The 144,179-nt window shown below is 41.0% G+C and overlaps 1 protein-coding gene across 1 annotated transcript; it reads left to right on the plus strand.

Moving 5' to 3' along the window:
- Positions 1-40,872: 40,872 nt before the first annotated feature.
- TFEC (transcription factor EC) lies at positions 40,873-111,805 on the plus strand. Its single transcript, XM_056846856.1, has 8 exons — positions 40,873-41,031; positions 82,849-83,100; positions 85,327-85,422; positions 99,005-99,119; positions 101,073-101,129; positions 103,660-103,735; positions 108,405-108,552; positions 111,412-111,805. The coding sequence occupies exons 1-8, from the start codon at positions 41,005-41,007 to the stop codon at positions 111,787-111,789; spliced, it is 1,149 nt and encodes a 382-aa protein (XP_056702834.1). The 5' UTR covers positions 40,873-41,004; the 3' UTR covers positions 111,790-111,805.
- The last annotated feature ends 32,374 nt before the right edge of the window (positions 111,806-144,179 follow it).

Consider the following 144,179-nt stretch of genomic DNA (forward strand, 5'->3'; position numbering starts at 1 on the left):
CAGTGTGTTGTTCCCATCTTTTCCTTATTTTGTCCTGCTTGATTAGTGTATTTCTGTGTTGATTTTCCAGGATGCCTAAATATGCTTTAAATTTCCTTTTGATTTCTTGGATCTTGTGGAGCAGATCTCTTGTTCTTCCTTTTTTTGTTGTTCTCTTCTATTTCTTTACACTGGTTATTATAATAGTTGTCTTTGTCTCTACATGTGAGTCACTGGAATGCTGCATCTAGACTTTTGATTCTGTTCTGTCACCTTTTACTTTTGCATCTCATCTATCTTTAGCAATTTTAAGAGGTTCCTCAGTCATCCATCGAGGCATTTCATTTCTTTTGGCTACAGGAATAGTTTTTGCACATTCTTCCTTGATAATATCTGTTGTTTCAGTTCATAGTTCTTCTGGTTCACATTCACTTGGACTTAGTAATGCAATTCTGTTCTTTACATGGTCTTTAAATTCTTAAGGAATGTTATTTAGATTGTATTTTGGCACTATGAATGTTTTAATGTTCAGCTTTATTCTAATTTTTGATATTAACAGTTCACAGTCTATACCACAGTCAGCTCCTGATCTTGTTTTGGCAGAGACAATAGAGCTTCTCCATCTTCTTCTTCCAGTTATGCAATCTATTAGATTTTCATATTGGCCATCAGGTGATGCCCATGTATACAATTTGGTTGCCTGAAACATATTGCAATGAACAACTGGTTGTCTTCACAGAATTCTATGAGACACTCTCCTGCTTCCTTTCGTGCTCTTAGCCCAAATCTTCTGATAGCAAAATTGGTTAATAAAATCAGTTAAAAACCAAAATGAAAACTAAATTTAAAAAACTACAACCACAAAACTAATACAATATTTAAAGACATTCAACAAATGAGACTCTTAGCAGAGGCACTTACTTGCAAATAAAAATAATATGGCATTCCCATTGTCTAACAGGAAATTGCCTTGATCTGCTGCTTAAAACCAGGAGAGAAGGAGTTAAGTGGATGGTCCAACCTAGGGAGAACGTTTTACAGTTTTGGTACCCCTGTAAACAAGGCCCTGTCTCATGTAGCCACCTGCCAGACATCAGCTGGTTAGGGCACCTAAGTAGGAAGATCTTCGTAAATAACTAGGTACATAAAGGAGCAAGGTAGGGCTGTTGAAAAAAAATTTTTTTTTTGGTAAAATTCAGATTTGGCAAAATTTGGTCTGTTTTAATTCAGGAAATGCTGAAGTCTGAACTCCCCCAATTCTGATCCGTGGAATTCGGTGCCAAGTTCCGAGTTCGGGAAAAAAGTCGGCCGAATAAACCATTAAAAACACACTCGCACCTTTCTGCACCTCTGGGTGGGCATTTTTGGGGGTAGCGGTCCCAAACTTTCGGGGTAGCTTGAGGGGACCCTTCTTGCAAGAACCCCCAAGTTTTGTAAAGATTGGACCAGAGGATCCCGAGATATGGGGCCCGGAAGGGGTCCCCCCTCAAAATCGCCCACAGGAATAAAGCCACTTAAAGCACATTGGCGGCACTCCGCAGCTTTGGGGGGGCATTTTTGGAGGTACACGTCCCAAACTTTCAGGGTAGCTTGAGGGGACCCTTCTTCCAAGAACCGCCAGGTTTTGTGAAGATTGGATCAGAGGGTCCCGAGATATGGGGCCCGGAAGGGGTCCCCCCACCCATCTGCCCGGCCGGGGGTCTGGCTGCCTCGGCAGTTGGGCTGTACCATTACCGCAGCCCAGGGGAATAAAGCCATTAAAAGGGATGTACTAAAAGAAATGACATTGGAAACAATGGGAGAGGCTGCCCAGCCCATTGAAGATAATGGGAGAGGGGAATGTCGGTTAACTTGCATTGACTCCATTGAAAATACATTACAGGGGATGCACTAAAACGAATGACAGGCTAGCCCATTAGAAACAACAGGAGCGGCTGCACAGCCCATTGGAAACAATAGCAGCCAGCCAGAAAGAGACTCACTGACCCACAGTTAACTCCAGACGAAGTTGGCAACCGATGAAAACAGGAGAAAGCACAGTCCCACACAGAGGCAATCAAACCCACCCCACTTTGGCTCCCCCCCCCCACACACACACAGTAGAAGCCAGTCCGTGGCTTCTAAGAGCTGATGTAACTACGCCAAAAGTACATCCAACAACGCTCAAAGTAAGTAAACGGCTAGCCCATTAGAAACTGACCCACAGTGAACTCCAGACGAAGTTGGCAACTGATGAAAATAGGAGAAAGCACAGTCCCACACAGAGGCAATCAAACCCACCCCACTTTGGCTTCCCCCCTCTCACACACACACAGGAAAAAAGTTAAAGATAAAAGCCCCAAAATGGGTCAAACTGTGGATGTCTTCTGTTCCAGCATAAGCAGGGCAGCAGCAGCTGCTCAGGATCTCTCACGACTCTCTGGCCATTTATGCATGGGAGGTTTTGCCTTGGATTTGCCACTCTGTAGAGATGTGCATCCAGGATCGCCTGATCCCATTCATCCCAATGGGCAGTTGGGGGAGGACCCCATATCTAGGGACCCTCTGATCCAATCTTCACAAAACTTGGGGGTTCTTGCAAGAAGGGTCCCCTCAAACTACCTGAAAGTTTGGGATGTCTACCTCCAAAAATGCCTCCCCGGAGCTGCAGAATGCCGCCAATGTGCTTTAAGTGGCTTTATTGCTGTGGGAGATTTTGGGGGGGACCCCTTCCTGGCCCCATATCTAGGGACCCCTGACCCAATTTTTATGAAACTTGGGGGTTCTTGCAAGAAGGGTCCCCTCAAGCTAACCTGAAAGTTTGGGACATCTACCTCCAAAAATGCCCCCCTAGAGCCGCAGAAAGCCGCGAATGTGCACATGCACCCCCCCCCCCACGGGGATCTCTCTCACACACAAACACTCTCCCTGGGCCGCGCAGCAGCTGGGCTCATGCACTCAACTGCGACTGATTGGCCAGAAGAAAACCCAGCTTGGCCACCGATTGTCCGAGGGAGAATGCTGCTAGTTGCTTACTAACTGACGGTTATGCTGCTGATTCGGAGCCCCCGAATTTGCTGAATTTATTTGGTGATTGCCGTGAACTCGCTGAATTAGGCTCGTCGTTTTCCCGCCTTTTTTTGAATTCGGTTCCATCTGAACTGAGGAAATTCGGCTGTTTTTTGGTTCGGGATGAACCGAATCGACAGCCCTAGAGCAGGGTAGACTGTTTTTCAGTAGACTACCTAAAAGTAGTATCCAGGTAAGATAAAAGTTGACACTCCAGTGTTACAGTTCTTTATTACTATTAGTGTGCTGTATTATACTACTTCAAGCATGTAACATGGAATTTTCCCACATTCCTCTCCATTACTGCAAATCCTGGATAGATCATCCCCAGGGTTGCAGGTCTCACATGGATGAGTAGACATGTGGGTTGGGGGGAGGAAGGAGGAAAGGTGGAAGATCAAGAGGGAGAAATTGCTCCTGCTTCCTCTTCCACAAACTGCTCTGCTAAGGGAAAGGGTCAATTTCATCCCCTTGTCTCACCTCACTCCAGTCCACTGAATCACATGGCTGTTCCTCTGCATAGATCCCACAACTCCAAAGGCTGCAGGAATTGAGAGGAATGCAGGAAAATTTCCATGCATGGATAGTTAGATACCATTAATAGATGCTGTGGTGTGTTGCCTGGCCTTCTGCTTGCAATTATGAAGTACACTCATTCTTAATTTTGATATATTTATGCATTTATTTACATAATTTATAGTCTGCCTTTCTCACTGAGACTTAAGGCGGATTACACAGAGTGAATTTCCACCTTCAAATAATGGGGTGAATCCAACCATCCTCAAAGAGGCCGTCCTCCAGTTTAGGCCTTGAGGATTCTTTTGCTTATTTTTCTCCCTCCACTCTGAACAGCAGCAGAAAGAGAGGGTTTTTGATGGGAGGTCATCTGCCATAGAGACCCAATGAGACCCGAGTAGGGCTACCAGCTGGGAAATACCTGGAGATTTTGGGTGCGGAACCTGAGGAGGGGGGGTTGGGGAGGGGATGGACTTCAGTGGCATAGAGTCCAATTGCCAAAGTGGCCATTTTCTCCAGGTGAACTGATGTCTATCGGCTGGAGATTAATTGTAATAGCAGGAGATCTCCAGCTAGTACCTGGAGATTGACAACCCTAGACCTGAGCCCTGCAGAATTTAACTCAGTTCTGCAGGGCCTGTAAGAAAGAGATGTTCCACCAGGCATATGGTTGAGGCACCATATCCTTTTTCTTTCCCCTTATCTCCACCCCTGGGGATTTTTGCAGATTAGATCATTTGGACTTCTCCTTATGACCATCCTGAGACCTTCCCACCTTTGAGAAATTAGTTTATATTATTAGAGTAGGTTAAATTGGATGACCTTCTTTTACTCTTTTAATCTGTGTGTATTTATATGTGATGTTTTAACTTATGTCTTATTTATATTGTATGACAACAGCTGTTGGAAGCTGCCCTGAGCTCAGCGTGAGTTGGGAAAAAATGGGGTATAAATTGAATAAAATAAATAAAATTAAAATAGTGGGACACCTGGCAATGCTTCCCCAGCCTGAGGAAACTTTTTCCAATGGAGGAGCTGCCTAGGCTGGAGGAAGGTTCCCTAGGCTGGAGACAGGCTTCAAACTGTATGGATGTTCTATGGTTTATTGTTTCATTGCTAGTATTCTGTTGTTACCCATCCTGAGCCTGGCTTGCTGGGGATTGAGGGCAGGCTACAAGTCTAAACAAACAAATAAATTTCAGTAAGGCATGCTTAGTTATGTGTTGATACTTTCCTTCTTCTGCCTTACTTCATATTTATAGCCTAACATGCCCTGGGAAATTGGCACAGTTAGATGTTTCAATTCCAGAAATCCCAGTGTTGGTTTTCCCACAAAGCCTAACAACTCGTTAGTTTTCAATTTAAACCTTTAAGCCTGTTTGAATGAAATGATACCTTTTGAGATGATTTGCTGGACTCTTCTTTCAATGGTTAAGTCCTGGAACTTTGGGCCAATCTAAGATTCTTCTTGTTCTTGTGTTCTCTTTCCCGTATCCAGCTTTTAACCTCTTTCTACTACTGTATCTTTTCAACAACCTCTGCAGACTAAAAGATAGGTATCCAATTAGTTATTATGCACAGAGTTTTTAGTCAGCATGGTAGCAATATTTGTTACAAGACAGTGTAAGCAAAGCTCAGAAAATGAAATGTGAAGGAGTGGGGGGAAGACTGGAAGAAAAGGCCTGGAAATCTGAATATTGCTTTCAATTATCCAACGCTGCATCTACAGGCAGTAATGACTAGCGGAAGTTTTCAGTCAACATAAGAAGGAATGTGTGATTCTTCAGATGAAGTGGGATCTAAGAAAAATACAAAAGATTTACTAGCAAGACAGCTTTTATGAATTATGTTAACCACAATTCAGTCAGTCTTTAATACATAAGTAATTTTGTTTGGCTTGACAGCCAAATTGTGTTGGAAGTTGTGGTAAAATGAGCCATTACACAATACCATGAGAGTATGATGGAGAGAAACTGTTCCGACCTAACTGAATATGATTGTACTGTAATACATTTCATTTGGAAGACAATTGGTTTCAACAGAAGTTCTGTGTGTATGTGTGTGTGTGTGTGTGTTAAGTGCCATCAAGTCACTTCCGACTCATGGCGACCCTATGAATTAATGACCTCCAAAATGTCCTATTGGTAACAGGCTTGCTTAGGTCTTGCAAACTGAGGGCTGTGGCTTCCTTTACACAGTCAATCAATCTCATGTTGAGTCTTCCTCTTTTCCTGCTGCCTTCAACTTTTCTTAGCATTATAGTCTTTTCCAGTGACTCTTGTCTTCACATACTATGACCAAAGTATGATAGCCTCAGTTTAATCATTTTAGCTTCTAAGGAGAATTCAGTCTTGATTTGATCTAGAACCCACTAATTTGTCTTTTTGGTGGTCCGCAGTATCTCTAAACCATACTCCAACACTACATTTCAAATAAACGAACTTTCTTCCTGTCAGCTTTCTTCATTGTCCAATGAATACTATGGCATGAAATAACTTGAACTTGGTCACCAGTGACACAGCTTTACACTTAGGAATCTTTTCTAGCTTCTTCATGGCTGCCCTTCCCAGTCTCAATCTCCTTCTGAATTCTTGGTTGCAATCTCCCTTTTGGTTAATGACAGACCCAATGAACATAGAATTTTCTTCTAAGAACATGGAGGGCTGGGCACTGGGGGGTAGGCAACTGAGAAAGTATAGGATGACTAGATTTAGAGACTAAATTATGAGGAGGGAATTCAACCACCTGTAGTTTCTCCTGTCGCTGGAATTCCTATAGGGGCAATAAGGACCAAGAAGCAATGCTGGCAGTGAGGCTGAATTTCACATCTTGATTTAAATTAAGGAAGCAATTCTTTGGCTTCAGGTTTCTGGTACCATGTTTTGCCTTATTAACAAAAGTGAATATTTAAATTTTCTACCATTTTCAAGTTAAAAGGAGGCAGTTCTGTAGCTGCTCCATGGATACTGGTAGTTTGAATAGACCATGAAGTGGTCAACTCAGAAAACAAACGTGACTTGCTAGGGTTGCCAGACTCCAGGTAGTAGCTGGAGATCTCCTGCTATTACAATTGATCTCCAGCCAATAGAGATCAGTTCACCTGGAGAAAATGGCCAGTTTGGCAACTGGACTCTATAGCATTGAAGTCCCTCAACTCCCCAAACCCCTCCCTCCTCAGGCTCCACCCCAAAAATCTCCAGGTATTTTCCAACCCGGAGCTGGCAACCCTAGACCCTTAGTACAGACCATGAAGTGGTCACCTCAGAAAACAGCCTTGTGACTTGCCCTTTAGTATTTTGTGATTTGCATAGGTGTTGTAGGATCTTTTTGTCTGAAAATGGGATGCTAGATGGCTGCTGCTGTCTTAATTTGTATGTCTTCTTTTAAACTCTGTAGCCTACCCTAAGGCTAAAACAGAAATAAGTAATAGAAAATAGTAGCACAGGGTAGTTCTTTGGAGGCCTTCTTATGTCCTTTGTCAATCAGAATAAATACTAACAACGAAACGAATACCTTACATTTTCACTCTGACTTTGTTCCAAGGCTCTTTTATTTTTTAAAAAAAGTTTCCCGTCTCTCTTTTATGTATTATCATCATCGTGACAATTTCCATTCTTCTGTTTCAAAAACATCAGTGAACATTTGCACAGACCCTTGTTTGATGGGGATATTTCACAGATCAAAATGAATGGTGGAACACAGCGTTACCAATGTGCCCATAATTGGTGGACTACTGCAGTGCTGGTGTGATTTTTTTTAAAAGAAAGTAGCCCTGAGAAAACACTTATAGAAACCTGAATCTGTTCTGCTCAAATTAAAGACCTGAATGTGATGATCTTGCCCCCTAGTGGCTTGCAAAATTGATAATTGCTAGTACGACTGTTAATTATTGGCTCCAGAGCTTTTTGGTCAATGGGTGGGAAGTTTAAATCTCAGCAGGTACAGTTGCCTCTGAAATTAAAACAACACTTTTCAAATCAAAGGGCCTGGTTTATTATTGGCACACAGACACCAAAGCTAGGTTTTGTGGGAGGTGATGATGGGGAAACTTCTACAGACAATTCACAGCTTCCCTATCAAATTCATTAACATAATTGGAAATGGAAACTTCATTGAGCATTAGCAACCTGTTTTTAATGGAGGCTGAGTATTATTTTCACTTTGAAGGCTCTGCAGGCCCATGAAATGAGTTAATATGAGGAACTGGAATCAAACTGTGAGGGCTGTTCAACTCCCAGAATGCTTTATAACCTCTTGTTCTAGTAACTGAAGAGTGAAGGTATTGTTATAGCTGAACACTCCAAGGACACTCAGCTAAAGAAACAAAGTATAAGTGCTAGAATGCTAGAAGCCAAAGTGGTGATGAACCCTTACATGACAAAGGAGTGAAAGAATTCTAGAGAAGATAGGGAGATTGCAGAGACTTTTAATTCTTAGCATTGGAGAATGCAAGGTGAACTGCTGTTTTCAGGAAAGGTGACTAGGGAACGGAGTAAACTAGAGTTTACATGAATCTGTAGGCCCACCATACGAAGAAGAAAGCCAAATTTACCAGACAAATTTAAAAGTCACCAGGGCTGGATGGCATATACTTGAGGGTTGTCAAATATGAAATGATTGATCTAATAAGTATATGCAAAAGCACTAAAATCGCCCTCCCTTCCAGAGGACTGAAAAACAGCAGATGTAATGTCATTTAACAAGGATCCACGTGGAATCCAGAAAATTACAGACCAGAAATCACCCAACAGTTGTTGATATACAGCAGAAACAGGAAACCTGCAATGAAGAAAAAACCCAAATATATAGAGAGCATTCTGAATTTCATAGTATGTGGCTAAAAAGCTAAGTTTGAATGTATTAACTTTCAAAATACAGAACAGGGATAAAATTGGTTAGTGTCATAAATCATTCTGTTGTCTTCCTCTTGAAACATAAAACTTGCAGATCTGCATTTTTCACGTGTGTGCGCGCGCGCACTCCTGCATATCAGATGTGAAGGATGAGAAATGCTAAGCACTCCTTTTTCTTGGGCTTGTACTTTGCCCTGAATAATCTACAACAGCAATTTCTCTATTAATCCTTCCTCCTCATTGTCCTCAATATACTATTTTCAATTAATTCTTTCAATCGCTACCTTTTAGAATTAATTTATATTTATAAAAGGAAACAAATTATGTCTCAAACCATTATGGACCACTTCTGATTTTTTTCCCTATCAGTCTGTTCAGCCACATTCACCTTTTACTGTGGTGACCCAGAGCGCCACCAATCATCTAGACAAAAAAAAAAGTGATACAAGTATTTGGCTTAGAACTTCATAAAACAACAAAAACTTAGAGGGTGAGAAAGACCTGGTAGGTCGTTCCATCCATCCCCTGCCAATACAGGATCATGACCTGCTGTATTGTATCTATTCAAGTGCTCTACCAAGTCTCCTTTTAAGAGAAAACAAATGATGGGGCTTAACAGTTATCACTGCTATAACTGGAGAAACTATTCTTCAGTCTTTTAAGACTCACTGCTATCCATGATAATATATCTAAATTTGACATTTTTTTCATACCTCAGCACTACTATGAGTAGTAACCTCTATTCCTTTTATCTGCATCTGGTTCCTTTATATATATAAAAGGCAGTTTAGAACTAGTTCCTCTGGCTTGGTGCTTTAAGCTTTTGAACCTGTCTTTATACTGTACATGTTACTTTAATAATAATACTTTCATTTTTGGTAATTCTCTTTCATGCCATCTGTGGTCATCTTTGAGGGCAGCTTAATAAAACATGTTTGTACTCAGGAACAAATACATATCAGGTTAATTATAAATGGCATGCATATGTCTATACCTTTTTAACTTGTAAACAATAACCAGAATATAATCAGTCCCACATATATTTTAAGTGGGAAAGCTGCGGTTGACACAGGTATGCACTATTCATGATTGACACAATGCACATGCAAATGGCTGTATTTTGTGGACAGCTTGCGAGCCCCTGTTAGGGCTTCCAGATTTTTGTGATCAGACCACACTTCAAAGGGCACCTTAGAACCTTCTAAAAACTGCCTCTACACTGTCAGGGCATGCTTTACCGAAGCGGCTTCCTTTCCCCAAATGGCCCAATTGAGTTCGGATGGAGTAAACTTTTTAGAAAAATAAGCGCACGGATGCAGGTGTCGATCTTCCCCCCGCTGTAGGAGTGCACCCCCCATCGCTACGTCAGAAGCGTCTACATGCACTACGAATGGTTGATTGCAGTCCGGGTGCTGCAAAACAGGTTCAGATGTAAAAAGCTGCTTAAGACTATCGAAGGCGGCTTGACACTGGGGGGTCCACTCAACCCGGGCATTGGGTAAGGTGGCTGTACTCCCCTTTTCCTTAGTCTTAAGAAGGTTCGTGATGGGTAGCGCAATTTGAGCGAAATGTGGGAGGAATGCTCTGTAAAAATTCGCGAACCCGAGGAATCTTTGGACCTGTTTACAAGTAGAGGGTGGTTCCCAATCGAGCACTGCTTGCACCTTTTCAGGATCCATAGTCAGTCCCTGGTGTGAGATAATGTATCCCAGGAAAGTCAATTGCTTCTTATGGAACTCGCACTTAGATACTTTAGCATACAGCTGATTGTCTCTGAGACGTTGCAACACTTCCCAAACCAAAGCAACGTGCTCATCCATGGTTTTAGAGTAAATGAGAATATCATCTAAATAGACCACCACTCCTCTGAACAGTAGATCATGGAGGATCTCATTAATGAGTTGCATGAAGACTCCCGGGGCCCCTTTTAATCCAAAAGGCATCACCATAAATTCGAACATTCCAAAGCAACTAGAAAAGGCAGTCAGAGATTCATTCCCCTCCCGGATTCTGACTCTGTAATAAGCTTCAACTAAGTCCAATTTTGTGAAAATGTGTCCCTCTTTCAACTGTCCCAAGAGATCAGAAATGAGGGGGATGGGATAAGCATTTGTTTGGGTAATAGCATTGAGTTTTCGAAAGTCAATACATAAACTTAAATCTCCTGTTTTCTTACGTACGAAGAAAGCCGGTGCCGAATGGGGCGCTGTGGAGGGTCGGATGAAACTGCGAGCCAAGTTCTTGTCTAAAAATTCGCAGAGCACCACCCGTTCCATAGGACTCATCAGGTAGATTTTACTTTTTGGCAGTTTTTCATCCCCCACCACTTCAATAGCATAGTCCGTTTGGCGGTGGGGGGGGGGGAACACATCACACTCCTGCACATTAAACACATCTGCAAAGTCCTGGTAGTCGAGTGGCAATTGGGTCGGACTGGAGGTCCGAGACTAGGGCAGGAGTTGGTTGGATTACGGTTTTAACGGCCACTTCGTATCGGTGCAATTCACATAGCGGGCTATTGAACGTTAAGGTCTCAGCTTCCCAGTCTATGGTGGGACTGTGCCCTTTGAGCTAATTTGCTCCTAACACCACAGCATATCGAACATTGGGCATAATAGTGAAGTTGATTTGTTCCCAATGGTGGCCAATTCCCATTGCCACTCCATGAGTGCGACGGTCGACTGCCCCCCCCCTGAAATCACTGCCATCCATTTGAGCAAAGTGAACAGGTGCCGGTAAAGGGACTGACTTCACTTGGAGCGCCTTAAAGGTGGTTTCATTAATTAACGAGCGGACACACCCTGAGTCTATTAAGGCTTTAACTTGTAATTGAGGACCTTTTCTATAATGTCGTAATATCACATCTACATAGACAGTCTCTTCTACTTCACTCACCATGACAGGAGCCTCGGGTTTCGCAGGAATACCTGCGGAGGTCTCCGGTATCGCTCCCTATACCGCAGACCCAGTCTGTTTTTTGGCTGGTCGAGGGGAGACTCCAAGTTAAGGGCTGGGGAGTTCCAGTGGTCGCTCTCCTCTGAAGATGCAGGGCTACTCTCCCCAGGAGTAATAATTGTAATCCTGGACCCTGACGGGTCCGCTGGTGAAAGGTCCATTGTCACTTCTCTGGCGTGTAGAGCTGGGGGCACTTTTCGTCTTGGAGGGATGCTCCGCTCAGCTGCGGTGCCTCTCCCCTGGGCGCGTCCTCTCCCATGAGGAGTCCCATCTGGCTGGGGAGTGGGACTCAGCAGCCCCGGCATGACGGACAAGTGGCAGCGAAGTGACCCATGGCACTGCAAATGAGACAGGCTCCCCTTTGAAACTGTAATGCTCGGTCTGGTGGAGGTAGAGCCAGCCTCCATGGGGCCTGAGGAGCGGCAGGTTTGGGAGGGTTTTTCTGGCTTCCCCCCTCCCTGGCCTGCCATCAGGCAAGAGAAATAAACTGGTGTCGGCTTTCCACTTCTTCTGCAAGTAAAATCCACTCTTCCAAGGTGGCTCAGTCTCGCTGCATGTATGCCCAGTTTAGGATCTTAGGATGCAATGCTGCTTTGAAGTACTGCACCCGGGTAGCTTCAGTCCAGTCCACTATTTTATTTGCGAATCTTTGGAACTCATCCGCAAACTCTCAGACTGAGGAGGATCCTTGACGGAGTTTTAGGAGGGCCACTTTGGCCTTCTCCCCTTGAAACGGGTCCTCAAAATGCCTTCTCAATGCTCGCATGAATTCATTAAGCGAGCGTATGGAGCGGGCTCAGGTATCAAACTGGAGGACCATCCATTCTGCAGCCTTTCCAGTTAGAAGTGAGGAAACGAACCTTACTCGACTGTCTTCCGTGGGAAAGGTATGCCCTTGTTCTCTCATGTAGCTGTCCACTTGGTGAAGAAAACAGGGCAATGCATCCGCGGAGGCATCAGATGTCACACGCAATCGGGGTTGCTTCCACTGCACCACCGGTGCCACTGGTGGAGGTGCCAGAGGCTGTCCTGGAACTGGCTGCGCTGGAGGCTGCTGGCCATGAGGTTGTTGTCTCGGCTGTCCCGGCGGTGCTTGTCCCAGAGGTTGCTGTGGTATTGGCTGCGCCGGAGGCTGCTGGCCGGGGGGTTGCTGGCCTGGGACCAGTGCCGGCACAGGTGCCACTTGAGCTCGCTGCAGGTGACCGTATTCACGCATCAACATGTCCATTTGGTCCTGCATACAGGCCATATGATCCAAAAGCTCTTGGTTTTGAAACCTTAAGGCATGGATCTCTTCCTCAGCCCCCCTGGTCCGTCGGGCTTGGCTGGCTCGGTAGTTAGTATTCCAGTCGCCCTCCTCTTCATACAAGTCCTCCTTTTCCTCATATTCTGGGATGTCAGGAGCAAAGTTAATCCAGTGCCTGAGTACTACTTCCCGGGGCAGGCCAGGTTCTGGGGAGCCTAAAGACCACGAGGGGAGAGACCAGTCCGATCCCCCGCAAACCTTCGACCGCGCACCCGGTCCTGCCATCGCCCACCCCCGAGCGGCGGCCGCATCCGCCAACAGTTGCTCCTCCGCCCACCTCTGGCCAGCGAGTGCACGGTCTGCCTCAAGTTTGGCTGCCGCGGCGGCCATCACAATTGGTTCGGCCGCTTGTTCCAAGAGCAGTAGGATCTCCTTGTGCTGGCCCAATAGCGGTTGGACCTGTTGAGCAAGATCCATGGAGGAAGGACCAAACTCAGAGTTTAGTACCTTCTCGACATCAGCTGCTGTTGCCGTTGTTGGCGGTAAGTCCATGAGGGCCAGGACTGTCCGGGCAGCAGCGCTCTGTGTTTCCCGGTGGCATAAGGTGGGGTCCAGAACAGTTTGCAGCATGTCTCCCTTCCGAGCCCCGGACATTGGGGAACGGGGGCCCTGGATTGGGGTCGCCGACTCCTGTTGCACCCCGCGGAGTGTATGCTCAGCCAATAACCGAGTTAGCAGAGTAAAGTCCTCTTGCGCCAACTGGGTCTCCTCCAGCAAAGTATCCAGTCCCAAAAGGTCGTCGCAGGCACATAGATCAGCGTCCTGGGTCCTCCAGGGGGTCGTCGCTGCCAGGCGACACCACTGATCAATCACCAGGCCAAGCAGCCGGGTGGCCTCCGCGTCAGTTCGCAGCGTCTCCTCCAAGATGGCATGCAGTAAGTCGGGGTCTTCGGGGAGCTCGTCCTGCGCCCCACGCCGAGGAGATGAGTGTCCAGGTGAACCCTCCAGGGCTCCAGCCAAGGGCAATAAGTAATGTTACCTAAACTGCTCTTTTAGGGGGGAATTAGCATGAGCAGAAGGTATTAATTTATTAAGTGGGGATCGCCCAATGTCTACAAGGGTTGTTTTCAGTGACTCCCAAATAAAGACAGACCAAGGAATTCCAGATTAAAAAGGTGTTTATGTATATTCATTCATTCAATGTTGCAAATACATACATACAAGAAACTAGGAATAAAAATAAAGGAGGTAAATCACAGAGTACATCATAAGAAGCAACCCTGCAAATTAAGGTGCTGAGAAATACAGAAGTGTAGCTTTGTCATTTGTTTAGTACATGGAAAGTATATTTCCAGTCCCATTAGTGAGTCTCATTAGCTCCCCTTCAAGTTCAAAATTGGCCTGGAAAGGCACTGTAGTAATCTTCGAAATTGTGTTCATAGTTGCTCAGGAACCTCCAGTATGAATAGAACAAGAAAAACAAAACAAGACAGATTTCTTTATTTTGAGAATCTTCTCCCACCTAGGTTACCTCCTTTCCCCTTCCATAATATATCCTTATTCCTGCACACCCTCCACAAGGATCTTTCTCAGGGCCTGCTTCATTTCTTTCTCCTTCTCTTTTATGCCAGAATCCTACTCTGCACTGACCACACTAAGCCACCTTGCTACCATTATTGTCTCCTAACACCCTGGTATGTTACTCAGCAATTCTTACTTACCTTTGGGGCTAAGGCAAGGGATGTATCCTTCTTACGCTGCCTGGTCTGGAAAAGGTGGAAGCCTAGAACAATGGACTGTATTGAAGTAGTGTTAGTAGAAGGACTAGGGTGAGCATCTGTAACATGTTTAACCCATTGGTCAAACCCTGCCCCTTCCACCTCCTTGACTCACTGTGCTCCAGTGCTTAAGCATTTTTCTCCAAGACTGGCATTAGTACCTGAAGGAAGCTTGACTGATACAAAATACAATGGAACACAGTGAGATAATTAACAGTAGAGTCAGTGATAAGGCAGGTAATAAAACCCATACAAAGCTTGTGTAAAAAGAATTATCTTTACTTGACACTAAAACCTGAAAAGACTTGGTGTTAGGTGACTAAATTTCACATACGTAGAGTTTGGCCTTTAATGAAGATGCCCACAGAAAAATAAAGTCACTTGTATGGTGTTTCTTCCTCAGGAAGGGCTGAGATATCGAGTTTAGGTATTAAAAGGGAGAGAAAGAGAGGAGACAGCAGTCCATGTGCATTGCTCTTTCAAGGAACTTGTTCTTGAGCATATCCTTTTCCACACTGATCTAATTATTCTTATTTTAATTTCCTTACAAATGTAACAATTAACATAGCTGATTAACTCTTCACTTTCTATCAAATATTTGTTTTCTGCTAGAATCAGATTATTTTGTTTTGGGCTTTAAAAATGTTGACTTGTTTATACACATGCATTTTTTTCCACTCCATTTGTGCCACTTAATTGCCATAATGCTCTGTCTTTAATGCTTGATTTTAGAGATGGATATTCTGTTGCTATCAAAATTTTGTCCAGGCTGATGGTTGATGTGTGCAGAGTTAATATTCAGGCCAAACAAATGAAGAAATCTATTTGCTGTCTTGACTAGAAATAATATTTGTGGGGTTTAGATGTTTCTATCAACTGATACTGCAGAAAAATAGAATCTCTTTTTTAACTGGATGTTTTTGATTGCCTTGGGGGGAAGAAGCAGAAGGAAGACATTACTTTGTCCATGAGAACGTGTTACTCAATTTATCCAGGACAATGTGTCTGTTTGTATTCACATTCAGCTTTAGGGAATGTACTCAATCTGAGCAATGACTCGCACAAATGGCAACAAAGGGATCATTGGCAAAGTGACAAAGCTCTTCCTAGCACAAGTGTGAAAGAAGTACTGAGATGCTGAATACTGTGTAATCAGAGATAGTTCACTGAGCAATAATTAGTACACTCAAGCATAAAAATAACATTAAGCGTTCAATATAATATTTAACACTAGAATGCCAAACCATGTTGTTGAAAATATTCCAAATGTGCAATGTAAGTCTTTCAGGAAGGGGAGGCAAGAGACCAAAAGGGGAGAGGAGAGAATAAAGTAGGGGCTTATAGCTACCTATCTATGCTAGCTCCAGGAAGAGGACCAAATCTCAAAGATCCAGGCAGGTGGCAATTCAAAACGATGCTCTAGGGCAAAAGCAAGATCCATGCGACATCATGGCAGGTGGAGTCTTAAGCTCTTGCACAAACACATGTGGTTTGCAGTAGGTCTAGGAGAGAGGGCTAAAACAACAGTGGACAAAGACTTGGGAAGAATCCAACAAGGCACAGGCTAGAGCTCATTTGAAAGCCTACTCCATGGGGGTGATGGCAGCAAAGGAGCAACATTTTTCTGCCACCATTGCATCCACACAGTGTAGACCTGCAGAACTCTTCTGGGTGGTCATGGGGCTGTTAGGTTCTGGCCAACAGGAGGAGACGAACTGCTCTGCAGTCCACTGTGATCATTTTCATAAATACTTTGCAGATAAAATCTCTTGCAAATCTCTTGGACTCTACATTAGCAGCAACAGAATTGGATGGCCCCAGGATACCTATTTGTCCAGTTGTGTGGGATACTTATCAGTTTGTGCAGTCTGAGGATATGAACCTGCCCTACATTCTAATCATCTTCAGAGGCCCTGCTTTGGTTGCTTTGGTTTGAAGCTAAATGGATAGCAACCCTTCTCAGTCATAGAACTCTTTCCCCAGGGAGATTAGTTGGCTCCCTCTATTGGTGTATTTCACCAGATAGTTAAGACTTTTTTGTTTTGTCTGGTGTACCTAGGGTTGCCAGGTTCCTCTTTGCCACCGGCGGGAGGTTTTTGGGGCAGAGCCTGAGGAGGGCGGGGTTTGGAGAGGGGAGGGATTTCAATGCCATAGAGTCCAGTTGCCAAACTGGCCATTTTCTCCAGATGAACTGATCTGTGTTGGCTGGGTATCAGTTGTAATAGCAAGAAATCTTCAGGAGATCTCCTGTTGCCTAGAAAAATGGAAGACAGTGAGACAATAGAACAACCGGAACAACTGTGAGACAGGAAGGTTTCAAGCTGGCAATAATTCTTTTTGAATGCTGGCAATAAGTCTGTTTAAATCTAGTATATACAGTATTTACAAAAGGGGTGTGGTTTAGGCTGAACTTTAATTAGCACATTTCCAGATGCACATCCCTGGATGACAATGGTTACCAACAGTAGTATTCCATCCATCAGCTGTGGGCAAGTTAAATGTATTCTTCTGAATTCATTATTTGATCCTTTAAAAATTAGTTCAACTCCCTTGGACCACGTGCAACATCAGACTATTACCTAACACAGGCATACTTGGAGTCAATGAGTTGGTTGTAGGATTGGTATTGCTTGCTCTGATTAGGTCTCCCCGTAATACTGCACAAGTCTGATCTTCCTCAGATTTTATTTGGCCAAATATGCATTGCCTCTCAGCCTACATTGGTAACTCTGGGACCAAGTGATTGAATTAAAACAGTGAGGAAATGTCTTCTGCTAAAGTGCTGTGAAAGAGCTATAGAATTTGAGGTTGTATAATCTGTTATACAAGCCATTATGAAAGTAAGTGTTTAGAAGGGTTTTTTGGAAACAGCATTAAAGCTCACTGCAGAAGCAAACCACAGCCAGCTAGCTAGCTTTATACAAGTTTTGTATAATATGTATGCTGTATGAACTTGGGGAATCATTTACAAAAACTGGAAACATCTCTTAGTTATGGCTCTTTGGTGATGTCTGTAATTTTCCTCAATGATCAAAGCCCCAAACTCAGCAGCCATTCTTAGATCCCAGCCCTAAAATGTTTGACCAGGTTTCTACAAATAGTGTTTTTATTTTATTTCATTCTCCTCCTTCCTCCAAGGAGCTCAGAGCAGTGTATATTGTTCTACTTGGTGCCTTTTTACCTTCACAACATACTTGTAAAGTAGGTTAGGCTGAATGAGGGTGATTGCCAACAAGCATCATGGCAGAACAAGGATTTGAATTGGGTCTCCCAGACCCTAGTACTATATTCTAACTGTGCTGACAACTGGTGCCAGAGAATCTTCCATGACCCACAATTCAAAAGGTTGCCAACCTCCAGGTAATAGCTCGAGATCTCCTGCTATTACAACTGATCTCCAGCCAATAGAGATCGGTTCACCTGGAGAAAATGGCCACTTTGGCAATTGGACTCTATGGCATTGAAGTCCGTCCCTTCCCCAAACCCCACCCTCCTCAGGTTCCACTCCCAAAATCTCCCACTGGTGGTGAAGAGGGACCTGGCAACCCTAACAATTCATGACTATTTTATTGCATTATTAATATTATTCATTAGCAAGACTTTTGTTGGTTGCTTTTTTAAAACTAATGGGAAATACTTTGACAAAGCTTTCTTAGAAAGGAATGCAAGTAGGTTACTAATCTCACCTATCCCAATTCTCTACTAACAATCTTCATCATAATGTCTAGATGAAGTGTTTTTAAATGTGGCTTGATAAGTATTGACAAATTCACTCATAACAGCTACTTAAAAGCCATTATAGTCTAAAAGGCTCATAAAATGCATTCTTCAATGGGTCTTAGTCATGAATTTGCATAATGGAGAAACAGGTTATGATCTTCTGAAAAAATATGCAAGAATGAAAGAAGGAGGGGGAAGATTAGCAATATTTAGTAGAAAATGGTGCTACTGTAATTCTATTGAAGTCAATCGGAAAGATTCCTATTCATTTTATTTCTATTCTTGGATTTAGATGTTGAAATACTAATGCAGGTTTGGGACAATATTGGGACAAATATGATATTTCTTTCCTTAGGCCTTTGTCTTCTAATAGTATTTTTATAGATTACTGTTATTTTAATATTTGTGATTTACTCAATAGTAGGAAATTCCCTTTGTTTTGCTAGGCTCTTCATTATCCAGGGACCTAGGATGAAAAAGGACTATCTCATGATACCAACTCAGCTACAGAGAATAATTTGTACTAACTTTATTTGAGTTGAGACTTAATAAGTTTTTCCCCCCAGGATGCCTTCTGGTCATCTTTTTTGTAATTTTCAAATGCCAAGGAGCACTCTGGATGCCAAGGAGCACTCTACTTATATAGATAGAGTGCTTTATGGCTGCTTGGTGGTTTTGCAAACATGCACTTCTCGGGTTGATTATACCGGCTCAAGTGAAAAATGCATTGGAAGAGGTGATTTTTTTAGATTCAGACTGTTGTCATGAGATTTGAAAAAAGGGTGTTTGGCTTCAAAGGATTAAAATTCATGAGGCCAGGCTATGATAAATATAGAATTTGCCTGTTCCTTGCTGTGGTATACATACTGATTGTGTTGTGTTAAAAAAAGAGAATTCAGCAAACATGCCTGTAAGCTCAGTGAAATGCGTGATTTTGTTGGACTTAGTTCATATGAGAATCCTCTTGCTTCCACCTTTCACACTGGCATAAGTATGCCACAGTTTACTGCATATCGTGCCAGTGGAAACTTTGCTTCTGTGCTTCCTTTTGCCCTCTTCCTTCCACATCCTTCTGCACATAGTTTAGTGATGAAAGACTTCTACATGCATGGCAAAGCACAGTTTGTCATAGCGTACAAACCACAAACGATGGTTTCTGTTCTTCCCTGTAGAGAATTAACTGCATAAAAGAATACTAATATAATTTAAAATAAAAAACATAACATCTGTAAGAAAACCCATCTTCAGTGTTCTAAAACTGCATCCAGTCAAATCAGCAGTATGCTACAGTATCAAAGCAATCAGCATAGTTGGTGGAGAGAACAAGGCAAGGAAATAAGTGTTAGTTAGAAGGCCATGTGAACAAAAAAAACATTATGGCCTGGGGCTTAAAAGCCAACAATGCAGGTGTCAGGCATGATGAAAAAGGTGGGGTCCCACCAGTGAGAAGACCGTCACCTTTGGTTGCTGTCCACTTTGCTTGAGATGAGGATCTCAACTTGTGAGCTGGATAGAATGGGGGAAAAGGGTCCTTCAGATACCCCAGTCCATCCAGGGCCCGCTCTCCTCCCCCTCTTTCCCATTATTATTGGAAACATTATAAAGAACTACCATATGTGTGGAGTAATGCTGCTGCCATGAGAAAGGGTGTTGTCGTTTTAAATGCTGTTGTTTTAGTTGAAACTGTACATTATATGAATTTTAATTGTATAACCTTGTTGTAAGCTGCTCTGAGCCTGACCTGTTGGGATAGAGCAGCCTAAAAATCCAATAAATTGTTGTTGTTGTTAGTAAATATCAACACTTTGAGTTGTGCAATCTCGGCTACAGGTAAGTCCTGTAACCTTCTTTTAGTAAGAGTAATGCAACTGCTATAGCCAGCAGTGACTGCATACAAAACCAGCTTTGCCCTCATTACATTTTCGAGAGGTTTCTTACATATGGAGTCTGCTGGCAGGTTAGCAGGCAACAGAGAAGGGAAAATGCAGGCTTTTGATATACGTTTTGGTGTATTATTTTTATACCTGGTAGTTGTTTCTATGCTGAGTGTTTGTTTCTATTTTAATGAGGATATCAACTTTCATCCAGTGCGATGTGTGGGTCACTCTTTAAGTGCATACACACGCACATATTAAAGCAATGTGCCAGCTGGAAATTTTAACTTCTAGTTGAATTATTTCTCCACAGCGGATGGTTTTCCTTTTGACGTATTTTAATGTACCTGCACACTGTGAGGAAGAGTGGGTGAACGGAAAACAGGCTGTTTTATTAACCCAGCGGTCACCTTGGAGGTTCAGAAATGTCCCCTTTTTTCCTGCCTTTGTACATAATCCCCAGAGACTTGTACCTGGCTTCCCTTGGAATAACAAAGTCCGCCACCAGCCTCCAAACATGATTGTTAACTGAATGCCAACTGTTTCTTGTCATCTTTTATCTTATTTTTAGTGGTACATTAGGGATTGTGTCCTTATGGGTGCACTGTAACTACCATCATATTAATTTAGCTTTCTATTTACAGGAAGCCCTTTTCTCACTGTAGCAGACTTGCAGTGAGGCAAAAATCAAATTAGTGTGTGCATTATTTCTTGTGTGTTTTATAGTGATTTTTTTCCAACTGTGATAAGAGTGGAGCAGCAGAAAAATAGAGCTATGTTAAATGCTCTAACCGGACTACAGTTTCAGCTGAGAGGAAATTCAGTGATTCAGGAAGATATACATCTGCCAAGAAGAGGCCAGTGTACCCTATTCACAATGCCATATGCCTTTCTCAAAGTACCCTGCATACGACAGATATTTTTCTGTTGGTAGAAGTGATTCCTTAATTCGAAAATCTGTCATGTCTTAAAAAAGAAAAAATCTGCACCAGTTGCTTAAAAGCCCAGCACTGAACCAGGCATTTAACAGAATGCGCTCATTTGAGAAGATTCCCCAAATGGATCATAATCCAAGAAAGAAAACTTGCTGCTGTAAAAATGGAATAAGGATGAGCTCAAATTAACTTCTCAACTACTTACTTATTATATATTTTTTATATCCTGAACCTCTCTCCAAGGAGTTCAGGGTGTATTCATGTCCTCTTATTTTATCCTCACAACAACCCCGTGAAGTATCTGCTTTGAACAAGTCTCTGGAGAGGTAGGATATACATTTTCCAAATAAAGGTACAAGACACTGACTGCAAATGATCAGCCAGTCAGCTTTACAGAATGCGAACTGAATAATGATTCTCCCAGTCCAGGGCTGGAACCACTTCAGCACACTGACTGCAGTCCATATCTCACTGAAGGCAATGATACACAGGGCCATCAAGGGGGGGGGACTGAGAAGACAAAATTGCGAGGGAGGGGGTGTCAGCTGGAGGTTCCCTGAAGCCAGCCAAATGCCTTTCCACGATCTTTCTTGTAATGCACTTCCGCCAGGAGGCCCAAGTTTGAATTCCCACTGTGCCATGGAAGGCTGCTGGGTGACATTGGGTCAGTCACAAAGTCAGCCTAACTAGCTTACTGGGTTGTTGTGAAGATAAAATGGATCAGAGGGGAACGATGTAAGCTGCTTTGGATCTGCGCTGGGAAGAAAGGTGAGATATAAATGAAGTCAATAAATGAATAAAAAGAATAATTAGTGGTTAGACTCAGCAGTGTAGTCTGGTCAGCCATGGTAGCGATGCTTAGCATAGCTATGTGCATGGTTGAAGCTTGAAGTTTGCAGTGGGCAAATACATAGATTAGATATTTTGCAATGGTCAGATGTTCATCAAGTTACCACCCTGGAGAATAATCAATCAGTGAAAGGCATGGAGGAGATGATGTTCTGCATATCAGGTGATTTAGCAGAATATGCTGTAAGTGCCCCTAGGACATGTGGCAAGAAAGCAGAAGCAGCACTGTTCTGGTGGCTGTACTGAACAGACTGTAGATCATGCTATAGCTAAGTTCCAGTCTAGCAACTGAGGGTCAGGGTTCAAGAAATGTTGATAATTTATATCCTTCATTCTCTGGCTCCATCATGGCAATAACAAACCCACACCAAATGCATGGGCACTCTTAGTGATTCAGGGGCCCTGGGCAAAAGTCCAAGCAGGGCCTTACAATCGCTGCCACCACCACTAATCCCATATAAGGTAGGCGGGAGCCACCACTGCTGCTGGAAGCCAACTGCGTGATCCTCAGATGGGGCAGGTGCAGGTACAGCTGGTAGCAGGAGCCTGCTCTTTATCTTTCCTCCCTCCTTCAGGGTATGGGGCCATGGGAAGTTGCCCTCCCAAGTGCTGGGACCAGGGCAGCTGCTTCTGTTGCTGACTGGGTAAGTCTTCTCCTCACCAAAGGATGTTACTACCAGGTTGCCTTGATGTTTTTGGTCAGAGATGGACTCAAACACTAAGCCAAACAGCTCTGCACCTCCGTGGTAGTTGCCATGGTCATGGCCAGATCATGCCTCAGAAGAAAAAGAAGAAGAGTTGGTTTTTGTACGCTGACTTTCTCTACCATTTTAAGGAGAATCAATCCAGTTTACAATCTCCTTCCCTTCCTCTCCCCACAACAGACACGTGAGATAGGTGGGGCTGAGAGAGTTCAGAGAACTGTGACTAGCCCAAGGTCACCCAGCTGGCTTCATGTGTGGGAGTGGGGAAATTAACATGGTTCACCAGATTAGACTCCGGCGCTCATGTGGAGGAGTGGGGAATCAAACCTGGTTCTCTAGATTAGAGTCCACTGCTCCTAACCACTACACCATTCTCGCTCTCTGTAAACAAACTACCTTTGTAATATCTGTGATATAGCCTGTGGACACTTTTGCACTTACACAGTCAGTGGATTACAGTTTCTTGACAATTGAAAAAAGAAAGCACATATCCTCCTGGTTCATGGTAGAGTTGTTGAAATGACCTACCTGTTGAATACCAAATCACTCCAGTTTGCCCCCTCTTTGCACATGTGTGGCCAAATATACTGTTTAAGTGACCTGCTGTATTGCTGGCTGTTTGCACCTGTGCAACTGGTTGCCTTTATCATATTGCTGCAACAATCCTTCTCGTTTCCACTGTAGGCATTATAGGCCATGAATACTGAAATATAGCAATACCCAAGATGCATATTTTAAATTAGATGTTTGCTGATATGGCAAAAGGAGGGGAATTGCAACCATTAACAAACACAAGAACCAATACAGAAAACCTACCCACTATATCTCATCTAACAATGTAAAATGTTATCCTGTTTTTACCTTCTGTCTGTCTGTGCTTTTAACAATGTCTTAATAATTGGAGGGGTTAGTGGTGCTTGAGAAGGCAGCTGCGGCAAAACAGTATGTAACTGCGTATGCACAGTCATCTTTCTCTCAAAATCAAACACTTCTAAGTAGAGATGGACAGGATGTGTGTTCAGGTCCAGTGATTGCAACTTGCAAGCTGCCCGATCTGGTGGTGGTGGTCATTGGAAGTTTGTTACAGATGAACTGTGACAAACTTATGAACTTACTATTTCAATTTATTATTTCTATAAAAGAAGTTCTCCAATACCACTGTCTTCAAATGACTGCCCTCAGACTCCACTCAGGAATACCAAAAATAAGCATTCACGGTCCTTAAACTGGGGATTGATTTGCCTCAGTCCCTCTACAAATAAGGCATGATTATGGGGTTGGCTGTAAGAAGTGCTAGCCATCCAATGGGAAGGCAGGATGAAGAAGGGGCTATATAAGCTAGCCTCATCCATTTCAGGCTTTTGCCACCTGCTGCTGACCTACCCTCTCTGGAATAGCATTGGAATAGCCTGTAACTATTTGGGGCCAAGCAGGAGTTTGGGGAGCTTTTCCCTGATTGACAGTGGGGGTGAGCCTTTTTTGCCTGCTTTGAATTGTTCAGGAGAGGTGGGATAAAGATTATTTTAAAAATAGGCCTGGTCATATTTAACTTTGATGATGTAGATCAGCTAATTTTAATAAACTAGTTAAACCCATGCTATGATCTCGTGTCTTTATTTGGGGTACTGGCGCAAGAACTAAACAGGATTATGAAATAATTATCCATACACCTATAGGAACAGATCTATATGAATACACCATAAGAACCTCAACCACGCATTTCCTATCTTCTTCCCAAAATACACATGCCCGGCAACCCAGGACATCCTGTTGTCTCAGGCATAGGCACCATCACTGCAGAGTTGTCTGGATGCAGACAGGATGGTGCTGCTGCAGTCATCTTGTTTGTGGCTTCCTAGAGGCACCTGGTTGGCTACTGTGTGAACAGACTGCTGGACTTGATGGGCCTTGGTCTGATCCAGCACTGCAGGGCCTTTCTTATGTTCTTATGTTCTTATGTATTCTCAGACCCCATATGCCATCAACGTTCCCAGCTATGTGCACGACACCACAGACTTCCTGAGAAAAACACAATCTCATAACAGCTCAGATACCAGCGGGAGAACATTTTAATCTTCCAGGTCTTTCCATTGCTGACCTAAGAGTGGCAGTCCTCAAACAAAGAAACTTCAAGGGGAAATTACAACATGTGATTGCTGAACTTGAATAGATTTGCAAGTTCAGAACAATGGATCCCCCAGGGCTGAATAGGATTCTTATCTCACTACAGATGCTAATTTTCTATCATTTGAACCTTTGCTATAGCTTTTTTTCTGCCTTACAGTTTATCCTTTTACTTTTACAGCTTTAGAACTAAGTGAGGAAAGATGGTCAACCATATTTGCTTGTTTTATTGCATTACCACTACACAGTCTACATTCTGACAACAAAAGGAGGAGCAAAAATGACTCTGCCTACATTCTGCTCATATTATTCCCATTAATTCCATGGTGATTTATTAAAACATAACACATTTGTATTTTGGGATTTTAAGTGAGATGATGCTATGGCTTTGGGGATTTCTTTTCATTTTTAGGCTGTGTGTTTTGTAACAAGAAAGAAGATAATCAGAATTAGGGGTCTGATGTGATGCTATGAATACAGTCATCAATATATTGGAAGTATTGTTGATTGTTAATGAGCTTCCTCAAGCCATACTTGCCACTGTCCTATTTGTCATCCGATACCTTCTGTGCCCCATTTGTTTTACTTTTCTCCATTCTAGCCTGGGGAAATGAAGGATTTTGCCTCCAAAAACAGAGTTGTTATTTATTCCTGATAGCATTTCAAGGCCCTGTGGGCATGTGTCTCCTCTGAGTTAATGTGCTGTAATGATCTGCTCCTGCCATAACTTCCTCTCCCTATCAATCAACGAGAAGAAATGCTGATTGTGATGGCTGCTAATAAGACCTAAGAGTGGGCCAGGACACATCAGTGCAACGTACCAGTTTTCCTTGTATTTGTGTAGGCTGCCTTTAATTGGGAGCAATACATGAGGTCTGCACCATCCCTCCTATAATTGCACCATCAAGTCCTGCCAATCTCCTTCCTTGATAAGAAAGACCAACAGCTTCATCCCATGTCATGACACATTTCGCCTTACCAGTCCTGGGTGGTAACGTGATCAAGGTACACTCAGTACAAATGGTTAGCATGTGATTAAGGATCTCTTAAGTCTCTGCAAGAATATCATTTTCTCTTCTTGGAAATAAAAAGGGGTAGTAAGTTAATGGAAGAAAGGAAGAGAAATTTAAAAAATAGAGGCTGATTTGGTTGAAATGAGAACCGAGCAATGAAAGGACTGAACCGAAGCAGTCATGTTTTTAAATAGACAGCAGACAGCATGAGATGTAAACAGCGGCTCCAAAGCAGAGGAGGATTGGCCATCTAACTTACAGGGAAATTTCCTGGTGGGACACTGCCCCAGAGGGCTGCTAGTGGCCAAAGCAACAGTGCTGGTACCTCAGGGGCCACTTGGCTCAGCCCTTTCATTGGTGCCAGATCACCACTTTCCTCCTGCACTGATGCCATATTGTGAGATGAAGGGTGGACCAAAGTCCATTGTCAGTGCCACTAAGTTCAGTGGCCCCTGAAGTGTTGGCTTGTAGCACCACAGAGACTCCACCGCTCATGTGGAATCAAATCTGGTTCTCTAGATTAGAGTCCGCTGCTGTTTTCTTTTATTAATGTGACCAAAGTATGATAGCCTCAGTTCAGTCATTTTAGCTTCTAAGGAGAATTCAGGCTTGATTTGAGCTAGAACCCACTAATTTGTCTTTTTGGCAACCCATGGTATCCATAAAACTCTCCTCCAACACTGCATTTTAAAGGAATCAGCTTTCTTACATAGTGTGTGTGAGTATGTGATAGTTGGACAATGAAGAAAGCTCTCTCTCTCTCTCTCTCTCTCTCTCTCTCTCTCTCTCTCTATATATATATATATATATATATATAGATAGATAGATAGATAGATAGATAGATAGATAGATAGATATATATAGATATATATAGATATATATATCTTAAAGGTACAGGAGCATTGCTAGGGGGGGAAATATGATAATGTTACAGTGGAATCCAAAAACATTTTTTCTAGAAGTAAACCCCACTGAATAAAGTGAGACTTATATGTGAGCAGATGTGTACAGGATCACTCTCTTAATCCAATAGGCTGGAATTTCCAAACAGTTAGTCTGTTATTTATTTATTACTTCATTTCTAGTCTGCCTTTCTCATTGAGAGTAAAAGCTGATTTCAATTTGTTTTAAAACAATGCATTACAACAGTGTAATGCATGCAACAATGCCATAAAATTGGGTTATAGAACTAGAAAACAATATAGTATCATTTACCACTTCTTCCCCCACTCCCATAGAGGGTCAATGCTATTAAGAGATAGAAGTCTGATAGAAATCCATCAGGTGCAGTATCTCCATTCTGGGAAGTCCTTTCCCAGCTGAATTTTTGCTATGCTAGTCTTCAAAAGGCACATGGACACTATCCCCATGAATGCTACTGATTGTAATTATTATTAGCATGTCACCAGTAGGTCTTCTGAGGAACAAATTCTCTGGGAAAATTCTAATGATGATGTGTGGAACAGACGTACATCCGAGCTATGAGCAAGTTTTGAAACACAGTCAAGTGGAAACAGCACAGGAAGGAGAGATCCACTTGAAATGACAGGGCAGCAACTTTATGGCAAAGGCTAGGATAATTGAATTTTTGAAAAGAGCTGACATCTGAAATGAACAGCATTTGTAATTATGTGACATCCTGAAGGATGATATTAATGATTCTTATGCAAGTGTTTGTTAAACCTGTAATTCAGATTTAATGACTATCCAAAAGCCTTTATTATTAGGGAGAGAAACTCTCACTTTGCTCCTGAGTTTAATCTCCTTTGAAGCAAAATATCTCTCTCTAGAAAGCTGGAGATGCTCAGCTTCAATTAGCATCTGCCAAAGTGAGTGGGTGAACTCCGCTTCCCATTTATTAAAGGAAAACGCATTGAGGCTTTACTGCAACAATACTGTTTCATACTTATTTGACTCTTTTGAGTTAGAATTGTCCTTGAATTTTTTTTTTTTTAAAGCGCACACACCCTGCTTCATGAATATGGGGAAATAAATTTACTGGTTATTCGAATCCCGTGAATAATTGTTCCTATTATTTAAATCTGTGGTGGAGTTCCACAGTGTTCATGGAAGGGGGAGGAGGACTTTACAAGATGGATCCAGGCATAATAAGGGGGGGGGAAGCAATCATACAGACAGTGGTTGGTCTTTTTCCGACTTCAAACCCAGTCTGATTTGCAAAAAGCATTAAAATGACTGTGTGCCAAGGGCAGACCTCCTGGAACGCTCAAGCCCTTTCACCTCCTCCCCTGTCTTTTCCTGGTTTCCCTTATTTAAATATTATTTTTAAGCATCCCAGTCTCTATTGGTAATTCTGTGAACTTCATCTCTGCATGCTGTTCCTTTAGCAACCTAGTTTATCTATCCGATGGGCTTAGAATCACATCCTTGTTTTCTCATAGCCTCTTGTGTAATTAAAACATGGCGTCTGAGATGCAAGGGTCACAAAAATGTGGGCATGAATTCAAGCTAATAGTTTGCTTCCTCTTGTCAGCCGGTAAATGATTCCCCCCCCCAATCTAAATTAATCTTGTAGGCCATTTTCTAAATTAGACTTAAAATGCAGCTGTTTGAGAGACCCAACAATGATGCAGGCTGCAAAATTAGCTTTGGTTGAGCTGAGAAGGGCTTTCTTCTCTGGTCAGAGGACAGATAACAAATGAAGCAGTGTTTTGAGGCAGGGACTTGGGCACTTATATAAGAATTGGCTTTTGGATTAATACAGGAATGCAGTTTTTAAGAACTGCAGGGCCCTTAAGCTGTATAAAGAATGACAATAATTCCTCCTTGTCTGTTGTGTTCCTATTTAAATCTGTCTACCACAAAATGATACAAATGAACCTGTATGCCCTGCTGTTGAAATTTGCTTTGCCTGATCTAGAATTCTTAGGTGTGTCACCTAAAGGTACAGATAGGCAATGAACTTCCCAGTGGGAGGTCACTGGGCTGGAATGTTAGCAGATTCTTTTTACTTTAATGGGACCTTGAGCATATCACTGAGACTTTGACTTGTTGCTTCTTTTAGTATCCCAGTGTCATTGTGAGGGTAATGTCCCTTTAAGGACTTAAATGGACTTAACAAGAAACACAAAGCTGCCACAACTCTGTTTCTTTCTACCTTCTTCCCAGTAACACATGAAATGAGATCGTCTTCTTACTGAGAATTTTCTGTCTGCTACCAAGCATGATTGGTTGTTTGCAGGGCATGCGGGGAAAATGCACAGCCCAGCAATGTCAGGTCATACCTTGTGTTACACCAGACACTGAGAAGAAAGAGGCACAGAGATATGTAGCTGTTTATTGAAATGTTCTGTTTGTTTAGTTCTATCTTGATATGGCATGCACTGGAAAGATCAACTAGTTAAATGCAAAGCAAATAATTGTAGTATAAACAGAGCTAGCAGGGGAGAAAGCTGGGACTTTTATCTTCTGTAGTCTAAAACAAAGTGTTTAGTTCTTGAATCTTAGCAGACTGCATTCTCTTGCACTCTTTTCAACATGGAGGGTGGAACTACATGTTATCTTGTGAGCATTTGTGACATAGGATTTTCGAGTACGGTTGTTAATATGTTAACGGTGTCTGCAGTGTTTTCTTTCAGTCTTGCTGACTATGTTGCAGCACCAGTGGGTGCCCTGCTTCAGCTTGTGTTGAGGTTTTTAATATATTTGCATATTTCCAGAACATCAACATAAGTTTGTAGATACTGGAAGAAGTATGAGATGGCTCAACAAATAACTAAGCTAAATGATAGTTCAGAGTTGGATTCAGAGTAGTCTGGAGAATGAAATCAGGGAAGCATGCAAAGGTGATGAAGTGGTAATAATGGTAGACTTTAACTACCCTCATATTGACTGGATAAATGCATGTTCCATTCACGCCAAAGAGATAAAGTTGGCCACTGTGTGAACAGACTGCTGGACTTGATGGACCTTGGTCTAATCCACCATGGCCTTTCTTATGTTCTTATGTTTGATGACTGACAGGCTCTTCTGCTTGCACTTTGGAGGTCTGAAATTTCCTCCTTACATTGCTACTCCATGCAGTTTTGGATGATCCCCTAACCTCAGAAGCAGCATTCTGAGCTTAGGACTGAAGAAGACAGGCAGCTGATAGAAGAAGATAGGTAGAAGATAGGCAGAAAAGATCCATTCTATGAGTTCTACTCTGCTTGTGGTTCTTTGGATCCAATCCATAGCTCATTGTTCTTTATCATTTCCTATCATATGAATCATGAGGAATCATGAGGAGAGTGTTAGGATAGCTAAAGCTCAGTATGAGCTTATGTTAGCGAGAGATGCTAAACACAACAAAAAAAGGTTATTTTCCTATGTACAGAGTAAGAATAAGAACAAGGATAAGATAAGCCCATTACGCGGACCGGAAAGTGAAATTGTAACAGGAGAAGAAGAGAAGGCAGAACTTCTCAATTTGTACTTTTTCTCAGTCTTCTCTTGCGAGGGAAGCAGTGCTCAACATGGCATAAACAGAACATATGATGAGGGAAGGGATTTGCAGCCTAGGATTGGCATTGGAGTAGTGCACAAACACCTAGTTTCTTTAAATGAAACAAAGTCCTCAGGGCCAGATGAATTGCATCCAAGGGTACTCAAAGAACTTGCAGATGTAATTTCTGAGCCTCTATTATTTTTGAGAAGTTTTGGAGAACAGGTGAGGTGCCAGAAGATTGGAGGCAGGCAAATGTTGTTCCCATCTTCAGGAAGGGGAAAAAGGAGGATCCAGGTAACTACCGACCCATCAGCTTGACTTCTATACCGGGGAAAGTTTTTGAACAAATAATCAAACAGTCAGTCCTTGAGCATTTAGAAAGGATGGATCTGATCACTAAGAGCCAGCATGGATTTCTCAAGAACAAGTCATGTCAGACTAATCTTATCTCCTTTTTTGAGAAAGTTACTACCTTGCTGGATCAGGAAAATGCTGTATGTAGACATAGCTTATCTTGATTTCAGTAAGGCTTCTGATAAGGTTCCACATAGTATTCTTGTTGACAAATTGGGAAAATGTGGTTTAGATCCTATTACTGTTAGGTGGATCTGTAACTGGTTGACAGATTGCACCCAAAGAGTGCTTGTTAATGGTTCCTCATCCACTTGGAGAGAAGTAACTAGTGGAGTGCCTCAGGGATCTGTCCTGGGCCCTGTGTTGATCAACATCTTTATAAATGATTTGGATGAAGGAATAGAGGGGATGCTTATTAAATCTGCATATGATACTAAATTGGGAGGGGTAGCAAATATGGTAGAAGACAGTCAGGATACAGGATGATCTTGACAGGCTGGAGAATTGGGCTAAAACTAATAAAATGCACTTCAACAAAGATAAATGTAAAGTTTTGCATGTAGGTAGGAAAAATCAAATGCATAATTTTAGGATGGGGGAGACTTATCTTAGCAGTAGTGTGTGTGAAAAGGATCTTGGGGTCTTAGTAGACCAAACACTGAACATGAGTCAGCAGTGTGATGGGGTAGATAAAAAGGCAAATGCGATCTGGGCTGTATCAACAGAAGTATACCTGGGCATTGAGTACTTGGACATGGAGTAGGGGTCGCTGGGGGTGTTGGGGGGGAGAGGTAGTTGTGAATTTCCTGCATTGTGCAGGGGGTTGGACTAGATGACCCTGGTGGTCCATTCCAACTCTATGATTCTGTGATTCTATAATACATGAAGTTGCCTTATACTGAATCAGACTGTTGGTCCATCAAGGTCAGTATGGTCTTTTCAAGCTGGCAGCAGTTCTCCAGGTTTTCAGGCAAAGGTCTTTCACATCACCATGCTATGGTATAGCCTGATCTCGTCAGATCTCGAAAGCTAAACAGGGTTGGTACTCGGGGGACCACTAAGGAAGACTCTGTCGAGGAAGGCAATGGCAACGGCAAACCACCTCTGCTTCTCACTCATCTTGAAAGCCCCTTGCTGGCATTATCATAAATTGGTTGTGACTTGATGGCACATAAATACATACATCACATGCCTCTGTCTGATAAAACTGCCTTCCTCCGATTAACGCTTTCATTGTCTTATCTGCTGACAAAACTACCTGAAGTTTATTGTGGATTGCTAATGGAATGGGGCTATTTCTGCCTCTATCTTCTTACCCTAATTCGTTCTTTCAGTCATACAGAGAATAGGCTGCCATTGTACAGATTAAAGAGTTAAGAAGGATGAATATTTTCTTGTCTGAGTCCACCAACTGAGTCTACCGCTGCACTAGGGTTTGAACCACTGGTCTCTCAGGGTGAACCCCACCAGTGCCCTCACTGACCTAAATTTATTTTTAAATTGCAACACTATTTAAAATGAAAACTTCAATGTAAGAATGGATTTGTCAACCACTAAGACCCAAACATTCACATCACATTGTCTTTGCCAGCTCCTGGGCCACAGCACCCAACTAATTAGCAGGCTGGCCTTTTTCTACATAGTGTATTTTCAATTTAATAAATGAAAAGCTTTCCTAGGCCTCCCGTCTTAGCAAAGTGACAGAGGGCATGAGATTGGGGCAATAACTACGCTGCCTCTTTCAGCCTGTTGTCAACTATCAAGCATGCTTCAAGGAATTGAGCATTGATACCAATTAATCTTAGACCTTTATTTTTCAAGGGCTCTGCAGGGAATCCCTGTTGTTCAATAGCAACAGAATTTTTTTAAAAAGTGAAAAATACCTAGATGACCCGCCCTGGCAAAATGTTTAGTTTTTCCTAGGCATGTCAATTGCATGCAAGACCATCTCCAGGACTGTGTCCGCCTGAACAATAATCACCACATTGGTTCTTGTAGGTTATCCGGGCTGTGTAACCGTGGTCTTGGAATTTTCTTTCCTGACGTTTCGCCAGCAACTGTGGCAGGCATCTTCAGAGTAGTAACACTGAAGGACAGTGTCTCTCAGTGTCAAGGGTGTAGAAAGAGTAATATATAGTCAGAAAGGGGTTGGGTTTGAGCTGAGTATTGTCCTGCAAAAGTATTGTCCTGTAAGTATCAAGATAATGTGCTAATGAGGGTATGGTATGTTAATATGGAACCATTGTATCCTGAAGTGATCTGTTAATGTGTGTAATCCAAAACTAATCTGTATGGCTATTGTTGAATGTCTTTGTCTGGAGGTGTTTCAGGGCAGGAAGCCAAGCCTTATTCATTCTTAAACTCTCCTCTTTTCTGTTAAAGTTGTGCTGATGTTTGTGAATTTCAATGGCTTCTCTGTGCAATCTGACAAAATAGTTGGTAGAATTGTCCAGTCTTTCAGTGTCTTGGAATAAGACCCTGTGTCCTGTTTGTGTCAGTCCATGTTCAGCCACTGCTGATTTCTCAGGTTGGCCAAGTCTGCAGTATCTTTCATGTTCTTTTATCCTTGTTTGTATGCTGCGTTTTGTGGTCCCGATGTAAACTTCTCCACAGCTGCAAGGTATACGATATACTCCTGCAGAGGTGAGGGGGTCTCTTTTGTCTTTTGCTGATCGTAGCATTTGTTGTATTTTCTTGGTGGGTTTAAACACTGTTTGTAGGTTATGTTTTTTCAAAAGTTTCTCCATCCTATCAGTGACTCCTTTAATAAATGGCAAGAATACCTTTCCTATGGGAGACTGTTTTTCTTGAGTTTTCTGATTTTTGTTTGGTTCAATGGCCCTTCTGATTTCATTCTTGGAGTAGCCGTTTGCTAGCAGTGCGTGATTTAGATGGTTAGTTTCTTCCTTGAGAAACTGTGGTTCACAGATCCGTCTTGCACGGTCCATTAATGTTTTGATTATTCCTCTTTTCTGTCGGGGGTGGTGGTTGGAGTTTTTGTGTAAGTAGCGATCAGCAAAAGACAAAAGAGACCCCCTCACCTCTGCAGGAGTATATCGTATACCTTGCAGCTGTGGAGAAGTTTACATCGGGACCACAAAACGCAGCATACAAACAAGGATAAAAGAACATGAAAGATACTGCAGACTTGGCCAACCTGAGAAATCAGCAGTGGCTGAACATGGACTGACACAAACAGGACACAGGGTCTTATTCCAAGACACTGAAAGACTGGACAATTCTACCAACTATTTTGTCAGATTGCACAGAGAAGCCATTGAAATTCACAAACATCAGCACAACTTTAACAGAAAAGAGGAGAGTTTAAGAATGAATAAGGCTTGGCTTCCTGCCCTGAAACACCTCCAGACAAAGACAACATTCAACAATAGCCATACAGATTAGTTTTGGATTACACACATTAACAGATCACTTCAGGATACAATGGTTCCATATTAACATACCATACCCTCATTAGCACATTATCTTGATACTTACAGGACAATACTTTTGCAGGACAATACTCAGCTCAAACCCAACCCCTTTCTGACTATATATTACTCTTTCTACACCCTTGACACTGAGAGACACTGTCCTTCAGTGTTACTACTCTGAAGATGCCTGCCACAGTTGCTGGCGAAACGTCAGGAAAGAAAATTCCAAGACCACGGTTACACAGCCCGGATAACCTACAAGAACCAATGAACTCTGACCGTGAAAGCCTTCGACAATAATCACCACACTTTCACAAAAGGCAATTCTGGTGGTCTCATTCTAAGCTCTTACCCTCTTTGGACTGTTTTTTTTTTCTGGGTTGTTCACCCTGTGTAAAAGCTAGATGTGAGGTTCTCCTCAAATTTCATGCACATAGTTCCCAATTCCCATTAGGACTACAGTGTGCATGGAGAAGAGGCTTCAGATCAGGCAACCAGGGCAGCTACCCTGGGTCCTGTACTGGAGAGACCCCTGACTGCCTACAGCCCTGCTCCACCCCAGGCAGAAGGGGGGAAGAAAAGAATTCCCCAGCTACCACCTGTGTTTGCCTGATCTGGGGCTTAGGCGGCCACCCACCTTGCTTGGGGTGGCTCCGGGGGGTGTCAGCTGGGGGGATTGGAGGCAGCAGTAATTCTTGGGCCCCAGAATCACTAAGATTATTCTGCTTCAGCCTCCCCCCCCCCATACTATTTTCTTAACCTGAAAGTGTATGTGGGGAGCCATTTGGCCATATGTTCCCATAATGTGTGAAGTGACATGTATCCAACTGACCTCATTGTTTTCTATTTCTGGAGGTGCACAGTAGTTTTAATGCAATCAATTTGGAATCTAAAATTTATTTAAAAACCATTCTAGCCCAAACCGATCCGGTGTACCTTCAAACCAATTCAATGTAGAGCTGATCAGACGTACCTTCTGATATATCAGGATTGAATTCTGCGAATGTGATGTCTAAGAGTTTTTTCACATTATCTCAGTAACATGAGCATGTGAGCTGCTTTCTCATGGCACCATGGTATGTATTTTGAAAATTTGGCACCACGTGAGATAGGACAGTCATGCATGTTCTCCTTATATGATCACAATAGCCATGAACGTGGTAAATATACAGATAGAGCTTTACATCCCAGGTACAAAATGTTGTGCTTTGAGTGCTCAGAAAGTAATTGGGTTGGATCCCAACTAAAGAGACTCAAAGGTGCCCTTCTCCTTATCAAAGGAATCCCTAGGCTCATGGCAGAGCACCTTTGGATATAACAATCTGGTTGGTATCCAAGCCACCACAGAAGCACAAGCTTGAGGGAAGGTGTGAGTGCCCCCAAAATGAACAAGACATGTTTATGGTGTGATTATCTGTTTGTGTGAATCATATCATGACCAAAGACTGATGAGATCACTCAGCTAATCTGATCCAATGTCTTCTGCTAGGCTTACCTTGCCCTTCTCCAAATCTCACAAAAGTGATTGCAGTGGGGACCTAGGATATGTGAAGTACCCAACAGAACTGACAATGGCACACTTCACTAGAGGAAAGCTTATTTTGAATGACTTTGATATTTTAAAAAAGAAACTGATGTTCTAGAATGATGGTCATAACTCAAAAAACAGAAGTTGTTAAGAAAGCTATCTAGAAAATGTGTGTGTGCGGGAAAAATAGGAATGAAGAGAGAACTAAAATTCCACATTCCACTTATTTTACCCAAGGCTGCATATTTATTTTGAGATTAATTTGGCGCATGCAATGTGTATTTGCCAAGATTTTTTCCTATTTAAATCTTCAATTCCAAAGCTAGGTTTTTAATCCTATTACTGTTAATTGAGTCAAGTCTGCAGTCTTTTTCAGTTAGGTGAAGTTCAAATTGTAATTGCTATTTCTCCCCCCAAAGACAAAGCGCAAGCACTAAATATGAATTTTTAACTCTTGTAATTTTATTATTTCCGCTTTAAAATCACATCAGTGGTTAAAGGGCCTTTTTAAGCTTAAACAGGTATAGGGAAAGAGGTTCAGAGAAGCTGAGATATTAAGAAGGAACCCGAATTCATCTAGATTGTACATGAGAGTAAAATATTATGTTGGATGTGCACTGGCATTCAAAATGGTCAAAGTTCATCAGTATTTTCCATTACACTTATTGCTTTTAAAAAGCACGACAGAAATCTTGCTCATATACTCTAAACCAGTTGTTATGATGATATTTAATATCATCCTGTTGCTGTAATCTAGAATTTTGGATTAGGCTGCAAACTACTTAGAGTTCAATCGAACAGTATGGCTATTTTGGAAAATGCATCCTATATGCAGGCAGATTGTTTATGCCAAATAAATCGAGACACATCCTGCTCACATGAAACTTTGTGTACAGACTGGGAACACTGCTAGGGATCCATCATTTCACATCTCACTTTTCTGATTGTGAACTTATATTCATGTAACCACTCAATTTCAGTCTAACAAATGGGCAGAGATCTATTCTAGACAGAGTTAGAATATTCAGTAGAGTTTTGTTTAAAATAAAATAAAAACTAAGTTGTGCTGTATTTGGGTGAAGTTTGCTGCTGCTAGAATCTTTCTTGGAAGTGATATACTTGCAATATGACTGGACTGTATTTAGTATCAGGAAAAAATATTGTACAGTTTGGTGGATATATTGTGCTAGTTTGCCCTAAGAATTTTATTGTGCTGCATCTCATGGCCACATTTGTATCCTGTCCTATGAAGAGTTAACCTCATTTAAGTTCATTCACGTCCTTGTTAAACCTGTGTTTAACTGGTATCTATGTGGTAGTTTCATGTGAGTAGCTGAACATGTCCAAATAGGCAGACAGAATCCAAGGAAAAGAAATGGACTGCTGTTTTCACTATCAGTATTACCAGCATAATATATTCTATAATAGCATTTCTTAGGGATATCAGTTGGGATCAAACAGGATATTTAATATAGAGCTTTAACAGGGCACTGAAATTTTATTTTGAGTTTACTCATGATTATTTTGTACACATACAAGCCGGGGTGGGGGGAGAGACACTTAAAACTTTACTTCTCTGAAACATGTATTCATCCTGTGGCTCTTTCTACCACACCCTTTGAAAGGAATTCTTTATCTCTGAGAAATGAAATTATGAGTGGCAACTGTTTGCTTTTCCTGTATCCATAGAAAACTCATTCAGAGGCATAGAAAGAGAGGGCATAAAGGGAAAAAAATGGTATGGTGATGCTACTGATCCAAGCTTTAAGCCAGGGTGGCTCTAGTCAAATGTTGGCAATCAAATGAGATGCTGTTTACGGTGCCCCAGACAAATGAACTTTAATTTAAAGTTAAACATAATTAGTTGCTTTTATTATTAACAAATTCTTAATTGTAACCCACAATGTTGTGTGGTGCCTTCATTTAGGTGTGTTTGAGAAGGGACTGCATTTGTGGAACTCTCTCCCTCTTGAATTTCACCTTCTCTGTGTTTCTGGTAGGTAGCTAGAACCAAACTAGAGGTCAGTAGTACTTTAAATACTAGCAAACTTTTCCTGGGTAGAGGTTTAAATACATTTTTTTTATCTGATGAAATAAGTTTTGACTTGCAAAAGCTTGTACTCAGGAAAATTTTGTTGATCTTTGAGGGACTTTAATTTTGTTTTTCTTTCTGTGTGTTCAGGCAAGAACTAAATACTATTGTGTTGTGTTGCTTTTCTGTAATTTTGTTGTGTCTTGTTTTATGTTTCTATTTTGAGTATGGCTTATTGCCTCTGGGTTGTTTAAATTTTCTTGAGCTTGTTTGGTCAAATGCTGTTACTTCTCCTCAATTGTTCTCTATTTTAAGATCTATTTACTCCGATATTTTTATTTAATACTTATTTTCAGTTGGTTGGGTGCAAAGGTTCCTTCAGGTAGGGAGTGCAATGGAAGAGTCTTATTTCAGCAGAGGATTTCTCAATGAATGTATCCAAGCAATATATTTTGTAATTCTGTTTTAGTATTTATATAATAAACACTTTGAACATTAGAAAAAATGGGATACTTTTTCAACAAACAAATTGTTAGAGGAGGGGTGCTAAAAGGTGGAGCTGATCAAGAAACCATGTGAAAAAAGGTGAGAAAAATAGAATGAAAAATCTTTCCTTTTATACATTATCCTTAGCTTTACTTATATAATATTATTACAGTATTATAGAGATTGAGAATAACTTGAATATTGCCCAAATCAAATAACTAATTTGATGGTGATATCATTCTTGGCCTTTTAAAATGGAAGCAATTAAGCCATAAAATGTGTAAAATGTATAACTTTTTATTAAGCCCTTGAACTATTTGTTGCCAACTTAGGTAATGTAGTTATTAAACTGAATTTGGAATTGGATGCTTAATAGGTTTGAGTTCAGGGATTTTGTATTAGCCCAACTGACAGGTCAACCTAAAAGGTGAGATCATTGGGTAAAATATGAAGCAAGCTAGCTGGGAAGAGTTTGGACACATTTTTACCTGAAGATGGAGCTTGAGTAGTTCTGATAGTATTGTGTGAGATATCATTAGTTTAACAGAGACATCATTAATAACCTTGTATGATGTTCTGCATTCATATGGAGAGGAAAGTCATGTCCCAGGATTATTTAGATTCTTCTGGCAGACAATGAAATCTATAAACAAACTTTTTGTCTTTAATCGTGCTTGACAAACACCCTATGCTCCTGGGTGTTCTACAGATGCTTATGAAAGGCTTCTATAATTATTGGATTGTTCTTTTGACCTGACTATTGGATTTTTCAGACACACTGATGAAGATTTACAGAGTGCTCAAAATACCAAAGTTGGGCTTTAAAAAAAACCTATACAGTCCCATTTCCTGTTCTATCTCAAAAGGTTCTGCATTGAATTTTATCCCATCTATTCAATAAATTGCAGTGTGTAACAAAATATTGCCTTGGATCCTATGGTCCATTCTGTTGGCATAGCCGCAGCTCCTCCGATGGGATGACATTTCCATTTACAGAGGGTGGGGAGGCCATTTTTTTTTTAGTGATTTTACTCTCCTCATGCTGATCTCTAGTTGCCCCCCCCCCACTGTTCCTTCATGTCCTCCAACCCAAAGGATCATGAGTTTGTAGGGCAAAGAAGTCTGCAGTGGGGAGGGTGGAAGCAGGGAAGTTGCCTTAAGTGCAAATTAGAATCCAAGCCATAATGTCTTCAATTATTTGCCCTGTAAGGTAAGGTAAAGGTCCCCTGTGCAAGCACCAGGTCATTCCTGACCCATGGGGTGACATCATATCCCAACATTTCCAACGCAGACTTTGTTTACGGGGTGGTTTGCCAGTGCCTTCCCCAGTCATCTTCCCTTTACCTCCAGCAAGCTGGGTACTCATTTTACCGACCTCAGAAGGATGGAAGGCTGAGTCAACCTTGAGGCGGCTACCTGAAACCAACGTCCATTGGGATCGAACTCAGGTCGTGAGCAGAGCTTGGACTGCAGTACTGCAGCTTACCACTCTGTGCCACAGGGCTCTTTATTTGCCCTGAGCCATATCATATTTGCTTGGCCTTCACTTACTTGATTTATTGATGAATTAGGCATAGCAACATATTATAGTAGGACTGCAGATATAGGCTATTAGTTGTGATGCCTGCTTAGGCCTGGAAATGATCATGCATACATATATAGTTTTCCTACACTGTCAAGGTAGCATGTACTAAGTCCTCCAGATGTTAGGCTATAAACTTAGAAAGTACGCTTTTTTGTGTGATTTTTTGCTAGTGGCTGTTCAACTTGTAATTTCTGACCCCTTGCTAATATACAGATACATGCAGTGGAGTGAGGTTGTGGCTCAGTGGTAGAGGACATGTTTTGTATGCAGAAGGTCCCCTGTTCCATTCCTGGCATCTCCAGATAAATGATCTCAGGTAGCAAGAGAGGCCTTCTTCTGCCTGAAGATGGCAGTCACAGTAGATTAAGCTGAACTAGATGGACTCATGGTCTGGAGTTGGTGTAAATCAGCTTCATATGTTCTGTATGGAGAAGCACAAAAAGCTTGCTAGATTGTGTTCTGCAGTGAGAATAATCTTATGAAAAGTAGGCATATGTTGCAAAGCTTTGCCGTTAGTTGCTCATCTCTGATTGTGTTTCAGAAGGTAATGGCAATTTTTGGCATGCAACACTGGAAATCATTAATTACTTTCTGAAATGTGTGTGTGTGTGGCTACATTCCCATGTATTGGAGGGACATTCCATTGTAACTCTGTCGTTTCTAAGAAAAATGTGAAAGGATGAGCAGTCCTTTGCTATTTGCTCTTAATGAGGGATTTCCAAATCGAGTATTGTTAGTCTGTAGCTGGCTGTCAAAGATTATAGAAAGTGCCTGCCAATTGGTGCAACCGCAGAGGAAAGAGAGCTGGATGTTAGCCATAAACCTTGGGAAATATTAGCTGATCAATGAATGCCATGACTGGTAGATGGGTGGGTCTGTTGTAGTACAGCCAGCTGGGCATCTTGTGGCACCTTGACATCGTGATGGTCTCACAAGTTCTAAGAGTGGCATCTCTTTCAGACTGAGTAGAAGTGGGCTCGTGAACATATTTTAGGTATAACTTTACAAAGAGCCTGGAAGGTTGTACAAAAAAATGCCAAGAATTGGATTAATTGGCATAATCCAAGGTGGCTGGGCACAGTTGGGGAAAGTGTCAGTGTAAGGAGAATCCCCACCAAGTAAGACTGTCTGTGCAATTAGCTATCTGAACTCTAACCCTTCCAGAATAATTAATGAATAACAGAGGGGATCAAGACAAAGACACAAAGTGATTTGGTGTGTGCTAGCGAGTAATACATCAAAGAATGCTGGTAATTGGCCCTGTGGCTTTCATTCTTTGCCCTATTTCTTTCAATTCATTGACTCAAAATAATGGGTTCAGGTTCATTATCAACAGGTTTTAGCGGTAAGAGTACAACACTTCAACAAAGCTCAGATTGTAGCTGCGCTGGTGGCTCAGTTTAAAAAAAAAAGTTGTGGACTGGAGCACACTCCCTTGAAAGGGGAAGAAGCAGTGCAGGCATTTGCTTTGCACTTAATGAAACAGTGGGTATTCACAAACTTTTCCAGACTTTTTCTAAGGCTTGGCTTTCCCTACAGTTACAATGCTGGAATACAGTTGGTATGGGCAGGTATGTATAACTCCAATTAAAGCTGTCTTATTATAGCAGCGAGGGATAGATGTATAGCATGTCTTCCGATATAATGAATGAGATGGAATGCTTGACACCCGGTGTCACAAGTACCTGCTGGTATTTATTTGCCAATAATGGCAAGTGATTGTTGGAAGAAGCATTTTCCTCCCCCCAAGCAGTATAAAGACTGTTTTGCTCTATAAATATGATTATGTTTTGTGGTGTCCGTCCCCCCTCCCCCCCTGGTATTATTCTTTGGCTCAGCTAGAAATGGAAAATAGTGATATGTTTGGAAGGTTTCTTTTCTGCCTGGTAAAGGTACTGCTATGGCCACTGCGTACCTCCATCGTTAATGATGTGGGCTAACTTGGGTGGAAGAAAATACAAGGCATTGTGAAGAACTAGGACAGTGTTCCTGGTATTCTTTTTGGATGAACATACAATGTGTATTGTTTAGATTCATAAAGCTCTGTAGCACTTTAGAGTTTTGCCCAATTAATCAATTATTAGTTGTAGATCACACTTTTGGAGGGGGGAATACCAAAAGTTGACAGTATTCAGTGTCTTTAGTTTATGAGGAATGCAGTCATTAACAATTTATCATCACTAATGCCATGAAGTAGACACATTCTTAACTGTTGTGCAGTAGCTGTGTTAGAGAAAACGTGGTTCATATAAGGACAGGCTCAGGACATTTTCACATGTGATGGTAAGCGTGCCATTTTTACCTGGTGGGTATCACTTACATATAAATATTAACATAGGACAGATAGCAGAAGGGAGACATTCTTAAATATATATTCTGTTCAAAGTATCCTTTTCACTGAATTCACAGAAGTGGGAAGTATAAAGCTGAACATGTCACATACAAAATCAGCCACAGTTTATGTGCCATTAGAATTTACCTGTAACTAAGATGGGGTGGATCCAACCATCTTCCAAGTAGGATATCTCTAGCCCAAGGTTCCCTTCCTTCTTGTGGTTCTTCCTCCAGCAGAAGAACCATTTAAGTTGGAAGAAAGCTTCAGAGCCAAAAGAAAAGGTGGGTATAAATATTTTAAGAAAAAAAGTAAAAAAAGGTTGCTAAGGAGATAGAAGGATCCACCCCATTTTTTAAGGTTTCACCAGTCCAATGAATTGATTCAAAGATCTTGGGAATCAACCATTTCAGTGCACTCTGGCTCAAATTCTTGGCTCTTGGAGAGTATTGTGTGGATACTTATATCACTAAAGTGATGTGAAAATTCTTATTGTAAACTATAATGTTAAATACAGGTAGGTTTGTTTGCATAATTATATTTTCTTTATCTTACATTCAGTCAATGCTAACAATTATGCCATAGCTTGTAACTCTGTATGTACTTATGCCTCTTTAACTCTAGTTCTGTGACAGCAGAATAATATCTTTTTATTATGCCCACCCAATGGTTGCAACCCAGTGATGAGTAAGCTTTTAAGTTTTTCCGAACTCTTCATCAGACTTAATGTTCAGTACAAAAAAAAAAGGGGGGGAGACAAAGGGGCAAAATGGAGAATCTACAGTTTGTATCTTTCTTAAAATAGAGTTCAGGCCGTGTTGCAGACTTGATTAGATAGTGCCGGAAACAAACCAGATTTGAACAGACACCAGAGGCCAGTCAGAGTTATCTTTGTTTTCATAACTGTAGAGTGGCACAAAAGTACCCCAACACCTGCATCCTGAGCCCAAAATTCTGCTAGAACATAAAGTTGGAGGAATTAATGTATACATTTAGTTCCAGGATCCTTTGAATCCCCCTTATAGGTAAGAGTACATTGGGCATGATTAGATGCAGGGAGAAATATCTCTAGGGCTAAATAAGCACATGCATACTACAACATGGTGTTATTCTATTACAGGAGCTCTATCTGTGCTTCCCATATCAATATTCTGCCAAACTGGTCCTCTACAAAGCTGTTCACAGAGGTTATTCATGTTCACGGTCACACCAAAATATCTGTTGAATCCTGGGGGAACACCCTCTTGTGAGCACAGCTGTGTGTGCATGGAGCATATGGATCCTGCCCATTATGTTTTAATAGGATTTTAGATGTAGTGGTATATTATAGACCCACTCTCACACCTCCTGAAGGTGTAGGAAGTTTATCTCACAGTGCTGAACGGCAGGTTCTTGATTGATGATGAAAATTATTCAGAATTCTGAGGACATCACCAAATTGTAAAGGTGCCCATGCAGATGGCACTTCTTAATCTCAGCCTCAGATAAACATTTCTGCATCACCATGTATCTGGGTGGCTTGCCCTTTTAAATAAGCAAAACCTTGATCCATATTCAGGACAGGATTTTCCCCCCTTGAGCTTTCCTGCTGTGATGAAAGAGTCATCTCATCCTGTATTAATTTTGTCTGGTATCTGGAATATTATTATGCTATTACTTTTGGAGACAGCCTGCCAGTATATTTCTGAGACTTTCTCACATCTAAAATACTAATACTTATTTTCTCCTGACTTTTAAAAATAATAGAACTTGTGCAGGTTAAAGTTACCTCAGGATATCCCAAGTTTCATGTTCTATTTTGTATATTATGACTACTTAATTTTGTTCATTTTTTAGAGAAAAGGCATCCTCTTTATTTATAGCTTCTTTCAGAAGAGCTAGTGTAGTGTAATGGTTGTGATGTTGTACTAGGATCTGGTAAAGCCATGCTCAGGTCCCCCACTCTGCCATGGAAACTTGCTGGGTAACTTTGGGGCAGCCCCACACTCTCCATCTAACATACTTCACAGAAAGGCAGGGTGTGAATGAAGTAAATAAAAAGAACTCAGCATTCATTTGTACTAAGGTATTTTGATTAAAAGTGCACATTAACTTTACTTAAAGAAGAAACCCATGCTTTCCCCCTAAATTTAAAAAAAATATAGTTGTTTATCTCTTTTTTATTGCTATTGTCTTATACCTTGTAATCCACTTTCTACATTGAATATAGTATACCATGCCTTAGATTGTGTGTTATTTGCATTGTTCTTTAATTCTGTTATCCTCGTCCTATTGCATGGTTCACCGATTGACTTATGCTGTTTTATTGCACTGTTTTATATCCTGTAATATGCCTTGAGGCTCTGTGAGAAAGGTGGACTATAAACAAAGTAAATAAAGTATTTCTTATGTTCTTATTGTTGAAGGTAATGGAAATTTTCTGTAAAGTATTGATAAAAATTGGAATTCACAAGGAAATACGACACGGTATTTAGTTTTTCTAGTTATTGGGTTCAGAGGCCAATTCCCCCTCCATGGCTTTGGCAATATGGGAGGGCTCAGTCTTTCTACCATAGTCATTACCCTGCCCCAGTGGTAAGAAACATGTTCCTCTCTGCTGCCGGATGTCCAAATATCAGTGTAATTCTTGTTCCTTTTTCTTAGAGTTTAGAAATGAATTTGAGGGTTGTTCCAATCTGTTTTCTACAAGGTAGAAGGTCTCTTTATGACCTTAATTATCAGGGTCTGCATGCACAAAGCCTACTCATAAAAATAGTTTGAAATTAGTACTTCCTTTGGGCTGCTGTATATTCATGACAAAAACTATTAACTGCTAATGGCAGTGATGAGTAATTATTTTTATGCCAGTAATTTCGAATGCAACATACTTTATAAATTTAATTTCTGAACTGTTCCAGTGCTGGCATGTTCAGCCATGGAAATATATCTCAGACCTGAATATCTCAGGGAGTACCTACTATAAGTCCCTCCCCATGCCCTGAGGTCATCTGATGAGAGCATATTGCTTCTTTTACTATGGTAAAATCTGTGAGACAGACAGAGTCTTTTCTTCTATGGTGTTGACATTGTGGAATGCCTTCCCTTTGTCCTCCCTCAACTGGGAGATAAGTTGAAATGGAATATTGGGATATAAAGTAAATCTGAATCATGACCCTGCAGTTTATAACTGAGGGTTATAGGGTATATTAGTGATGGTGATGGCAGAAAGTGCTGTCAAGTTTCAACCAATTTGCAGCAACCCCATACAGTTTTCAAGACAAGAGATGAACAAAGGTGATTTGCCATTACCTACATCTGTGTAGCAACCCCTGGCCTTCCTTGGTGGTCTCCCAAGCAAGCACTAACTAGAGCTGACCCTGCTTAGCTTTTGAGAGCTGACAATATTGGACACCCTAACCTGGGCCACTCAGGTCAGGGCATATCACTACTAGAATACAGCAATGCTTAGGAGCAGCAATCACTCATTAACAGCTCCCTCACACTCTGAGGGCCCCAAGAGTCAGGGAACAGAATCCGAGCTTCACAGATGGATTTATTATTGCAATGAATGGTGGTTTGTTAAATCAATATGTAGGTTTAGGATAATAGAAGGTTTACTTACCTACTTTATAGATCCGTTTTGTGAAGGGTCGTGTGTCTTCCACAGCGTTTTGTCATTTTGTTTGATACATTTGATTCTTTTATGGACTTGTGTGGTGACCAATTTACAGATGACATTTTCCCAACCCAGATATAATCCCCATGTAGGAAAAAAAATCACACAATATCATGTAGGAAATCCATGGAAGTGCTCTATTTGTTATGAATACATAAGCTGGGGAGCTAATGTGGAGTTAATGTCTGCTTTCTAAGTAATGCGGCATTTACAATTGATGTAAGTCAGATGTAGCTGCACTGAGGCGGTTATCCTTGGCTCACAGTCTTGTAATTCAGAGTAAATGCTTGTACCAGAATCAGGAAAGCAGCCTCTAATTGAGAAAGCTGTAATTAATTTACATGCACATGTTCTAACTGTAATTAAACCTACAGTCCTTGTTTTGCTACAGGAACTGATTGGTTAACATGCTGTTTCATTGCCAACTGAATGGAGATCATGACTCACAATTAAACCATTGTAATTCTATAGCTATTGCACTGCAGCTTAATGAACTAGGGTTAAGCAAGACATGAACATTGCTTTTTATGTTTTATAAAATTAAATTTGCTTTTAATGAGGCAACAGTATTGGAGACCATCCCTTGCTGCTTAGTCAATCCAAACCCCTGTTAAGTATAGGAAGGATAAAGCTGATATTTTAAAGTTGGGTGGTTCTTGCACCACATATGCAAAGTAATTTTCTCATCTATTATATCTCTGTGACAATATTTAACACATTTTAATTACAGAAACTGTGAAACTGGAGAACCAACATTACACATCTTTCTTTCAAGTGGGAAATTGTGCTTGCCAGTAAATATTTTGGATTAAAACTTACAAATTTAGAATAGAAAGAACTGACAGCTCTGTATCTTTCCTGCTTTCTTCTCTACTCTCTCCAGCAGCCCCTTGATATCTCTAAAAAGTTGATTCTGGGGCCAAGGGGAACCTTGTGGACAAAATGGTGAAATGAAGAGAATGAACTGGCAGAAAAAGATAATGAGGCTGAATAAACCTGATTTTACCTCCCCAGTGCAGCCTCCCATTCTCTGTGGCACTTTGCCAATGGATGATATTGGTATCCGTGTAAGTTTAGACCCAAGCAGGTGGCAATCTGTCCATGACAAAGAAACCATCGTCGATTCCACCACCCACAGATCACATTTCTCCTGTCCAGAACAAAGTACCAGATCAAGAGTGTGATCTGCACAATGACCTGTGACAGCTCATAGAGGCCATGAAATCCTGAATTGCACCTGACAAGACAGCCTTGGCACAAACAGTGAAGTCCACCAGGACAACCAGCTTAGGGATCTGTCAGCTCAGGTAGGGAAACTGTCTCTCAATCCCAACATTAGGTACGCAGCCTCAAAACTGATAGTATTCTAAGATGGGGGACCATGCTAGGGGGATAGAATCCTTATAGACTACAGCAACACCACCTCCCCACCCACCACACCTATTCTGATCTATCACTGCGTGCCCTGGAGGGCATAATTCAGAGAGATTAACCCATTCCCCCTCCCCAGCCAACTCTCAGTGATACATGCCAGGTCAGCCCTCTCATCCAGGATTAATTCCTGGTTGGCTGCTGTTTTTCCTGTGACTGATCTGGCATTTGGCAGCAGGATTTTATAGCCTGGCAGGCTGGCCATATGATTACCAACATCACTTCAGCTGGAAGAAGAGCCAGAAGGAGCAGCAGCATGCACTTTTCTGCTGACCTGTCCCCATACCTGGCCAGCTCTTCTTCCACCCCCATATCTCCCCCTACCCCCACACACTGTGAATCACGGCACCATCTCTCATCCCATTCTGTCCGCCCAAACACATCTCTCCCATCCACCCTTAATATACAGACCCACCACTCATCGGGGTCTTGAAAACATAAAACAAAGCAAACACAAATCCAGGCCCACCTCTCACTTGGATCTAGGCTTGCCAGGTCCCTCTTCACCACCAGCAGGAGGTTTTTGGGGCAGAGCCTGAGGAAGGCAGGGTTTGGGGAGGGGAGGGACTTCAATGCCATAGAGTCCAATTGCCAAAGCAGCCATTTTCTCCAGGTGAACTGATCTCTATTGGCTGGAGATCAGTTGTAATAGCAGAAGATCTCCAGCTAGTACCTGGAGGTTGGCAGCCCTACCTGGATCTGAGTAATACACACAAAACCTAACTGTCACCTGGTTAAACAAGAAACAAACAAAAAATGCCACACCCTTACCCTCCTTCCTCCCAGTACAAGAGGCCAGAGATCCCAGTCTTCTCTTTTGGTAATCCTCCTTTTCTTGGTACAAACATATGAGGGCCAAGCAGTGCTGCTTCAATACTTCTTCCTGATATATCTGGATCTTCCAGACTGCTGAACCACAGGCCAAGAGCCCTTTGGCTCACACCTCAGGCATCACAAAAAAGTCCAGTGACTCAGCAGAGATGGTTAAAGAGAAGCAGGTGTCTTGAACACATGATCACATGAAGCTGCCTTATACTGAGTCAGATCCTTGGTCCATCAAAGTCAATATTGTCTACTCAGACTGGCAGCAGCTCTCCAGGATCTCAGGTAGAGGGCTTTCAAATCACCTACTTGCCCAGTCCTTTTAACTGGAGATGCCAGGGATTGAACCTGGGACCTTCTGCATGCCAAGCAGATGCTCTACCACTGAGCCACAGCCTCTTCAATCTGGCTCACAAACTCAGAGGTCACCTCCTGCTTTCAGCCCATTCAATCCATTCAGCTGTAATCCCATTGTAGAGTCCAACCCATTGAGCTCTGATCTTCAACAGCCTTGTACTTCCAATTGGATGGTGGTGGTAGTTGGGTAAAAAGTGTGTATGGTCAAGGATGGTTAGTTTGTTCAGCACATGGTGTTTCATTGAAAAACACATAACGACTGTTTGTTTTTATACAAACACAAACCTTTATTGGCATAATTACAATGCCATAATCATAAATCCATATAAAATACACTTAAAGCATAATTATTTTTATATTTTATTTATACATACATGTGTATGTTGGGTGCAAAGGGTATGTTGATATCATTTTTGAAGTTTCCATTTGCAAGTTGTGAAGGAGCAATAATGAAAATGCATTGGAAGGGGTCATCTAATTGAAATCTTAATTTACTCATGAAGCTTCTGCAGCAAATATGCAAGATGGAACATATGTAGAAGCAAACAGAAAAGTATTTTCAGGAAACTGTTCCTTGCATTTGGGGAAGTACTGTATGACAAATCTCCTCCACTTCCCCAAGTGAGCCACTGTGAAAGATATTCCTGTTAATTTCAAGAGACAATACTTTGCCTTTGGCAAAGTGTATCAAATATCTCAGCCAATCAGTTAGAGTGAACAAGATTCCTGATATTGCTAATCTTCAAAAACATGAGTTTGGAATCATCAAAATATTCTTGTTGCAAATTGTATATAAACTAAGAAGACTAATTCTTAATAGGAAAGTGAAACAGATTATTAGGGAAATAACCAGCATTGTGGTGCACTGATATCTGGTGTTGCAAAATTAGAATGGAAAGATCTTGACTGCAGATTAGAAACCTTTGGTTCAGTGCTTAATTTCTTAAGAAAGAGGTGCTGGCTCAATCCAGTCTGGAAACATCATCTGATCTAGATCCTCCCCTAAAGAAAAAAAAAAGCAGTTTCCATTTGCTTAGAGGCCCTTGAATCTATTATTATTTCAGATGTTCTAAGGGTAGACCCTGCTGGTCTACTTCTGCTGTCCTTAGAATTTTCATAACCCATTCTTTTGCAGGTGGAAGAACTCCTGATTTCTAGTGGTAAGCATATACAATCTTAGCTGCAGTTGGCAGGTTCAAAATAATTAATGCAATTGATAGAAGATAAGTACCTCAGATTGACTAAATAATACTAAAGGCTAAAATCTAATACCCTGGTAATTTGAATAACCACAGAGAGTATCTGGAACTGTTAATTCTAAGTATTCCTCCATAACCACTAAAAACAAAAATCATTTACTTGATTAGTCATTTCTAACACATTGGTTTTTTCTCTAGACAATATCCTCTCCGCAGTGAGTCTAGAGGTTGTATACTAAAGTTTCCAGCAGAAAGGAACTGAAGGATCAAGCTCTATGCTAATGGCATTTTCCCCAATTAATATTAGATAGGAGCATCTTCTATCACTGCATCCGTTACTTACATGTCCTGAGCCATCAATTTAATTAGGGACAATATGAAGATTGAAGATGTGTAAGCAACAGGGAAAAAGAAGAGGAAAGAACATATCATTATGAAGACAATGCAGAAGAAGAAATCATTGGAGGTCCAAATACAAACCATCTTCAGATTTCAGTGCAGTCCGTTCCAATGATAACTTTGTGAAATCTGAAATGTTACTACCTAATGTAGTTAAAGAGATGATAAACAGATAATCTGATTTCGCAGATCAGATGGTTAGGATAATCTTTCTTGTTTTTTCCTTTGTTCCAGACAAATCACACTACAATCATCCCCATAATTATTTTCACCTACAGTCTTTGGTTTGGAACTATTTATACAAGTTCTAAATATAGGGTAGTTGAAATTCCATGTCCCTGAGCAATTATGGTATAGTTCAACATACTTGTTCCTAGACCTACACATCTGACCTTTGTTAATTCATTGGAAATGTAAGTTGTGTACAATTTGAATTAGTAATTGCAGAGTATATGCTGCATTAAAAATGTTATCCATTGAACAGTTCTTTTTAAGAGTGATTGATACTCTTACATCTCTCCAGATAAAAGCACTAGAAGATACAAAGAAGAAATAGAGGATATAGTGTAAATGGAGAATATGTATTCTTTCCTTTTCTTTGTAATGTCTGTGAAATGGAACACAAGAATATTATTTTGATTTTATATCATGATTTAAACAGAATAAAATCAAAACAGAAAATATCTCAAGATTGTAATGGCCTTTGGCCATCGGCAATAAATTTTACTTGTACTTGTTTTAGGGGTCTCTGTGACAATTAAAATGTGATTGAGCAATTTTATTTATATAAAGGGAACATCAACTGTTTGGGATTTATTACTAATATTAATAGTTATCCTGGTGTTCCTGCAAAGAGTTCACAGCATTGAGCTTCCTCTTTTATCCTGTTAACTAGCCAACATCAGTCAATACATTTGTGACTAAGCAGTCAGATTCAAGCCCAGGTTTCCCTGGTCTAAGTCCAGCATTAATTGCTCTCATATAAAAATGTGAAATCATTAAATAAATTAATATTTTTACCACTGATGACAGAAGTTTTATGTATTTTAATCATTGTTACCTGCCCCAAGCTGTTACCAAAACTGCTCTTTGATTGGGGAAATTAGCACGAGCAATATTTATTTATATAGCGGAAATCTCCCAGTGTCTACCAGGGTTGTTTTCAGTGACTCCCAAATAAAGACAGACCAAAGATTTCCAGATTAAAAGATGGTTATGTATTCATTCGTTCAGTGTTGCAAATACATACATACAAGGAACTAAGAATAAAAGGAGGTAGGCTAGAGACATTGAGGAAGTTATTAATTGGGAATATGTTACCAAACTAGAAGTGGAGATGTCCAAAATCCATGGCTTATAGATACAAAACAAAGTACAATGTGGTCTGGGAGAGGGATTTTCCGGAGCCTTGAACCAGCCAAGTCACCAGAAGCGGGGGGGGGAAGGGGTGTGGAGTTCCGCGAAAACTCAACACACCAGAGAGACAAGACAGAGTTAGAGGAAGATCTGATCTGACTACCTTGTTGGGGAGGGCAAAATATACCCTTTTCTGGGGGTGGAGGGGATGAGATTCCCTATATGGCTCCTTTCCCAAAACAAAAGGGATCAAAGACTTCGGGACCAAAGTTTGGGTAAAGTGACAATTTGCAATCTAAGCTGGCACCTGTGATTTACACATCCTCGGGATAGCTCAGCTCGCTGATGTTCTCATGTTTGATATTGATTTATGATGGTGTGAATTTTACCCTCCAGGGATGTGGAATGCAGATTGCAGCAGATGCATTTTCCCACAGGATACGACAGGATACGGGAGGCGGGATGCAGAGGAGGGCGACGTGATGCTCTCGCTAGGGCTGTTGAAAAAAAAATTCGGTAAAGTTTGGCTTCAGCAAAATTTGGCAAAATCCAAACTCCCCCGCTTCGGATCCCCGAAATTCAGGCGAGATCCGGTGTTCGGGGAAAAATCCCCCCCCCGCGTGCCTTCAGGAGGCTTCCCTGAAGGCGCACGGGGGCTCTTTACACAGATCTGCGCCTTCCAGCTGAAAGGCGCAGATCTGTTTAAAGGGCCCCCACGCGCCTTCAGGGAAGCCTCCTGAAGGCACGCGGGGTGGTGGCGGAACAGATTTGTGCCTCCCAGCCGGGAGGCACATATCTGTTTAAAGCGCCTCCTGCCTGGCTTCAGGGAAGCCCCCTGAAGGTGCGTGCGGGGGGGGGGGACAGATCTGTGTCTAACAGCTGTTAGGCGCAGATCTGTTTAAATGCCCCCCCCCGCGCGCCTTCAGGGGGCTTCCAAACCTGCCTCTGTTTGTCTCTTGCTTTGAAAACCCTACTGGGTCGCCATAAAGTGTCTGCGACTTGGAGGCACTTTGCACATACAGGTCCCCGCTCTTTTGATACTTCTGTGAGCCTGCACAGGCCTGCAGGGGGGTCCGTGGTATCGGGCTGCACCTCCCTTGGGAATGCATGCAATTGCAGCCGTTTTCTGGAATTAACCAGGGAGAGTGTTGAGCGCGATCCTCCCAAGGCCAACGTCGCCCCTGGATGCTTCCAGAGCAGCCGGGTGGCTTCCTTCTTCTGACAATCAGCCCCATCACCAGGTTTCCCCTCGCCCCAAACCCAGAGACCCTCCCTCGCCATTAAACGAACCACAAATCCTCGGCAAAGAAAACCAGGTGGAAGACTTGGATGGGAGACAGCTCGTTTGTTTCTGCTTTGCGACACACACCTGTCACGGGGGGGGGGATTGTACGACTTTCTGGAGAAGTAAGCATTTTTTCCCAGCGATCCACAAGGCTCTTGCTCTGAAAAATCCCCCCCTCCCCGCACCCTCGAATTTAGCTAACCTTACCCTGAGGTCAGCGGCTGGTAACTTGCAGTATGTCCTCTATAATATGGCTCGAGAAGGTATTTGAGAAAAGGCGCCTTTCTTTTCAGGCAGCCCATCTCTGTGAAAACTCACTCTTTTGTGTCTGTTTCCTGGCCTTAATCCCTTTTCTTATTTTTTAAAAACTTTCCCCTAAAGTACCAGCTGTTGTCCATACTCCATAGGGAGAGCAAGTCAAACGAATGAAGGAGGGGGGAGGGAGAGAAAGAGAAGCTTTCTTTCAGCGGTTTGGCTTGTGAAAGAAAACCCGGCCCTGCTTTAACTCCCGCCTGGTGCCTCCACTTTTGTCTAGAGGGAAAAAATTCACCTGCAGAAAATCGAACCTGCAACCCCGAATTTCTGGTTAATTTTTCCCCATTCTAGAAACAAGAGACTGTTTATGATGTCGTCCCCCCCAAAAAAAAACCGTCCTCAAAGGAATTTACTTGAAGCTAGCAAGAGAGGAAAGATCTTGCCCCCCCATGGGGATTTTCTATGTTAAAAGGCTTAGAAAACATTTGAGAAAAGCTGTGGGGAGTTATAGATTCTAGAACGGGGGGGGGGAAATGACTGAATGGGGGCTTATAAAACTGTGAATGATGTGGAGAAGGAAGCCCCCTGAAGGCGCGCGGGGGCTCTTTAAACAGATCTGCGCCTCCCCGCTGGGAGGCGCAGGTCTGTTTAAAGTGCCCCCGCCTGGCTTCAGGGAAGCCTCCTGAAGGTGCGCGCGGGGGGGGGGGGGAACAGATCTGTGCCTCCCAGCTGTTAGGTGCAGATCTGTTTAAAGCCCCCCCCCCCCGCACGCCTTCAGGGGGCTTGCCATGACCAGGGCTGGAGGTGGCGCATATAGCAACAGAGCCTGGCTTGGTGGGGATGAGGGCGGGTTATACATTTGAAAAATAAATAAATAAATAATTTAAAAATTAGTTAAAAACAAGTTAAAATTATCCATACATGGATAGATAAATATTGGTAGCAGGTGATGGGGGTGGTGTTGTGCTTAATGCTGCTATTTCCCAAGTGTGGCCCTCATCTGCGGATATCTAAATGCATGGATTGTGGCCACACTTGCACTAAACAGATGTTTTTGCAAACTTGGGGGAAAACCCTCGGTTTTCAGAAAAGCCTGACATTTAGAAAAAATTGGGGGTTTAACCCCCCCCATTGGGGTTTTAAATCCCCCCAAGCACCTATCTCAGGGGGCACAGCTCAGGAACCACACTGGGCCAAGCAGTGGTGTAGCTCAGGAGCCATGTTAAGCCAGACGGCAGTGATGGCACAGCCTGGGATCTGTGCTGGGCCCAGCAGTGGTGCAGCCTGTGAGCTGCTTTGTGCCTGGCAGCAGTGCAGTCTGGGATCTGTGGCAGGTCCAGTGGGAAAGTGTGGGGGAGATGGGATTCCCCCTCCTGAGAGTCTCACAGGCCCTCACTGAACCAGGAAGGAGGTCCTTGCCAGCAAGCCCACCACTAGGGTTGCCAACCTCCAGGTTGTAGTAGCTGGAGATCTGCTATTTCAACTGTTCTCCAGCCGATAGAGATCAATTCTCCTGGAGAAAATGGCTGCTTTGGCAATTGGACTTTATGACATTGAAGTCCCTCCCCAATCCCCCTTCTCAGGCTCCACCCCAAAAACCTCCCACTGGTGGCGAAGAGGGACCTGGCAACTCTACCCACCACCCTCCTGCTGGAAGGTAGATGGAGAGAGCAGCAGGGGTGTTGGGTGAGAAGAGTGCCAAAGGTGGAGGGGTTAGTTAGGGAGGGCTGCAATGGCAGGAGTAAGTAGAATGCCAAAGGTGGGTGGTGGATGGGGAAAGTAGCAAGGATGGGGAGTGAGTGTAGTGGGTGAGCAGATAGGTAGAACTGCAAAGGTGTGGGTAAGGGGAGTGCCAAGGGTAGGGGTTGGTGGAGAGAACAGCAAGGATAGGAGTGAGTGGAGTGCCAAGGTTTGGGGGGGGCAGATAGGGAATGCTGCAAAGGTAAGGGTGAATGGAGTGCCAATGGTGGGAGTCAGGTGGGGAGAGCAGGAAGAGTGGGGTAGATTGATGGTGAAATGGTGGAGGAGCAAATGAGATGTGGGTAGGTTGACAGATAAGGGAAATGGAAGAAAAAAGGAAATAGGGGTGTAGGTTGAAGGAGAAGGGGTGAGGCAAAAGAGATGGGGATAGGTAGACTGATAAGAGGAGGGGAAGAAAGAGGAGGAAGATAGAGAAGGGGGAAGGAGGGAAGGAAGCATAGGGAGGGAAGGGATACACCCTCTCTGCAAGTTTTTTGTGGGTCCCCACTTGTATATTACTATTGATTTTTCCTTTCACCCTATGTCATTAAAAGAGGGGTAAAAGAAATCAATAGCTTTAAAAAAAAGACTAATAAAAATTATTTGGAAGAAATAAATATCCAGAATTGAGATTCAAATGACAGAAGAGAGGAGGTCTAAAAATATTTCTGTTTATGTTGCTATGGCCAATGTTTGGTATGTATTTCAATATGACTGTATTATAAGAGAGACTGTATAATAATTAAATTTCATATAAAAATGGTACATATGGACTTGCAGAATCAAAGAAGTCTGTATTCCAATGTTCTATAAACAAAATACAGTGATAACTACCCTATTTGACAATAATACTTCCTCTTTCCTTTTATAAGAATTCATTTTAGTTAAGTGCATCACATTTCAGATCCTTTTATACCAGTCCATTATTTATGGTGGGTTCTTTGATTTCTTGGTACATTTAACTAATTCTATAGCATTATTCGCAGCAGGATTCTTTAAAAAATCTTAACAAAAGCACTATTTCATATCTTTCATCAGCTCCAAGATTTTCTCCCCAAATGGTACAATCACTAGATTACCTCTGCATTTGTTGAGAGTGCCAATATTGTTCACTATCAAACCATGTGCTCTGGATGACTCTAGTAAGGCCTGATTCAGGCATAGGTGTGCAATTAAGAAACCCTAGATATCTAATTAACTTTCCTATACCAGATCATTTAGCTCCTAGCCAGATATATACCTCAGTGATGCTATAGGTGCCCTGACCTGGATGGCCCAGGCTAGCCTGATCTCGTCAGATCTCAGAAGCTAAGCAGGGTCAGCCCTGGTTAGTATTTGGATGGGAGACCACCAAGGAATACCAGGGTTGCTGTGCAGAGGAAGGCACTGGCAAACCACCTCTGTTAGTATCTTGCCATGAAAACACCAAAAGGGGTCGCCATGAGTTGGCTGCAACTTGACGGCACTTTACACACACACACACACACACACACACACAATGCTGTAGGTTCGTTCTGGCTATCGCACACCAGTAAATACTATTACTGAGTCTCTGCTTCCATTCTAAGCTTATTTTATTAGAGCATAATTATTGTGTTCTGAACATAGACTCAATCAACAAAGCATTATACCATCCATCATTGTTACATAGATAATTAAAGAAGACCAATTACATGAATCCATAAAAGTGTCTCACCCCAATAGTAAACAGGTCACAGGCAAGGAACCCCTTCTGAGAAGAAGCTCTCAGTCAATACAATACAATACAATACAATACAATATTTATAGGATTTTAAAATCATCTCCTGACAACAGCTAACTGTCCCACTTATTGGTGTCACATTCTTGGCTAACTCATTATCTTATAACTTCAAATACCATACTTAAAAAACTTTTTAGAATATATAAATAAGTTAGTTCATTCTCGCTACTTTTTATCTTAGCAAAGTCTGTTTAAAAATAATGATTGCAAGTTTCTCATACACATGAATATGTTTTGGCTCTCAACCAATACTCCCATCCTTGAATCATATTTTCACTTCTGTGAAGCTGAACATTCTTGCAGGTCTCAGATACTTCTGCACCTGGGCTTAAACAAATTGTTCCTATTGATAATGGGTTAGATGACTTCTAATCTACATAAGGCTATATAATTGTTGCCACTCTGTCTTCTTCTTACTGATCTTCAAGGCTATTCTATTCTGGGTATCCAGACTCCTCTTTTGGCAGGCTTCCCTGAGAGGCCAGGTTTGTTGTAACTATGTGTGCCACAACATCTTCCATTATCTTTTTGCCCATTTCCTCCAACTTCAGGGATCCTCTTAAGAGATTTTGGAGTGAGGGCTTACAGGGGCTGTGAAGGTGCCCTCACTTTCAAGTGGCAGGGGAGACTATGCAGTGGCTTCAGCCCATGTGGAATCCTACATCTCTCCCAGCAGGTGGGCTGGGACAGGGTAGTGTACATTGGCCAGCCAAAGCCTGGATCCTTTGCTCCATGCTGAACCAAGGCTCTGACAGATGCTGTACCAATAAAAGTTGAGGCCATTTTCAATCCATAAAAGTTGCCTGTAGTTATTGCATGGGTATGGTGGGGGTGTGCCTCACTGTCTCCTCACCCCTTCAGTGCTGGGTTCGCAAGCATCCTTCTGTGGATATCAATCAGCAAATACCTTGGGACAGGTCTTAGGTTAACAAAGGACTGAAAATCAGCAAGATCCACTTCTCTTCTATTCAACCTATGAGGCATTCCACTATATAAGCTCCCTCAAATATGGTTTCACTTTCTATTATCCCTTGTGAGAAGCCCAGCCCCAATAATGTCTACATTTCCCCAAGGGAAATCTTCCCTCAACTGCTATGGGTTCTTTTGAGACCAGAAGAATGCAGTTTCTAGCTCACCTGCTCAGATCTTGCTGAACTGATTTAGATGTTTCTTACATTTTGTACAGAAGATATTCCCTGAAACAATTTTCAACCAATTATAAATACCAACAGGAATCCTAGTTTATCTTCAATACCATGATAGCAAGTTGATATATTCCAACTTCTTATCCAAAGTGAATTAATCGAACTTATCTTTCTCTTTGATTCTCATGACACATATTCATGATGCATTCTGCAAAACGTCTTTAAAAACCCACATGAAATAGCATGCAAGAGCACTTGGCAGAGCCAAAGAGCATCCTATTTAAATTATAATACAAGATTTTCTAATCCCAAATGGGAGAGTTCCTGTTTTATTGATGTTTTTAATGTTGGTTTCATTCATAATTAGAAAACTTAATTTTTCTAAATTTAATTCTTAGAATTAACAGAAAAAAAATTATGTTTCAAAGAGAAACTAGAACAATTAATGTATTATATGCCTGAATGTTGTTTTAGGTTTTCTGTCTTCAGTCTTGTCTTTCAGCTTTAGTCTTGCAGAGCATCTATAATGTTAGCTCCATTGATTTCATCATTTTTAAAATTTGATTTAATTTCTATCCTGCCCCCTCCCCAGCCACAGTGGGGCTCATTTAAATTTTAAACTTTGTAAACTTTTAAAACTCATTTTAAACTCTGTAAATAAAAAAAACCTGTCACAGCAATTGAATTTGAAATAACAGTGGGGTTCGATCCTAAACGTTTTCTCCAAATCTTTGCTATATGACTATAGCAGTATGTACAATTCCTAACTTTATTTTTGCTGTCAAGTCACAGCTGACTTATGGTGACCCCGTAGGGTTTTCAAGGTGGGAGATGTTCAGAGGTGGTTTGCCAGGTTGCCTCTGGTATTCCTTGGTGATATCCCATACAAATACTGACCAATGCCGACCTTGCTTTGCTTTCAAGATTTGACAAGATCAGGCTAATTCCTAACTATGGGGTCTATAAAATAACAGAGACTTGAGGCCATATAACAGAATCTATTGAAGTAACTGAGGATATGCTCTTGGTAGATATAGGAAGATTAGGAGGCCAATACCCTGTTTCATTCCCTGTTCAAAACATAAAATAATGGATGCACTCAGGAAAATTAAGAAGACAATACTTGAAAAGTCCAGTAAACATATAATGTCACTCACAAGTAGGGCTGTTGGGGGAAAAATAGTTAAAATTTGGGTTCGGGTTTATTGGCCATTTTTTTATTTGGGAAAACCCAAATGCCGAATTTCCTACACCGGTAAAGTTAGGAATTTGGGTTTAAATTCGGGTTTCCAAAATAATTTGGCCATTTAAACCCATTAGCGGCTTTTCTCCTGATTTGCCAATCGTGCCTGTGCTTTTCACTCATTAACCAGAGGGAAAAGTGGAATGTAGTAACAGATGTACTTCTTACTGAGCACATTAAAATGGAACTTATATGCTACATGTACATACTATTTTGTTTACTGATTTCAGCAATGTCTTGTGAGTAGGGCTGTTGATTCGGTAAAAACCGAACCAGAAAAATACCAAATAAATGCAAATTCGGTAAAATTTGGGTTCAGGTTTACTGAGTCCGCAAAATCCAGGTGGTTGTCAAAGCCGGATTTGCCATTCCTGAAAAAGCCAGATAAAAATCCATTTTGGGGGGGAACATCTTTCTGCAGCTCCTGGGGGGGGGGGCATTTTTGCAGGTAGAGGTCCCAAATTTTCAGGGTAGCTAGAAGGGACTCTCCTTGCAAGAACTCCCCCCCCCCAGGTTTGGTAAAGATTGGGTCAGGGGGTCTGGAGTTATGGGGTCTGGAAGCGGTCGCCCCATCCTCCTCCATGGAAATGCATTGGCAAAGTGGCTGTGACTTTTTAATGTGGTCCTTCCAATGTATCTCAATGGGGAAGCCGGGCTTTAAATGCTGGGAAAGTTCACCCCGCACCTCCATAGAGACAAAGTGTATCACATTGTATCTCTATGGAGGCACCGGGTGAACTTTCCCACCCACCGTTTAAAGCCCAGCTATTGAGGGAGGACAGTTCTGATTCCCTCGGAATAAGACATCCCCTGAAAATAAGCCATAGTGTGTCTTCTTGAGGAAAAATAAATATAAGACAGTGTCTTATTTTCGGGGAAACACGGTAGCATGGTGGAAAGTAGCCCATTATGTGTCTGTACAGAACTGCCATGCTTATATTTCAAGTAAGTCACATGGTATATCACACAAAAATGTTTCAGGTTTATTACAAATGTATTTACATGTAGAATATATTGACTACTTTAATAGGTAATAGACAACACAAATTTTCAAACTGTTCAGTATTATGCATATGGTCTGTCTTTGAAGAAATCAACTCTGGGAAGTGAAAGTTGGTGGGAGACAGGGAGAAATAATGAATCAAAATACATAGCCTGAAGTCAGGAACTGTGATGCTGAACTTGAGGTCTCCTCAATGTAATTAAAATTTCAGCATACTTAAAACCTACAAAATTTCAGGTCACTGTACCAATGTAATAGAAAATGAATTCAAGAGTAATAGCAGTAATAGTAATACCTTTTATTAATAAAACAACTGAACAGTCTAAGTTGTGAGCAACTTTACCTAACTTCCCTCCTCTTCTTAAGGGTAGATATTAATGTTAAAGGTGGGGGAGGAGAAGAGAAAGATGTTTTAGGGCATGGAAAAAGCCAGCTGAAATATAACAAGATGTGGTGTAAGAGGTACTATGCAGGTTAAAGTGGGTTAATTCACATAAAACAGATTTCATACTGCACCAAAAGCTATAGGGACAGAAAATCTAGTAATGGCTGTTCTTACAGTCATGTGTTTAACTATAGTGCTGTAGCAAAGAGACCCAAATCTGAGTCCCTACTCTAGCATTATTATCCTTAACTACCTCACAGGATGGTTCTTGTAGCCTAGTAGCCCTTTGTGCAATTTGAAATCTGTTTTGCATCACACAGTTTAATCAACTCTGCATCACACCTTCTCCATTGCACCTTTTTGATTTACAAATGGTTCTAGCTATGAGAGAGAAATGGAACCTCCATGTTCAGAGACAGTGTACCTCTGAGCACTAAGTGATGGAATGAAATAACTGGCCAGAATTACTAGTCTGTATTTGATTAGGAAAGGTGCAACTGACCTATGTCTGCCTGTCACATAGTTCTCACCTGAGGGGAGAAGGAGAGTTATTGGAATTTGTGTTGCAACGTAAACCCTTTGACTCTGAGACTTTGAGAGCCAGAGTGGGGAAGTGGTTAAGAGCAGCGGACTCTAATCTGGAGAACCGAGTTTGATTCCCCCTCTTCCACATGAGCGACAGACTCTAATCTGGAGAACCAAGCTGGCAGTGTGGATCTCTTTAAAGCCCCGCCGCCCGCCTCCCTGGGACTCCCGGGGAGGCGGGCGGGCGGGGATGGGTTAGTTTAGATCCACACTGCCAGGCTTGGCTGCCTGGATCTCTTTAAAGCCCCTGCCGCCCGTGTCCCTGGGATTCCCGGGGAGACAGGCGTGGGGGGCTTAGTTTAGATCCACGCTGCCAGGCTTGGAAGCGTGGATCTGTGCCGAATTTTTTCTGTATTATTCGGGTCCAGGTTTATTGACCCAAATATTTTCAGAAAATTCAGGTTTTCCGGATTTCCCGAAAATTTTCTGATTCAATGAACCTGAAAAATACCGAAAAGAAAAAAAAAGATCGACAGCCCTAGTGCATGGGATTTTAGTAATCCCAGCATGAATAGATATCAGATCCCTTTGCTCCTTAGAAGTGTTCAGTGGACCGCCCGATCTTGAGGAGCCTCACAGCCAACACCTGATGACTTATCAGCAGTCAATTTATATGATATTGTGAGCTTTTGTTTGTTAAACCTTTTAAGTGAATCTGTTTTTTTCTTCTTCTCTGGCATAGCAAGCAATTGGGTGTAAAGTATATGAAATTTCTCTTTTGTTGTGTGACAAAATTGTATGGCACATACTGGGTAGAGATTTTGTATGAAAAGAGCACAGTTCACATTCTTGCTGTGGCTTCAATGAAGCATAATTACAAATATTAATTTATTCCACATCTTCTCAATTAAACAAGGGTATGCATGTGATTTTATGGATGGTAGATGTAAGTCGCAGGACTTAAACTACTATAGTTTTGATGACAACAATTGTGTTATAGTAGAGGGTTTATAATGGAGTCATAAACAGAGTTATACCCTTTTAAACTCTTTGAAGTCAATGGGCTTAGAAGACTGTAACTCTGTTTCAGATGGCCCTGTTAATTCACAGCATCTCCTCGCTTTGCATTATAGGAAGGAAAGAAGATACAACCCTGCTTTCATGTCTGGTGGTCTGTATGCAATTACTGTTTCTTTAAGCATGTCCAAATGGTTGGTGCTGGGGTAGACAGAAGCTGACTGCTGCCTTTCTGCCTGCTTCTTTATAATAATGGTTGACTCTTAGTAAAAATAGTGACATTATGCTGTGAATGGTAGTAGATTTGTATGCATAAGTCTGTTGATAAAGCTGACATGCTAGGTATCTGCACAAATGCACTTATAAAGAAGGCTTCCTGTGAGCACTTCAAGTACATTATCGAAAGTGAATTAGTGATTCAAACCTTTCTGTGTTTGTTGCTATTTTGCTCACTCGGTAACATCTTGCAAGTGTTTTGTCCAACAGTAGATACTGTAAGACAGCAGCTGGGCTAATTCTGAGGCCTCTTGAGTACTTCATTATATATAAAAAAAAACACCAAAATGATATTTGCAGTTTTATTAGGAATTTACCCTTTTGTGGTGTAGCTAAAGCTCAGAATGTTGTGACCCATCACTGAGAAGCTTGCATTAGGAAAGCAAAGGCAGAACATTCAAGTAACACATCCATAAATAAAGCTATAATCTTAACTGAAATAACTGGTAATTTACTGTATTCTTTGGTTCTTCAAAATTGGCTGTGTGATGAGGCTAGGGGTGTGCGTTTGGCTAAAGCCAAAAAAAAAAAAAACAGAAAAAGACCCTTTTGGTATTTTGTTTTGGGGGGGATTACTGGTAAGAGGGCGGCATCCAGCCCCAGGCAAAGCAGAGTGTGGTGCCTGGGCCAGCTCAAGCAAGGTGAGGCAAGGCCCATGTGAGAAAAGGTAGAGGGCAGTGCCCAGCTCAGGCCAGCCAAGCTCCATGCAAGATGAGGGAGGTGCCCAGCTGAGTTGAGGGAGGCAGTTCCCAGCCCGGACGAGATGATGGAAGCAGTGCCTGGCCTGCCCAAGACCTGCTTGAGGTGAAGGAAGCAGCACCCAGCCCTTTGGGAGGGAGGGTCAGGGTCAGATAGAAGACCTCTGTCTCTCTCTGTTTTTCATGGCGCTGGGCCAGGGTGGGTTGGGAGAGGGGCCTTTCCGGGGTTATTCATTCTATCTACCCCTGCTCACAGCAGATTAATTTGGATCAAGCATAAGGGTTATTTAAAAGATGGGCTCACCAAGTCCCGTCTGGAGGGATATACCCTCCAACTAAAAAGAAGTGGCTTCAACAGCTGCTCACACCACCAGGCTTCTGAAGGAGACTTCCTCATCCTCGCGGATGAGCAGTCTCCCCCAGAACAGCCCCTGTGGTCGACTTCAACTGACTCCGATATCACCCCTCTGAACACCTGCTCTCTGAAGGTTGCCCCAAGTAGAGGCTTCGTTTCCCCGCACCGTGACCATCTCTTGAAATCAGATTTTTGATGACTATAATAAAGGACTGTTCACAGGATGTCATTTGCCAACAAAAAAAATGTATTCTGTGTCTTATTTTTCTTGCATTTAAGCCGTTTTCCTCAGTTAAAAGCTAATTTGCATGGGCGTAATAGTATGTGCCCCAGATACAAAGGGAGCCACCAGACTTTGAGGCGCCAGCCTGCCAATTGGCTCTTTCTGCCAGTCCTCGGCTACACTGAACTTCTTAACCTGAAAACTGATGGACAGCTCGGCTCGCAAATGCCTGGAGGATGGGGGCAACCCCTTTGCTGACCCATCAAATTGGACCCCCTGACCCAAAGTTCACCAAACTTTGGTGACCATCTAAGGAGAGTCCCTTGCAGCCATACTGCAAATTTGGTGACTTTACCTTCAAAAATACCCCCACAGGAGCTTTGAAAAAATCCCCATAGACTGTAATGGGCCTGAATTTTTTTAGTAAACTCAGAAATAAGCCGAGTTTACCAAAGAAAATTGGGCCCAATAAACCCAAACCAGTACTTTACCTAATTTTTTTTGCATGACCCTAAAAGTGATGTAAAAATCAAGTAAATATATATTTTGCCATTGAACAAATATGCTAGCACACCAATCAATGGGTTGATCTAACTGTGACGTATATCCCCTCCCCCCACACCTTTGCCATTCAAGCTAATTAATCTTATATTCTAATAGAGAGAGAGAACAGGTCCCCTGGAGAAAAGGACTGTTTTGGAGGGTGGACTCTATGGAATTATACCCCGCTGAGGTCGCTTTCCTCCCCAAACCTTGCCCTCCCAAGGCTCCACCCCCAAATTTCCAGGAATTTCCTAACCTGGAGCTGGCTGCCCTAACTGGGAGAACTGCTCTCTGTAATTGGGAAATCTGTTGTGATTCCAAGACTTGCCCAGGCCCCACCTGGGGGCTGGCAACCCTAGAATGTGAGTCAGAAGCAAGAGAAGGGGAGAGGCTATGGGGGCTTTCAGGAAAGGGAAAGAGGAAATAGTTGGAGAGGGGAAATGAAATGTCTCCTGCAAATCTTTGTGAGTTCCCACCTGTCTTTCATATTTGCTTCCTGGGACACCATCAGAACAAAAAGAAGCAGATGAAATTAAATTTATCTTATAGTCTCTTTACAGTTTACTAAATCTGAAATCCTATAGACACCTTTATGCTATATTTATCTTGTTTTGCATAATGCAATAGTCTTTGGACTAAGTATAGCTGTTGCATTGTAGGCAAAGCCTGTGTATTGGTAGCACATGTAATACATATACAGGATGGTAAACTTTTTTTTCTTCTTGAACTGGCTGCAAAGTATTATTGTAGTGTTAACAGCTCTTCTCAGCAATCGGTGTGATTTTTGCGTGAGGGAAGAATCAGCTGAATTGACTTTCTGCTCCTGCAGACAAAAGACACCTTAGATTCAGCCTATGTTTTCCCAGTATTTTTTCTTTTGGTTTCTATTGTTTCTGAATGCCCTGCAAACTGCTGTAAAATTTTGTGATGTCTTCTACATCTGTGCTTCTTTGTTGCCTATTATTTATCTTACCATTTCTCTCACATTTATTCTCTCCACAATGTCTCGAAATTTCTTGCATTGGTATACTTTAAGTGTGCTGCATTTTTTAGGTTGTCCTTTCATTCTGGTAGTTCTTCATACCATTTTAGTTTTTTATTCTGATTTTGTTATCTGATACTGAATCGAACCAAACTTAATTTTGTCTCTTGGGCTTATATCTATCCTGTCATTTTTGAGTTCTTCTTGTTATATCCCATAATTACAATGTTCATCAAATATGTGCAGTTCAGTGATGAAAGCTTTTACAGTTTTTTCAACTTGTTCATGGCACTTCCTATTAAATTTTGCTCTTTCATATATAGCATTTTGTCTACCTAGAAAATGGATATCAAAAACCTTTCTTGATCTCCCAACGTATTTCTTGCTTCAGCTGGGCACATTGAGTGTCATCTGCATTATCAACTTGCAAAAATAAAGGATTGAGCTGATATTTTAGTCCTTTCAGCATTATATCAGCAATTATCCTAAATCTTATGCTCCAGCTAAGTCAGTTGCTTGAAATGTGAAAACAACATTTCTGTAGCTGAACTAGTTGTATTAATTGATCCTTAATTTGATTAGGTTGTGTCTTTCATTGCTCAATTTCCTGTCTAGTAATTTAGGAATCTTTTAGTTTTGTTTTTCTCACTCTGGGAGCCCTCTTGTTTTAAGTCTGGCTAAGGCCTTGGCCCTGCCTCCCAATTTGTACTGAGGGTTGCTGACTGCAGCCTGGCAACCCTAGGCTGACTTCTCCCTCTTTCTTGAATTTAAATTATCTTCATTTTCTCCCCACTCTTTTAGTTTGGAGTTCCCTTTTATTTATTCTGTTTCTTCTTTTATATTGATGACCTAGTGAATTCTAGTGCCATGTATTGAGAAGGAAAGAAAAACAAATGACCATGTTAGAGCAGAAACATGGACTAGCACTCTCATCTTCTTGTTTTTCTCTCCTGTCACTTTTTTTTTCTCCTTCTGACAACCAGGAAGAACCAGAGCTATGTTTGTGCCACAAGATATTGTACATTACATTTTGATATGATTTTTTATTTTTGCCATCGAGTCACATCTGACTTCTGGTGACCCCTGGTGGGGTTTTCAAGGCAAGAGACATTCAGCAGGGGCTTGCCATTGCCTGCCTCCACGTCACTACCCTGGTATTCCTTGGAGATTTCCCATCCAAATACTTGATAGGGTCAACCCTGCCTAGCTTCTGAGATCTGACGAGATCAGGCTATCCTGGACTATCCAAGTCAGGACTTGATATGATTACTGCTGTATAAATATACCCTATGCTTTTGCATGAGGGGATACAATGCCCTAAATCTATACACTAATAGTGAAATTGGCCAGATCTAAGGATACTTAAATCCATTGACTGGAGCTGTGAATAGGCAAGACAGATCTTTGTACAAGCCTAAAGAGGGCCCCAGGTTTGCAGAAAAATTTGAAATCTAAAAAACAACAACAATGAGAAGTTTAAAAAACCTGAAAATAATAAAAGGAGCACCTGTAGCTTTAAGAAACTGATTCCCTCAGCAGCAGCTGCTAAGCAGCCACAGTATTCTGGACTGTATTTCTGTGAGTAAAGGCCTATTGTGGCCTTTGAGGGAGAATTTATTTAGGCCAGGCCTAACTAGAGATTCCAGCTCCAGATTGGAACATTTCTAGAGATTTTGTGGTGGAGTCTGAGGAGGGCAGAATATGGGGAGGGAAGAAGCCTCTGCGAAATATAATGCCATAGATTTCACCCTCCAAAGCAGTCATTTTCTCCAGGGGAAGATATCTCAGTTGTAATGCTGGAAGATCTCTAGGTCCCACCTAGAGGTTGGCAACCCTAGGCCTGGAAGCAATCTCTGGGTGACTTAATACCACCCAACTTGCATGACTCAACTAGGTCTGGGTGCTTGCTACTGTTCAACAGCATCCACCCTAAGAAAGCTAGTGTGGTGTAGCAGTTAGTTAGAGCTTCAGAATAAGGTATTGGAAATCCAGGTTTGAATCTCCATCTTGCTGTGAAAGCTCACTGGGTGATTTTGAACCAGTCACAGACTTTCAGCCTAATCCACTTTGTTGTGTGTTGTGTGGGTAAAAAGGAAGAGATGAGAACAATATAAGCTTTTTTGGACCCCACTGTGAAGAATGATGGGCTATAAAGGAAGTAAATAAATAATAAATATGGCTGAAGATGGGAGGCAGATAAAAGGTAGGTTGGTGAATGGCTAAGAAGGAGAGAATGAGGTAGGGAAAGGGGAGAGGATATGAGGGTTGCCAGGAGGAGGGAAAGAGAACAGTGATACAAGGGAGGAAGTGAGGTGTCACCTCACAAGACCTTGAGGGTTCCCTTCCATGCAAGTGGGCCTGACCCAGTGGCTGGCACCATACAGCTGGGCTGCTGGGGAGGGGAGAGGAAAAGCTGAAGACAGGAAGCAGATAAATATAGGTTGGCTGTTGGGTGGGAAGGGGAGAAGGAAGCAAGAAAAGGGGAGAGGCTACGGGAACTTTCAGGAAAGGAAAAGAGGAAATAATGGGGGAGAGGGAAATGAGATGCCTCCCACAAATTTTTGCAGGTTCCCAATTGTACAAGTATATTTTAAAGGCTGTATTTAGCCTTCAAACAACAGTGATGTTTTGAAGAGGAAAGGGTGAAATAGTTTAAAATATTCTGGCTGTATAACCTCTGTAAAGTTGTGAGAAAATAGAAGTTTTGGCAGTAAGGCTGCGATCGGAGCTGGGCTCACAAACAAAGCATGCATGTAAATCATGTTCCCATCAATGTTCATCAAACATATTGCTGAGTTCGTAGTCCTGTCACATGTAAGCTACACATATTGTTGCTTTAATGTATTCTCTCACTACTTTGATAAAAGCCTTAAGATGTTGTGACTAGTCCTTTGATATTTTCTTCTGAAGTTACTGTTCCTTTTTTCTTCACATTCCTCCTCCAAAATTTCTGTTTTGCATAAACATGAGCAGGAGAGATGTTCTAGTGAAGGGTAAAAATCATCATGTTTTATCAGTTAAAAGACAAAAGAAATGGATTATACTTTTTCACTCTTTTTCCTAAGTCCACATAAGATCATTGACATGTTTCCTGAAACTGTTTATATTTGATGTTCACCAAATGTCATTAAGAGGCATCAAACTGGACAACTGATGAGGGTGTCAACATTGTTTTAGTAGGTCTATAACAGATACACATAAATGCATGATGTTGCCTTTGGTCTATCAAGGTAGAGGAACAAAAGTGAAAATATGAGTATACTTTGTTGGTCAAAATGTAGGAATTCATTCTTCAAAGTACCCATGTAACTATTCTAGGAGTGGAGATGAGGATTAGACTTGCCACTGATTGAACTCAAGAATAGAAACAGGCTCTGAAGAAAGCACATTGAAATGAGGGGAATTCAGACAAGGAGCTAATGGGTGGAGGTCAGTAGTGAGCAGACTGACTACTAAGGAAGCACCTTGGTGGAGGTTTCTCGACAGCAGACACTGACGAGTAGGAGGAAATTTTTTCAAAACATTATCTAGAAATTTAAATGCTGCCTGGCCAGAAGCCTGCTTAAGAGACTCATAGAGAATATAATACAATTATAATACAATATAATACGATTCTAGAAAAACAACAAAAGAATGATAAATAATAAAAGAAATCACCCTTCAGCAGCCTAAAATGATACCCATAAAACTGAGAAGTAGACCATAAGAACAATTTTAAAAATAACTTATAACACCTCAGTTATAAGTTTAGGTAAAATGATATGTTGATGTAGGGTTGCCAACTCCCCGCTTTGGGCCCCCTCCTACTAGCACCTTCCAGCTGGCCAGCGGGGTTCTTACTGGGCTGAAAATGAGGCCTAGGCCTTGACGTCACAGGTGTAATGATTTAGAGGTTTTGCCCAAATACCAGAGCACCTCCCTCAACATCATCGATGTGATGACATCACTACCAGAAGTGACACTGGTGCATCAACACCGGCCTCCCTCTGCAGCGGGTAAGTCCCCACCCCACCCCCATCCCCCACCAATTGCCAGGGCACCTGGCAACCCGATGTTAAAAGGGAGCTGTGGGCATTCCAGGGGTGAGGTGCCACCACTAAAAAGTGCTGTCCCAGGTTACTACCCTTCTCACCTCCACATTTATGGACACAGAAAGCAGGTTTGAGAATGTATATGGAAAAAGCAAAATGGGAAGGAGGAGTTACGTAATATGCTTAGAGACTATAAGGTATGTCTTGGGAGGGGTGTGTGTGGACAGAATTGGATTATATGAAAACATTAAACAGGGAAGGGGAATGGGAGCAGGTAGGGAAAGGTAATAATGTTAAATAATTGTATGGGTGAAGAGACTCTGAAAACGAGCATGGGAAAAATAACACCACTAATCCATCATGTCCAACATATTTGTAAATTGCTTGGAACTGTATAAGGAATTGGAAAAAAATATTTGATAAAGAGAACAACATTCTACAGCAGACTCATTCTGTGCAAAAAAGGTTGCATTTTCGGTTAGGCTTGGGAAGGGGGCAAAAATGGCTTTATATAGTAGGGTTGCCAACCACCAGGTACCAGCTGGAGATCTCCTGCTATTACAACTGATCTCCAGCCGATAGAGAACAGTTCACCTAGAGAAAATGACCACTTTGGCAATTGGACTCTATGGCATTGAAGTTCCTCCCCTCCCCAAACCCCACCCTCCTCAGGCTCCACCCCAAAAACCTCCTGCCAGTGGCAAAGAGGGATCTGGCAACCCTGTTATATAGAGACTTGAACAGTTTTATGTTGCTGCCTCCCAGTACAGCAGATGTTTGGTGCCTGGTGCCGTATGGGTGCTGAGGAACAGATCAAAATAGGCCTGCCCAGTATAAAACAGGACCAATGGCCACTCAAGTGGTAGATTTCTACTGCAAAATAATGGTGGGATGCAGGATTTGCAATGTCAATGAAGAACTATCAGTGCTTGTAAGCATATGTAGCTTTTATCCATCACTTTCTTCTTACACAATTGCTTAAGCCCTTTGGAAACCTATGAGACAGAGGCAGCACACAACTCTTGCGCAGTATTATAGCTTACACCTTCATATTCATCATGAGTATGAAACATACTTTTTATTTTCAAAATGGGTGATCAGGAAAGATTTCTGGGGGATATGCTAATGCTGGCTACCAATCTAGGATGGCTCAGGTGTTTTCCATTTATATAGCTCTTTGTTTCATTCAAAGTTTATGAAGGCTTTCTCCCAGGCAGAAGGTGGAGTGTTTTGGTGTGAAAGTTCATCTCAATCTGTTCACTCGCTTGTCAAACACAAATGTCAAATCAGTAGCACTAAAATGGTTTTTGAAAAGATAATATCTACAGTGATATGAACAGGAACTTTGTAAGTGAAAATGAAAGTTCAGTGGTTAACATAAAGGTTGTGCTTCAGGAATTGAAATTGTATGTTAAATTTAGCTAGCCTAGAGACTGAAGTGTTAGTGTATAACATGAAAAATCTCAATTTCTAACACAGGAGAACCAGACTTGCAAGTGTGGAAAGTTAGTGTGCATAACTGTGTGCTCTGTTTTGAAACTATGTGAGTATTATTTATTTATCAGTCTCGTTGATATCCTAGCCTGTCTCCAAGGCACTCACACATAGTGAGGTTATACCACAGGAGTTCCCAACACAGTGCTTGTGGGTGCCATGACACCCAGCGACACCTTTTCTGGGACCTGCCAAACGTTTTCAGGAAGTGGGTGCGGCCAGGTAGGGCTTTTGCCCAGCAATGCTCCTGAATGATTTGATTGGCTGGGCAGATTTTTTAAAATGTTGCTTCGGCAGCTGCAAAAAGGATCTACATTGTGTTAGTGAAGTTAAGCTGTGGCAATCATTTTGTGGCCAGCTCCACTGCCTGCAGCAGCCATTTTGTAGCAGTCATTTTGTCACTGTGCCCACCATGCCATATCAGAATTCCAAATGTGTCTGCAGGCTCAAAAAGGTCAGGGATCCCTGTTATACAGTTTCATTCTTACAAGGAACCCTGTAAAGTAAGTTATGCTGAGATCTGGTGTCTTGACCAAGGCCATTCAGTGCACTTTGCAGCTGACTAGGAATTTAAATCCAGGACTTCTCAGTTCAGTTGCAGTGTTCCATCCATGAATGTTTTCCTCTGCTGTATTAGGTGGTTGTTTTGGTCTGAAAGGAATTCTTATATGCAGGTAAGGTTGCCAACTCCAGGATGGAAAATTCTTCGAAATTTGGGGGCAAAGCTTGGGATGGGCAGTGTTTGGGGAGGAGAGGGAGCTCATCAGGGATACGATGCAGAGTCTACCCTCTGAAGATGCTATTTCCTTTGGGGGAACTAATCTCCAAAGCCTGGAGATCAGTTGTAATTCTGGGAAAGTCTGAGGCTCCACCTATATGGGAGAGTAATTTTTAAATGCACCCCTTGTTCTAGTGTGAACTAATCTGATATGTTCACATCTCAGTTGTGAACAAGAGCCAAATCCTTGAAGCTATTTGATTATTATGACTAAAACTGAAGACTATCCATGCAAGGGTTTAACTCTATGTAGGATTGCACTGCAGATTTGCAAGAATATGATATATATTTTCCAATAGGCACATCGATGAACCGTTTTCATTACCTGAAAACAGAAAATGACTGAATCTGATAGTAAATCTAAGAAAGTTTTTAGACAATGTTAGAAGTCCTTTTTAAAATAAACGAATTGTGTGGAAAACATTTCAAGCAACTGATGAGAGTCTTTTTTTAACTTTAAGGAAGCATCAGTTAGGATGACAACGCACTTTCACAGACGTTTATGTACCTCATCCCACCATTCATGCTCTCTCTCTCTCTCTCTCTCTCTCTCTCACACACACACACACACACAAGAAAGCAAACTGACAAAGTAATTAAGGTAAAACATTTTACTGGTTGGAAGGGTATGGATGAGATAAAGAAAGGATAGAAGAAATCGTGAGAGATTTAAGTGGAGGGGAGGGTGGAAAGGCATTGGTAGTTTGTAGTCTTTGCATAATATTAAAAAGTTACTTTAAGACTAAAAGCAACACCCCGTGCCTTCCATTCATTATATTCTTCACTCCAGCAACTAGTTTTTCTGCTTGTAACATGAGAAGTTTTGTTTTTTTCCTTTCAAAAAGCTGAGTCACTTCTTCTTCTTTATCCAAAATGCCAGCCAGAGTTGAGGAAGTCCTCTGAAACCCCACTTCTCTTTTTTTTTGCTCTCTCTCTCTAGATTTACACAAACTAATTAGCCATACATTATTCATCGTCAAATATTTAATACCCCTTTTCTTTTCCACTTGTCATTAGCAAACTTTGCTTTTACTTCAGGAACAGGGTTCTGTGAGGTGGTGCTGTTTTATAGGGGCGATTATTTAAATTGCTGGAATCTAATCAATGCCGGTAGGTAACTGAACTGCCAATATAATATTTCCTCTGTCTGTCAGTTAACTGAAGCGACCAAAATCAATCTACCCCCGCCCCCCATTTTAATACAGCATGTGCATCTCATATTGTCAGCCCTTTATTTGGGAAATATTCTATTTTGTGTCTCTTACTGTGTGTTATTCCTAAGGCTGGTGAATTCTGTTGTTACTGTTAGATGTATACTATGTTTGTGAGAATTCACAGCTTAAAAATAATTATATTATCTTGCATTTTGACATAGATAAAAGTTCTACTTACAGTAAGAACATTTTCTTAAGATGCAGTTTTGTAGAATATTGTGGGCATGAATGAATAAAAAGCATACCAGGAAACATAGCTATTATGCATCCATCTATTCAGATTAATTTCTTAATATTATATTGATCTGCAGAGTTATATTAGCGGAGTAATTCTTTGTTCCTTTAAAAATGTATGCTAAAAATGTTAGCCCCATACCATGCCAATATTGAATGTTGAACTGTCATGCATATTTTCATGTATTTTACTTGCTAAGAATGAGCATATTACTTCAAGATTACCTGTGCAATTCTACGGGGGTGGGGGTGCAGTTGCATAGGAGCTGGCATCACCCCTACGCTGGCATCTGTGCCACTTGCGCCATGCAAAGTTGCACGGACGCCAATGCAGGGTGACTTACACCGGCCCCCAGGATTGGCGCAGTGGTGCAGGCCTCGGGTGCCAGCACTGCCTCCTTGGTGGCATTTCCCCAGCATAACTGCCCATGCCGGGGTCCCAGTGGCAATTCCCAGGGTGTTCCTAGGGGCGGAGCTGCCTTTAGGCTGCCTCAAAACCCCTTTTGGCCCGGGAACACCCCTTCATGCTGCTGTAGAGCTACACCAGCAAAATAACTGGCATAGCTGGTTTTAAAGCATTTTAAATCATTTTTTCCGGCTGGGCAGCCTCTCAGGAGCCATTGCCTATCTCCCCTCCCCCCACTCAGGATTGGGCTGCCTGGCTAGTGTAATAGTAAGCTGTAAGTGATAATGTGAACCATTTTTCAATGTCCAAACTGAATAGGGTTGCCAAGTGCCAGGTGGTGGCGGCCAAACCCCCGCCAATCCACCTGGTTACCCATCAACCAGCTGAGGGTCGGCGGGCAATGCACGCACATGCGCCTGCCCATGGCACCACGTCACTTCCGGTTTACACCCAGACGTTCCGCATTGCAAGGGACCGTTTACCACTCAAACTCCCAGGCGCGTGTGATCTCAACTCCCCTTCACTCCAAAAAACTCCGGCCTGAGGACAGGAGGGACCTGGTAAGCCTAAAACTGAAAGATGACAGCATCAACCAGAGAGAGCTACTATGGGGTAGTTGTTGTTTGTTAGATTTAGGATGTACTCTGAAGCAAATATCAGTGCGTCAATCCAACCAAGAGATCAATACATAGAAGTGGGTTTCTACTCCTCTGGAATGGGACTAGAAAAATAATAAAAATTTTGTTCTGGTATGTGCAAGAGGTTTTGAAGAGTTTTAAACAATTGCTTGATCTTCCTAGGGAATTCTGGGAGATGTAGTTTTGTGAGGGGCTAGCATGGTCTCCAGTTTACAATTGCCAGGATTCTTGGGGGTAGGGCTGTTGAAAAAAAATTCGGTATAGTTCGGATTTGGCTGAATTCGGCCCGTTTTAATTCGGACCGTGCCGAAGTCCAAACTCCCCCGCTTCGGATCCCCAGATAGTCGGGGATTCCCTGAAGGCGCGCGGGGGCCCTTTAAACAGATCTGCGCCTCCTGGCTGGGAGGCACAAATCTGTTTAAAGGGCACCCCGCGCCTCTCCAGGGAAGCTCCCTGAAGGCGCGTGGGGTGGGGGAAAGGGGCCGAATCGGCCGAATTTATTCGGGAACACCCCGAACTCGGCCAATTCGGCTCCCCGGTTCCCCCCACTTTTTTAGTTTGGTTCGTCCAAACTGAAAAACCGCCGAATTGAGAGAAATTCGGCTGTTTTTTGGTTCGGGCCGAACCGAATCAACAGCCCTACTTGGGGGGAAAGCCATGGCAATTAAACAGAAATTTAACACATGCATGTTGATAGTGTGATTTGTGTACCCTAAATGTAAGACTGAAATTCACAAACCTTATTCCCCCACAGAAGTTCCAGTAACATGGGACTAGTTTATATGAAGTTCTCTGGCTTGAATTTTAAAATTCTACAATCAAAGTCATGCTTTAGGGATCATCTTGCTTTGCCACTTCTACTGGTAGTTTTGCTTTTAGACATTTTCATTGTTGGTGCTTCCAGAATGATATGATTTGAAGCAAAAATGAAACTTTCATGTTTGCTCTCTTTGAACAATTTTTTTTTTGATTCTTTACATTTTCAGTTAGCTGAATTGCAGTTTACAGTGACGGAAACTGCACATTTAAATATGTACTTTTGACATGTAGATCTCTTCCACAGTATTTCGTTTTGTGTTAATTTTTGTGGAGGTTCCAGCTGAAGGGAAACTGCATGGGGGAGTGGGGCTGTGCTGTTCCTCTGATCCCTTTACTGTAAATCCCTGTCTCCCACTTTCCAGTATTACAATGTAACATATTACTCAAAAATCGTATTGCTTACTTTTCACTGGCTTTTATAGCCAGATATTCGACTTATAATACAGGAACGACAGCCCAATCCTAAACAGTTACATCCTTCTAAATCTCTTGAATCTATGAATTTAGAAGGGTATAACTCTATTTTGGATTGCACTGAAAGATAGAAACAGGAACCTGTCATTTTATATCAGTAAGCAGATTATATTTAAGAACTATTAAGTGGCTGTTAGCATTTAAGCATACATTCCTTACCTCTCATTACTAAATATAGATGCCATAGTCAATACGTTCACCATCCTTTGAGCAGTTCTCACTTTCTGGTGATATAATTTAGTACAATTTACCACTTGGGTTGGGGGAATCATGTATTTATTTTATTTAGGTATCTGTACCCAAATTTTCTCCCCAATGGGAACTCAAAGTGGCTTACAATTTTGTTTTCTCTCCTCCATTTTATCCTCACACAACACACAACACTGTGAGGTTGGTTAAGCTGACAGAGAATGACTGACCCAAGGCCACTTGGGAAGATTCCATAGCAGAGTGGAGAATATGTCTACAAGATCCCAGTCTGACACCCTAGCAAGAATACCACATAGAGTGTTCTCTGCCACTGAGTCATGTTTGTGACATCCTCCAGTAGGTAGCATGGTGTAATGCTCCTAACTGACATTTACAAATGTCCTGTTGAGGTGACAGATTTCATTTAGGATAAGATATATGTTCCACTTTTCACCAGTGTATGATATTAATGTTTTTCTGTTTAGTTGTGTGCAGGTGGAGTACAATCACCCACTGATCCTGCTTCCTGCCTACCCAGACTGTTCTCTTTAGCCCTGTTTACATATTACAGTGAACACATGTACATCTTGCATGTACATCCATATATCTGTTTGTAAGAAAGAGCCAACACACATTCAGTTTACAAATGAAAGCAAGCACCAGTACCAGGATAATTATTATTTTATTTATTTGTGCATTTGCCCATGACATGAAGTCAATCCACTTTAGGAATTGAAGGAAATTCTATGGTTTTACTAAAGTTTCCGGCAAGTCCTAGAGAGGTGTGACATCATGTTTGGGTTTTCCCATAAGTGCCATCATGCCATCACTGATGGCCACCCTCCATATTCCCACTCCCTAGTCTCCCACTGATTGCCAGGCTGTGACTGGTTAGTACAGTATTGCTTGTGTGTGTCTGAATAATGTTACAACTAAGGCAGAAATATAAAAGTCTGGAAATTTCTGGTGTGTTGTGTGTATTATGACATTTCCACTGGCATGAACATATGATTTTATTATTTTATGCATAATTCCACCCTTTATCCAGATGGCATGCAAGGGAATACCCCATTTCAGCTCACTGCAGCTCTTGTTAAGTTGAGAAGAAGAATAAGGTAATCCAACTAGCTCTGTGGCTGAGCAAGAATTTTGAATGCAGGCTTTTTTGAGACCAAGGCCAACACTTGATTGACTTTACCATATTGGCTTTAATATTGGCTTAATAGCTCTTTGTGCTGGTGCTACAGCATTGTAAGAGTCACAGTGTCTAAAGATAGCTCGCTGTGAGCTACAATGGTTTAATAATGCCTAACAGCTAGAAAATACAGAAATAATTTACCCTCCTTCCCCTGTAGATACAAGACAGGATATTTTTAGGATATTGGTACTAAAATAGTAAGCTTTGAGCGGCCTATTCTATAGAAGAGGGTGGGGGAATCATGAAAACAGTTGTTTCTTGAGCCTGTTCCCTCTTTGTTAAAAATTTGTGTTGAATATGGTGTCAAAGGTTAACATTAAATTGAATGTAAATGTCTGTATTTAATGTCACATGAGTGTTTTGTTTTAACTTGAAAGCTTCTACACACAGTAATATTTCTTCTAGGCAAGACAGATATTCTTCTGTAATTTCCCATCGTGTGTATGAATATAAAGGAGGTTCTATAGTTAAAGGCTCAAGAAAATACAACAGTACTACGTATTTTAAAAACATAGCTATAAAATTTACAGCCTCGTCATGTGAGCTGCTGCACTGAGACTGAAGTTCTTGTCATCTACCATAAGTCTTTGTCTATGGGGCCATCCATTCCTTGAGGTCTGGGGCAGGAACAGATGGGAAGCTTCTTCCTGAAAAGAAACCAAAGAGTCTAGAGCATAACCTACTGCTGTTATACCAATATGAGTAATAGTTAGTATTGGACTACAATCTGAGAAATCCAGGTATGAATCCCCACTCTGCCATGAAAGAAGTCCAGTTATCCCCGTCAGTCTATTCTACCTAACTGGATTGTTGTGAAGAAGAAAACTGGAGGATGGAAGAATGATGTTGTAAGTGGATTTGGAATCCCCACTGCAGAGAAAATATATTAATATATTTTAATGACTTTGATGGCTTATGGCATGGTAGAGTTAATTTTTAGAAGAGGAAATGTCTGAGGAATTGGGTGGTATAGTTGCTCAGTGTTTCCACAATGGAATAAAGGCTGGATTCTTCTGATATAATAGATGCATTCATGCATTGTTCCTTAGTTGTTCATATAAAAATAGTGCCATCTCCTCTCTGAGAACTGGACATGGCATCTCTTCCCTTACCACAGGGAATTAACAAGAAAAATAGGAACTTGTTTATTCGATGAGCTAATTTAATATTGTCTACTTGGTGCTGATCAAGCACTTTTTGATCTAATGACAACTGGCTTCAAGAAGTAACACTGCAATTAAAACTAACTTTTGAGAATGTGGATGAGTAGAGGGGAAAGTGACTACCCAGTCCAAAGAGAGAATCTGTTTAGATATTTCTAAGCTACTTACACAGGTAGCCAGTTGTATATACTTGACTTAGGCTCTGGCTCATGGGAGAAATCACACTGGTCAGCAGCTACAGTAAACAATACTGAAGCTTTTCAAAAGCCACCAAAGACAAGCATGATTCCTTTCTTTTAACAAGAATTTTAAAGAACTCTTGCTCTCACTTGCAATATCACCAAAGCGGCAACTTCAGTTTTTAATTTGTTGCCTCTGACTTGTAAACACACTCCATTCCACTATGTAGTTGTAAAGCCAAAGAAAAGGAAAAGATCCTTAAGAGACAAGATAACAAAAGCAAAGCTAAGATATAGTAATTATGAGAAGGCCTAGGCTAGCCTGATCTCCTCAGATCTTGGAAGCTGAGCAGGGTCAGCTCTGGTTAGCACTTGGGTGGGAGACCACCAAGGAAGTATAGGATTGTGCATTTTTAGACTTTTAATGCAAAAAAAGCATTGAAAAATACTTGAATTGTAATGGGAAAATTCAGTATGAGGAAACAGAAACTGGTGCAACAATCAAGATTCATTGATTTGTTTCTCTCCAGGGAGAAACAAAATGAAAATGGGAATATTCAAACTGAACCAAACAACTTTTAAAATGTGATCACGTTTGGGTACGGTTACCAGGTCCCTCTTCACCACTGGCGGGAGGTTTTTGGGGCGGAGCCTGAGAAGGGCAGGGTTTGGCGAGGGGAGGGACTTAAATGCCATAGACTCCAATTGCCAAAGCGGCCATTTTCTCCAGGTGAAATGATCTCTATCGGCTGGAGATCGGTTGTAATAGCAGGAGATTGCCAGCTAGTACATGGAAGTTGGCAACCCTACGTTTGGGGGTAGGCAACCTTTTTGGACCCGGAGTCAAACTTGTTTGCAATGTTTGTAGATGAAGATGTCAGTGTGCTGGCAAATGGAAGAGTGTGGATGAGTGTTGTACTTGCCCAAACACAGTGGGAGGCAACTGAGCCCTAGTGATTCTGCCAGCACTTCAGAGGCTAATCCTTGGGTGCAGAACAGCCCCCAAAGCCAAATAAAACAAGTTTAAAGCAAATGGGACCAGTTCTACAGGCCCCTGAACAAGGTGTACCCAGTCATCCTTCTACAAGAGTTGCAGACTGGGAGGGAAAAAATGGCCTCATCTGCACAAAGGAGGGAGGGAAGAGGAGCTAGCTGGCCAGACTTGCAGCTCTGCCAGGCCCCGTGCCTGGCCTATACTTAGAGCTGCCAACCTGCAGGTACTCGCAAGCATACAAAAAAACAGCAACAATTGCAAAAATATCACAGTGTTATTATAATAGCATATACACTGATGCCAACAGAAAATATATGTATCTCTGGTTCACTTTTCACACCAAGATATGATAGAAAAACAAATCATCAAGTCACGGGTACAAAGTCCTATTTGACTATATTGAGTCCCGTGGTTTCAGGAGGTTCAAGAGGTATGGTTGATAATCTTTTCCATTTAAACAGAAGTCCGGTTGCCTTTTTGTTTCGGCTTATAAAAAAGCCTTCCTCAGCGACCACTACATGAAATAAGAATAAATACATAGCAAAATGGCATAAACAATAGAATCAACAAAGTAAGACATATTACAATTGATTTCCAGCAGATAGAGATCAGTTCACCTGGAGAAAATGACCGCTTTGGCAATTGGACTCTATGACATTGAAGTCCCTCCTCTCCCCAAACCCTGCCCTCCTCAGGCTCTGCCCCCAAACCTCCCGGCAATGGTGAAGAGGGACCTGGCAACCCTACCTATGCTGGCCAGGAGTTGCCTTCCCTGGTCCGGGCAACACTCATGCTAACTGGGTGCTGCCTTCCCCAGGCCAGGTTACATTTTCCTGATTGGATCCATTTTGAAGGGAGAATGACACTGCCTGGGAAATTCAGAGTTTGAAGAAAAAACAAGATGCCTCTTATGATGATAGTAAGTACCCAAACAAAAAACAACTACATAGATTGCTAATAGGGTTGCCAGGTCCCTCGTCACCATCAACATGAGGTTTTTGGGGCAGAGCCTGAGGAGGGCGGGGTTTGGGGAGGGGAGGGACTTCAATGCCATAGAGTCCAATTGTCAAAGTGGCCATTTTCTACAGGGGAACTGATCTCTGTTGGCTGGAGATCAGTTGTAATAGCAGGAGATCTCCAGCTAGTACCTGGAAGTTGGCAACCCTAATTGCTAAGAATCCCAGCGAGGGAAGATGGCATGGTGTAGCCCAGTATCATCAGGTCTTGGAAACTAAGCAGGGTGGTACTTGGATGGGCGACTGCCAAGGAAGGCTCTACAAAGGAATGCAATGGCAAACCAACTCTGCTTCTCACTTGTCTAGGGTTGCCAACCTCCAGGTGGCACCTGGAGATCTGCTATTATAATTGATCTAAGAGTGACCAAGATCCATTTCCCTGAAGAAAATGGCTGCTTTGGAGGATGGATTCTATGGCATTATACCCTGCTGAGGTCTATCCCTTCCCTAAACCCCACTCTCCCCAGGCTACAGCCACAAATTCTCCAGGTATTTCCCACCCCAGAGCTGGCAACACTAATTGAAAGCCACTTGCTTGGGTTGCCATAAGTCAGTTGTGACTTGTTAGCATATACGTAAGAATCCCGTATTTGTATAAGTGTTCCAGAAAATCACAGTAACAATTGAAAACAGTGATTTTTGTGTATTTTCAGCTATGGAATTCTGGAATGCACACTCCTAGTATTTGCTAAGAATCTGAAGCTGTTTGTAACAAACAGGAGTTTATGTAGAATAAGTCAAATTCCTTGTTTGTTTTGACATGGTTTTTTGGCTTCATTTCTTCATTTCAGCTGACTCTTTTTCCAAGCTTGAAATGATATTCTGATCATACAAATTGGTAGCAAACTCATAACTATTGGGACAAAAATGAAATTCATTTGGTTTAAGTAGGGAAAGTTTTAAAAATGAAACAGTGTGAGAAACAATATACAAAAGTGAAATTGAAAATAAACAGGTCAGGAGATTGTTGTGAAAGCTTGCTAGAAATTTGCAATATAGGAGAGATGAGCACTCAAGAGAAAAAGATTAGTTTTTTTAATATCACTGTACTATCTCTGAGGATGGTTTATTATAGACCAAGTGTGATTCTAGTGCTAATCTGCAAAATAAAGACATCAGTATAATTGTCTGAATCTGTTTTCAAAGTGCAGAATATTTGCCTTATCCCCATAGCATGTACTTTTTGTCCAGGCTTCATAACTGCATTAAAATTATAATTTCTATAATTTTATAAATGCTCACAGTGTGCTTGAAACATTAGATGCTTGAGGTCAAATTGTAGTCTCAGTTATAAAAGCCTAATTAGATGCACTTTTAAAAATTCAATTGATTCAAAACCCATGTGTTTTTCTTTTCCCACTGAAATCAATGTGATGTTAATGCACTTAATTTCAGCTGCATTGTGTCCTGAGTGATTTTGGGCAAGCCTAGCAAACCTGTTTAATTTTCCTTTTGTGGTGGAGAATTTACAAAAGAAGAACTGGCCAGAGGAAGGAATTGAAGTGGTTTACTTGTGAAACGTTCTTGAAAGCCTTTCAGATGCCTTGGAGTGGCATCTAGCAGCTTTATGGATTTATTGGTAGTAACTACTTACAATGGGATGTGTGTGTGTGTGTGTTAAGTGCTGTCGAGTTGCTTCTGACTCATGGCGGCCCTATGAATCAATGTCTTCCAAAACATCCTAGGACTTAGTAAAAAAGAAGGTTTCCAGTGCAGGACTGTAATGATACTGATGCAGTTGAAGGAACATATTACAAGCATGGATAAAGGCTGGAGGTAAGGTTGTAATCATCCCAATCTAGTGTGCTTGACAGATGATTCCATTGGTATCAGCTGGACTGTCTTAGAATGGGAATGAAAAAAAAAGGATTTGTTTTATTTTTGATAATAGGGACCAAAAACAGCTTACAATATCATTCTCTCCCCCTCCATTGTATCCTTAGAACAACAATCCTGTGAGGTAGGTTAAGCTGAGAGAGAGTGACTATCCCAAAGCTACCTAGTGGGTCCCCATAGTACTGTGAGGATTCAAACCTGGCCTCTCAGTCCTAGTCAGACAGTCTATTGCAACATGCTGTCTCTCATGTGTTGTCTTTTCCACTGGAACTAATGTACTGTTATAGCATTTAATTTTGCCCGGATTATATCATAAGTGAAAGAAATATTAGTAAAATTCAATTAATATTAAGATGTTATGGAATGAATAAAAATGTTGCTAACATTAAGTACTAATTTTGTGAAAGATTGTGTGATATTAAATGGAATAAAATAATATCAAAGGATATAACCAAATTGCTCCTACTGTTTAAGTCTTAAGGATCACTTTCACAAAATCGATTAGAAGAAATTTGGCATTAGTCATACTATACCATGGCAAGACAGCCAGAGGGTGAATAGGACAGTGCAGACTTGTGTATTCAGCGCCCCTGGAGTAGATAAATTGCAAGAATGTTTCATGGATCTCAATAGGAATTGTTTGAAGTAGTGGCTGTCAGTCTACATAATCAAAGGATGACCTAGCTTACCCAATTAACTGTTTTTTGGCATGACCACTTAATTTATAAAGTCTTGCTGGCTTCTCTAAAGTCTTACCAGTCCTTGAAAGGTTGCTGAGTTTATTAAATTGCTTGGGGTTGGTTAGTGATCAGCTAGGACAGCGCTTCTGGATTGTTGCTTGTATGTCAGCAGGAAAATGCCTCATTTGACAGATCGTTCTTACTGCCAGGTGAGCTAGCAAAAACAAAGGATTCATTTGAGTAACAGGTTTAAAATCTGTTTCATGTGTTTCTGTTCAAAAGCAATCATTCAGTTATTTTATAATATATATCTGTACAATGGGAACAATTTGTTTTAATGTTTGCTATCTATATATGTATACTGTATAATTTATGCATAGATTTCAGTTAAAATGTGGCTTGAAATAGGGATATGCTAGGGTCATGTCTGTCTTTGCTCTTTCCCAAGTTATTTATTTCTGATGGCAGAATAAAACATAAGCAATCAATTTGAGGAACAGAAAAACTGAGACGCTTAAAATTCTGTTTACTTATGAATGTACTATTACTGATTGTGAGCCAGTGTGGTGTAGTGGTTAAAAGTGGTGGACTCTAATCTGGAGAACCCGGTTTGATTCCCCACTTCTTCACATGAATGGTGGACTGTAATCTGGTGAACTTGATTTGTTTCCCCACTCCTCCACATGAAGCCTGCTGAGTGACCTTGGGCTAGTCACAGTTCTCTCAGAACTCTCCCAGCCCCACCTACCTCATATGGTGTCTGTTGTGGGGAGAAGAAAGGAAGGCAATTCTAAGCTGGTTTGAGACTCCTTAAAGGTAGAGAAAATCAGAGTATAAAAACCAACTCTTCTTCTGAGATTGATACTGAAAGCCACAGTCCAGTACAATTAAAATGCTTGCATTTGAATCATAGAATTTGGTGGGGCCTAAAGACATTTTAACTGGAATAAAAGAACAGCTGGAAAACCACCCTATCAGTTATACTATCAGAATTGTGATATCAAAAATCATCAGACATATCTAAGAGAAACAGCTGTTGATTCTCTTCTCTTTATAGGTCCAGACACACTTTGAAAACCCATCCAAGTATCATATTCAACAAACGCCGAGGCAACAAGTCAAACAGTATTTGACACTGGATACCAAACTGTCCAACCAAACTCTATCACTGTCTCATTCCCATTCAGTCATTTCTTCAGGAGCAACACCCATATTAAGGAGTGGGCAGATGCCGCCTGCCAGTGACATCAGCACTCCTGGAAGTCCAGTGACCAAGTTACTAGCACTTGGAGGAGAACATGAAAACGTGGTATGGCTTGTTGCTGTAACATATCTTGGTATAGAAAGGCTCTCCATAAGTCAATAAGGAATAAACAGAAGTATAGTGTCCAGATCACGTGAAGTGATGGTATTGCTTTGCTCTGGTTAGACCTCACCTAGACTACTGTGTTCAGTTTTGGGTACCACAATTTAAGAAAGATATAGACAAGCTGAAACGTGTCCAGAAGAGGGCAACAAAGATGGTGAGGGGTCTGGAGACCAAGTCCCATGAGGAAAGGTTGAAGGAGCTGGGTATGTTTAGCCTGAAGAGGAGAAGACTGAGAGGTGATATGATAACCATTTTCAAGTATTTGAAGGGCTGTCATATAGAGGAGGGTGCCGAGTTGTTTTCTTTTGCCCCAGAAGGTCAGACCAGAACCAACGGGTTGAAATTAAATCAAAAGAGTTTCCGTCTAGACATTAGGAAGAATTTCCTAACAGTTAGAGCGGTTCCTCAGGCTTCCTCGGGAGGTGGTAAGCTCTTCTTCCCTGGAGGTTTTTAAGAAGAGGTTAGGTGGCCATCTGTCAGCAATGGTGATTCTATGACCTTAAACAGATGATGAGAGGGAGGGCATTTTGGCCACCTGGGCATGAGTAGGGGTCACTGGGGGGTGGGAGGGAGGTAGTTGTGAATTTCCTGCATTCTCTTAGTTACATTTTCCTTAATTACTCCTTCACACAATCTCAGCCAGTGGGGCATCATCATGAGGTGACGTCATGAAGCCATACAGCCAAACAGATTTGGCTATGTGATAATGTCACTGAGGGCAAAAAAAAAACAAAAATTGAGAGTGAAGGAACTCCTTCCTTGATTAATCATGTGGTTGGTTGGGGATCAATATTGTCAAAATATTATGTAGCCAGATTTGGCTGAAAGAAAACAAAGTCAAATGAAAAAAAAAAAAAGAGAAGGGTAGGCAGTAATAAAGAAAGGCGAGTGTTTACATTTTGAAACATTGTGAAAAGGGAAGGGCACTTTTAATGCAGTTGAAAATGTTCCCAAAAATCAATGAACAGTTTTGACCCATTGAATAGTTATAACAAGCCAACAGAATTATTATATAAAATGGAGCAAGTAATGTTTTATTCAAAGGTGGTCTTCCATCAAAGGAGCTTATAGGTGGGGGGCTGAAAGTGGTCTGGAGGCAGCATGACCCTGCTGCCAGCATAAGTGGCCTCTTATCACGCGCAGGAGGCCCCGAAGGATCAGCTGGCAAGTGGGAGGACTGGCCCGGGGGGGGTGGGGGAGGTGGGGGGGAAGAAGCCGCCGCCGCGCAGAAAGCGCGATTGTGCAAAAGGCGCGATCGGGTGGGGTGGGGAAGAAACCGCCGCCGCCACGCAGAAGGCGCGATCGGGTGGGGGGGGGAGAAGCCGCCACCACCGCCGCGCAGAAGGAGCGATCGGGTGGGGTGGGGGGTTGAAGGCGGGACAGCCCACCCAGCGGGAGCACGCTAGGAGAGGGCCCGGCAGGCGAATTACCGTATTGACCTGCGTATAAGCCCAGGTGAGTTTTTTAAGCCAAAAATCATGGCTAAAAAACTCGGCTTATACTCGAGTATATACGGTAATTTATCTTCCCAGTCTTCCTTGCAGGGACACTCTTGTTTTCCATTTTGGTGCAAATGTAACTCTAGCTGGCATTATCATATATCTAAACAATTCTTCTGAAGTTTTTGGAATATTCTTTGGTAAAATGCCCAATAGTTTACTCTTGGCTTCCATAGTAAATATAATTTTTAAAATTTTCTGAATTTTGGCATGTATTTCTTTCCAATTTTTTTGCACCTCCACCACATATGATAAAGAGTGCCATTCTCCTCTTTACATTTCTGACATTTCTGTTTATAGTTCTTGTCAATCTTCTTGATATCCTTTGGAGTCATATAACCCCAATAAAACATCTTATACATTTTTCTCTTAATGTTTGATTAACTAAATTTTATATCTTTAATCCATAAGATTTCCCATTGTTGGAGAGCTATTTCTTCCACGAAATTTTGCATCCATATAACCATACATGTTTTAACTTGTTCTATTTCTGTGTCAAATTGAAGTAATAGCTTATAAAGTCATCCTAATAAATGGTCTTTTTGCTGCATTATCACTCTTTCAAATTTAGTCAGCTCCCTTATTATACCTCTTGCTGTGTGAATGTTGACCAACCATTTATAGTATATACTCCTAACTACATCATCTATAACTATTGTTTTATTAGATGGATGACGTTATTGATGATATAATTAATATGGAATCAAGTTTTAATGATGAAGGAATGAGTTGCTCTGAAACACCACTACTCATGCAAAGAACTGTAAGTAATTATTGATTTGTGCTGTTATAACTGAAATAGATGATTCAGCTGAGGACTGTAATTCTGGCTTGGAAATGGCAAAATTTGTTCACTACCTTCATCTCTGTACAAATGTACTTTTTTGTATAAGCACATTACTTTGGTAGTGCTGTGAGCAATTAAAGCAATATTGTTACAAAGTTGTCTACATTAATCTAGAATTAATTTAGAATCATCACACTAAAACTGTGAATGCATCATCCTCTTATTGCAACATCTTGTGTTTGCACCATTAAATGATTTCTTTGTCAATTTGTCATCCAGTGTTTATTTTACTTGAGAAACTCAGAGAAACCAAGTAGTACTCTTTTCTGTATGTAGAGGACAACATTTTACTTCATTTTCATAGATAATGGGTAACAGTGTGCTTGTATCTGAGAAGTTCCATCCTAAGCAGAATTAAACTGTTCTAAGCTCATTGTTGTCAATGGAATTGGAAGGGTAACCCTGCTTAGGATAGTTTTGTTGGAGTGTATTCCTATCCAATGGGTTTAGGCTAGAGTAGGACTGCACATCTATGCGTTATAGACCATGTCAAAATAATGACTTACAATCCAAATATGCAGAAATTCATTTAATTTGTCAAATTAGCCTTAAACACAAAAGTTAGCAAGTCAAAAGTCCCTTGAATGTATTTAACCAACAATTTCCTTTTGATGGAAAATGCTGTGAAACATAAAAAGATGGAATGCAGAATTTCCCTGATGTAATTTTCAGTTATAATATCCATGTATATTAGTAAAACTAATATCCTGCCTTTCATCCACAAACTATGCTTTCAAGCTAGCTCAGAAAAAAGGCAGAGGATATATCAGTCACTACAATTATAACATGCAGGTTGTCAATTGCATGCAAAATATTCACATTCATAAATGTTAATTAGTGAAGACTCTATGAGCAGTTTCCCACCAGCGTCCAGTATCATCAAAACACAAGGGCATCTTTGCTGAAGAAGGGGCCAGAGTCAAACTAAATATTAACAGCCCTGCTTGCTTATCTTAGGCCACTGAAAAGGGCTGCACAGTGCACAAGACAGCATCATGGCAAATACCTTTGACAAGCACATTTTACACTAGATTAGACAAAGTCCAAGGAAGACTCAAAGTTCATTTTTAGATGTGAGATTCAGCATTGCACTACTGAGTGATGTTTACAAAAAAAGTGATAGAAAAGACAAGCATCTTACCTTGGTGAAAAATATAGCTATTAAAAATGGAACCATAAGGTTCCATCACTGCTATCCGACTCAAAATACAGGTGGAATGTGACCCTATCTAAAGAGGCAAGGATTTCAGACCAATGTGGCCTCAGAAATTCATATCCCTTCTAATGAGCAGCAAAATTGATTGATGATTGGAATATTGCATAGAATCAGGCCCATGTTCTTTCCTGCTTCTCCCATGCTGAACTGCTGCCTGCTCAGCAGTCTAAAGAGAGAAAAAATCACACCAAGGCATAGGGGCCTGCATACATAATGCAATATTCACAATCTAATGCTTGTGAATTTTTGTCAGAGAGGCTCACCACCCACTAATACAAGGTATTGTTTAGAAATGGTAGCACATTTGGAGGTACCTAGGGTTTTCTTGTTTTGTTTTGTTTTTAGCTAGCGTGGTAATGTTTTGTGCATTTATTGGGGATTCCCCTTCCCCCACTGTATGCAAGCAAAAAAGAGTATGGAGCAGCCTAATAAAGGCATACATGTCCATCAGCTGTAAAGCTTTAAACTTGGCCCACTGACTTGAGACTACTCTATATTGTATGTGTTTAGCATGTATAAATTGGTTATCTGTATCACATGTGTTGAACAAACAGTGTGAGCAATGGAACCATGATTCCTTGCCAACCACATATATGCTAGTTTTGCTACTCCTGTAAATGCTGCTGTTTCGATGGATTAAAGAAATATTTGTGGAAAAAATGCCCTAAATTCAACTATGTGTTTTTTTTTAATTCATTTGTAGCATTGTATCCTTAATCTAGTGCTACTTTGGCTAAGTTTCTGTTACTTGAAGGGCTTCTTCACTATATGATTTTTGCCAATTAGGGCTCAAGTTGTGAATATGAGGCCATCATAACATCACATATCCAATCAGATTTGGCTGTGTGACTGTCACTATGAATGGAGGGAACAGGGAATCCACTCCCATTGCTAAGATAACTGTGCTGATGCTCCCTGCATTCCCATGGTGAGCTGGTGGTTTCATTTCCTAGTAGAGCTGCACAACATGGCTTTTGCTCTGATCCAGCTCTAATTGCGCATGACTAGTTTAGACAGAATTTGCAGGGGAATGTGCATCCAGATGAGCATCCACATTGTCTCACATTCCTCTCCGCAATCTGCTCCAATGCGTTAAATAAGTGCAGTCAGATCAGGGCTAGGAATTGTTAACTCAGTTGCGTTTTCAAAGGGATACAATTCTGTTGCGTTTGCAAAGGGATATAGTTCTGTTCCCTGAACCCATCCACACTTGCCAGAGGATACATAAAAATGGTGGGGTACTGTGTATTTTGCATGTTTTGTGCGCACTTGTTGTGAAGTGTGAACCTGCATTACAAAACAACAGGGGAATAGATATGGGTGGCTACTTTTAACATGCTAAAGTACACTGCTCATCTATATCATATGAAGTGGCCCAAAGTTTTACTGATTTCAACACACTTGTTTCCTGTATATAGGTTCACAGTCATTATCATAAAAATATCTTCAGATAGAAATAATTGAGTACTTTTATTGGAGATGCATGGCTTCCACTGACCAAGGTCTGTCCTATGCATCTCCTAGCAAATAGAAACATGAAGTCTTTGTTTTCTATCACCACTCCCATTGTAACTGTACTTGTACCCTTCTACATATACCGTAAGTGTATAACTATATTTAGCCCTGACCTGGATAGGCTAGTCTGATCTTGTCAGGTCTTGGAAACTAAGCAAGGTCAGTATTTGGATGGAAGATGACCAAAGAATACCAGGGTCACAATGCAGAGGTAGGCAATGGCAAACCACCTCTGCTCCTCTTTTGCCTTGGAAACAGGGTTGCCATAAGTCAGCTGCAACTTGACAGCAAAAAAACAAAACACAACTGTATTCAGAATTGCACTATTAATCTACTGTTAGATGTCACTGGACTCAGGCATAATTTTGCAATGGGATGTCCTTATCTAGGATACATACTTGTGATTGAAGGAACAATCCTAATCAGGTCTATTCAAAATCCTATTTCAGTCTGTTCAATGGAGTTTACTCCCAAAAATGTTCTTAAGATTGTGCCATTAGTAATGGCACATCTGGAAAGTAATGGCACCTGGAAAGTAATGGCATTTGTTTGTCTGAGGATTGTATTAAACATTACAGATGGCAGGAAAAGCTATGTTTTAGTATTTAGTAGGTTGAGCTACTTCCTAGTTTTTCCATATAGGCTGTCTGAAGAGACTGTGAATATATATTCAGGGAAGTGAATTCCGTGGTAATTTAGAAGGAACTGAGGGAAGGCTGTTCCCTTCTTTCCTGTTGAGCTTTCTGCCTTTGAAAGGTAGGTGAAAGCCATGAAGGAAAGCATTCCTTGCTGAAGCGTTCAGAATTTTCTCTGGAGCTGCCAGTCACTTATAAATAGAAATGTGTTGGGACTAACCAATTCACACTGTACATTAAAGATGGTGTATAGAGAAGTGGAGAAAAGAGTTTGTTAATCTTTTAAGAGAGAAGAACGCATTTCTCTCAAAATACCCCACAAATTAAGTGTGTACTCCTAACTTACTATCGTGTTCTGCTATATCTGTATAAGGTACTACTTTTTCTCACTCAAACAGATGGTCACTTATTTGAGAACTCTGGATGGTATCCTTTAAAAAGTTGTCTTTAATGAATGACTTAGAAATGAAGAACCTTCTCAAAGGAGGACACTGTGATTGCAAAGCCTTGCCCTGACCTTTTTTTTTTTTTTAAGAACTCGTCTTACTTAAAAGAGTGGGAGGCTCAGGTAGATCATTGCTGGGAAACCTTGCTCTATCTCCTGCCATGAAAGCAACTAAAAAGTAATCACACTCAGTGATAATATGTAGTTGCATTAGTGAAGGAATACCATGTACCTGGATAAGAGGGCACTCCAAATAACTGGGTTATGCAAAAGTATCTTATTGTGCTATATGGATTTAAATTTAGAAAATAAAAGCTCGAGATCCACCTTGACCTATATTCATTCTCTAATACTGTGATTCTCTGAATCTGAATAGAATTATATTTGGCATTTGTGAACAGTTGGGATATTTTCAATCTGACAGTTATTCTGACACCTTGCCGTCTGGATTCATTTCCCCTGTGATGTGAAGCAGGAGATGGGAGGGACATTGGTAAGACCAAGTGATACAGAAAGTATGTGCTCCATACAGTATGCCCCATCCAACCAGAAGAGTTAAGCAATAATCTAGCCAAGAAGAATTGTCCCAATAGGAGTGTGCACAGCATTTTCATTTCCAACCATTCATTGTACCATCTTAGTTATATCTGAATTATATATATCCACAGATCCTGTTTATGTGAGCTGTTTCATACTCTGGGGCTATGCTTTGCTTGAACATGCTGGAAAATGGGCAGGACTTTGAAAGGAGAGATAGTGGCAGAGACTATAGCTTTTCCCCAGATTTATTGGCTTTGCCGACTGGAAGGGTGATGGTGATGATAGATGCAATTGCTAGCTATGTTGTATCCCTTTCCTCCCCAAGACATACATCCGCAGGGAAGTGTCAACTATGGCAAGCTTATTAATTGCACATTCTGAAAGGCTTGGAAGGGGCATAGAAGTAAAGCCTAGCCACCAGTCACTACAACGTCCCTCATAATAGGCATGGGAGTGTGTCTGAAGGGGAAAGAGGCAAATTTTGTTGCGTGCTTGGCAGATAGACGGCAGCTGGTGGGGAGAGTAGTTTTTAATGTATTTATTTAAATATTTATACCCTGCTTTTCTCCCCATTTGGGAACCAAAGCAGCTTACAACATTATTCTCCCCTCCTCCATTTTACTTTCACAGCAACAACTCTTTAAGGCAGTCTAGACTAAGAGAGAGTGAGCACCTGACAATCACCCTGCAATCCATGGCAGCTGCTAATGACTTTGTAGGGGAAAAGACAGGCAATCAATCTGCCACTTGTATATTAAGATAGCAGAAGAATCTACTTTTAAACAAAATGGTGCATGTGAGTCACAGGAGCTAAACCCTGTCTCTCCCACACCAGTGCTTTGGGCATTTTTTCCTTGTGTTGGTTTGAACCAGGCTGGAAGAAATTGCTGCCTGATAGTGCTTAGAATGCAGTTCACTGTTTAGCTCTCCTCATCAACTTGCTCTGCTGGATTTTTTAAAAATAGCCCACTAATATTAAGAATTCTGGCTGAAAAGAAGAAAAAGTCATGAGTTAGTGTTGTCACATCTCCCTGTGCCCAGGCTGCACCGGAGACTTTAATTTCCAATGATAAAATGGGGGTGCTTTTTTCCTATTTCTCTGCAGTTTGAGAAGGGACATCATTTTGGTAAAGGGCTCAATCTGTGAGAATTGCACCCCAAGGCAAGGAAAGAAGTTACACCTGGGAGTGTATTTCTGCATTGATACCAACTGAAAACCCTTGGATTAATTAATGAGTTTGTGTAACTTCAACAGTGATATGGTTAAAAACTTACAAAAGAACCAGCTACAAATATGAAGTGGTATTTGCGTATCCCTGTTACAAATGAAAGGTTAACTGGCCCGTAAAGCAGGTGTATTCTGCTAGAAATCAGAAAGATGCAAATGCCATCAGGTGCCTAGCACTGAGATCCCCACCACCATTTTGTACTCCAGTCTAGATCCTTTGAGATCCAATAATCCACATAGTGGTCATTGGTGGTTACCTTTTCCATGATGGCGGTTCCCCATAAGGATAAGATGGCCATGATACCACATCATTTGATTGGACTGCTGGTGTATCCTAGGCTTCTTGTGAGATCTCATCTTCAGATGATGCTTGTTAAGCCACACACAACATGAGGCTCCAAAATATAACTCTGTCAGTAATAACTCTGTCAGAAACTCTGTCTTACAGGTTGGCAGCTAAGTCACAAAGAATTAAGAATGGAGAGCTTAACAAGGCAATTTGCGAAGTATATTGCTAGTGATCAGCCTTAGTGTTGGGTTTTCATGAACAGTTGCGATATGCTGGGCCACGTTTGAGCTACATGTGTAATAACACACTTCCCCCTTCAATTTAGGACAGGAAATATCTTGATAGCTCAGATATCATTGTGTAAGGAGCTCAAGTAGCAGTGGACTGTTGTGTACTAAGAACACAAAAGTCAATGCATATTCTAGTTCATCTGCAAGCTTCAAAGATTACACCAAGCCATGTAATGGCTAGTTATACTGAATAAACCAAAACGTAAATGATAAGAAAATGAAACAAACTGTGAACAAATTGTATTTTAGTTAATATATGAAATGAACAAGAATATGCTTCCTATTTCAGCTATCCACTTGACAGATGAAACTAGTGCAATTCTTAAAATGTATTAAGTTACTAGAGGTAGGCAATGGAAAACCACCTCTAAATGAAAGTCTCGTTACTTGAAAACCCTATGGGGTTGCCATAAGTTGGCTGTGACTTGATGGCACTTTCCACCACCACTTTAAGTTACTGCCAATGATGGTTGTGCTTAAACTCAGTCAATATAGTTGATGTTTAAATTGACGATTGCTAATATGCTTTTCTTGTTCAGGAATTCTCATTGAATTATGTTCCCTGCTGCCACCCAAGCAGAGTGTGTGTATGTGTGTGTTTAAATTTAATAATATGATCAAATGAAGGTCAGAGAAATTCTGTGCTGAAATGATGTGTGTCTGATTTTGTCTACATGACAGTAAACCAGTTAACATGGAATATTTGGATTGATTGGATTTAAAGCTATGTATATAGGAGTTCTTGATGACTGCTTAGCAGGTGTTAAACATGCTGTTGATGGAAAGCACATATTTTAGGAGATTATTTCACACATGCGTGAATTCTACTTTGTATTTCAGTTCTTGGTGATTTATATTGGAAAGTATGAATGGTCTGTATTGGTACGTTCATGCTTGAAGTGATTCTAGGTGCTTGGACTGTTTTGTCTGCAGGTGTTCACCTATGATGTACCAGTTCTGGCAATAAAGAGCAGATTGAGCATATACTGTGTTCTGTTACTGTGAGGAAAATAAAAATACTGTGCACTGCAAGGGCCAGTCTGGGAATTTGGCAGAGATCTACCATCAGCTTATTCATTAAAACTGGCATTAACTGTCTCTTTTCCTTTATATATTTAATAACATTGTTAACATCTGGTAATTTCCTTTTTGTTTGGAATCCAATATATGTTGCAGCCTGGCCAGCCCTATTATGTGGGGTATCCGGAGACAGATCCCCAAACATTTTCTTTATTGCTAAGAATCAGCCACAGTATGTATGTGCCAATCTGGGAAGAAGCCCCCAAAATTTCTGCTTGGCCCCAAACGGTGACCAGCAAATCCCGTGATAGTCTATGGAGGATAGGTGAGTCGGCAGCAGAAGACAAAAAACTGGATCACAAAGTAGAGGCAACAATATATAGACTCTCCCATCTGCCTTCCCATTGGATGGCTGTTTTTCATTTCACAGCCAATGTGGCCTCATGCTTCATTTGAAGAGGGACTGGGGCAAATCAATCCCTGGCTCAATGCCCATGAATGCCTCTTTTGCAAAAATAAAGCACTTTAGTCCCAGATTCACCCTGAGTGTTATGAGACCCAGCTTCGAAGAGTATCCTATAAAATTGTATGGTCGTGTATAAAATTGTATAGTCATGTATCTTGGCATTTTATAACTTGATTTAAAAAAAATATCTGTATCCTTTGGTTAAAATTGTATAAAATTGTATAGTCATGTATCTTGGCATTTTATAACTTGATTTAAAAAAAATATCTGTATCCTTTGGTTCTGTATATCATTTCCTGTGGGCCACTGGGATAGGAAAGGATACATACACAGATAAATGAATAAAGTTAGTGAGACTAACCCTGTTTATCTTTCAATACTTCAGTTCGTTAATACATACAGATAATGAATTAAAGTCATGTTCATTTACAGAAGAGTTCCATAATTCATACAAAATGAAAATTATGATGATGTAATTGTGACTGTTTTTACAAGTTCATTCCCCCTTGGCCCCTTCCCAAAAATCAAATGAGGCAGGGGTTGACTGTGGTGACGTTTGCTCTGGCTTTGAAGATAGGGTGTGGAGGAGCTATTAAAGCGACTCATCAAACTTGGTTAGTTGTATGTGGCTTTCTTTAACTTTTCTTGGGGCTTCAGTTTGATATGCAGTTGTATTGTCTTAGTGCAGCTAGTTAACCATTGGCCGTGTTAATCATTTCATGTACTGTGGCGCTGAGTGAAATGATTTATAACAGGGTGCGTGTGAGAAGCAGAGAGGGAAAGAGAAAGAGAGAGAGATTCACATTGATCAATAGTCACTGGGAGAAGGAAGAAAGCCAAATGTACTGAACTGAAAGGTATCATCTATCTAAATATATCTGCCTGCTTGTGTATGTATACAAAAAATGTCTCCAGCTCTTAAATGAGTAACTGATCGTGTGCAAAATTCTCTTCTTGCTGGTTTTGATTGGCTGGAAGTTTTCCAGGCTCAATTTATGAACTCTGATCAGCCTTTAAGGAGTGAAAATATAGGGCCAAATTACATATTATGTGTTTTTACTTTGTGTGGGGTGATGTGTGTGCCCCTCCAATGAGACAGGAGAACGAGCACTACTGGGGTGTGTAACTCTTTTCCTTATGAAACTTTCCAATTCTAACAGTGCAATCCTAAATAGAGTTACACTCATTGACATGATTGGGCTTAAACTCTGTTTAGGATTCCACTGTAAACTGTTGTTGGGGGGATATACGGGTGGTTCCTCTTCTACAGGAAAATGTTAGCTTTGCCATTTAAAAAAATAGGGAAAACCCAGTAGTGAAATATAGTGAAAACTTAGAAGTAGTGAAAACTGAACAGTACAATTTGGGCTCTTCATCTGAAATTATCTGGAGAACACTGTGGAGCTGGGAATAACATTCCCCTCATAGAAAGCAGAATTCTGCTATGTTTGTGTTTTACTGGGGGGCCGGGGACAGCTCATGTAACTCTTCCCATTCTTCCCCTTAGGCCCTTTATACTTTATGCTCATGACAGGGTTTGGTTTCATCTTTGTTTCTGGCCACAGGCATTTTAAAAATAAATAAATATACATTAGTAGGCAGCACAGCTGGAGGGGACTGAAATTACAAACGTCCTCACCGCAGTCCTTACCAGTTAGTATCTCTTCAGGGGTGGCAGAGACCATGGTGGTTACCTGTCCGTCCCCCAGTAATTGTGGAGCAACCTCAGCAGCAGGTATTAAGTTCCAACGAGGAGTCAGAAATTCTTAAAGTATCCCCAAGACACCTCTTTTTTGTTTGAGGGAATGGATAAAAAAGCTGACAAAAGCCCTCAGTGCAGGCTCTGTGGTCCTGCTGCTGTCTCTTTATTATCACAATGATGGCTCTTCTACAGCTGCTATCCATAGATCTTCTAAAGGTGAGTTTAGATTGAGATGGGGCTCCCTGGGCTCATCTTCAGTACCTGTTTTTGACAGTAGAGAGGGGATATGTTTTGGAATATGGGATATGACAATAAAGATAGTGCTTTTATGCAGAGTATATTTACCTCCCTATCGAGAAACTTTAAGAAACCCAAAAATATTAGGGGGGAAGATTCCTGCAAAGGCACAAGTTTAATTTCTGACATGTCCTCTTTCTAAGTGCAGCTTACCAAGGGGTTTAATAAGGGTTTAATCCATATTACTCCCTGGACTAAAAGTATTGTGCTCTATCTGCTCCAGGCACATCCCTGTTGCAGTAAGGTGCATCCTATTGACACACAGGCTTTCCCATCAGTTAGAGGAGTCTTGGTATATGGGTAGTTGTTGGTTTTGCCCATTTGCAGGTTGGCACCTGCAGAAGGCCTTGTTCAAATGAGTGAAGCTTTTGTGGCAGAGCATAAGGGTAGAGACTGTCTTGCAGATATGAGGGACTAAGGCCATGAAGGACTTTGTATGCAATAGCCAATACCTTAAATTGAGTCCGGTAACTGATGGGCAACCAGTGTGACTGAAGAATGGGAGTAATATGCATGCTCCATCTAGCTCCCAATAATAGCCGAGCCGTAGCTTTCTGCACCAATTTGAGTTTCTGCTGTGATTTTGAGGGGAGACCAATGTACAGTGCAATCCAGTAGTCTAGTCTTGATGTCACCATGATGGCACATTGACCTTGGGTTTGAGTGGTCAGTGGTCAGACCATGGTTCAGGATGAATCTGCAGTCCTGAAATCAAACCTGCCCTCAAAGGTTCAGTGCAAAAGATTAGATCGAAGGTGTGACCTCTTTGTATGTGTGTGTTCAGTACTTACATGTAAAGACTTTTGCATTAATAACTATAGTTTCCCACACTAAACCAATAGAATTGGCATGTATAAAAATCTGATATATATATATATACACACATATATTTCAGATGTATTAAGCATGGATTCTAAATAACAAGGAAGAACATAAATCTTATACAGTTTTTATGCGTTCAGTATCTATTTCCGTTTTACACAAGTATCAAGCCAGAGCGGTCTCCATTGTACATGTTAATTCAATTGTTATCATTCATATAAAGAATGGGTGGAAAAGAGACAGAACAAGTGTGTGTGTTTTTTAAGAAAATTATGAGCACAAAAATACATTTTGGCTTACTATTCAGGAGTTAAATAATGGTGCTTCTGGTAGAAATGTGCATAGCTTTAAAATCCTACATATTAAATATAACTTGCTCCTGAGTAATATAGAACTGGATAGTCTTTACAGTCTATCTCCATTAAGACATAAAAGATAGAAGTGAATTTTCTGAAACTGACTTTAAAATAAAGGTATATAGGGATTCTGATTGGCATTCACATTTTATTTTAAACTATAGTGTTGATGGGATCTGTCAGCAGTTTATGAACTGGTAGCATACAAGTTTAATTCCATATCCTGATCTTAAGGATAATGTTGTCTATTTACATATTAGAAGTCTTCCAACTAGTTTAGGGGATTATACTACCTATTTTCTTATTTACATTTCCCCCTATTTGATAGGCTATTTAAGTTTTCTCCAGGGGAACTGACCTCTGTCGCCTGGAGATCAGTTGTAATATTGGGAGATCTCCAGCCACCACCTGAAGGCTGGCAACCCTATGTTTAATTCCTGTAGATGTAACTCTTTTCTCATTAATGCAACTACTTGGCCTCTTCCTGTAACTCAGTTTATGGACATCAGGATGTTTTGGTCTACTCTATAGAGAAAAAAGCAGTTTGTAGATGACTGGCAATAACAAATTCATCTGGAATTGATTATAGAGCATGTTTCGTAGTGTCTTTACCTCTGCATCCTACCTAGGGTAGCCAACATAATTTCCCTCTTTTCCATTTTATTCTTGCAACAACCCTTTGAAGTGAGTTCAGAAATACCTGGAGATTTTGGGGGGTGGAGCCTGGACAGGGTGGAGTTTGGGGAGAGGAAGTACCTCAGCATAGTACCATGCTATAGAGTTCATCCTCCAAAGCAGCTGTTTTCTCCAGAGGAACTGATCTCTGTAGCCTGGAGATCAGTTGTAAATTTGGAAAATCTCCAGGCCCTGCCTGGAGGGTGTCAACCCTAACCCTACCCAAAAATACCTGAAGTGTCATTTATTTATTTATATCTCATTTTCCTCCCTAATGGGACTAAAGCAGCCTACAACATAATTTCCCTCTCTTCCATTTTATTCTTGCAACAACCCTTTGAAGTGAGTTAGGAGAGAGCCAGTGACTGAGCCAAGGTCACCCAGCGAGCTTCCATGGCAAAGTGTGGATTCAAACCTGGGTTTCCTAGATCCTCGTCTGACGCTAACCTAGTCTGATACCACACTAGTTCTCATGTAAATTTTGAATGTCCTGAGGGTATCTGGGGTCACACAACAACCAATCTTATCAATTCAATAAGGAGCTCAGTATCCTGGACCTGAAGCACTTTGTCCTATTTTGTAGACAGATGTATTGAATAACAGAGTAATATTTGTAGTGGACAAATAGCAGCCTGTTATGATTACTAGTCTTCCTTTATACGGAAGCTTTATATGGTGCCAGTTTTATCAGGAAAGGACACATTAATGTTGAATGATCTTAACTTTTGGGGGTTTTAAGGTTTCATATGATGCAATAGAAAGCAATAAATAACAATAGTATGGGTTGGATTCCACAGATAAAAATCTCCACTGATGGAAGGAATTTCTGTCAGCAGAGCAGGACTTCCTCCCCTCCCCCTCCCCCCTCCACAGCCTGAAATGTCCTGTAAATGCTGCTTCTAAGGGACAGGGGCATGGAGGAGCCCTGTGGCGCAGAGTGGTAAGCTGCAATACTTCAGTCAAAACTTCTGTTCATGATCTGAGTTTGATCCCGACAAAAGTCAGTTTCAGGTAGCCGGCTCAAGGTTGACTCAGCCTTCCATCCTTCCGAGGTCAGTAAAATGAGTACCCAGCTTGCTGGGAGTAAACTGTAGATGACTGGGGAAGGCAATGGCAAAACACCCCATAAACATAATTCGCCTAGTAAACGTCAAAATGTGACGTCACCCCATGGGCCAATAATGACCTGGTGCATGCACAGGGGACTGACTACCTTTACCTTTTTTTAAGGGACAGGGGACCCCCAGCAACAGCAAGAGAGAGGAGGTGGAGGTTTGTAGCAGGAGGAGGGAATTGGTGAAAATCCCCAACCCTTCCACCAGTCAAAATTTCAGCTGGATCCAACCCTATTTGTTGTAGCATCTAGGCATATATAGCAATTCTCTCTTGGTACCCTTGTTATGCAATTGCCCATAGCATAGTGTGCATGCTTCAGTGCTATGTCTTGTCCCATTATAAAATATTTGGAACCACTGCTTCTCTTATTCCTTAAATGTTGTATGACGCATAAACTATTTGAGAAATGAATTTGAGTTCAGAGAGGCAGTTGAGAATTCACTTGGGTCTCAGGTAAGACCATCAAGGTTATTTTCCCTTTCAACTTGACTCATATTTGAAGTGTAGTTGCAGGAATCCTGTTATTGGAAAATATGCTATGGCATTAATTCAAAATCAGACATCAGGGGCCATAACCAAGCATCATTCTGCATATAAAACTCACATCAGCCTCATTCGAGTTTCTGCATACGGAACAATGGCAATCTTTGACCCTTAACATTTAATTTTATTTTATACAAGATAAGGGCAAAGTCCATCTTTAGATGCATATTTGCTGCTCCCGCTGCGATTAAGTCATGAATACGCATCTGAACAGGAATTTTGCTCTTAAGTGCCTACATATGCTTTTCACCTTACCAATCATGAATTAATTTTGATAGCCTCACTCTCTAATTTTTGTCTCTCTCTTCTCCTCGTCTCTCTTTATATTTTCTTGTTCTTGCAGCTTTCAGGTAGCATTCTGGATATATACAGCAGTGACCAAGCAATGCCAGCTACAAATATGGGTCTCACCAATACTTCCTGTCCATCTACTTTGCCTGTGAAAAGGGAAATCACAGGTAATAGATGTTGGCATAGTGTAATCCTTTTGAGAATCATTGTACTTGCTTTTCAAGAACATTATGATGGAAATGTTTGTGATATATTTAGAGCAAAGGCAGACCTATGTTCTAAGAGTGGTGGAAGCCATTTGCATACACAAGCTTAATGCAGAAAAAAGTTACTCTGAAATGCAATAAATGCATGCCAAATCATATCTGCCACACTTTACAACATCTGCCTGTTTTGACTGTATAATACTAAATAGCTGCAGTGTTTGCAGAATACATATATCATACAGCCACATTTGGATGTGTTCATTTTGACTCTTAAAGCTCTAAATGGCTTTCCCCCTATGTACTTAATGGCCCTATCTATCTTCCTCCCCCAAGTAAAAACCCCAGTTCTGTTTTCATCAATCCTGTTTTTTTCTCTGCAGCTTTAATTTTAATTTTGCTAATGGCAGTTTTAATGAATATGACTGATTGTTTTTTAAATGTTTTGCATTGTGTATAATTCATTTCAACAGATTAGGTCCCATGGAAAGTTTCAGCTATTGGAAAGGTTTTTCCAGCTCCCCTATTTCACTGCAGAAATGCCCCCCTCCCGGTTCTGCTTAGGGATCCCTGTTGCCCAGGAGCAATATTTTGGGGTTTATTTTGGGATGCAGCCAGGGCAACCCATAGTCTCTAGGGTTTTTTCCTACTTCTTGTTGTTATTGGGCCTGGGAAGTATGATTATTAAAGATATTTTAGTTGTTTTTAATGATTATGTTTGCTGACTTGGGAAACAGTTTCTGACTGATGGGTGGGATATAATTATTTTCAATAAATAAATTGAATAAATAGGCAGCAGCATCTCATGTGAGTCATCACAGACATTCTAACAGGGGTATTAGGATGTGAATTTGTACCTTGCTTGCCTTTGGGTCCTTTTAAGTACAACTTGATTTTAGGGTTTAGTTTTATACCATTAGAAGCCAAAATATGCATGCAATCAATTCTCTTCCCTTGAACAATTTCTTTTTGGCAGCATGATGTTCAAAGAGATCACTGTTTAGAAGTTGTCTAGATAGAGAACTTGACCATATCTCAAGCATCACTCATTGTAGTGCATATTTTGTCTTGGTGAAGTTGAAAGAACTTCATGATCTTCTTTGCTAATTGCATAACGTTCCCCCACAATGAGACGTGCTTGAGCACTGCTCTCTAGATGCACAATTCCCGAGCAGTGATTTTCCTGAGCATTGCACTACTAAAAGGCCTAATTATTTTATGAAACATAGCTAATTTATACATATTTTTGGCTTCTGATCAATAGTATAAATACATTATCATTCATTACATTTGTTCTTGGTTGCCACAAATTGCTCTCTTTAAAGGTCACAATACAGCTATTCAAGAAAAATCCGTATTAATGGATTAACATTAAAAGTTACATTCATCCAAAGAATTCTAACAACCATGTACAGTTTATCAGTATAATTGTAAGGGAACAAAGAGGGGTTATCCCCTCTCATGCAAGTATTTTAGAAATATGATTATCTTTTTCATGATGGGATAAGGAACTCAAATTCACTTTAAGTTAATTTAAGACGTTTTCCTCTCCAGTGTAAAGTACAGCAAATTAAAAATGTTTAAATGCAGAAGACTTGTGTGTGTGTGTGTTGAGTGCCATCAAGTCATTTCCGACTTATGGCAACCCTATCAATTAATGTCCTCCAAAATGTTCTATAGTTAACAGACTTGCTCAGTTCTTGGGTGTACCAACAAACAAACAAAAACCCACAGCTGAAAATGGCTGAAAAGAGCAATGTTAGGAAACTGCAAAGGCATAGCAAAGTGATCCTTTATCAATCTGGGAGGGTCCATTTTCAGAAAACTTCTATATAATGAAATGTGCTCATAGTAACAATGCAGAAATATTGGAAACTTTAACCAAAGAATGTTTAAATAGTGTTTAATTTCTGTCAGAAACAGATACACGAGCTATGGCCAAGGAGAGGCAAAAAAAGGATAACCACAATCTCAGTGAGTATGTTCTACATTTCCGTTGTCACTAACTGTTGTTAAGAAACTCTACAAGAATAAGTTGTTTGCTAATGTTGAAGAAAGGTTGCAATGTTTCTTTTCCAGAGAAAGTATGTTGGAAGAATCCGTGTACATGGAGAAAAGCCTCCTCCCCATTTCCGCTAATGACATTTACCATTTTGTTTACTTTCCATAGCACTTTTGCCTTCTTTTTCATCCACTTATTTGAGAGCCTATTTATCAGAATCATGGTGTGTTTATACAATCTGTCCTGGTTAAACACAACCAGTTCACAACCAATACAATGCATATGCATTTTATGGTTGCCCATTCACACACTTTGGAGAGATTCTTTCAGAGCTTATTTCAATCTGCTTGACTTTTTACCATCTGAGAACATGGCCAGTTCATGGCTCATCACTGACTCCAGGCCATTTATGCATAAATTAAATAGAACCAGTTCTAGTACAGATCCCTCCAGACTTTGTCAAAAGGCTTTTATAAGTCAAAATATGCAGTTGATGCTGGTGAGGCAAATCAGCAGTTTTACATTTGAGTTCTTTAAGGGTTAGGATTGTTTATGCCAAATAAAGGTGTGATTTGAGGGTTAGGATTGCTCATTTTTAATTGGCTCTGGAACATTTCATCCACATTTGACTTAGTTCTTCAGATGCCTGGCTATCTGTCCAAAACTGTGATGACTGATGCAAATAATTTTTCAGTTTTTCTCAGTTTCCCCATCCTCTTCTTTGTCATCTGACTATCCAATCACCTTCTTGTCTGATTAGCTGCTTTTCATTTATTAACAGAAATCATTATTGTCTGAAAGTCTTTAGCAATATTCTCTTCATATTCTCTTTTTTCCTTGCATATAACTGTGTATAGCAATCATGATGTGTGCCTGCAGCTGAGAGTTTTCTAGTTAGGCTAAGCTGTTGTAAGTTCTTCATATAATGAGTACAGGTAAATTTAAAATGTGAACATTTTACAAAATGGAAATAAAGCAACATATTGCAATTATTGTTTCCTAAATCAAAGAAGGGGAGGAGAGGCAGCATGATATAGCCTGACCTCAACAGATCTCAGAAGCTAAGCAGGGTCAATACTTGGATGGGAGACCACCACCAAGGAAGGATCTGCAGAAGAAGGCAATGGCAAACCACTTCTGCTTCTCACTGGTCTTGAAAGCCCCTTGCTGGGGTCACCATAAGTCAGTTGTACCTTGATGGCACTTATGTATGTAAATCAAATAAATGTATACATGACTTGCTGTGAGACATTTGGATGCAATTCATTTCTAGCTATTTTGTACAGTAATTTTTAAAATAATAAATGGAAGCTTATGATACATATTGGGGTTTGCAAGCTGAAAGTTTAAATATTTCAGTCCAGATGATAACAGATAAATAATATGCTCATTACCTCTTTTCTGCTTCCTATAATAATTTTCCTGACACAAAAAAGCACACATACCATGACAATTTCTTCTGTATACACCTACCTGATATTTGAAAACTGCAACAGAACTCATGCACCAGGTTGTCCTGTGTTAGATGAGTCTTTTCAATGGTGTCACTAAGACGCAACAGATTTGTGATTTAGAGGGCAATCCTAAGCAGGTCTACTCAGAATCCTATTCAAATCTAGTCAACTAGGCTTTGCCTCAAGTGTTCGTAGGATGACACTAAGACACTAAACGTCTCTTGCCTTGAAACCCCTATGGGGTCACCATAAGTCAGCTGTGACCTGTCAGAACAAAAAAAGGGGTTAATCTGCAGAAAGCCTTTTTACAATGTAGAAATCAGCATTAATGTTTGCAGAGCAAGCTGCTGTTAAAGACATAGGAGCAGGGGCCAGTTGAAAAATTATTCTGTTTGTGATAGGTACCTTGAGAAGGAGTTGCAAAGTTTAACTAAAACATTAATCTTTTGCTTTTGGAAGAAGAAATTTAACTTCCTCTACCATGTCCACCTGGTTCTCAAGGCAACAGTGGTCTTTGTCTATTTGGGGTTGCAGCAGCTTGCCCCATTGCCCAGCCTGCCTTCCTCTGCCGGGCCTCTTCATCCACCCAAACCTCTCCTTCTGTGCACCCATGAGGGAGGGAAGAAGAGTAGGCAACAATTAGTGCCTTTCTGCCACTGATGTGCCCCTCATATGACATCTTCCCCTGCAAGCTATTTGACTGCCTCTGCCGGACTCCGTGTCCACCTGGATCATGTGGAAGTTACAGCTGCAGTGACTTTTTAGAAATGTCACCAGATTAGTCCCAAAGGTAGCTATCCCATCACTGAAAACTGTTCTTTTTTGGCCTCATCACATTTCTTTGTGAAACAACAGACAAGCTATGACACAGGGCCTGTTCTTTCCACTGAACTTCAAGTCTAAGTTTGTCTTTATCTTGGATAAATACTTTTTGGATGAGGTGATCCTTTGGGAAGTTTGAAAAAGAAAGTTAATTTTAAATATCCCAAAACTGTTTCAATATCTTCAAATTACATTCAGTTGTTATCACAATCTCTTGTTTTCACAGTTGAAAGAAGAAGAAGATACAACATTAATTATCGAATCAAGGAGCTTGGAACACTTATCCCAAAGTCTAATGATCCGTGAGTTCAGCTGTCATTTCTGTCTTCATTTCTCCAACTTAAACACAATAAGAGAGAGAAATAATAAAATTGATTTGCTGGATGTTAGGTTTGAACTGGGCAGTCTGTTTTCATGTTGGTTTTTCTTCTAGCAGACATCTAGAGGTAGTTCTCTACGTTTGTGTCTATTGATATATGGTGACTATCTACATAATTCTGCTGGTCCCCATGGTAAGACATATTAAACGTTATAGCTGTGGGGTAGAGAACTTGCCACGGTAATACCATGCTCTGAGTCACTTGTGCTGTCCTTGTAAAATTGTATGGTCAAGTAAGTTTATAAGAATAACCAAAGTATTATATATGCAGGATTTTATAGAGATGATGGTAAATGGTCAGTCATAACTGTTCCGTTCCATGGCCAAACTTCTCATTCCTCGCAGATGTGTATAATGAAGTCAATGCCACTTTTAAAAAAAGAAAAGCAGCTCTGGAGGATTATTTTAAGTGAGAATCTGTGTGTGGGTGGGTTGCGGGTATTTAACCTTTGCCCTACCCTATTTTTCCACTTCAAATTGTGCCCTTGCACCAAACCTGCTTTTCTTCTGAGGGACCCCAGAACACTGTGCCCAAGAAAGAAACATTGTGCCCCTCCTCAGTTTTTTTTTTTTTAGGGTAAACAGTGTGGAAGGGAAGGCAGAAGCCCCTCCCCCCTCACAGCAATGTGAGCTGTGCAGAGCAATGAAGCAGTTTGTAAGATGAGTCTCCCGATGGCTCATCTGATTGTGAGTCAGGCCAGGGGACCCCTGACTTGAATTATGTCACATCTATCATATAGCTAAGCCCACAAGAAAGCTACCAAGCCCCGGAAACAAGAAAGGTATGCAGCCTTTGTTACATCTGTTGGCAAAGTAATTAACACAGGAAAGGTGCACAACCTGATTAAAGTGTAAAGGTAAAGGTGGTCCCCTGTGCAAGCACCGGGTCATTCCTGACCCATGGGGTGATGTCACATCCCGATGTTTACTAGGCAGACTTTGTTTACGGGGTGGTTTGCCAGTGCCTTCCCCAGTCATCTTTCCTTTACCCCCAGCAAGCTGGGTCCCCAGCAAGCTGGGTCCTCATTAAAGTATAGATAAAGGTTTATTCAGGAACTGACATACTTGATAGTGAAGAGGAGAGACAGAGGGTCTATTCAAAATGCCTTTATAATCCATTTGAGCAGCAGGTTGCTAATGGATTTTTTGTGTCAGTTCAGACACAACCGATTGGGTTCCTGGCTGCTAACGGATTTCTTTTATCTGTTCAGACAAAGCTGTTTGTGTCCCATTTGCAAAGTGAGGCTGAGGTGTTTTTTTATGAAAGCTGCTCTCAACCGTTTTCAGTTGTTCCTTTCGCCTCTGAATCGCTCCAGTGTGCTGTCTAAACTGCCTGGAGCGCTTTGGAAAGGGCCATGATTGTTTTCCCGCCTTTTTTGCAGGTGCGTTCTTTTCCGGATTTTTTATAAAAATGTTCTGAGATTTGCATTATATTGCCATATCGCTATAGCAATATAATGCAAATCTCAGAACGATTTTTTAAAAGCCGGAAAAGAACGCACCTGCAAAAAAGGTGGGAAAACAATCGCTGTGCTGTTTAAACTGGCCAAAGCGCTTTAGAGACAGCTCATAGACGTATTCAAATGAGCTGTATGAACACCCATCTTTGTATTGCTTTATTCCAAGATGGGCCAACGACTGATGACATCCGGTTTAGAACGGTAATCTGAATAGGGCCAGAGATAATGGCATAACTACATCACTCGCTGAGAGACAGTAAGTGTGGAATGTCCGAGAAGACACAGGATATTGCCCTAAGAGTAGCAATCTGGTGACAGACAATAAATAACAGGAGAGAAAGTTCTGACCTCCCTATCCTATCTGCCCTATTGCTGCCCCCTGCAGGGTTTTCTTCTTCTTTGTACATTGCCTATTCCACCAAGGCCAAGCACAGAAAAACTCCCAAATACATATAAGAACATAAGAAACGGATTCACACATGAGCTACAATCCTCTCCAAGCCTTCCTCTCTGTTTTCTTGATATAATCTTAGGGTGATGCCAAACAGTTTCCTACCCAAACACCTCCTTTCTAAATGCAAATGAGGTGCCTTTATAATAAAAACATCTATTTATCCTAGAAAGCTCATAAAAACCAAATATATTCCTTATCAGAAGGGGGGATTTGCTACTAGTAATCTGTTTTAGTGTGTTTACAGAAGGTAGGAAGAGCAGTGGATGCTCTCCTATTGCCATGGACAGGGTACCACAGAAATTCTGTTTCTGCATATCAGCTATTCAGATTTTAAGAAAGAGGCACAGATATGAATGTGTGCACTTTAAATATAATCTTTGGTCCCCTGCAAAAAGATTGGCATAATTGCAGGAAACGCTGTGAGGTCCACATGGAGGTCCAACCCAGCAAGCAACATGGATAGGAACGGAAGGCAGGGGTCTGATCCCCTGGAGTCTGCAGGCAGTGGGGATCAGAATGCCTCTGCCTTCCTATCCACATTACTTGCCGTGTTGGACCTCCACGTGGAGGCCTGAGCTGGCAAGCAGCGTGAATAGGAAGTCAGGGGTCTGATCCCTGCTGCCTGTGCACTCTGTCTCCAATCTGTTCCACCCACCTTCTCCAGTATCTGGAGAAGGCAGGCAGCATGGATGTGTCTCCAATCCACGCCACCCTCCTTCTCCAGAGTCCAAAGAAGACAAGTGGCAGGGATCTGAGTCAGCCAGCAGGTAAGTAAGGGGAGGGGAGGAAATGGTGAAAAAAAGTCAGCATTATTCAGACCCGCTTTTTCATCTCCCTTTATTGTTGCCATTTATCTACCCATAACCCTCCCCCCAATACCAAAAAGGTATTTTTCAGGGGGGGGGGTTCAGTTTGGCTTTAGCCAAATGCACACCCCTATTCGATTTATTTACTTCCTATCCTGTCATCTTTGTAATACCACATCATGGAGCCTAAATATTTACCACTTATGACTGTGATGCCCATGCAGCTGAAACTTTGTACTTTGCACTGACTTATTTGTAGAGCCTTCTGTGATGCTTTGGATGAAATATCTGTTGGCACTTCAGACTTTTTTCTCTCCCTAAAAGCTAATAAATGATTTAATTGTGGATTTTCATAACACTAATGAAAACTGTTTGAGAAATACGCCTTGACAGGCCACTTTGAATGAAAACACCAGTGAGAAACTTTAATGCCACCCTAGTAGGTCCTTCTAGGGAATAGCATTTTTCACTTGTACCATATCAGCCTAAAATAAGCTAATCTTAGTTCTGTTATTGATGCTGCTGATATTGCCTCGGGAGGTGCCTGTTCATATAATGCAAGAATCATCCCTAAATCCTGAACAAGATTTTGTTCAGTTTACTTTAGACATCCTGAAAAGTATTATAACATTATGAATAAAACATGAATGGCATTCTGTTCATTGCAATACAGATCCAGCTAAACTTGGAACAGACCCAAACTGGGAATGGAGGGCATGATAAAAATACTATACCCATCTAACATATCAAAATCCAGTTGACACAGAAATGATTACACCCTAAAGCAAACTATGAATAGGCCCTGACTGGACCCATTGAGTTTATCCAGGGTGTTGATTAAATTCAGAGATTTTCATACAACTCCCTGTCACTACCTTCAACTGTTCCCCATTTCTTCCATTCATTCAATCATTCATTACATTTGTGCCACAACTCTTCTATTTGATTGATTGATTAAAATATCTGTACCCTGCCTTTCCTCTTGTCTCAAGGTGGCTTACAGGCAATAATTAAAACATCACAGATTAAAACCAAATAAAATATGAAGCCCAAATACCTCTCCCTCCCAAAGATGCCTGCTATACCCCATCAAAAACCCTGGCAAACAAAGATGCCTTGTGGTGCCTTCTGAAGATCCCCAATGGGATGGTAGAATCTCACCTCTTCAAGGAGCTCATTCCATGGAATAGGAGTCATGATGGAAAAGGCCCAGGCTCTGGTATACACTGTTGATGTAATGTGCCTAAACGTAGCAGTCTGGCACATTGCATATTGAGAATAAGAATTTGTTTTAGTTTGCACTGATCTCAATTCATAGAGGTTTCGTAATATTACACAGAATGGTTGCAAAACTCTGGTTTCTGTGTATCATCATCCGTGAGGTTCAAAATTAAGTGAGGCTTTTTTTCTGTAATAAGCATGAAAGTGTCCTCATTAGAAAATCTGGTAAAAAGCAGAGTATATTTGAAATGATCTTTAAAAATTTAGGCTCAAATTCTTAGTAATGTATGTTTCTTAGTTCATTAATGCAGAAATACTGCACATAGATTTTAATCTTAGAGTTAATAATAAAAGCAATTTTCACTAAAAATATAAAAACTGTAATGGTAGAATCATGATATTGCATTTAGCTCTCCCACAAAAAGTCACTTTATTACTTTCTTTTGACACTTATTTTCATTCGGGGATTAATTTTACTATATAAGGGCTTCTTAACTATTCTATTAAAATTTCCATTCAGAAGCAATAATATCTAAGACTGAATAATGGTCATGTAAATCATTATTTCATATTAATGTAAAAGATTTTGTACGTTTTTATGAATTTTGCTGACATGCACAATTGTGAAAAGGTTATCTCTACTTTCTGCAGTGATATGCGCTGGAACAAAGGAACTATTTTAAAAGCATCCGTAGAGTACATCAAGTGGCTACAAAAAGAACAACAAAGAGCCAGAGAATTAGAACATAGACAGAAGAAATTAGAGCAGGCTAACAGGCGACTTTTACTACGCATTCAGGTTTGTTCAGGAGTGTACTTATTCGGGGCAAAGCTCAGCAAATTTTATACAGCAACTTTTTTCATTTTGTCACCTCATCTGAAATAACTTTTGCATTAATGGGTTAATTTTTCTGCATGCTTACACCTTCATATTTACTGCATTATAATGACAGTAAAAGACCAATGCTACTAAGTGTTTTCTGCAAGGTAATGTACATCTTTTAAAAATATCTTTCAGTATATTATGCCTATGTTGAAACAACAGTGGTAGGAAAACGGATTTATTTGTTGGTCAAAAACAGTACTTGGGAACTAAAAATCCCAGTATATGATTTTATACTTTGAAAAATATCCATGACATTGTGTTACCTTGGGTACTTTGTGCTACATTAAATTAAATTCCATATCGCCTTCTCTTGGCTTACTGTAACAGAGCACACATGATTTACAACATATTTAATTGGGTAATGTATCTGTTCTGCTTCTAGATAGTATCCCAGAATTTTGGTAGATAATTAGCAAGTAGAAATGCCAGCAGAATTGTCTTATCGCTTCTCAGTACAGGGCACGATTCAGCCAAAGTTAGGCATTTCGGGGTTTTACTTGAACTCTTCCATTCAAATCAGAGATGCTGAGAATTTTGAAATGAACATGATTAATATTTAAACTCACTATGATTCCACTTTTCATTACAAATTGAGCCCCCCACCTGATCACCTTGATGTTTTTTTTCTCTTTTTTTTTTTAAATAAAGTTTTTATTTGTATAATTGGGAGGGTACAGGGGAAAAAAGGGAGGGTAAATCGTTATATATATAAAAACAATGCGGTATTATAAAATATTTTCTAAATAAAACATAGTTACAAAGTACCATTCAGTTATTCTACTTGTGTCATATTAACATTCTTTTATCTAATAATCTAAGTTTTACTTAGCCATTAATTAAAACATGAAGAATAATACATAACCTGTTATAGATGTTTGAACCAATGTACTTCATTCAAATTAATTGCAATTCATATAAGTATAAAATGACGCCCACTTCTCATCAAATTGTTCTATAGATTCACTGGATTTTAAGTTTAACTCGAAAGTCATTTTTGCCATACTGGCATATTCCAACAATTTTTCTTTCCAGTCTTCTATTTCGGGTATATGAGTTAATTTCCATGTTCTTGCCAGCACCGTTCTAGCTGCTGTTGTAGCATATTTAAAAACATCATGTAAATTCAAAGGCAAGTTTGGTGGCACTATACTGAGTAAATAAAATTTGGGATCAAATGTTAACTTCATATCTAACATCAACTGAAGATCTCGATGAATTCTTTTCCAGTATATTTGTAATTTTGGACATGTCCACCAAACAGATGTTTTTTTTCTCAAAATTTGAATGAACACCAGTTTGAGCAACCTTGTACCTGTGCAGTGGTCACTTTTACAGGCTTTCCTGCATACGTTAATTCATATGCTACAGAGCCATGCTACAAAAAATGAATTGGAACAGCCCTTCATAATGCAGGACAAGAATTACATGGTTGCAAATAGTTCTTCCCTTAGAAAATAACTGCAGCTTTCCTGAGTTAAAGAATGTGCATCAGTGAGTTATTCCTGATATGAACAGTGTGCCTGCCTTTTCTATTAACAAACACCTGGCATAATGTTCTTGGCAGACATGATGGGCCAAGAATACAATCTTTTTCAAAAGTTATAAATTCCCAGGAAACTGTTAACAACTAGAGTTTGGCAGGTTTGGGAAGAAGGGTGGAACTACAGTTCTCATGAGATGATGTGAGAATGTATATGAGTAAATGGATTCATCTCCAGCCTTTGCCATTTGCCAGCTTTTGCTGTTAATGATCTCAGAGTTAAGCAGGACACAGGGAGACACCTTGCAAATTTAAGTCACTAAATGTGAGGAGTTAAGGTTTTGTATATTTAAAGAATGAGGCGAGCAGACAGGGAAGCAACAATGGCAGCATAAATGGGGGTCAGACAGGAAGCTATGGGAAAGCATTAATATGTAAACTTGCATATGTAATACTATTTTCTTTACACAATCAAAATATGTAAACAGTTTATTCACATGTAACTGGCTGTTGAACATTCAACTGTGCTTTCTGCAGGTTGTGACCAGATCTTGAACTGAAATGTTGGGTAATCAAGCATCCCTGATTAAAATCAGTTTGACTCCAAAATACTTAATTTCAGCTGGCCATACCCATAATGTATAACCCTGCCAAAGCTTGGCATTACTGAGACCCACTGACAAACTGAAGTTTATATATGTGGTTAACAGAGCAATCCTAAGCAGAGTTACACCCTATTGACTTCAGTTGACACAGAAGGTTGTGGCTCTGCTTTTAAGATTACACTGTAAATTTCTCACCAAGCTAATAGGATTTAACAGCACATAACATTAAATCCATAGTGTAAATAGTAGATGCACAAGGTAAATGACAACATGCTGCATGTAACAATGAATGAGTCTGCTGTAAATACTGAGGGGGTTTTGGACACCTGTGACTTTAACAGCAACAGCAACAAAAGACAAGCAACAAAGCAATCTATGTCATATATTCCAGGGGAGTATCAGTGTTAGTTTGTTGCAGCAAAAGTTAAAAAAAAAAAAGGATCCAGGCAACGAAAAGACTGACCAGCTTTTATTCTAGGCTAAGCTTTCATTGACTTGAACTCACTTTGTCATTTATTACGATTTCACTCAATATCTGTGCATTGTATGCTCAGCATGGTGTCAAAGTAGATTTTGAAATGATTGTTAATGTGTTATTAAGATATTCACATTTTTAAATAGCTTACACTGAAAATATCAAATTGCTTTCTTGAATGGTAGCCTAACTCTTCTTGTCTCAAACCACAGGAACTAGAAATACAAGCACGAGCTCACGGCCTGCCAATTATGTCTTCAGTCAGTGCCATAGACTTAGCATCCCAAGTCACAAAACAACTGGCATTTCCAGAAGATAATTCCGTCGACTATTCTCAACATCTTGCAGTGTCCCATGAACAACACTCTGACCTCAGAGATGCATCTGCAGCCTTTTCTGATCCACTCTCCCATTTTACAGATTTGTCATTCAGTGCTGCATTAAAAGAACAAAAATTAGATGACATTTTATTGGATGATACAATATCACCTTTTGAGACAGATCCACTGTTGTCTTCCGTATCTCCTGCTGCATCCAAAGGGAGCAGCCGAAGAAGCAGCTTTAGTACAGATGATGGGGATGAGCTATAGCATGGTAAAGATTGCATCGCTGGGTTTTGTTCGACATTATTTGGTGCTAAGAAATGGGGATATGTATTTACATTGCTCTTTCATCCCAGTTTTTAAAGTCAGTATTGCTTGTCCACAGAACCTATTGTGGAATATGTGCAACCATCATAGAACCATCATAGAATTTAAGGCATGTCTTTGCTTAGAAGTGATTGTATTTGAACTTCATTGTAGATATGGTGCCAGCTTTTCCACTGGTGAAAAAGGGAGGAGAAAATTAAAGGTTATGCTGGGAATTTTGGGACCTGCATGAACAAAAAGCATGTGCAATGGGGGCTGAAGAGGGCAATTAGGCAAGATTGAGTGAAAAAGCTGGACCCATCCCATCAACACTGATTAACTTAGTGATTAACTTTTCCTTGCTTCTTTAAGGCAGTATCACATTATTTCTGGAAGCTAAACTGCACATCTGTCAGGGATGAGCTGAGACCATGGGCAACTATTCCTGAATCTAGCCTAGTACATTTTCCAGGTCAGGTCACCTGAGGTCCAGTCCAAAAAGGAGAATATACTGTCCTGCTGATGACCTGTCAAAAGTGGGTGGCCAATTGGATTCTGTTTACAGGCTTGGCAAATCCCAACACATCCTATTGCCTGCCAGTTACAATGCTCTGAAGATATATAGTTCATAGTAGCAAACTAGGGTAGCTTCCATTCCTCAGTCTTGAGGTGCCTAGGCTCAAGACTAGGAGGGCCTGACATAGCTCAAGATAATATATCCTAGTTGTGACTTAAATGTGTATTCCATAATAAAAAAGAATAAATGTACTACTAGGAAATTTTACAGAATTTATTTCAAGTGCCCTTCAAATTGCATTGCTAAACATATTGGGTTTAGCCCAAATTAATAGCAGCTCCTAGAGATTGGGGGCCCTTGGGAACAGCACTGTATACAACCTGGGGTTCTGTCATGGAAAGAGAGAATTTGCAAAAAATGTTTCTGTTGTGTGAGTGGTTATGCCCTTCTGCTTATAGAAGAGAGTCTTTATATCTAGAAGAAGAAGAGTTGGTTTTTATATGCCGACTTTCTCTACCACTTAAGGGAGACTCAAACCGGCTTACAATCACCATCCCTTCCTCTCCCCACAACAGACACCCTGGGAGGTAGGTGGTGCTGAGAGAATGTGATTTGCCCAAGGTCACCCAGCTGGCTTCATGTGTAGGATGGGGAAACAAATCCAGTTCACCAGATTAGCCTCCACCACTCATGTGGAGGAGTGTGGAATCAAACCTGGTTCACCAGATGAGACTCCACCACTCCAAACCACTGCTCTTAACCACTACACCATGCTGGCTTCCCATTATTGTGGCTGTAACCCATTATTTTAATGTAAATCAATACTCAGTGTCTAATTATCCATGAACAGAAGTTTTCTTACATTCCCCTTATTCCTGCAGTCCCTTCTAATCCCTAGAAAGATCAGTCCTCTGATCAGTAGGGGTGTGCATCTGAGAAAACAAAGCAAAAAACAAAGAAACCATGGCATTTGAAACTGTAGCTGGCAGCCCCAATCCCGGAAAAAGTGATAAAACTGGCATTTTTCAGGATTGCTGGCTACAGTAGTAGAAAGGGAAGAAAGCCCTGTCAAAAGAAAAAATGCTTCTGCACATTTGCGCTGGGTTCCGCAGGGTTTTAAAATTTAACCCCCCACCCCCCGGCTCCATTATAGTCTATGAGAAATATTTCCGAGGCTCTGGGGGCAGTTTTATTTTTAAGGTCGAGACATCAAATTGTCGGCATAGCTGTGGATGAATCTCCTTAGAAGAACCCCAAGCTTGGTAAAGACTGAGTCAGTGCATCAAAGAGGGTGCCCCCATCTATCCGCCATTGGATTTCCCATAGGCTATAATGGAGCTGAATAATTTTGGGGGGAAAAACAGGAAAAACTGCCTTAGAAATTTAGGAATTTTCAGGAATCCCAAAAATTTTCAGCTCCAATATAGCTGAATCCAAATTTTTCCAGGTTTTTTTTTTTTTTTGGCTTACTCCCAGTGATCACAAGATCTGTGTGGTAGGATACTGCTCACTTTTATTTTTAAATTTCAGATATTTTAATGGTATGGATAAAATGAAGATGATTTATGGAGGTCAGAGAAGTGAAAAGAAAGTAACAGGTATAGAATTCCTGCAATTACAGTATCAAATATGATATAGATTTTAATGGTATAAAAAAATTAGTGCATTTTGTGCCCTGCTCCACATGGTCCTCATTGGAAGGAGATATTATGGAGTTACAATATCCTTCCTTTCCACCTAGAATAATTTAAGAAATGTACCATGTTAGCTAGCATATACTAAATAAAATAATAGCCTTTGAATGTGACACATTTTATGCTACATCTATAGGAGAGAAGGAATTCGAATTGGGGTGAGAGAAAAATACATCTAATTCTGTTATACACAAATGCTCCTTCCTACTTTATTGATCTAGATATACTATCAAAATGTGAAAGAGCTTGGCTGTTCATACTGGACTTTCACAAAAGATAGTAATTGATGAAGTAATGGAGATTTAGCAATATGAAGACATCATTTCCACATCTGGTGGCATTCTGAAGACTGATATGGGTTCTTGAAATTAGTTAAATAGAATTCCCTGTGTAATACTGGTCCACTAGGAAATAAGCTGACAATCATTCTGGACAACTGAGTTCTCAGAAAAAGTTTACTGATGTTTCTGAATGAGAGGGCTACGTAGTTTTGAATTGACATTTCATAGAAAGCTCCATCCCTTTATTTTAAGACACCATTTTATTTTAAGAACATTGGAAATGTTCTTAATCAAAAGAAAACAAACATGAATGTGCAACAGGATTTTCTAATTCAGCTTCTATATGGATGCTTGATTACTGATTTGAACTGTCTTGATTTTAGGAGATCCTTTGCTTCTCCAAAAGAAATTGCAAACTGTGCATTAGTGTTTTAAAAAAAAATTTTTTAAAAAAGAACTAGCAGACAAATCAATTTATACTTTATATAATTTATCCATTTATATAATTTATCCATTTATACTTAAGAACATCAGCCATTGGGCTGAGCACGGATCCAGCACAAGTAGAAACCATGGCACAGTATGAGTGAGGCCAGTTTCAAAAGTAATTGTTGTGCGAATGTGTCTATAATGTTAAGTGTCTGAATAGTGCCTCCTTCCGTGATGGGACGTGTGCTTTTGTTATTTCACTGACACTCAGCACCTCTCAAGATCAAGCCTTGGGAGATATCATATTGTGTTTTATAGAAAGGGAATAAATGGTACTGTTGGTGTGTTTTAATGGTGTTTAGCCACCCTGAGCCCGGCCTTGGCCGGGATAGAGGGCAGGATGCAAATTGAAATAAATAATATTAATAACAATAAAATACTATTCTGGCTCATGCAGTACTCCCACAAATGGGAACACAAAGTAGATTGGATTAACATTTGAGTATCTGCTACAAGTGTAGTTTATAGGAAATATGTCCAAAAGTCCTCTGATCCAACTTTAATCAAATATTAGTAATAGGTATGTGCTCTTCATATGGCCAAAGCCCTAGGAAGTTCTACTAGAATATTCATTAGAGTGGGAGGGCTGGATAATTATTTTCTTCATTTTTTCAAATAACATATATTCAAAACTCATCTTATTCCTCCAGTATACATGAACCAGTAAATTCATAATTATGCAAAAAAAAGAAAGAAGAAGAATTGAAATACTGCAGTCTTGTTTAATTCATGAAATAATAATAAATGTTCATTGGAGGAAAAAAGAACCCACCTATTGGGTTTTCTGGCTTGCAGTTGGATGCTGTTTAGAGATCCCCGCTAAAATAAGTGAGAACTTATTTTTGTCAAACAACAAGAATACTGTTGCTTTCTAGTATAAAGCACTGAAAATAATTCAGTCACTTAATCTTAATAACAACATTGCTATTATAATACATTTGACTGTAATAGGGTTGTATAGAAAATGGAGAATGTAAAATTATTGTAATTTAAAATTACATTAAGTCTTTTAGATCAGTTCAGGCATTTACATTGCTATGAGACTGTACAGTCATTTTTATAATAATTGCTATTTTTCACTCTTAATACAATCTCTTGTTTTCTAAGTAACTGTATGCAACTGAATGTGCTTTATTACATAATGCAATCCTTATTAAAATGTTTTTAATACAGACTGGTATTTATGTTTGTTATAGGGAGTGCAAAAAATCACCCAGATGTTAAATAGCTCTTTTTATAGATCCTCATGAAGATGTTTAGTTTAGGCAGCCACTGAGCATCACATAAAGCAAGATAGTATAATAACAGCTGCTAAGCACATCTGCAAGGATATCCTAGCAGGCAAAATGCTGAACAACTGCTAAACATTATAAGACATCATGATCCACTAGCCTCCCATTATATATTTAATACGATCTTCTTCTGCCTGTTTATTCCTGCTGCTAAGGCTTTGAATTATGGGAAGCGTTTTCCAAATGTTGCAAAATTGCTGGCAGGCAAAGATGATAACAGTTAATTCATGAAGAAGCCCTAAAACCTTTTTAATGTACTAGATGTTCCCCAGACAGTTCAGAAAAAAACAGAATATTGTACTTTAAGATGTAAAACATTTGAGAAAGCTGATAATTAGACAACATTTTGGCACTCTGAAGATACCCATGTTAAATGAATTTAAGTAAGGATTTGAGCTTTAGCATTTAAAATGCTCAATACCAAAAGTGCTTGCTTTTCTTGAATATATTTGCTAGCTTAAGTATATGAAAGAAGCTTGAACAGTGATTAAACAGGAATACAATTTAGCATGCCTCTATAGACTTTGTTTATATTTTAAAACATGAACTTCTTTTCACTTTAAAAAGCCTTAAATAGACATTGGACTTATTTGCTTTTCAATTATTTCATTATAACTGTTTTAATTATTGTGTTGCAAACATTAGAAGCTAATTAGTCCTCTTGCACTTAATTCCGAATTTGATTAGCCATAAATGAAAGTTTGCTTTTTGCACATTACATTCACTTAAAATCTTAACCTGCAAGAGATTTCCTCCTTTTGAAGCCCCTGAGTTCTCAGCACCAAGCAGAACTAGGCCCTTTGAGGTTAAATTGTGGGAGGAAATCGAATCACAATATACAGATTAAGAAACTTTGTACACTGCCTACTCAATTAGAGACAATGACACTAGTAAAAGACATCCAATCAAATCTGATGTCAGCATTATTTCTATTGGCAGTCTGTCGATTAGACATAGTCCTGTGAAGTTTTGATACTAATAAGTGTCAAGACCAAAAATCTAATCAAGGAAACTACAGCAATAAAGTATGCCAAGTGATGCTGGTTAAATCACTGAAAGCCATCACCTTAAATATATATCAGTTTCATTAACTGGCAACTACAAGACAAGTGTAGAATGCTCAGGATGGTGAGATTCTGATATTATCCACCACACTGTGGTTAAGTATATGATTCATGTAATAAGAAAAAAGTGCCTGCAGGCTATTGTTCCTAGCATGGATTAAAATTTGCATATTGCTACTCCTTATGTCAAAACATCTGGTGTCTGCAAATGCTAGCATTTCGTTAAAAAGTTTCAGGAGCTAAGGAAAGTGGATTGGAAACATTGCATGTTACTCATTCGAGCATTATAATTGAATAAGAGGCTAGGTTAAGGAGAGAAAGATTGCTGGGGGAAAAACAATTGTATAGTGAACATTATGGATTCATGGGGAGAAAATATATGCTGTAGGAGCTAAGGACATACCTCATAGTATACAGGAAAGAGCTTTTTCTTCCCGACTTCATTAAAAATGACAATTGTTCTTATTGAGGTCATGTGTGACACCAGTGCGTCATTATTAAGATAATATAAAGATATTAATTTATGTCTGAAATTTAAGGAGAATACTTCACACAGAATGACATTATTAATTCTAATACAGAACCTCCTGCAGTGTTATTCTTAGCAACTACTGCAAATCTTCTAAACACACTTCATACTTGTCTAGGACAATGGATGAATGTAAGATTTGACACCCCAGATGGGATCATTTGACCATCTGTCTCCCCTCTATCAGCTCATGTACCCCAAGCTCTGTGCCAAACTCTAGGGCCGGGCCAATATTTGTGGGTCAATTGTGTAAGAATGCCCTTATCCCCAGTGAAAACTCAAGTTTTCCTCTGGGAGAGGGGGTTCCATGACCATAGGAGCCTCCATAATTGGATTCTGTGAATTAGAATGGTACAACAAAACCTACTGCCCACAATGCTGTTCCCTAGCAGCCCATGGTTTATCCCTGTAATCCTCTTTGAGCACTGAGATAGTCTTGCTAACAAAGTAAACCATGGTGCAGGGCACTGCAGCCATGAGCGGGTGGGGGATCTAATACCTTCTTCATCTTCTAATGAAAACTTGCATAGTAGAAGAAGGAAAATGAAGGTGTTTTATCTTATTCTACCTCATGGCTCCAGTACCCCATACCATGGTGCTTTTTGTTTGCGACACTCTCCTAATCCAAAAATAGGTCTTTTGAAGCAAACAGTAGGCTGAAAGTGGGAAAGATTCACTTCACCAACTCCTTCCAGGAACTCTTTTGCCAGATCCAACCCAATACTTGCTCAAACCATTAGGTGTCCAGCATCCACTCATGACATGGCTGTTTCTGCACTGCATCAATACTGGGGGTGTATGCCAAGACATTTTTTGTTACACCTTTTGATCTGGGCTGGGGCGGGGGGCAGGATTTTTACTGTGATTATTTATTTTCCGGTAAAATGTTACTGCTTCAGGATTCAGTTCCTTGTGGTTCCAGAGCCCAGGACCATTATTTACAGTGAGAAATGCATATGAGCATCTGGAGCAGCTGTTTACAAAGATAATAGCACCAAATTTGCAGTCCTTACTCCTCCTTCTAATCAAAAGACCCCCATCCAAGTTCCAAGTAAATTGGACCAAGGGTCTTGATTTTAGAGACCCCCCCCCCCCCAAAAAAAAAACAGATGCCTCTCGGCTCACTCAGTTCTCGCCACTGATTCCTAAAATGGCATTTAAGCAGCAGCACAGGAAGAGAGCTCCAGCCAGTCATGGCATTTTAAAAAAAAAAACTATCTGCATTTTCCTCTTACATTGACTGACTGACAATAAAAAATTACCTTTCCACGGAAAACTGTGCATTTGTCATCCTTCCGTGTTCTGACCTGTTTGTTTTCTTGCATAAAGTAAAAGTGGCTTCCTTTGCAACCCCCACCTCTACACCTTTCTGCTGGTCTGCCATCATGAATAACAGGAATGCCTACTGGAAACAATGGGAGAGCCATGAAGTCTCACTGGACATAATGGGAGCTAGGAATGCCGATTGAGTAGGCTCCATTGAAATACATTACAGCACACAAAAATTGCAATAAAAATACAGAACAAAATATTGTCGAAGGCTTTCACGGTCAGAGTTCATTGGTTCTTGTAGGTTATCCGGGCTGTGTAACCGTGGTCTTGGAATTTTCTTTCCTGACGTTTCGCCAGCAACTGTGGCAGGCATCTTCAGAGTAGTAACACTGAAGGACAGTGTCTCTCAGTGTCAAGGGTGTAGAAAGAGTAATATATAGTCAGAAAGGGGTTGGGTTTGAGCTGAGTATTGTCCTGCAAAAGTATTGTCCTGTAAGTATCAAGATAATGTGCTAATGAGGGTATGGTATGTTAATATGGAACCATTGTATCCTGAAGTGATCTGTTAATGTGTGTAATCCAAAACTAATCTGTATGGCTATTGTTGAATGTTGTCTTTGTCTGGAGGTTTTTCAGGGCAGGAAGCCAAGCCTTATTCATTCTTAAACTCTCCTCTTTTCTGTTAAAGTTGTGCTGATGTTTGTGAATTTCAATGGCTTCTCTGTGCAATCTGACAAAATAGTTGGTAGAATTGTCCAGTCTTTCAGTGTTTTGGAATAAGACCCTGTGTCCTGTTTGTGTCAGTCCATGTTCAGCCACTGCTGATTTCTCAGGTTGGCCAAGTCTGCAGTATCTTTCATGTTCTTTTATCCTTGTTTGTATGCTGCGTTTTGTGGTCCCGATGTAAACTTCTCCACAGCTGCAAGGTATACGATATACTCCTGCAGAGGTGAGGGGGTCTCTTTTGTCTTTTGCTGATCGTAGCATTTGTTGTATTTTCTTGGTGGGTTTAAACACTGTTTGTAGGTTATGTTTTTTCAAAAGTTTCTCCATCCTATCAGTGACTCCTTTAATAAATGGCAAGAATACCTTTCCTATGGGAGACTGTTTTTCTTGAGTTTTCTGATTTTTGTTTGGTTCAATGGCCCTTCTGATTTCATTCTTGGAGTAGCCGTTTGCTAGCAGTGCGTGATTTAGATGGTTAGTTTCTTCCTTGAGAAACTGTGGTTCACAGATCCGTCTTGCACGGTCCATTAATGTTTTGATTATTCCTCTTTTCTGTCGGGGGTGGTGGTTGGAGTTTTTGTGTAAGTAGCGATCTGTGTGAGTTACCGGAAACCAACTCACACAGATCGCTACTTACACAAAAACTCCAACCACCACCCCCGACAGAAAAGAGGAATAATCAAAACATTAATGGACCGTGCAAGACGGATCTGTGAACCACAGTTTCTCAAGGAAGAAACTAACCATCTAAATCACGCACTGCTAGCAAACGGCTACTCCAAGAATGAAATCAGAAGGGCCATTGAACCAAACAAAAATCAGAAAACTCAAGAAAAACAGTCTCCCATAGGAAAGGTATTCTTGCCATTTATTAAAGGAGTCACTGATAGGATGGAGAAACTTTTGAAAAAACATAACCTACAAACAGTGTTTAAACCCACCAAGAAAATACAACAAATGCTACGATCAGCAAAAGACAAAAGAGACCCCCTCACCTCTGCAGGAGTATATCGTATACCTTGCAGCTGTGGAGAAGTTTACATCGGGACCACAAAACGCAGCATACAAACAAGGATAAAAGAACATGAAAGATACTGCAGACTTGGCCAACCTGAGAAATCAGCAGTGGCTGAACATGGACTGACACAAACAGGACACAGGGTCTTATTCCAAAACACTGAAAGACTGGACAATTCTACCAACTATTTTGTCAGATTGCACAGAGAAGCCATTGAAATTCACAAACATCAGCACAACTTTAACAGAAAAGAGGAGAGTTTAAGAATGAATAAGGCTTGGCTTCCTGCCCTGAAAAACCTCCAGACAAAGACAACATTCAACAATAGCCATACAGATTAGTTTTGGATTACACACATTAACAGATCACTTCAGGATACAATGGTTCCATATTAACATACCATACCCTCATTAGCACATTATCTTGATACTTACAGGACAATACTTTTGCAGGACAATACTCAGCTCAAACCCAACCCCTTTCTGACTATATATTACTCTTTCTACACCCTTGACACTGAGAGACACTGTCCTTCAGTGTTACTACTCTGAAGATGCCTGCCACAGTTGCTGGCGAAACGTCAGGAAAGAAAATTCCAAGACCACGGTTACACAGCCCGGATAACCTACAAGAACCAAAATACAGAACAAATTATGAGAAACCTGCCCTGGGCCTGGAATGACAGCCTCTGGAGTGGAATGATGGTCCCTGGGCCAAAATAAAATGCTCTGGGATTGGAATGATAGTCCCAAGAGTGGAATGACTGCATCTGGGACTGGAATCAGTGCTCTGGGGGCTGTCATTCTAGTTTATATGGTCCATGGGATGGGATGCACTAAAGTGAATTATAGGAATGACCATTGGAAACAATGGGAAAGGCCTGAGAGCCCATTGGCTATAATGGGAGCCAGGAATGCCAATTGACTTGCATGGGCTCCACTGAAATACATCACAGCACACAAAAATGGCAATGAAAATGGCGAATAGATTTTGAGAAACCTGCCCTAGGTCTGGAATGACAGCCTTCAGAGTAGAATTGTAGTCCCTAGGCCCACACAGACTGCTCTGGGACTAGAATGGAAGTCCCAAGAGTGGAATGATTAGGGTTGGGAAATACCTCAAGATTTTTGGGGCGGAGCCTGAGGAGGGCGGGGTTTGGGGAGGGAGGGACTTCAATTCCATAGAGTCCAATTGCCAAAGCGGCCATTTTTTCCTGGTGAACTGATCTCTATTGGCTGGAGATCAGTTGTAATAGCAGGAGATCTACAGCTAGTACCTGGAGGTTGGAAACCCTAGGAATGATGGTTCCTATGAATAGAATAAACATGTCCAGGGACATGAATGGCAGCCACCAGACTGGAATGAGGATCCTTGGGGGTAGCATAAGTGTTCTAGGACTGGAATGACAGCCCTCAGAGTGAAATAATGGCCCAGGCCCAGATAACCTGCTCTGAGACAGCCCTAGGTGTAGCATAAATGTTCTGTCATTCCAGTCCCAGACCAGTTCTGCTACTCTGAGGGACCATCATTGTACTTAGGGGGTTGCCATTCCAGCACAGTTTATCAGGGCCCAGAGGCCATCATTCCACTTTGGGGGCTGCAATTCCATTGAGCAATGATTCTAGTCCCAGGGGTTGTAATCCCACTCTGGGGGTTGTAATTCAATCCCAGATACTTTATTATTTAGGCCCAGAACTGTTATTCCACTCAGGAGGCTGTCATTTCAGTCCCAGACATTGATTCCAGTCCCAGGGGCCATCATTCCACTCTGAGGGCTGTCATTCCAGTCCCAGGACAGTTTATGTGGCCCCAAGGACCATCATTCCATTGTAGGGGCTATCATTCCATTCTGGGGGATTTCCATTTCTATCAGGACTTAGAGGTGATCATTCCACTCTGAGAGCTGTCATTCCAGGCCTAGGACACATCTTTCTAAATCCATTCTGCATTTGTGTTGCCTCTTTTGTTTGCTGTAATATATTTCAGTGGATCCTATGCAAGTCAAATGTCATTCCTGGCTCCTATTCTATTCAGTGGCCCTTCAGGCATCTCCTATTGTTCCCAATGGGCATTTTTGTCATTCATTTGAATATATCCCCCCCCCCACAGCTCTCTATTTATTCAGCCATAGAAAAACAAAAGGGCTCTGCCTTGCACAAAGGAGGGAGGGAAAGAGACTTGTGGCTCTCTGTGGCTGGTCTCCAGAGATGATTGGATGGTAGGGGTGTGCACCTTTCTTCAGTATTTTTTGGGTTTTGGTTTATTAGACTTGGAATTTTTCAAAAAATCCAGGAAAAGCCAAATACTTAACTCGGCATTCCCCAAATTTTTTAAAATGGGGTTAATAAACCTGAACCCCCAAAATATGGGGTGCAGAGCGAGCCCAGCCCTCAGTTCTGCGTCCCTCCCAGCCAAGCTCCATGTGTCCCTCACTTAATTCTTGCCCCATCTTTCCTCCAGGGACACTCACAAAGGGTGGCCATCGGGGATGAGAGATTGACACAGTCACATCTATATTTTGAGGTTCTGCAAGGGTCTATCCTCTCCCTGATGCTGTTTAATATCTAGATGTGCCTTCTTGCAGGGATTGTCAAGAGGTTTGGAGTTGGGTGCTATCAGTACACTGATGACACCGAGAAGCAACCAGAGGCTAGGATCTCAGCCTCCTGCTTGGATGCCATAGTAGAGTGGTTGGGGAAGAGTTGGCTGAAGTTAAATCCAACAAAAACAGAGATCATGTGACTGGGGAAGGCTGGGGCACAGAGGTGGCCTTACCAATGCTTGACGGGGTCCAACTGACTGCAGTGGATGCTGTAAAAAGCTTGGGGGTGTGGCTTGACTCTTCCCTTGCCCTGGGAAATAATGTGTCCATGGTGGCAAAGACTGCATTCTACCAACTGTGCCAAGCCCATCAATTGGCCCCCTTTTGTCCTGGTTGGACCTTGCCTCAGTGATCCATGTGATGGTCACCTCCAGATTAGACTACTGTAATGCACTGTACATAGAGCTACTCTTGAAGATGCTTCAGAAACTGCAGGTAGTCCAGAATGCAGCTGCCAGGCTGTTGACTGGGCCTCCATGGTTGGCTCATATCATCCATATTTTGTGGCAACTGCACTGGCTTCCAATTAGTTTCCGGCGCAAATTCAAGGTGTTGTTTTTAACCTATAAAGCCCTTAACAGTCTGGGGCTTTCATACCTGTGGGACTGCCTCTCTTGGTTTAACCCTCCATGCCCCCTTTGGTCAGCATCTTGGGGCTTCTTGCACCAAGGCCAGGGCCTTCTTGGTTATTGCTCCTTCCCTTGGAACCAGCTCCCTGGTGAGGCCTGCACTCTCCAGGTTCTTCCAACATTCCTCGGGGCATGTAAGGTCCACTCTATTTTGTCAGGCCTTTGGTTAAATTTGTGGAACTTCCCCACTACCTCTACCTGGTAATTGTTGATTGACTTACTCTCTAGGAATTTGCTTATTCAATACTTATTGATGTTTTATGGATCTTTTATTGTTATTGTATTTGACTAGCTGGTGCTATTTTGATGTTTAGATGTATTTTATTGAGTGTTTATTGTAGAATATTTTATTGTAAACCACTCCAAAACAGTACTGGAGAGGGTGCAGTATAAAAATATATTTAAAAAATTATCCCAAGTAAAGCAAGCTGCGTAAGAAGGGCATCTATCATCCTCCATCTTGGCAGTTGGTTCACTTTCAAAACTATCTTCTATCACCACAAACCTAATGTCACCAGTCCCTCCCATGTCAAGGCAGTCAGAGCATGGTTTCTTCTTTCCCATTCTGCTTCCCAGTCCCTTCTGAAATTAGCCCACTGTATCTTTTAGCTTCTCTATTACTCATTCTAGATTGGCTCTCTGACTGCCTGCCAGCTTTTCCACTTTGCACCTGGGTTATAGACTCTCTTCTTTCTACCTTAAGTTCTGCTCCTGTCTATCCTGGCACACCTTCTGGTCCCAATTCAGGTAACCCCTCACCCATGTCTTCTTTCTGTGTTGGTTAGCTTCACACAATCCAAGGGGGAGGAACATTGTTTGGAGTCAAAAGTAACTTTAATTGGACATTTAACTAAAGGAATACAAACACATATTAGGATTGTGCAAAGTGAATGGTTTTTATTGGTTTCTTTTCCACACTGATTTCTCATTTTCGAGTCTGTATCTTGGTTAGGGTAATAAAGTTACTTGCTGGTTAAATGCTTGTCTCCCTTCTATCCTTTCTTTCTCTGGGATGCATTGAGCCATGCTGGAAGTTATGTATATAATAGACCAAAAGGTCTCCAATTTTACCGCTCGGTATTGTGTTTCGTGTTTATCATGTGGATAATATTGCTTGAAGCTCACTCTGCAAGAGTCAATTTTGATTGCCTGTAGAGCAGTTATACTATTCTCCTATTTGTTTGAAATTTTGGAGGGAAGATGTCTTTTGTGAAGAGCATAACACCTATGAAATTCATCCCAATTGGATGGGGATGGAAGGTACAATAGGAAACATCATTGTTACAGTTACAACTTTGAAACCAATTGAAGTTAGTATCAGATTTATTTCCTAAAACAACTAATTCCAATATTAGAAACCCTGGATAAATTTTTTTAAAATGACACAACAACTGAATTAGAATCCAACATTCAGATTTTGTTCCTCCTGTCCCTAGTGAATGCATTTTCATTGAGAGCCAGAGTGGTTTAGTGGTTAAAATGTTGGACTAGGATCTAGGGAGCCCAGGTTCAAATCCCCACTCCGCCATGGAAACTTGCTGGGTGACCTTTGGCCAGTCACACTATCTCCGCCTCCACCCTGGCAAGTTTTGGGAAGAGGGACCACCAGGAAATACCAGCATTGTGAAGTGGAGGCAGGCAATAGCAAACCACCTCTGAATGACTCTTGCCTTGAAAACCCCACCAGGGATCACCATAAGTCAGCTGTGACATGATGGCAAAAAAGGTGACAGGTAAGGAGTGAAGGTGGCATGGTGTATATAACCCAGTCTTATCGGATCTCAGAAGCTAAGCAGGGGTTGGTACTTGGCTGGGAGACTACCAATGAAGGCTCAGCAGAGGAAGGCAATGGCAATGGCAAATCACCTCTACTTTTCATTTGCCCTGAAAGCCCTTCGCTGGGGTCACCATAAGTCGGTTGTGGTTTGATAGCATGTACATATATACATATGTACATATATATGGATGGCTAGCCTGATCTCGTCAGATCTCAGAAGCTAAGCAGGGTCAGCCCTGGTTAGTATTTGGATGGGAGACCACCAAGGAATACCAGGGTTGCTGTGCAGAGGAAGGCACTGGCAAACCACCTCTGTTAGTCTCTTGCCATAAAAACCCCAAAAAGGGGTTGCCATAAGTCGGCTGCGACTTGACGGCACTTTACACACACACACATACATATACATAAGTAATAAGTAACACTGCATAAATTGCACTTCCAAGGCTACTCCAGCTCTTTTTGGCCTTTACTTACCACTTTATAATGTTTTATGAGGAGCCCCATGGCGCAGAGTGGTAAGCTGCAGTACTGCAGTCCAAGCTCTGCTCAAGACCTGAGTTTGATCCCAATGGAAGTCAGTTTCAGGTAGCCAGCTCAAGGTTGGCTCAGCCTCCCATCCTTCCAAGGTCTGTAAAATGAGGACCCAGCTTGCTGGGGGTAAGGCACTGGCAAACCACTCCTCAAACAAAGTCTGCCTAGTAAACGTTGGGATGTGACGTCACCCCATGCGTCAGGAATGACTTGGTGCTTGCACAGGGGACCTTTACCTTTTACCTTTATAATGTTTTAAATACTTGTAACAATAGTTATTTATTTAGTCCACCTTTCCAAGTCTCAAGGCAACTAACACAACATCATTAATTCACCTATCTGTTTGCAAAATCTTTCAGTACTGAAAAGCAAACATATATTAGGCACCAAAATATGTTTCAGAAGAGATACTAAAATAAATTCAATATTTAAAATATAAAATATAGTTGTTAGTGGCTTATTTTTAAGATGTGCCATGGTTTTTTGGAGGTTTTTTTGCAAAGTCTTTTGACAGGGGTTGACCTTGATCATGGCTGGTGAGGTATATTCTATGGATGACCCTAGAGAACAAAACTTTCAGGTCAGGAAGATGAAATCTCCTCCCAGGGTTCAGCCTGGGATGATATCAGTATAGCATAACCAAGCATGACATGGGTATGAGAGGGTGTAAGAAGGAAGAGAGAGGTATCAAAATGAGGTGGAGAAAGATATTAACCTTTCATAACTGGGCCACCTCTGCCGGAATGTACTGTCCTTCATCATTACCCTTTTGCTATTACAATGATAGCGTAAGTCGCTTAATGTTAATATCCATGCTTTCTGTCACAGGAAGAGCCACACATCACAGAAAGGATACTTAGGCTGGAGGAAGGTTTCAAACTTTCATGAGGGAAGTAAGATATAAACAACTGACACAGAGCAAACAAACCTGGAAAGATCTGAACAGAGGAATAACTTGATGTGTTCACAAGTTACAGTGAATGCACACAGAATCCATGTACAGTTACACTTGGTTTTTCTTTATACATGTGTTGAATAATTCTCATGTTACAATCAACACATGTACTGCTGAACCTGTCTTTGAAACTGCACATTTATCCTGGTTTTATTTGTAAAGTGAATGCATGTAAGTTCTTTCTTACAAACAAATGTATGCATGTACATTCACTGCAACATGTAGACAGAGCTACTGAATCTGTATATCAATGGGGGAGACAACAGGAGATTTCAGGGATTTTTCCAGTAACTTAATTTGGATATGTATCTTGGAAAGCACAAAAAGAAATGTGTGGAACCTGGATCTTTTTGGCTTCTTCTCTTTGTCAGAATATAACCAGATTCACTTGCACTGAAAACTAGATTACACTTTCAAAAATGCAGAACTATGTCAAAATATCATATAATTCTGAATGCCATAAATTTAGGCATTTAACTGAGTCAAAAACAGCAAAAATATTCATTCAAATACTATCTTAGTTATCTAATTGTGAGCAAAATATCTATTCAGTCAAAAGAACATGCTATCGGACTGGCATATTGTTTAGACAAGTGCCTCCTATCACATTCTGGGGATATTTATTTCACAGATTTTCTTTTCTCTTATTTTTTGAAAAGTTAGCAATCCTGTGCTTCCCTTCGTCAAAAGGAATGAAATGTATACAGGAGGAAACATGTTAATCTATAAATACTGCAGTCTGGAATGTAAAGCGATCGGATGGCTTTTTAACACTCTTTGCATTTAATATTTACCTGTAGGCATGCATGAAATACTTCTTTTAAAATGGCAGCTACTTATAATTTACTGAACGAAGCTAATACGGACAGTCGATCCTAAACTGCCAAAATCCAGATATTCTCTTAATTTTACTCCAAGGAATTTTAAACTGACTCTGTTAAAGCCAAGGTTATTTGCCTTGGGGATGCCTAATGGAAGGATTATTATAACAGTGTCCACAAATAGGTATCTTGAGAGATCGGGGGCCATAGTACTTCATTGACAGTTAATAGATTGCGCTATCGCTGTATCACAGTGATCTTTGAGGCCAAAGGTCATACCTCTCCCTTAATATTTAAATAAAGATACTTGACTAGAGCAGAAAACAGCTTATTGCCAGTTATGGCTGCTGCTCAATTTACAAGAACCTTTACAAAGTCATGCTAATTCCTGGCCTCCTTAGAATGCACGGTAACCTTTCATAAATCCATCTTTTCCAGATGTCCTTGGAAATGACAGTTATAAAACTACAAATGATTTGTAATGCAAAATGGGGCTGGCAGACTTGAAGATTACTTCTCAGTGTACTAAAATGATGGAAGACTATAGCTAACAAATGGTTTAAAATGCATCAATAAGTATCTGCCAAAACAGTTCATGAGGATCTTAAATATGTGTAATAACTGCTGTAGTGGACAGGGGTGGAGGGATGTGTTTGAGGGATATGATTGAAGTGGGGATATGATTGAAGTAGTTGTGTTTATAATACAAGAAGTCATGTTTTCTAATGTGCTGCTAAATAATGATACCAAACAAATGGTGTTTGAGGTAGTCTTTTGGTTCTATGTTGGTAAAAATTGTAAAATATCTACATGTTCAGTTTTTCAAGTGTTATATCTCCTGCATCAGGGATGGTCCATTCTGCATTTTTGGGGATTAGCCAGTTTTCCAGAGAGTTAGGTATGAGGCTGAAAGTTTATTTTGCCACACCAAGTGACCCTCTCGTGAGTGAGCAGATTCCATCATAATGGGGCCATCTTAAAGGGGCCATGACTTGTCATGCAGGTTCAATCCCCAGCATGTCCAGCTAAAAGGATCAGGTGGTAGGTAATAGAGAGCCACAGCCAGTCTGATTAGACAATACTGACTGAGGGACCAGTGATCTGATTCAATATAAGACACTTTAATGTGTGTTCATAATAGGATTGGCTTCAAGACAGCCAGAAAGAAATACTGTTTCATATAAAGGGTAATTGCCCTGTGGAACTCACTGCCATGTCATATGATGATGGCTATCTGCCAAGATGGAATTAAAGAGAGGTTGGATATATTAATGGAGAGCAGGTCTGTTGCTGGCTGTTAACATGATAAGTAGATTGCTCCACAAGGTTCAGAGGCCAAATGCCTCTAGGTGTCAGATGCTAGGATGCAGTTCAGAGATGATACCTGTGACATCTGACTGTCCGCTGCTTGAGACAGGATGCTGGTATATATGGATCCTCAGTCTGATCCAGAAAGGCTCCACCTATATTTTTATAAGAAAATGCACACGACTTACAGTGCATTCCTGACCTTTGAGGGCAAAAGCCCTTAGGAGGCGAGGAAGGGGCCATGCTGGCGTTGGGGGCCCCTGCGTTGGTGTCTGGGCTACTTATGCCGGCGTTAGTGTAGTGGTTAAGAGCGGTGGTATGGAGTGGTGGACTCTGATCTGGAGAACCGGGTTTGACTCCCCACTTCTCCACAGGAGCGGCGGAGGCTAATCTGGTGAACTGGGTTGGTTTCCCCACTCCTACACATGAAGCCAGCTGGGTGACCTTGGGCAAGTTACAGCTCTCTTAGTGCTCTCTCAGCCCCACCTACCTCACAGGGTGTCTGTTGTGGGGAGGGGAAGGGAAGGTGATTGTAAGCCGGTTTGATTCTTCCTTAAATGGTAGAGAAAGTCAGCATATAAAAACCAACTCTTCTTCTTCTTAGTGGCCCCAACGCTGGCAGGGAGGCCCAGATGCTGGTGCCTGGGTGCTGCCATGATAGCACCACCTCAGGACGCCAGAGGGGCCACCCTGGACGCATAAAGGCCTGCGCCGGCATTCCTGGGGGCATTCTGGCATCCTGGGAGGCATTCCTGGGGTGGGTGGGGGGAGGAGCTGCTGTTAGGCAGCCTCCTGTCCCCTTTCACTCCAGGTATGCCGGTGGCGAGAAGAGCGAGGCTGCACCTGCTTTTCAATACAATACAATAACCTTTATTGGCATATGGTGTAATACAACAGATCATCCATACAGATAATAAATGGTCAGAGGGAAAAAAACATTAAAAAGCCATCAATCGTTAGACCTTATCCAATCTGTTTTTGATTATTGCCTGGTTTTCTCAATGGGGTGAAAATGGCAGCAGTGGAATGGCTTAAAAGGCGGCACAGTGGCACCTCCTCTCTGCCATCCCCAGCCACCAGCAGCTCAGGAATGTGCTGTTAGTAGAGAATACTACTTATTTACAGAACACATGCATCCAGGTGTACAAATATCAAATGAAAGATATAAGATAAAGCATGCTTATTTTTCACAGCTTGAAATAATTTTACTTTCCCTAACAAGTGAAACTGTGGGCAAACCTTTGACTAGATCTTGACTAATTTTATTGGAGTAGCAGTGTCTAGTAGGCATAATTCATTAGGGATGGGTTCAGCTCATGTGCCACCAGTTGGTCACATTATCCCAGATCTGCAGCAGGAACATCAATGTAAATTTATGTATTCTAGCTGCCACATAAAGAGATCCCAAAATCATCCACTTTTGGGGGGATTTTTTGGGGGGAATCTGAGACTACAAATATGGATTTTTGTCTCTTTTCTGTGATGGCCGCTCAGTAGGAGCTATTACCATGTAGTTTGTAGGCAGGAAAATACGACAGCAGTAGGATTAATTTGATTCTTCCAACACAGGATTGCTTTCTTTACAATGGTTACCTTGGAAGGATGAAAATCTCCACTCGTTTGAGGACTTATTTCAGTGTAAAGCAGGAGTACCCAGTGTGGTGCCTGTGGGTGCATGGTGCCTACCAATACTTTTCCTGGCACCCGCCAACAGTTTTTAGAAAGTGAGAGAGGCCAAGTGGTCCTTTGCCCAGTCTTCTGACTGGCCACTGGAGATCTGATTGATGGCAGATTTTTTAAAAGTTGCTTCTGTAGCAGCTACCACCACAGCACAAGTATCTTTACTGTGTGTTTCAAAGTAAGCTGTTTGTACGCAAGGAAATATTTTAAAACAATATGTTCATTTTAAATGGCATCTTGTTAAACAGAGCTTCTGCCTGAAATATTGAAGAGTTACTATTAAGAGTTATGCATGACCTAACTCCCTGATTTTTTGTGGTTGGCTCCACCTCTTGTGGTTGGCTCCTCTTCTGCAGCAGCCGGTTTGTGTTTGTACCTACGCTGTGTCAGAACTCCAAAGGTGCCCACAGGTTCAAAAAGGCTGGGGACCCCTGGTGTATAGGTAGCATCATCTGGTTATCCATTTTAAAGTAATGGCTTTAGGATGGTAAACTGGCCTTTGCTAAAACTGTAACTTGGATCCTTCCAAAATTACCATCTATGGATGGATTTCTATCAGCAGACCATGACTTTCTTGCTTCCCTCCTCACGCTGCAGCCTCAAAAGTCCCCCAGCCCCACGTTGCTCCTGGAAAAGAAAAGAAAAAGTAATGAGTGAAAAAGGGTTGAAATGTGAATACCATCGCCACCAATTCTATGCATGTTTATTCAGAAATAAGTTTCAGTGAATTCAATGGGGCTTACTCCCTAGTGAAGATTTTAACATCGCTTTTGCAAATGAAAATGTACAACTATATAGGCAAGGTTTAACAATTTTGTATAAAAATCTAGCTTAAATAAATATTCACAAGTTCTCCACTTTTAAGAAGAGTTTTAAAAGCAACCCCCCAAAAAAGCAATTCTAATTACCAAGACCACGATTACACAGCCCAGATAACCCACAAGAACCAATGAACTCTGACCGTGAAAGCCTACGACAATAATTCAAAAAACCTTACTTAGCAAAAAAATAAAATAATCTCAGTTGCTGTCCAAACATTTGAGAAGGTCAGTTCAAGTGAAAGGCACGAACAACGAATTGTGGATCTTCAATTTTCTGTCACTTAAAAATAATGATTATTAATAACCCCCAAAAGTCAGAAAATAGCATTCTCAGAAACTCATTCTGGATTACCTTGGCTCATAAACCTTTAAGATGACAGTGTTAGCTGACAGAATTCACAGGACCTGTTGTGGTGAGAGAGATTTCTTTCCACTCTGTTTTTCCTGTGTGTTCCATTCATAGACTTCTTTTCTATGATTACCTTATTTCATCTAAGCATACCTCAAATATTGATTCAAAACATACTCATACACCCCTTTGATGTCTTTTAGTAATTGCTTCTATACCATCCAGCTGTTCAAGAAACAGTGCACTAATTCTGAATTGACTTTGTTTGCCCTCAGTGATGTCTGTATATCATTGATTGGTTATGTGTTGGATCCAGTTTTTGGGAGGAGTTAGCAGAGTTGATCTCTCCTCAGCTTCATCTTCCCCTAACAGCCTGCTGCTTTTCCCAACCCCCCCCCCCAAAAAAAAAACTTTGGGGGACTCTTAGGAACAAGAGGTTGAAGTGAGGAGAGGCATCTGGGATTAAATATGGAGGAGGAGGTCATTTACCTAATTCCCTCTTCCCACTGCAGCCTGGAAGGAGATGAGGTCATGATGAGTGTGCTTAAACTGGCTCCTGCTTTCCATTGATTGATTGAAAGCACACAGGGGTCAAGGGTAGAGGGCTAGCATCTGGTGCTGTGAAGACTTGAGCTTGGAACCTAAGACCAGCACTTTCAGATCCTTGGCTTGTAAACCACCAGAGTTGTTTACTTTGAGGGAGAGCTCTTGCTCAGTCTCCTCTGCCTCACAACAACACCCTCCTCAAGGTGTCCAGCAGAGAAAGAACACCCTACATAGAAGGATCCAATGAGAGCAGCATGGAACAACTGACCAAGGTGCCCAATAAGAATAAGCCGGGTGATATGAATCAGCTACCTTCAGTACAGAGATGGTACTAGCTCTTAGTCTTGACCATTTGCTGTTTTGCCCCTGCTCTGGACTGACTGTGCTTCTTCCTAGCCTTTAAACTTGCCCTCCATGAATCCTGATCTTTGGTTTCACTCCGCTCCCTATGAACATGTTACCGATCTGTGTCTACCTGACCTCTTGTTTGATCTCAGGCTCTTCCTGGCCTGCCATGTACCTCAATATCTACCATATGTGCCTCAGTGGGAAAAAATGAATTCATCAGCAGAGTTGTTTTAATGCAAGTAATGATATTATTACCTTTGGGCCCATTGGGTTTGTTCTCCTCTTTATTTGGGATTGGCATATTCAAACTCCAGCCCAGTCTATCTTGACTAATTGACAGTTCCCAAATACAGATGAGCCTTTATGCTGGCTTGCCTTAATTCAGTCCCAACAATAGAACCTTTTGGCCGCTTTGGGAGGATTCCATTTGCAGATAGATTTTGTAGCTGTGATACATGGAGCTTTGACACCTTGCTCCATTGTCTATTGGATTGTCCAAAATTTCATAGGTATAGAACTATGTTTGTCTCTCTTTCTAAAGGATATGGTTAGCATTCCAGCCCATTGTAAACCATAGACCCTTTTGGCTGGAAGTGATCATAATACCACCCTGGCAGTTGGCAAGTTTTTTCCCCATGTAATCCAATCCAACAGTTAGATAGATCTGAGCAACCTGATGCCCTAATTGTCATAGGTGTATTTATTGTTATTATTATTGTTACTCTTTTTGTTGCTGTTGTTCTGTTGTTGGCACTGTTTGTGCTCAAGACTGTTGTCATAAGAGCAGAGAATAAAAGTAAGGATATTTCTACCTTGAAACTATTTGAAGATATATGGCTTTAGAAATTCAGAGCATTTCTTGGATGGTTCATAGACCAAGCTAAAGTTCTGCTATTGCTGTTGTTGTCACAACTGACTTATTGTCAACCCGTAGAGTTTTCAAGGCAAAAGACTTTCAGAGGTGCTTTTCATTGCCTGACTCTGTGTAGTGACTCAGGTATTCCTTATTGGTCTCCCATCCAGTACTGATCAGAGCCAACCCTGTTTAGCTTCTTAGATCTGATGAGATTGGGCTATCTTGGGCTATACACATCCCTAAAAATGAAAAATTGGAAACTATATTTACAAATGTGCCACTCCGGCTACAAACTCAGCCAGTTTCCATTTTTGTTCCTTCTAGCCTGTTAAGAAAACTATGCCGAGAATGACCAAATTTCAATTCCTTCCCCCTCATGGAGTAAAGAGGCTATGGTTTGGCTGATGCTGCTCAGTACCAAGACGCTTTCCCCCACTCACCCCCATCATAGTAGCCTGAACTATTTCTGACAACTTAGTTAGTCTTAGCAGTCAAATGACCAGGACAATTTAGTGAAACCCAAACATTGTTTACAATGTGAAGCAGGTGCAAAAAAGATCCTCTTCTGGCTGTTGTATTTATTTACTTCAATATTCTTTGCCCGGTCCCCCTTGGAGCCTTGTGCATCTATATGTAACAGTCAACCTGGCCCCATCTGCAGATACTTAAGTCTGAAGATGGGGCCATGTAGACACAAAAGAGATATCTCTACAAACCTGTGGGGAAACCCAGATTTGCAGAAAAATCCTAAAACTAAACACACACACAGGATTTTTGTTTGTTTGTTTTTTTGTTTACAAAAAACACTAAACAAACTGAGAACAGTTGTCTGCTCAAGGACACACAGCTGTCCTCCGGATGCAAGGATCATGCAAGGAGGATAAGGGTGAGGGAAAACGAGAAGGAGCAGAACCAACTGCCCTCTACCCACCCACTCCCAGCTGCTGAGGCCACAAAACTGGAAACAGGTGGGGGAAGAGGTACAGAACCCTCCAGACCTTCCCTCTCCTGAAGTAGCAATGCTCTCCCCCACTGAGGCAGCAACACTTGGGGTGGATGGGGGTGGAGGCCTGGGATCCCGCCCCCCAGCTATCGCTGCTGCTGAAGTGTCAGTGCTTCTCCTCCTGGGTCCCACCAAAGCAGCAGTGCTGGGGGAAGAGGAGCCGAAACTAGAGCTGCCCTGGGAGCAGCCCAATGAGTGGGGGAGGATTAAATTTCTTAGTAAATTTCTCATAGGAACTGAGTGACCATGGCGCTTGAAAAATATTTGTATATACTGATCTTTTTAGTAACTGATTTTAAAATGTGTACCATCAAATAATCACTTTCCTTTCAAATAAGTCGGCTTTTTAAATTCCTTTTTTTTTTTTAAGAAAAAGGCTGAGCAGACTAGGGCAAATTAATATAAGAAAGCATTAAGGTTTACCTCAGGATGGAACATTTCCTTTGACCAAGTATAAGTGTGCTTAGGACAGAATGTTCATCAGGTGAATCATAGCTGATATTAGGTGGAATGGAGTCAATACGTGTAGTAATTTTGTATTACTATGAGCCAGAAAGAAGGAAACTATCTGGTAGTTACTGCTGAACAGTTTGTTTGAATATAGACTCAAGTTTACTTAACCTTGTTTAGTTAGTTGCCACATAAGACTTTCTAACCAGCATTTACATGAAGAATCAGGCTAGCTAGTGAAAGAGTGATTCCCCTTTCCATATTTTTCAATTCGTACTTCAAGACTGTTTACTTAAAAGAATTGAGAATTACATTAATGAGAATTACATTAATAAATATAACTTTGGGTAGAGGCCCTTTAGACACAAGCTTTTTTAAAAAACACCATAATTACTAATGTAGGTTCATATTTAGCAGTAGAGTTATTAAAAAAACTAAACTGACAGCAGCACTTCATTTTCATAGTTAGATATAACTATATTATTATGAATCAGATACAATTCTAGCTTGCCCAGTCACCCGTTATCTAACTTCCAAAATACTGTCTGGCAGTGCCATCTTAAGCAGAATTACATCTTTCTAAATGCGTTGAGGTCAATGAATTTAGAAAATTTTAACTCTGCTTGGAATTGCTCTGAAAATAACTGGATGTTTATGTTACAGCCGATCTATTATTCACATAGCTGTTTATGCATGGTCGCTTTAACCTCCTTCATTCCCCATTTCAACCAGGATCAAATTTCTCAGTATGCTCGATATCTCATTCCTTGGAAGCTGAACGCTGTTTCTACGCAAAATGAATCTGGCTTTTCCCATTCATCTTCTGGCCTGAATTAAACCATTGATCCTGGCTCATTCCGAGTCACAGAGTGTGCATACTCCGTTCTCAGGTTGAGCTTCCCCATGCCATCACGCCCCAGCCTTTTCCAACCCCCTCTTCAAAGCAGCATGCAGGGAAAAACAGAAGATTGGCTTCTCTCACAGCCAATCACAAAGCAGTGTGTAAAGAGCTGGGGATTCAAGTGCTTCCTGCTTCCTCGGAACGCTTTCTGAGCAAAAAAAAAAGGCTTTTTAAAAACAAGGCCTAGATTTCCCACCCCCCTTCTTTCAGATTGCTTCATTTTGTTGTTGTTCTTAAAATGCTTTTTAATGTGGCAGTTGGGTTTGGGGGGAAGGAAATATTCTCTCATGTGGAGCACTGTGAGGTAAGCCAATTACAGAGTAACATTCAAAGGGGTGGGACTTGATTTGAGCTTGGGAGACTGTTTTTCTGTATTCATGGTTCGATTAGCACACAGTTTCGTTCCTGATCATTCAAGCCAATGCATAGTTTCCCCCAACCCAGGTTTCTTTAATGTGCAATGAACCCAGGTCCAAGCAGGGAGATCCAGCCCATGCATAAAATATCATAATTTGCCAGCCATGCTAGTTGGTCTGACTTTCTAGGCGTTTCCCCATCCATTTTGCAATGTGTCTAGTATAGCCAGGAAGGTAGGCTCATACAGATAGTACAACAACAGTAGACGATAAGAATAATATTAGATTTCTTCTTAGCAATCTCGCTTCTCAACTGGTTCTACCATATAATATACCCGATATAATACATTAGCAGCCACAATGTCAAGCTTTATTTAGAAAACCTAAGTCCTTGATGCCAGTTGTGAATGGCTCATAAATAGCCATGTTTATTTAACAAATGGTTGGTTAATAGCAAAACTATAATGTGGTTCATCCTTGAGATCATGAGGTCCTCCTTGAGAGGAAGTTCTTCTCTGCAGTATCGACAGTGATAATGACTGTAAAAATTTTATCTGCTGAAAAGGCTTCTTATAAACTGCACTAAGCATTAAGCCAAGGAAGCATTTAATTAATACCATGGAAGGAAATGTAGTGGATGGAATGAATAGAACAGATGCTGAAAATAAAAAGAACTGTATCTCTCTTGACCATTGGAGGAATCACAAAAACCTTTATGTTCCGAAGGCTCCCTTAGGGTTAAGGACACAACTTCATGATCCAAAAAAAAAGCAAAGGATTGCTGAAAAAGGCAAGCTTATGTTGAGTCTCCTGTCCTCATATCTAGTTCTACTTCACCTGTATAGGATTGCCAACCTTCAAGTGATACCTGGAGATCTCCCTCTATTACAACTGATCTCCAGCTGATAGAGATCAGTTCCCCTGGAGAAAATGGCTGCTTTGGCAATTGGACTCTATGGCATTGAAGTCCCTCCCCTCTCCAAACCCCACCCTTCTCAGACTCCACCCCCAAAATATCCAGGTATTTCCCATCCCAGAGCTGGCAACCCCTGCGTCATCCTGACATCATTACAAAGTGTACTTCCCTATCCTATCAGCAACAGCCAAGGAGTGTTGGTGGTGGATAAAGAAAATGTACTCAGAAAACATGGGAAGTTGAACAAGATGGGAAGACATGTAGTGTGTATCCGCAGCCTGACAGTAATTGTAATGAGTGATAGGTTTCTGCTTTCTTTGTGTGGAATCCCTCCCTGAACACAAAAAGCTGACAGGATTGCCACAGGACAAGATCACCCTCCAACACACGCAATGGCAGAGACATAGCACATCTTGTTGGACATTAGGGTTATGCCCTTATTTGTCTTTAAAATTTTTTGATCTGGCTTTGTTACATTCTGTACATTATTTATTGCACTTCCAGTTCAACCCTATGTACAAAGTTACTTCAGACTGCCCATTAATTTAGTTGAACTTTGACTACTGTAATTATGCATATGATTGCACTGTTATTCAATTAGATTTCCGCTTCCATTGATTTGCAATATGAAATACATTTCTGGTGATAATTTCCCCCTGCCCATCCAATGGGATGTAGTTCTCAGAATTCTTTTCCACGCATTGAAGGGATCCTCTCTGCCAAATTGCAGACAATGGCACAGAGAAACATTGGACAAACAAGAATCGGGTAGTAGTTACAAATTATTAGTACCCATCCATATCTATAGTAGGATGTGAAGCTCCATTTTAAAACAAAACAAGCGTGTCTGGCTGTGGTATACACCCCTTATAGCCTTTTTTGCCAAGCCTAGAAGATTTATTCAAGCCTGGCACAGGAAGAGAAGGCATGAGAGGGACAGGCATTAGTTTTACATTCCCCATGCACACTTGTGCTGCTCAGAAACCAACAGCATCTCCCCTGCTTGCTTTAGGCATTAAGTGGTAGAGCCCAGTGAATAAACAAAGATCTCTTTATCACCTCTAGTGTGGGCCTCCATTTAAAGTTTTTTAAGTTAAGTAAACTAACAAAAAAGGTGTCCAATATCTTTGTGCATATGGATATTTATTAAGGAAATGTCACAAGCAAAAAGGGTTATCTTTCTGTTCATGGCTGCTTTGTAGAAAAATTAAACATGTCAAGAGATCTTGGGTCCTTACCCCTGAATTTTTGTGTCTTGTCTGGTTTGACCCTAACAGTACATTCCTAAGGGGAGTTACTCCAGTCTAAGCCCATTGAAATGAATAGGCTTAGACTGGAGTAACTCTCCTTAGAAATGCACTGTAAGTCTCTCTCTCTCTGTTTTACTAATTGCACTGCACACCCATTTTGGACAGAAGAGAACATGACATAGGCTACTTGACATCTGAGGTGTCCAGAGTGCCATGCAGTAGTTTTTGGGCCTTGTCTGGAACAGCTGGTACAAAACAATAATTTGTGATTCTGAATCAGAGGCTGAGACTTTCCGTGGTTCATGTGTATCTGAGGCAATGAATCTTATCCTTTTTTTTTTAAAGGGGGATTGGTTAGGAAAGGTGTCATCCTTCAAAAATGACAGTGCCCATTCTCTCTAAAACTAACAATCCTTTCTATATTGGTGAAGAAAGAGCATGCCCTCTTTGAGGTATTGATTCTTAAGGGAAATGTTTTGCTATCTTTTGAAGAAATGGGGATGAATTAATGCTTCCCTTATGGCCTAGCTTCCTGCTCGGGGAAGAAACTGAGAAAACAAGTTCCCTCCACTTTTTAAAAAAGATAAACAAGCCTGCAACATTTTTGTAGCTTGAACTATTGAATAAGCAGTCTATATTGCCAGTTTCAGAATTAGAGATTCTTACAGTTTCCTGCAGCCATATTTCTTTCTTCATTTTTATTTTGAGTCTCCCTACAATATGCCATCTTCGTAGAATGCAAAAACACTTGACAGGTCTGGTATTATAGCATCCATTAAAATTTTGTTGTTTTCCTCCAACTGCTGTACCTGTAACATCCACTTAGCTGTATACAGAACTAAAAACTACTTAATCCTTGCTGGTCCACAGTGGAAGAAGAGGGAAACAATGTAGTTATCTTTCAGTAAGAAAAGTTAGGTCTGCACAGCCAATGGTAAACAGTTTCTTTAAAAACCTTCTGTTAGTCGCACACAGCTTTTGCCACTAGAGGTCTCTCTCGTAACAGCTTTCTTTCGACCAGGCTCCTTTAATTATTTTACTCAAAGGAACAATTCTAGCTTTTAGATTGGAATTCCTCACCTTAAGTGTTATGCCAGAGAAAGATATAATGCCTTCTTAGCTTGTGCTCCTGCTGATGAGGAGATGTTGGGTTGACTGAATGAATCATCTTGGATATTTTAATACACAATGGGTAGACTTTGGTACAGAAGTTTGAGCTTTCACCTTGGCTTCCCAAAGACTGAACATTTTGACCAGATAAAAACAATACTGTGAAAGAAGTGCCTTAGTATTGAGAGACAGGCAGTACAATACTTCAAACTCCTCAGAAAACACCAAGGATCTAATATATACTTAGATCTTGTAATTGCAAGCATGAACCCTTTCTGACTCTCTTTGGAACAAAAAGGTTTTAGTGTACTATTACTCTTTTCAGTACTGTCTCTACCTTTTTGGGGGAACAGGAAATAGAAATACTGATATTTAAAGAATTCCTTTCGCTTCTCTTCATCGTGATCCGAAACCTTGGGCCACATGTCTCCTCAAGCTTCCACTTGGACTCAAATAAGCACACAGCCTGTTGCATAGGGTGTAGCTCTGGTCTTGTGAATCATGCTTTTCTGACAGGCAAAGTTGTTCTTTCAGATTTCAACAGCAAGCAAACATTGTTTCAAGAGGTGTTGGAACATACCTTGAGTCACACCCTCCTGCCAAGTTAGGGCTTGAAACCACTTTCCCTTGGTCTGGCAAAATTACTAAAAGGTTGGTTGGAGGTCATCGTTTTGGGTTCCAGGGTGTTGTCAACTTACCACCTTATCTTGAGTCTGATAATTGGTCCATCTCGTTCAGTGTTGTCTGGGTGGCTCTCCAGGATCTGTGATAAAAGTCTTTCGTAACACCTGCTGAGACTCTTCAAACTGGATATGCTAGGGGTTGAATCTATGGTCTTATACATGCAAAGCAGATGCTCTACTTAGCCCCTTCTCTTAGGTCTGGCACTACCTGTGTGTGCTTTCCTTTTGTACCCCAACTCTATGCATTCCAAAGTGATTACAAAGACACCATAATTCTTCTGGGCACTCTTCTCCAAAATGAACATGATTTCATACACTCACTGTTTACCAGGGATGGTTCCTCTTTCATAATTCCTCTCCTGAGAAAGTTATCATTTCAGTTATGGCCCCAGTTTGCCTGCAAAAGAGATTTTGGGGAATGGGGATATTTTAAAATAAACAAAGTTATTAGTCAGCACAGAGAAGCAGCAGTTCTTCCAAAGTTTATTTACTAAGAAAATTGAAGGTACATGCCACCTCTCCAGAGACCTGCCTGAGGTGTATCACAAGGTTAACAAAATACAATAAAATCATAAAAACAACAAACCTAAAAATTATTAATGTTAAAACAAGCCGTAAAATTACAAACCATAAAACTTCATGGCATCAAATGGCCCTCAAGCTTGGAGGAGATGATAAAATAGCTTTAAAAAGATGGACGCCCTTTATCAGAAAATATATATTTTGCCTTTTACCTAAAGGGCAACAAAATAGGTGCCAGGTGAGCCTCAAATGGGAGGATATTCCAAAAGTGAAGGGCCACCACTGCTCTCTGAAATGGAGGCCAGAGAGCAAGGTTTAGGAAGAGGACTTTAACTAGTGGGCTGGACAGTATACCAGAAGGTAATCCTTCAAGTCCCAGAGCCCCAAGCCCTGAAAACAAACAGGCAGCAGGTGCAGATCTTTTGAAGAAGAAGAAGAGTTGGTTTTTATGCTCCACTTTTCTCTACCTTTAAGGAGTCTCAAAATGTCTTATAATCACCTTCCCTTCCTCTCCCTGCAACAGACACGTTGTGAGGTAGTTTGGGCTGAGAGAGTTCAGAGAGAACTGTGACTAGCCCAAGGTCACCCAGCAGGTTTCATGTGGAGGAGGACTCCAGATTAGAGTCTGCCGCTTTTAACCACTATACCACTCCGGCTCTCACAGGGATGAAACAATCTGATCAAAAGTGTTATGTGATGCAGAGATCTGAGCCTCCAATCATAGGTTAGGATCCAGCTGAAACTGAGGGCGAAAACGTATGGTCGCTTTAGCCTCCTTTCTTCCCTGTTTCAGCCAGGATCGAACGAATGCGTTTCGCCGAACGTGCGTTCGATCCTGGCTGAATCCTGGCTGAAACAGGGAATAAAGGAGGCTAAAGCTACCGTATGTTTTCGCCCTGAATCTCTGCTTAAGGGAAGGGGAAACAGATGTATTCAGGGCTTTAGTTAGTGTGCATGCAAATGCATGTTCATGCATTGCAAACACATGGACATAAGCACCAAAGCATTACTTGCCTTTCATTCCTCCACTCCCATATATCTGGCTAGTAAAGAAGTTACAGCTGTTCTAAAATAAGCACTATTAGATCAATTGTAAGACTGAGCATTCTATTAAACATTCTTTTTTGCTTAAAAAAAATTTCCCCTCTTATACTGATAGCCCATTCCTGAGACCTGCAGCAGCCGGGGGTGGTGTGGCCATGGCAGCGGCGTGGCACCTCCAAAGAGGTTTGGCTGCTGCAGCAGCGGGGTGGGGAGGGAATTTTTAAAATAAAAATAAGAAAAGGAGGGAAAGCCCCATTGAAAACAGTGATGCTGCATCAACAAAAAGCTGGCTGGTGCTAAAGGGGGCATTCCTGGGCTGAAAGGGGTTAGGAAGCTGCCTACTGGCAGCTCCACACCCCAGAACACCCCAGGAATGTCACTTGGGAGACCAGCGCGAGGACTTGCACTGGCAGGATGCTGGCAGGAGGCCGAGCCGGCATCCGAGGGCCGCTCTGCCATGACAGTCCAGGGGGGATGGCACAACTGCAGGGGTCTCACTACATTGGTGTAGGGGTCTCAGCTCCTTTTAAGCCCATTCAGCCCCCAAGCTCAGGAATGAGCTGATAGCTTACTAGCATAGCTTGCTTAAGAAGATGGCACAGGCCATACCACTAGAGGAGAAGAATCTTCATCGATAGGGGTAAAAGTATGTGTGGGGGGGCCCTGCATTGGGATGAAGGCAGAAATCACTACCCCTTTCCAAAGATAAAAGTGCCCCTGAGATTTCAGAACTGCATGGCCAGACACGAGCCCTCATTGATCAACAATGCTTTTTGCACTATCCTGAGAATTCGGGAATGGAAATTGTATGTGTAGCTGTTGTTGATCAGAAAAAAATACAGTAATGCCCTGGATAAATTAATAGGGAATCACTTCACTTTTTCTGTCCTACTACAGCTACACATTCTTAAGAAGGTAGAATTTCTGCTATTTTGCTTAATTTATACTTTTTTTGTTAGTTCTGGTGAAGGGGAAGGAACTGCATGGGGCACTGCTGCCCTGTTCCCAACAATGGAAAATGTATTTATCCCTCATTAGCTTTAGAAATTTCAAAGATACGGCTCCTATCTTCAAAGCCATAAGGACTAGCAACTTATATTGTCGAAGGCTTTCACGGTCAGAGTTCATTGGTTCTTGTAGGTTATCCGGGCTGTGTAACCGTGGTCTTGGTATTTTCTTTCCTGACGTTTCGCCAGCAGCTGTGGCAGGCATCTTCAGAGGAGTAACACTGAAGGACAGTGTCCTTCAGTGTTACTCCTCTGAAGATGCCTGCCACAGCTGCTGGCAAAACGTCAGGAAAGAAAATACCAAGACCACGGTTACACAGCCCGGATAACCTACAAGAACCAATGACTAGCAATTTGTTTTTGAAAAATGAAAGTGGAGCAGTTGAATTCTGCATCTTGTACTGCATTCAACACCTTTTTTGCCGGGAACCCATACTGTCCTGAGTAAATGCCATTCAGTGAAATGGGACTTAGTAGGAAGTTAAGTTTAGTATTATAGTTTTAAAATTGCATCCTGGCCCTAAGATATATTCTGCCAGCAGATACTGAGCAACAATGTCTGCCTGAAGAGTTCACCATAAACTATAATGGAGCTCAAACATAAATGCTAGACTTTAGGCCAGCACATTTATTTCACCTTCGTCAGTACTCTGGTTGTCTGTGGCAGAAAACGACTGGAAGCACAAACATGTCCCTCAAAGGCAAAAAAAATGCTTTAATAAACAACTTCTTGATGTAGAGGAACTGATTATAATATGAAGTACCAGATTAAAAAAAACAGAATTGTATTTAGACTAACTCAACTCAATGTACACATACTTGAGTTGTAAAATATTTGTAAGACTTTAAAAATGCAAGAAAGCTGAAAAAAAATGTAAAGCTTTCCTTAAAGGTTGATTTCCAGGCTTCTTACCATGAAGTGCAGATTCCAGTGTGGTATAGTGGTTAAGAGTGGTGGACTCTAATCTGGAGAACCGGGTTGGTTTCCCCACTCCTACACATGA

This window comes from Euleptes europaea, chromosome 3 (genome assembly GCF_029931775.1).
Source record: "Euleptes europaea isolate rEulEur1 chromosome 3, rEulEur1.hap1, whole genome shotgun sequence".
NCBI lineage: Eukaryota > Metazoa > Chordata > Lepidosauria > Squamata > Sphaerodactylidae > Euleptes > Euleptes europaea.

Excerpts from the sequence above, each read along its gene's own strand:
- TFEC (XM_056846856.1), top strand. The coding sequence starts at position 41,005 with ATGCTGGAATACAGTTGGTATGGGCAG. Across the intron at positions 83,101-85,326 it reads GAGGAGAACATGAAAACGTG|ATGGATGACGTTATTGATGA; the intron begins GTATGGCTTGTT and ends TTGTTTTATTAG. Across the intron at positions 101,130-103,659 it reads AAAGGATAACCACAATCTCA|TTGAAAGAAGAAGAAGATAC; the intron begins GTGAGTATGTTC and ends TTGTTTTCACAG.